The sequence below is a fragment of the Eschrichtius robustus genome, chromosome 14 (assembly GCF_028021215.1).
Source record: "Eschrichtius robustus isolate mEscRob2 chromosome 14, mEscRob2.pri, whole genome shotgun sequence".
NCBI lineage: Eukaryota > Metazoa > Chordata > Mammalia > Artiodactyla > Eschrichtiidae > Eschrichtius > Eschrichtius robustus.
In genome coordinates, this window is record NC_090837.1 from 11122238 (window position 1) to 11266416 (window position 144179).

Here is a 144179-nt window from a genome sequence, read left to right on the forward strand (position 1 = left end):
TAGCTTTGTAGTATAGTCTGAAGTCAGGGAGTCTGATTCCTCCAGCTCTGTTTTTTTCCCTCAAGACTGCTTTGGCTATTCGGGGTCTTTTGTGTCTCCATACAAATTTTAAGATTTTTTGTTCTAGATCTGTAAAAAATGCCATTGGTAATTTGATAGGGATTGCATTGAATCTGTAGATTGCTTTGGGTAGTATAGTCACTTTCACAATATTGATTCTTCCAATCCAAGAATATGGTATATATCTCTCCATCTGTTGGTATCATCTTTAATTTCTTTCATCAGTGTCTTATAGTTTTCTGCATACAGGTCTTTCGTCTCCCTAGGTAGGTTTACTCCTAGGTATTTTATTCTTGTTGTTGCAATGGTAAATGGGAGTGTTTCCTTAATTTCTCTTTCAGATTTTTCATCGTTAGTGTATAGGAATGCAAGAGATTTCTGTGCATTAATTTTGTATCCTGCAACTTTACCAAATTCATTGATTAGCTCTAGTAGTTTTCTGGTGGCATTTTTAGGATTCTCTATGTATAGTATCATGTCATCTGCAAACAGTGACAGTTTTACTTCTTCTTTTCCAAATTGTTTTCTTTTTCTTCTCTGATTACCATGGCTAGGACTTCCGAAACTATGTTGAATAATAGTGGTGAGAGTGGACATCCTTGTCTTGTTCCCGATCTTAGAGGAAATGCTTTCAGTTTCTCACCATTGAGAATGTTGTTTGCTGTGGGTTTGTCGTATATGGCCTTTATTATGTTGAGGTAGGTTCCCTCTATGTCCACTTTCTGGAGAGTGTTTATCATAAATGGGTGTTGAATTCTGTCAAAAGCTTTTTCTGCATCTATTGAGATGATCATATGGTTTTTATTCTTCAATTTGTTAATATGGTGTATCACATTGATTGATTTGCGTATTTTGAAGAATCCTTGCATCCCTGGGATAAATCCCACTTGATCATGGTGTATGACCTTTTAATGTGTTGTTGGATTCTGTTTGCTAGTATTTTGTTGAGGATTTTTGCATCTATATTCATCAGTGATATTGGTCTGCAATTTTCTTTTTTTGTAGTATCTTTGTCTGGTTTTGGTATCAGGGTGATGGTGGCCTCATAGAATGAGTTTGGGAGTATTCCTTCCTCTGCAATTTTTTGGAAGAGTTTGAGAAGGATGGGTGTTAGCTCTTCTCTAAATGTTTGATAGAATTCACCTGTGAAGCCATCTGGTCCTGGACTTCTGTTTGTTGGAAGGTTTTTAATCACAGTTTCAATTTCATTACTTGTGATTGGTCTGTTCATATTTTCTATTTCTTCCTGGTTCAGTCTTGGAAGGTTATACCTTTCTAAGAATTTGTCCATTTCTTCCAGTTTGTCCATTTTATTGGCATAGAGTTGCCTGTAGTAGTCTCTTAGGATGCTTTGTATTTCTGCGGTGTCTGTCGTAACTTCTCCTTTTTCATTTCTAATTTTATTGATTTGAGTCCTCTCCCTCTTTTTCTTGATGAGTCTGGCTAATGGCTTATCAATTCTGTTTATCTTCTCAAAGAACCAGCTTTTAGTTTTATTGATCTTTGCTATTGTTTTCTTTGTTTCTATTTCATTTATTTCCACTCTGATCTTTATGATTTCTTTCCTTCTGCTAACTTTGGGTTTTGTTTGTTCTTCTTTCTCTAGTTCCTTTAGGTGTAAGGTTAGATTGTTTACTTGAGATTTTTCTTGTTTCTTTAGGTAGGCTTGTATAGCTATAAACTTCCCTCTTAGAACTGCTTTTGCTGCATCCCACAGGTTTTGGATCATCGTGTTTTCATTGTCATTTGTCTCTAGGTATTTTTTGATTTCCTCTTTGATTTCTTCAGTGATCTCTTGGTTATTCAGTAACGTATTGTTTAGCTTCCATGTGTTTGTGTTTTTTACGTTTTTTTCCCTGTAACTCATTTCTAATCTCATAGCGTTGTGGTCGGAAAAGATGCTTGATATGATTTCAATTGTCTTAAATTTACTGAGGCTTGATTTGTGACCCAAGATGTGATCTATCCTGGAGAATGTTCCGTGTGCACTTGAGAAGAAAGTGTAATCTGCTGTTTTTGGATGGAATGTCATATAAATATCAATTAAATGTGTCTGGTCTATTGTGTCATTTAAAGTTTCTGTTTCCTTATTTATTTTCATTTTGGATGATCTGTCCATTGGTGTAAGTGAGGTGTTAGAGTCTCCCACTATTATTGTGTTACTGTCGATTTCCTCTTTTATAGCTGTTAGCAGTTGCCTTATGTATTGAGGTGCTCCTATGTTGGGGCATATATATTTATAATTGTTATATCTTCTTCTTGGATTGATCCCTTGATCATTATGTAGTGTCCGTCCGTGTCTCTTGTAAGATTCTTTATTTTAAAGTCTATTTTATCTGATATGAGTATTGCTACTCCAGCTTTCTTTTGATTTCCATTTGCATGGAATATCTTTTTCCATCCCCTCACTTTCAGTCTGTATGTGTCCCTAGGTCTGAAGTGGGTCTCTTGTAGACAGCATATATATGGGTCTTGTTTTTGTATCCATTCAGCAAGCCTGTGTCTTTTGGTTGGAGCATTTAATCCATTCACGTTTAAGGTAATTATCGATATGTATGTTCCTATGACCATTTTCTTAATTGTTTTGGGTTTGTTTTTGTTGGTCCTTTTCTTCTCTTGTGTTTCCCACTTAGAGAAGTTCCTTTAGCATTTGTTGTAGAGCTGGTTTGGTGGTGCTGAATTCTCTTAGCTTTTGCTTGTCTGTAAAGCTTTTGATTTCTCCATCGAATCTGAATGAGATCCTTGCCGGGTAGAGTAATCTTGGTTGTAGATTCTTCCCTTTCATCACTTTAAGTATATCATGCCACTCCCTTCTGGCTTGTAGAGTTTCTGCTGAGAAATCAGCTGTTAACCTTATGGGAGTTCCCTTGTATGTTATTTGTCGTTTTTCCCTTGCTGCTTTCAGCAGTTTTTCTTTGTGTTTAGTTTTTGCCAATTTTATTACTATGTGTCTCGGCGTGTTTCTCCTTGGGTTTATCCTGTATGGGACTCGCTGCGCTTCCTGGACTTGGGTGGCTATTTCCTTTCCCATGTTAGGGAACTTTTCGACTATAATCTCTTCAAATATTTTCTCGGGTCCTTTCTCTCTCTCTTCTCCTTCTGGGACCCCTATAATGCGAATGTTGTTGCGTTTAATGTTGTCCCAGAGGTCTCTGAGTCTGTCTTCTTTTCTTTTCATTCTTTTTTCTTTATTCTGTTCCGCAGCAGTGAATTCCACCATTCTGTCTTCCAGGTCACTTATCCGTTCTTCTGCCTCAGTTATTCTGCTATTGATTCCTTCTAGTGTAGTTTTCATTTCAGTTATTGTATTGTTCATCTCTGTTTGTTTGTTCTTTAATACTTCTAGGTCTTTGTTAAACATTTCTTGCGTCTTCTCGATCTTTGACTCCATTCTTTTTCCGAGGTCCTGGATCATCTTCACTATCATTATTCTGAATTCTTTTTCTGGAAGGTTGCCTATCTCCACTTCCTTTAGTTGTTTTTCTGGGGTTTTATCTCGTTCCTTCATCTGGTACATGGCCCTCTGCCTTTTCATGTTGTCTATCTTTCTGTGAATGTGGTTTTCATTCCACAGGCTGCAGGATTGTAGTTCTTCTTGCTTCTGCTGTCTGCCCTCTGGTGGATGAGGCTATCTAAGAGGCTTGTGTAAGTTTCCTGATGGAAGGGACTGGTGGTGGGTAGAGCTCGGTGATGATATTATTAATAGTGCCTTCTTCATAGGGTTATTTTAAGGGTGAACTGAGCACACGGTTAGCGCTCCATAAACAGTACCATGTATTAATCCTCCTAATGACCCTGTGAAGTAGGTACATCCACCCATTTTGCAGATGAGGATACTGAGGCTCACGGGCAGAAATGACTTGCCCAATACCACACAGCTAACAAGTACAGAAAACAGATTGGAATTTAGGTCACTCACATTCCAAGGCTGGGCCCTTTACCATTCATACTGCATGTTACTATAGGGTACCTTGACATTGTGTCCTCAGCCTTGGGAACAGGGGAAAGGTCAGACCCTTTGTCTTCTACAACCTTCGATCACTCTTCCAATGGTTTAATTTTGTCACACGCACATATACGTGGGTGCTGTAGGCACAGAGAAGCCAAGTGTCAGGGTTTCTACCACTCATTTTTTCATCTATCACATATTTACTGTGCCATGCCCTGAGAAAGGTGCTGGGAATAAAGTCACTGACAAAACAGACTCAGCCTCTGACCTCATGGAGCTCAGTTTAGCAGGGGATGCAGACATTAATCAGTCATGCAGATGTACGACTGTGGCTGTAACATGTGTAACATGTAACATGTGTAACATGTAACATGAAGCAGTGATGCTGGTGCTCAGAGGGCCTGTGATAGAAAGAAATGACAGAGAAAGGAGGCAGGGAAGGCTTCTCTGAGGAGGCGACGACTGAGCTAGCGTATATAATAGTCAACACCCACAGGAGAAAGGGAGGGAAAGCCATTTCAGGTAGAGGCGATTACATATGTAAAGGCCCCGTGGCAGGAGGGAGCATGGGAGTGAGAGGGACTGAAAGGGGACCTGTGTGGCTGGAGCAGAGGGAATGAGGGATGCATATTATGGGAGGGAGCTGGGGCCATCATCAGGAGGCAGGCCACGTAGGACTTGAGGGCAGAGCAGAGGCTCAGACCTGTGCAACAAAGCGAATCAGAGCTGCCTTATTTAGTTACTTGTTCATTTTGTGAGCTTCATGAGGACAGGGATGCTGTCTGTTGGTTTACTGCTGCATCCTATGTCTACAATAGTACCCAGAACACAGAAGATACTCAATAAACATTTTTGAATGAGTGCATTTATATATTCATTCCACAAATTCCACCACTTCATACAAGGCCGTGGCCTAGGTCCTGAATGAATGATGGACCTTGAGTAGTTCTGGGTTAATGAGAAAGGCAGACAGTCCACCAGACTGTTAATGCCCTAAGGACAGAGGCCATGTCCTTAGTTGACTCTGCACCTGTACAAGAGCAAGTCTTCACCTTTATTATGCAGATCTCTGGGTCCTAGTCTCAGACAGTCTAACCTGGTAGTTCATATGTGGAACCTGGGACTCTGCACTTTAGCAAGGGCTCCTGTTGATTCTGAAGCAGGTAATTCCCCCAAAACACTCTTGAGAAACACTGTTATAGAACATTGCCTGGCACAAAACAAGCGTTCAATATAAAGTTGAGAAATGAATAAGTAAAAGGAGTGAGTCATTGACTGAAAACAACCTATAATATAATGTTATGCGATGAAATGCTGTAATAACAAAGGCAAGTAGAAAGAACTACGGAAGTGCTTATAGGAATGCAATCGCAGGCCAGGGAAGGCTTCCAGGAGGAGGTGGCTTTTGAATTGAGCCCTGGAGCCTGAGAAGACATTTTCCAGGTGGATATGTCTTTATATGTCTGAACCTCATTATTCTCAACTGTACAATGGGAATAACAATAGCTTCACTGGGAGGAGGATATGAGAATTACATGAAGTTTACTCATTCATCCCATAAATACTTATGGAGCATCTACCACGTGCCAGGCACCATTCTAGGCACGTGGGCATATCAATGAACAAAGCAGTGAGAGAATCCTGTCCCTGAGTTACTTACATACTAGGAACGAGACACACAATAATCCTAATAAAGGAGTATATTACCTAGTATTTTAGAAGGCAAGAAACGCTATTGAAAAACAGTAAGGTGGAGCGGGGTCACGGGGACACTATAAATGCATCAAATCAACACATCACACACCTTAAACTTACACAATATTGTAAGCCAATTACATCTCAATAAAAATTAAAAAATAAAGACAGCCATTGCTGCTATCATGATCAAATATTTGTCAAGTAAATAATTGCTCTTTTTGACAGATCTTTTATTTTTACGGCTTTCCTTGCTTGGGGTAATAAATCCTTGCTCCCTCGACTGACTCCATGAGGACAAAAGAAGTTCTTCCCACCCAGAGAAATGCCTTTTCGCCATTAAAAACAAAAACAAGCAAACAAACAAACAAGCAAATCTCCTACTTCAGGCACTTGACAGGGGAAATCTAAGGTCTGGTGCCCAAGGGCACCCCTTGTCCTGAAGCATAGGTTCTCAATGGTGGTGGTGCTGCCCCCTAGGGGGAGATCTGAAAATGTTGGGAGGAGATTAGATCATCACTAGGTCTGGAAGTGTGCAATGCATTCACATCAATGCCCTGCCAGACACTTAACATCCGTGAAAAGTAAATTTATCATAACCAGCTGAGCCTAACTCTAAGTTCTTTGTACATAGAAACAAAAAAAAAATATTTTCTGCACGGTTTAGGTATACATTGAATTTTAAAGGAATATTACTACTGGGTAAGTTGAGCAAAGATTGTTCTTTGCTTTGTTCAGAACGTTACCGAAAGTTGTGCACCATTTCAGAAAACCAGGTCACTGACGGCAGCGCTGTGCATGGCATTTTTTGTAGGTGACACAACACATCTGTACAAGTTTGCCTCTGTAGCTGCAGCAGTCACAGTGATTATATATAGAAGCAATTATCTGACTATATCATTATGTTTTATTGTAGAGTCATATGCAAACATTTACATGTTGAAATATATACTGTCTTATTATAGACTACATTCACTTTATTCTCTGTTATAATGCTATTAGGACATTATATTGATTTTTTGAAGCTACGTGTATATATATAGATTCTATTATCTGTGAGTTTCATTTCTGGATAGTAAAGAGGGTGTTATAAAGTGTTTCTTCTTTTATGGAAAGCGGCATTGCGTCTGACTGAGGACTGACTCGTCTAAATGCTACTACTGAGCTTTAGAAAGTATGGCCTGTGGATTTTGGCACTATTATTGCCTGATCTCTCCATATTTCAAGAGAAACTAGGCATCCAGATATTTATGTGCAAGCTCCTGTTTTTACAGAAATGGCAACAAATTTTAAATATATTTAAACACACAGTGAAAAGATCAGTGGCGTCAGGGGTTTGGGTGGGGGGGGACAAATAGGCAGAGCACAGAGGATTTTTAGGGCAGAGAAACTATTCAATATGATACTGTAATGGTAGACATATGTCATTATACATCTGTCAAGACCTACAGAAGGTACAACAGTCAGAGTGAACCCTAAAGTAAACTACGGCCTTTGGGTGACAGTGACGTAGATCCATCCACTGTAACAAATGTACCCTCTAGTGTGAGATGCTGACCATGAGGGAGGCTGTGCATGGGCTGGGGCAGGGGGTGTGTGGGAACCCCCTGTACGTTCCACTCAATTTTGTTGTGAACCTAAGACTGCTCTAAAAATAAAGTATTTTTTCTATAAACACTATACAGGCCAAATAATCACACGCCAGACTGTGATCTCAACTTTGAAACTAGATGTATTTGCAAAACCGATAATACAAAACCTAAAGAGCGGGTATAAGAACATGCAGATGGACCAATGGAACAAAATAGAAAGCTTAGAATTGTATCTAAGGGAACTTGACGTATGATTAAGATGGTGCCTCAAACACGGGGGAGGTGGTGGATTTTTCAGTAGGTGGTACTGGGAACACTAACTCGCTAGGAAAAATAAAGCTTACCATCTTTATTACTCTACTTACAAAGGAGAAATCTCCATGGATTAAAGACCTTAATAAGACAGACAAGATTATAATGTCAACAGTTTGTTCCTACCAATAGTTTGTGCCGTAATTTAACTCCACCTCATGAAGGACATCTGGGTTGTTTGCAGTTTGGGGCTATTATGAATAAAGTGGCTATAAACATTTGTGTACAGATAATAAATAAATAAATAAATAAAACTAGATGTATTTGATGGAGAAACCAGGAGAAATGCCTGAACCTCTCCAGGGTGTGTATAATCATTCCAATTGTCAGTGACTAAGAACATATGTACTCTGCAGTTTTATACATATTACATTTCACAAGAAGCATCTAAGATAAGTAGTGTCCATGTCACAGATGAGAAAACTGAGGCTTGGAGAAATGAACTGACTTGGCTTGAAAGGTAAAACAAGGATTCCCACTGAACTCTGGAGTCTTGTGATTAATTATAATAATTACGGTCAAAAGCATTTTAGGGCCCACTGTTTGCCTGACCCTGTGCACAGTGCATTTCAAATACTCTCTTGTCTAAGTGCTATAATCATGTTTTGAGGCATACAGTTTTATCTCCACTTTCTAGACAGTGAAGCTGAGGCTCAGAGAGCAACACCTGTGCAGACCTTGCAGCCAGAATGTGTCAGAGTAATCTCAGGATGACCCCAGCCAGACCTGGTTGATTCCAAAGCTCGCACAATCAACTACAATTTCTATATTTCCTCTCAAAAAAATAAGCAATACTAATAGATTCATTCACTGAACCCCTTCTATGACAGGGACTTCATCCACTGTGTCTATACCAGAGATTGTCACACATTAAAATCACTTTAGACACTATTCATGCCTGGGTCTCCCGTCACTGGTCTAGGATATGGCCTGAGCATCAGGATATGTAAATGCTCCCCCAGGTGATTCCAATAATTGGCAATAATTAGTATAATGAATTAAACATTCAAAGATGGGTGGGAATCCTGGCTTCACCTCTTCAGCCAAGTCAGTTCACCTCTCCAAGCCTTAGTTTGCTCCTTTGTGACATGGACACTACTTATCTTAGAGGGGTTTTGTGAAATTAAGTGTGACCTCTAGCTGATGCACACGACTTGGCCGGGTCAATGATTCTCAAGCCTGTGCACTAGAGTCATCTAGAAAAGTCTTCTTTTCCAGTTACAGATGCCCGGGCTCCATCCCCAAAGATTTTTTTTTCCAGCTGGTCCATTCACTGGGTGTGGATAAAAAGCCTCCCAGGTGATTCTAATGTGCGGCCAACGTTGAGCACCACTGAACCAGGTGCAACTGATGCCCTATTTTGCTTATGCACTAAGCGAGGCTCACAGAGGTGAAGTGACTTATTCAAGGTCACATACCTAGTAAGTTGTGCTTTTAACCATTATTCTACAATATCCTGAAAAATTAAAAACCTCTGTCCTTTGCCACTAAATCCAGATTGTTGCTAGAACCTTCTTGCCGAGCCAGAGAATCATAAGATCTCAAGGTAAGTGTGCTCCTTAAAGGCCACCACAGTACAACCTACCACCTGATGCTGATCTCCCTCTCTGAGGGGTTACCTTGTTCTAAGTGGTTCCTTCAGAAACAGGGAGATCATTAGCACTTGAGCAGCCCACTCTGCCTTTGAACTGTTCTGACTCTTAGGAAGAGCTGCCTTACTTACTACACGGCTGCTGAGAATTTTGAGATCGATCTGTTTGAACTGACACAGGGAAATCTCTGAGATAAATTATTAAAGGCAAAAAGCAAAGTTCAAGGACTATATGCCTAGTATGATCTAATTGTTATGCAAAATACAAACCCTTCCGAATGTGTATGTAATCACATAGGGAAAACAACCTGGAATCATAAGAACAAGTCAGTAACAATGGTTAACTTTAATAGGGAGAGGGAAATTTAGAAGGAGCAAGTGTATTTTTTCCGAATAGTAATGATACGTACCTTGTGGGCTCCTGTGAGAGTAAAATACAGAAAGTAAGAGACTTCACGTGATCCTATCATAAACACTCAATAAATGTTAACTGAAGATTTTTTAGTCATAGAAGAGTTTCAAAAGGATGTCAACAGTGATTATTTATGGATTTTTTTGCTTGTATGTTTTTAAATTTTTTTTCTAAAATGAGCATTTTATTAGTTGTCAACAAGGAAGAAAAAGAATTCACTTCTATGGCAACTCAGAATGCATTTGGCTGCAAGTAACAGAAAACCTAATGAACAGAGGCTTACACAAAGAAAAAATAATAAAAGGAAGTTTGTTTTTCTCTCTTAAGATGTCCAGAAGTAAGTGGCTCTTGTTAGTTCTGTCATCAGGGACGTGAGGCCACTGGCCATTTTAGCACATCTATGTTTAGCCCCCTGCTTCTCACCGCATGGTTTCAAGGTGGCCACGGCTTCTGCAGACACCACATCCTCTTTCCAAGCAGAAAAGGGGAGGAGAGGTGGTGCCGGCTGCATGTTTTCCCTTTTATTGGGAGACACCCTTGTTCCCAGAAGCACTCACAGCAGACTTCAGTTTAGGTCCCATAGATCTCATTTGTGTCACTTCTGCCTTCAAGGGAAGCTGGCAGAGTAAGGAACAGGATTGTCGTAGTTGGCTTCAGCTCGTCATAACTCATAGCCTAGGACTGGGTATACCACTGCCTATTTTTTTTAAATGTTCCGCTCTCAAGGAAGAAGGGGGTTTAGGTACTGGGTATGACACACAAGTGTCTGCCACAGCTTCCATTTATGGAGCCTACATTTCTCCCCCAAACATCCACCATTGATCCTAGTTGTTGTTTACAAAATCACATGCACTGTTAATAACTGCACTTGTAGGCTGTTTGCAGTGTGACATACAGTTTATTTAAAATCTCATGGGGAAACCCAGCAGGGTCAGAGCTGGGATTTGCAGACTTCCCCCTGTGGAGATGAGTAATACTCTTACCCCCATTATTTATTTACATCCAACCGAAATGCAAAGCCGAGGGGAAAAAAAACTTGAATCCCATCCCTAACTGAGACTTATACACATTCAAACATCATCTGAAAGAGAAATGGACATGGAGGAGCAGGTAACGGAAGCTGGGTTTTAGGGAGGGATGGCTCCAGTTCCGAGAGAAACGTCACCATAAAAGGAAAAGGCGACTGGCACAGGGAAGGCTCGACAGCAAAGCCTGCAGGGCGGAGGGAAGCAGGAGGTTCAGGTAACAGGTAACAGGCAGAGCACAGCAAACCTAGATGATGGGCTATATGTGTGTGAGTGTGTGTGCCCTGCGAGAAAGGGGGCTCTCAGACAGAGTGACGTGAAAGCTCAGCTTCCAAGGAAGGAACAGGGAATTTGTCTTCTCACTTCACAACACAATACTCAGCTCCTGCAGCACTGTGAGAATCGAGAGCTGCTTACAAGAGGGGTTGAGAACTCTGGTTCTAGAATCACATGACTTTGGTGCACACCCCACTTCTACCATCAACTATCTGTGACCCTGGGCAAGCTGTTTAACCTCTCTTTCATTAGTTTCTTCATCTGTAAAATGGAAATAATAAAAATATCTACCTTAAAATATGGTCGTGAACATTAAGCCTAGACAGTGCCTGGCACTTGGTAGGCTCTTGCTATTGGTTAGCTAGTGGTATTGCTATGCCAAAGGGTCGAGACCACCAACAATTACAGGGGATCTCAGGATGGTGAAGGCCAGGAGTTATTAGAAGCCAGAACTGATTTGAGAGTCCACATGTAACCCTAATCAAACTCAGGTTCCCACGTGGCCAAGTCTGGAGCACTGTAGAATTTAAAGAAACTCAGCCCAGCAACCAAAAGCCCAGACCAACTCAGTCTGGTCTTTTTGTATCTCTTGGGCAGCATTAAAGAGGGATCAAATTCATGATCCACAGACACACTTCTTTAAAGAACCCCTTTCTCTTACATGCCAGCTCTCCCGCGTTCCTCATCACATGTTCCTCACTCCCAGCTCTCCCCCAAAACCTTCAAACCCCCCTACCAAGTGTGACTCACAAAGCCTCTCTCTCATAGAACTCTGTTCTCTCTCCTCTCTGACAAGTCCATCTAGGTCTTTTCAGGACAAAATCCCACCATCTCTTCTCTGGTTCTTCATCCACGGATTGGCACAATCTGCATTTGAGCCTGAGGTAGGGAGACAGGGAATGATACTAAATGGGCAATGCCAGAAATCATCCCAAAAGAATGAGGGATGGCAAGAATATTATGGATAGTCACTTGGTCTCTGCTTTTTATGCAAGGCACCTTTCCTTTGCTAATTTGGTCATTCAACAGATATTTATTTGTGCCGGGGGCACAATTCTTGTCTCGGGGATAGGAGGATGGTAATACGTGGTCCCTACTCTTAGGAGCTTACCGTCATCTCCTCCTATCTCAGCCACTTGCCAGCATAGGGGATGCCCCAGGTCACCCAGGACCTGAGCCAGGAGCGGATGCGCAGCCCCCCAGAAAGTCCTCCTAAAGACCTCTGGTGGAGGGTTCCAGCCTGATGACTATTTCCAGCCTCTCCATAACACTCTTGGGAAATGAAGATACCGAGTTGACAGTGGCCTTGGCAGAGCCAGAGAGAGATCCTAACACATTTATCACCAGCTGGGGAGCTGCTGTTCAGCCTCACTGACCTGTAAAATCCACACTAAACTCAGGCCTGGCTCTTCAGCTTCTGAATTTGATTTAGACCTCAGTAAAGGCCCCCAAGGCCTGATACTGACAAACCATCATTTCTCAGGACTGATCTACTTAATGTGGATGTTTGAAGGATGCTAGTGGGAAGAGCCAGACTTGCTTCACCTACTAGGCACAAGGGGCCACAAAGTTACCTACCTTCCAAATGCCCCCTCAATTTGGCACTTCTCCCCCACAGCGCTCATCACATTTGGAATTATCAAACCAAAAGCTGTCTCCTTTGATGGAATATGAGCTCCAGGAGGGCAGGGACCATATCCGACTCATTCATGGGCTGTACACTCAGCATCAAGCCTATGTGTAGCCCACAGTAGATACTCAATAAATATCTAATGATTTCATCATACGTGATACTACTCTCATAACATGCCTTGAAAAAAACCCAAAAAGTGTGATAATAATAATATTTAGTCAACATTGACTCAGCACAAAGTAGGGTACTAAATGATTTACATTCATTATCTTAAATAAAAAGTCAGAGAGACAAGATTTATATCCTGACGTAGCAATTTCCCAAATGCATAACTTTGAGCAAGTGATTTAACCTCTTTGAGCCTCAGTTTCCTAATCTGTAAAAGAGATAAACAAGAATAATACTAATATGCCTGTGACGTGCACAGCACAGGAACAACTTTTTAAAAAAGAGCCCAGCCCCCTCCACTTACCAAAATTTTAACTGCTATTCCCATTAATTCCCAATAATTCCATTTCCAGGAGTTTCTCAAATAGAAAAAAATGTGCAGCTATACTATAAAAAGACAATGTACAAGAGTGCTTACTGCAACATTGTTTGAAATGAGAAATTTGGCAGTAACCTAAATGTCCACCAACAGGGGATGGTCACATAAATCACAGTATAGTGTATTGGTTTCTCAGGGCTATGGTAACAAATTACCACCAACCGGGTGCCTTAAAACAACAGAACTTTATTCTCTCACACTTCTGGAGGCCAGAGGTCTAAAATCAGTGTGTCAGTAGGACCAGACTCCCTGCACAGGCTCTAAAGGAAAATCTGTTCCTTGGCTCTTCCAGCTTCTGGTGGCCACCAGCATTCCTTGGCATGTAGCCGTCTCTCTTTCTGCTTCATCTTTACATGTGCCTTCTCCTCTGTGTGTGTCTGTCTGTGTGTAAAATATTCCTCCAGATCCCTCTTAAAAGAACATACATGATGGCATTTAGGGCCCACAGGATAATTCAGGATGATGTTCTCATTGCAAGACTCTTAATCATATCTGCAAGATCTTTTTTCCAATAAGGTAATATTTACAGGTTTATTATAGACTGACGGTTGGTATCTCCCCAAAATTCGTATGTTGAACTCACTTCCCAATGTGATGGTATTTGGAGACGGGGCCTTGGGGGGTTCACTAGGATTAGATGAGGGTAGAGCCCTCATGATGGGATCGTGCCCTTATAAGAAAAGACACCAGAGAGCTCACTCACTCTGTGAGTGAACACAAGAGAGACGTCATGTAAGCACACAGCAAGACAGCACCCGCCTACAAGCCAAGAGAAGACACCTCAGAATGAAACCTATGTTGTTAGCACTTTGATCTTGGACTTTCTAGCCTCAAGAACTATGAGAAATAAATGTCTGTTGTTTAAGCCACCAGGCTACAGTATTTTGTTATGGCAGCCTGCGCTGACTAAGATAAGACTCCAGGGATTAGGACATGGACATATATTTGGGGACCACTATTCAGGTCAAGACTTGCAGTAGGTGATGGAATACTATACAGACATCAAAAAGAACAAAGCTATTTCATTGTCCAGGTGACAGGTGACAATGACCTGCACTAAGGAGGAGAAGTGAAGATGCAGCAAAGGGAAAAAATTCTAGATGTTTCTGACAGTAGAGCTTAGAAGTCTTACTTTCAGTTTGAATGTGGAGGATGAAGGAAGGAGAAGAATCCTTCTTCAAGTCACTGCCGCAAGAAAGAGAGACCTGGAAGATCACACAGGATGATTTAAGGGCTAAGCCTAGATTCTGGATACATAACCATTCTTAACTTATTACTGAAGCATAACATAGAGTAAAATAAAAAAACCTTCACTGTACAGCCCAATGAAGTTTTACATTTGTCTTCACCCATTTAACAACCATGCAGAGCTCCTTATATAACATTTGCAGCATTCCAGAAGTTTTCCTTGTGTACCTTCTAAGTCAATGCCCATGCAAAGGTAGCCATTTTGATTTAGATGTTCTTGTATTCTTATAGATGTTTTTGTATTTTGAATTCTATAGGTTTTAGATGTTCTTGAACTTCCTACAGATGGGTCTCTTTTATATCTGGTTTCTTTCACTCATCATTATGTCTCTGAGATTCATCCACGTTGTTGCATGTATTTGTAGCTTGTTCTTTTTTTGTTGCTGTGTAGTATTCCACTGTATCTAGATGGAACCTATAGGATTTACTGATGGGGTATGAGAGAAAAAGGAGTCAGGGCTTCTGTTCTGAGCCACTGAAAGGTGGAGTTACCATTAGCTGAGATGGATTACGTTGTGGGAGGAGGAGCTCAGGGGCTCGGTTTCGGACATGGTGAATTTGAATTGCTCATTAGACATCCAAGTGTTGATAGTGAGTAGGCCATTAAATCATCAGGCAATGATGGGGAGTGACAGAGGGGAGGCAATTACAACAAGCTGGGGTAGTGGGTGATGGAAAGATGGCAAGAGATTCCGAGCTAAAGAGAGGGAAGAAGGACAGGGAAGTGGCAAGCATGAGAGAGAGGAGACACACCTCACCTCCAGGAGTACTGCAAGGGTAGGAGGCGTGGGCACGGAAAACAGCCACCACTTGGGAGGGCTCCATCTGCAGAAGAGGTTGTACTGTGCCAGACGCACACATTTTCCAGGGGCTCCTCATCCGCTCACCAAGCAGACACCCTAACACCCACCTGCAAAGGCATATTAGCAGCCCCAACTCTTTTATTTAAGGCTGCTTCTCGGCCTTAGCCATCCAATCAGTTTTCATTGCTGTTTATATCTTCCTGTTATTCTTAATGTCTAACAGGTAATAAATGAAATTACAAAGGCAGGCACATGACCATTCCCCATGCTTGCCAAGCAAATTAGCTCCTCTGACACCCGAGTCCCAAACCCACCTCTGCCGCTAATGTGACATGTGACTTCCAGGAAGACCCTGCCCTTCTCTGACCTCACCTCCTATGTCCATAAAAGAGAAAACCATAATTCAAAAAGACACATGCACCCCAATGTTCATTGCAGCACTATTTACAATAGCCAGGTCATGGAAGCAACCTAAATGCCCATCGACAGATGAATGGATAGAGAAGATGTGGTACATATATACAATGGAGTATTACTCAACCATAAAAAGGAACGAAATTGGGTCATTTGTAGAGACGTGGATGCATCTAGAGACTGTCATACAGAGTGAAGTAAGTCAGAAAGAGAAAAACAAAGATCGTATATTAACGCATATGTGTGGAACCTAGAAAATGGTACAGATGAACCAGTTTGCAGGGCAGAAATAGAGACACAGATGTAGAGAACAAACGTATGGACAGCAAGGGGGGAAATCGGCAGGGGTGGGGGTGGGGGGGTGTGATGAATTGGGAGATTGGGATTGACATGTATACACTGATGTGTATAAAATGGATGACTAATAAGAAAATAAATAAATAAACATTAAAAAAGAAAAAGGGACAGGGAGAGTGTAGATAAAGAAAGTGTGGGCTCTGGGATCCAGCAGGCCTCACACAGTAAACGGGGTGTGGCCTCTTTTGTTGTTTGGCCTCCCCAGCACCCACACCCTCTTCTGATAACAGTACCCTGATTTTCTTTAAGGAACCCTTCCTCCTCCCTTCTCAGCCCTTGGGGTTCAGAGAGAGCTAAACCCACCTCCCAGATCCACATGTGGCCAATCAGAATCACAATCGTTTGTTTGGGGATGTGCACATGACCTAATTAAGGTCAAAGGGACATCAACCCTGGGACTTTTATTGAAACCGCTGGAGAATGATGTTCTCTTTTACCCTGTGGCTCAGCTGGCAGCCTGTCAGCCTATGGCTGCTTGAGGGCATCTTGCGTCATGAGATTTGGGCCAAACGGTGAAGAGCTTTTCATGCTATGCCATGAAGTATGAAGGCTTCACTCAAGGTGAGCATCTCCAATTTTTTCACCAAAGTGTCTGTACACAGCAGAGAACAACAAATTGAGTATGTCCATTCTGAAGTGCTGAACTATGACCTCAACTACAAAATTTCCCCAAAAAGTCATGTCTTAGTGTATATTAATTATTTGTTTCAATGTTTAATCAATTCTCCCCTCCAAAGGTACTAGTTCCAGGAAGTTCTTCCTGTTTAACCTGTGGCTTTCTGTCTCCCCTGGTTCACTGTCACCCATCTTCAAGGCTACAGCTGCCCCAGTTTGAGAAATATGACTTTAAATAAGAGACAGCCACCAAAGGTTTTTGTGGAGTGGTGTAACCTGATCTCAACTCTATGTTTAAAAGGTAACTGGACCATGACACGCCTTGTCCATAATTTCCAGGGTCACTGCAGCAAAAGCCTATCATCTCCCACATGAACCTTGACAATGAGTTAAGCCTGTGACTTTAGTCTGGAATGTTCAAGCCACGTCACTCACTCACTCACATCACAGGGCTCTTTCACATATCAAGCTGACCTGTCCCAAGGACACCTGCATCCTTGCTGCTCCCACCAAATTTTTTTTTAATTATTTAATATCTTTTAAAAATATTTATTTATTTATTTGGTTGCACCAGGTCTTAGTTGCAGCAGGCGGGCTCCTTAGTTGTGGCTCTCAGGCTCCCCAGTTGTGGCATGAGAACTCCTGGCTGCGGCACGCATGTGGGATCTAGTTCCCTCACCAGGGATCGAACCCCGGCCCCCTGCATTGGGAGCACGGAGTCCTATCCACTGCGCCACCAGAGAAGTCCCTCCCACCAAATTTTTATTTCCCTGTGGGGCTGCACGCTGCTGGGAGATAGCTACATCCCTGCTAAACTGCTTTGATAAAGTTGATCGTGAGCCTTAGATTGCTGAGCTTTTCTGGAAGTTGCGTGAAGGTTTTGAAGCGAAATCTGTCTTAGCACTGACCTAATCCTCAGGAGGGTCAACTTCCACTTCTTCAGGATCACCCTAAAATATATGGAATCCTTATATTCTAGAGGAATGATTCATAACTGTTTAAAAGGGACGGGTGTCACAGCCCCTTTTAAGAACTGATGAAAGGTCTGGACCCCTCTACCCAGGAGAAAACACCTTTGCACAAAGCGTTAAATACAATGTCAGGAGTACGGTAGACACCCCAAAAACCCCATTCTGAGACTAGGTTAAAACTCAGGGATGAGAACATCAGAATTGGAAGAAATCTTAGAAATTATCCAGCTGAGCTGGTCTACTGAGCACTAATGATAACAACAGTAATGATCATGATTATAAAATCAACTATCTATTAAGTACTTACTATGTACTAGGCACTCTGCTAAGACTTTACATACATCATGTCTTTAAATCCTCACAATGACTCACCCTACTAGGTACTATTTCATCCGCACTTCACAGACAAGGCACCTGAGGCTCCTGGAGTCTAAGCCACTTGCCTGTGGATAGGGAACAACTGAGTGGCAGAAGCCTGCAGACTCCTAGATTCATGCTCATAACCGCTGTGCATTAGCACCGTCATTCATAGTTCTTGTTGTCACCCTTGGTGACAAGTAACAGGAACCCACTAAAGCTAGCTTAAGCACAAAGGGGGTTTGTTATAAGGAAGGATATCAAGGTGTCTTACAGAATCCATAGGCAAGGAATTAGCTGGACTGTAGGAATCACTTAGAACTAGACATTGGTTTACTATAGGAACCAAAAAACAAGCAATCCACCTATTATGGACTGAATGTTTATGTTCCGCCAAAATTCATACAATGAAGCCCTAATTGCCAGCATGACTGTATTCGTGGCTGTAAGAAGGTGATAAAGGTTGAAGGAGGTCATAAGGGTTGAGTCCAAATCCAATAGGGCTGATGCCCCTATGAGAAGAGGAAGAGACACAGCAAGAAGGCAGCTGTCTGCAAACCAAGAAGAGAGCTCTCATCAGGAACTAAACCTTGCCAGAACCTTGATCCTGGACTTTCCAGCCTCCAGAACTGTGAGGAAAAAAAAAATTTCTGTTGTTTAAGCCACCAAATGTATGGTATTTTATTATGGCAGCCCTAACAGACACCCTTTCCCTCACCCTCCCCTACTCGCCCTCTCCCAACAAAGAAAGAAAATCAGCAAAGGGAAATTTTAGGAGCTGGGCTTCCCTAGCATGAAGCCTACATCACCAGCTAAAGATGGCCCCTCAGAAATGGCACATACCCAAAATAGTGAAACACTGAAACTGCAAAGGTCTCAAATGCAGATGTGTAGAGAAGCCAGGCAGGGACCAGAAATGAGTGAAGTGGGCTAGAGGTGCAGAAAAGGGAGAGGCAGGAACTGAGAGCCCCACGGAAAAGACACAGCCACTTCTCGGCATCAGCCAGCCTTGCTGTAGATGGACCTGTCAAGTGTTGGCAGATTGCGCCCTTTCATTTTTAAAAAAGAAACTCTTAATCTGCATTTGCATGTGAAATCTCCAGACTTTTAAACGCTGCACACTTGTACAGTCCAAACTAAACACATATATGGGCTGTTTCTAGACTGAGGGCAGCCAGTTTGTGAGCCGTGTGTACAAATCCAGCTGGGAGGGAGGGGAGTAGAAAGAGAATGTGCTATGGACTCACAAACCTAAGTTCACATCCTAGGTCCAACACTCACTGTGCTACTTACCCGGTCACTTAACCTCTCTGATCACTGTGAGCTAATTTCTTAATCCTATTGTTTCCAACATTTCGCCAATACAAATAATGCTATTATAAATCATGCTATACACATGTCATTTTGTATTTTACAAGTCTATCTGGAGTATAAATTCCTAAAGGAGAGACTGCCAGATGTCACAGGTTGGATTCTCTGGAACAGACGCTGAGATGGAGTTTGGGTTGAAAAATGTTTACTAGGAACATATGTCCACACGAAAACTTGCACGTGAATGTTCATAGCAGCATTATTCATAATAGCTAAAAAAAGTGGAAACAACTCAAATGTCCATCAAATAATGAATGGATGGATAAAATGTGGCATATCCATACAGTAGAATAATATTTGACAATAAAAAGGAATGAACTACTGATGCATGCTACAGAACGGATGAACAATGAAAACATTATGCTAAGTAAAATAAGCCAGACACAAAAGACCACGTACTGTATGATGCCATTCATCTGAAATGTCCAGAACGAGCAAGTCTTTAGAGATGAAAAATATATTAGTGCTTGCTTGGGGCTAGAAGTTCTGGGGGAAATGAGGAGTGAATGACACTGAGTGCCGGGTTTCTTTTGGGGGTGATGAAAATGTTCTAAAATTGACTGTGATTCACAACCCTGTGAATATACTCAATCCTAATTATACACTTTAAATGGGTGAATTATATTTGAATAAAGTTGTCCCCAAAATGTTGAAGGCAAGGGGAAGAAAGGAGAACTGGGCAGACAAAAAGTCTAAACTGCAGTGCAGGTCCAGTGGGGCCAGCCAAGCAAGCAGAGAATGGCTGAGCCGAGACAGCCAAGCCTTTCCAGCCGTCTCATTCAGCCGGGGTGCTGACTGCTCCGGAAGGCGCAGCCTTGGCTGGGTAAGGGAGCTCTGGGCAGCTGACGGCTGGAAGCCCCCTGCTGTCCACACTCCCCACAGCAGAGCAGCAAACCCTCCCCTGAAGGGGGGATCTGGGAAGTGCATCTCCACGTCTACCTCACCAACTCAAAAGGCCGATTTAATTAACTTTGATAGATAGTGCCACACTGCATGATTGTCACCGTTACTGCTGTCATCCAAGAACTCCCCAACCACTGGCAATATTTTTATATCTGGCAGGTGGGATCCTATTGGACTACATCGGGGGATACCTTTTAGAAGACCACACCGAGGAATACCCGAACTGACTGCCATATGAGAGACTTTTCATTTTCTCCTGTGATGACTGGTTCTGTGGTTTTCCAAAGAGAGCTGATATGATGTAAAGCTATGTTTTAGCATACTTATTCTAGTGACAGCGTGCAAGATGGACCGGAGGGGGAGACCCAGAAGACTGGGAGACTAGTTGATTATTGAAACCTCCCAGCCATGGGGTGAGGAGGGTGGGTGGTTGCCACAGAAAGGGATAGAAGGAAGAAGGAAGTTTTAGCGCACCTGGAGACTGATTGGACCAGCTTGTAAGGGAGAAGGTAACTCCTTTTAGTTCAAGTTCAGGGGCACTGGATGGATGCCTTGGCCCTATCCCACCATGATACCAACCTCCTAAAAATCTTCCCCATCCACTCATTTCCCTCCATCTCCACTATGACCACCTCCATCTCTTGCGTGGGCAACTCTACAGCCTTCTAACTGATCTCAGAACATCTATTCTGCTTGTTGCAATCTATTCCCCTACAGCAACAAGACGGACCTTCTTAAAACTTCAATCAGGTCCTGTTACCCCCAGATTCAAGCTCCTCCAATTGCACCTCATTGTCCTTGGGATAATGCTCTACGTCTACAAGGCCCTTCACTAGCTGCCCCTGCCCACCTCCCCAGCCTCATATCTTACCAGTCCCCACACTCCTGTCCTTGCTGAACTTCCCTGAAGTCTCTGAAAGTTCCATGTTCCCTTTTGCCTCTGAGTCTCCACACACGCTGTTCTTCTGTGTTCAATATTTCATAATCTCTAGCCTATTCCTACTTAAACTGGAATAGATGTTGCCTATTCCAGGAAGCCTTCCCTGACCACCATACCTTAAGATAGGATGAGTTGACTGTGGCAGATGATCTACAAAGATGGCATCAACAATCCCCTCTCCCTGTTTGCACCCACTCTGCCTTCCTCATCACGAGGTGGATGCTGTTTCCTCACTCTTGAATCAGGCTGGAGGTTGACTAGCTTTAATCAATAGAATGTATCAGAAGTGACTTTCTAGGGTGTCAGATCCCAGACCTTAAGAGACTACAAAGCCTCTTCTGCTTTCACTCAGGGGGAACACAGCCCCTGGGTAAAGAAGTCCAGGAGAGAGAAGCACCCCATGGAGGAGAAGCAAGGTCCTATACTATGTGAGAACCAACACCATGAGAAGAAAGTGGCCCCACCATCTGAACAAGTCCCGGGATAGTCAAACCATCCCCAGGAGGTGCCAGACATGTGACTGAGGCCATCTTGGCTCCTCCTGCCCCAGCCAACACCATGTGGAAGAGCAACAAGCCATCCTACTGAGCCCTGCCTGAATCCCTAACCCAGAGAATTGTGAGTAATAAAATATTTGTTTTAAGCCACTGTATTTTGGAATGAAGCACGGATAATTGATAAAATGTCCCTCCCCTTAGTTCCCACAGCACCTTCTGACTCCTTCTATCACGGCATCTATTTCATTGTCTTAGAGTTGTTTGTTTAATCCCTTCCACCTCTCCCATCCATATACACATTAGCACCAGGAGGTAAAGGACTAAACTATGTCTTGTTCAGCACTATCTCTCCAGGGCCAGGCACACGGTAGATGCTCATTAAATATGTTAATAATACAATCAATCAAGATAGGGACACTCTAAGCACCACTTCCCTCAATAAAACCAAGCCATCTCCCCAGGTTGCCAGGGAAGTGTGAATTTCCACATGGCAAGAGGTGACTAGACCTCATTACCAAGCTCTTTCTCTCCTCCCCTCCCCCTTATTTACCCAACCATTGGCTCTTTGGAGAATCTGGATGTTTTTATGAAAGGAACCATGGGTGCCCATATCTTTTTAAAAAATTACAGTAAACTCAAGATCATCTATTGCATGTTAAATACATGCTTGGAAACGTACCAACCACCTGTATGAGTTTCCTAGGGCTGCTGTGACAAATTATCACAAAATTTTTGGCTTAACACAAATTTATTCTCTTAAAGTTCTGGAGGCCAGAAGTCCACACTCAGTCTCACTGGGCTACAGTCAAGGTGGCAGCAGGGCTGGTTCCTTCTGGAGGCTCTAGGGAAGAATCCTTTTTCTTGCCTCTGATAGCTTCTGGAGGCCACCTGTAATCCTTGGAGCATGGCCCTTGCATCACATCACTCCAACCTCTTTCTTCCATCATCACACCCTCTACTTCCTCCTCTGTAGTCAGATCTCCCTTCGTCTCCCCTTTTTAAGGACATTTGTGACTACATTTAGCATTTACCTGGATATTCCAAAACAATCTCCCCATCTCAAGATCCCTAACTTAATCACATCTACAGAGTCCCTTCTGCCATATAAAGTTACAATCACAGGTTCTGGAGATTAGGGTATGAGCATCTTTAGGAGTCACGATTTAGCCTTACACCTACTGACTCACTCATTCTCAGCAACACCATGACTAAGTTCTTTTGTTATCTCCATTTTACAGATGAGGAAACTGAGACCCAGAGACGTGAAATGACTATTGTAAAGTCACACAGCTAGGACTTCCCTGGTGACAAGGTAGTTAAGAATCCGCCTGCCAATGCAGGGGACACGGGTTCGAGCCATGGTCTGGGAAGATCCCACATGCCGCGGAGCAACTAAGCCTGAGCGCCACAACTACTGAAGCCCATGCGCCTACAGCCCGTGCTCCGCAACAAGAGAAGCCACCGCAATGAGAAGCCACCACAGTGAGAAGCACGTGCTCTACAATGAAGAGTAGCTCCCGCTCACTGCAACTAGAGAAAGCCCATCTGCAACAACGAAGACCCATCACAGCCAAAAGTAAATAAATAAAATAAATAAATTAAAAAAAAATAAAGTCACACAGCTAGAGAGTAGTCAGGCCAACCGAGGAAACCAGTTATGTTTGACTCCTCACCGCTCTGCTACACTGACCGTACATCATTGTTTATTACAGGGGCTGACAGCGCTATTTAGGGAGAGATCCTTTAAGGGAAGGTGAATCTCAGGGAACGGTGGCTACAACGTCCAGCCACCCCTCTCCCTGCATGAAGGGTTTGTTGGTTTTCTTTGGGGCCACCTTGGAGGATTAGGGTGCTGTTTACTAAAGAAACCAGTGGTAAAGGCTACCATTTGGGATGTGTTGAGTTGGAGGCAACCTTGGCAAGCTCTCAGTACAACTTGAAACACCTGAGAAACCAGGTCTCTACTCTTATGCCTGTAAACCATGCACATGTGGCAGGAGAAATTAGAGTTCTTCTTTCCCCATGGACCTTTGGAACCCCATTCATCTCCCAGGTCTGCAGCTTAGTCATGAGGTGAAGCAAGGACAGATTTGCCCCAACCGGACGGGGATCTGATGGTGAGGAGTTCAAGGCAGCCTGTGCCTCTGGGACTTGCCACTCCTCCACGACCTTTTGGGGATCCCACACCCTCAGAAGTACCCTCCAGACCCCTATCAACACCCATCCCTCAAAGACTATACGATCCTTAAGTGTAAGGATTATACACATTATCCTTTCATTTCTGCCCCTCAGGACCTAGCACATTTCTTGGCTCACATTCAATAATCAGGCAGTTCGTGTATGAGAAAGAAAGAGAGGAAACAGAATGGACTAGATAGAAAGGGAGGAAAGGGATGGCCATTTGGTGCCAATTGTGCAGTCTTGGGCAAATCACTTAACTTTTCAAACATCATTTACTATCCTTACCTGTAAAATGGGCATAATGACTTTCTGATAGCTAACATTTATTGAATACTTACTATGTGCCAAGCACAGGTCCAAATGCACTATCTCACTTTATCCTTGTAGCTTATGAAGTAGCTACTATTAGCTACCCACGTATTCTTTTTTGCCTATTTTTATGGCCAAAACTCACTCTAATTTTGTTTTGTTTTGTTTTGTTTTGACCTTTGCAGTTCAGTTTAAACACACACGCACATTTCACAGATGAGGAAACTGAAGCAGAATGTGATTAAGTAACTTGCCCAGGATCACACAGCTTCTAAGTGGTGGAGTTGGGGTTCAACCCCAGTACTCTGCTAGCACATAGAGTGGTTATGAAGACTAAATAGGATGATGGATGTAAGGTGCCTAGTACAGGGGTTAGTATGTATGGATTGTTATTAGGAGTAAGGTAGGGAGAGAGGGAAACAGGATATCACACCTAGTCTCTCTAGTTTCTTTCTTGTGTCTGTCTCCCCTTTCCAGGTGCACAGAATCAGATTAATCATTAGCTAATGATAACCATTTTGTTTTATTTATTATTTTTTAAATAGTACAATGAACACCATGAACTCATTGCCCAAACCAAGAACCAAAATGTTAGCAATAATTTCATCTACGCATGTGCTCCTCCCATCCCATCTCCTGCCTTTCTCTTAAAGGTAACTATGATCCTAAATGTTGGATCAAACATTCCATTGCTTTTTTTTCTTTAGTTTTTACACATATATATGCCTAACAATACATTGTTTCACTCTGTTTGTCTTTAACTTTCTAATTTCTAGGTCTTTCAATTATAGGCTCTTACTTCTTTTGTTGTGGTTGAATTTTACAAGTTCACTCAGGCTGCCATGTTTGGTTCTATGGGCTCTTCGGTGCACAAGGGTTCCGAGCTGAGGGCACAGGTGGGGACTGAAATTCACCCTGCAGTTCCTCTGGTCTTTCTCTTATCAGCACCAAGATGCCATTCTCCCACCAGACCATGTACTATGAGGCAGCAGCCACTGGCGGGGGCGGGGGGAGGCTTTCTCTAATTTGCACAAAGGCACCATAAGGGCTAATGAGGGGTCTGAGTTCACCTCTCCTGAATCACCAGCAATCCCTGTCAGACCCTCCACATTCAAGGTCAAGATCGAGCCCATTGAGATTCTAGATGGGAAATGACCCACAGTGACAGCCTGTGGAGACAGCTGCATCGTGAGATTCACTGTTCCCGCTGGAAGCTCGTTGGCCTTACTCCATCCGTCCATCTCTAACCCATCAGGAGGGACTTCCTAATCATGTTCCAGGGGCTTTAAGATTTATGTCAAGGGGCCTCGATTTATTGAATTAATGCTGCTGAGCAGAACTGTAGCTGTTAAACAGTGTGGAGATCTGGATTTTACAGCAATGTAACTAATAAGGCTATTAACACAAACGGGGCCTGCTGCTGGCATTTATAATACCATAAATCTCTCTTCCCTCTGGAAGTATTTATGGGATGGCACGCACCCAGAGTCCACTGCCTTTTCTGTGCTCTGCTCTCAAGGCTCGGCCAGGAGGATGTGTTGCCCAATAAGGGAACTAGTTAGGAGGAAGGAGCGAGAGAACTGAACCTGGGCTGAGTCTCAGCTTCCATCCCTTCCATCAGTTGGAAAGGCTGGTCATTGCCGTGGGCAGATGTAGATCTTTTAAATTATTATTTATGTATTTATTTCCCATTTATGGAGCATTTACCACGTGCCAAGCCCTTTGAAAATTTAGTGGCTATGGTTCCCCAACACCTTCTCAAGAATGAAGTATGTGTTCTCCCACTGAACTTAATTTCTGTCTTGAGCCCCCCCAAACCCTCTGAAGCAGAACATTTAATATTGTCACTTCCAGCTAAACTCAATCATTTTAATGATTTTTATTTTTCTCATAGATTTCAGCTTAAACCAAGTCAGATTTTGGACTTCCTCACTCCTTTCCTCTTGGAAAAGATTCCAAGTTCCAGGGGGGTGTGCAAATATCCCTGTGCCATCAGTGGAGAGGCATGGCCATGTCTTTATTTTCATCTGTCCATGTGCTCTACTGACAACCACTGAGATGGAACCCCCAGCTCAGTGTCAGCCTCCAAGCTGGCTGACTCCTGGGATGGGACACACCTCACCTGGTCCGCACATCCTTCACGGCGGTACCTGCACCCCAGCCAGAGGCAGCCTTGCAGAACTGCTGTCTCACTCTCTCCCTCCCCTCCTCCTAAACTCCCAGTCCCACTAAGGGGCCAGGGACCACGACACTCCAGGAACACTGGAAAGACACTCTCTGTCCTTCACATGCCAGCCAGACCACCCACCATGTGTGCTCTCTCCAGCTAGTACACTACAACGCCACAACGGCACCGGGGACATCTCCACAAAGCCTGCCATCTCTCTCGGCTTGCTTGCTTGCTTTTTTTTTAAACAACATATTGAGCCTTTCTCAGGTACCATTCTCAGCTTTACAAGGTGTGCTTCATCTACTCCCACCAACAGCTCTATAAGGTAAGATCTATTATTATCCCCCCCCATCAAAGATGTAGAAACTGAGGTCCAAAAGCTTAAGTCTCCTGTGTAAGGTCACATGGCCATTAAGAGAGGGAGCTGGATTTGAACCCAGACAGCTGGACTCCACAGGGCAATGAGACATCTGCAGAATCCAAAACTAAAAGTGGGGTCCTGCTCCCTAACACGTCTCCAGAGCTTTGCCCCAGAGAGGTACTGTCCAGAGTCCCATGTGCATCCAAGTGTATACTCCTCTCCCTTTTTTAGGGAGCTTGGGGAATAAGTGGTTTCCAAGGAAATCTTCCTAAACTTTCCCGAACACCTCGGCCTTTGGAATTCCAAAGCTACAGATGTCACTGTAATCCTTTTTTCTCTTAGGGCAGGGGAGGCTAAGGCCTGATCTGAACTGAGTCTAGGATGACAGGTGAACTTGAATGTTTCAGGGAACAAAGAACCCCACAAAGGCGGAAGCTTCATGCCTCATCCATATTCACATCATCACATTCAACCTCACAGAAGTTCCCTTGAGGAATATGCAGTCCTCCCCTTTGTACCCGGGAATAAAGATTGCAGAAAACTCAAGGGCTTCTCCAGAGAAGTGAAAACTCACAAGTTGGGAAATGAGAATTTGGACTCAGGTCTCTCTGAGTTTCTGTGGGATCACTATTCTCTCTCCTGGGAGCAGAAACTTGGTCTTGATTGGTTTTTCCATCCAGCCAGATGGTGGAGAAACTGGTCTGAGTAGAGAGTTGTCCTGAGTTTAGGACTGTCCTCTGGGAGCTGGCCAGGCATAAGGAAGTGTGTCACAGGGGATGCTCAGCTGTGGACCCTTGCCAGGAAATTCCGGTGAAGCAGAATTCAGAAGATCCACTCTTCTGACGCTTCTTAGCTTTTCTCCTTTCTGCTCCTTCCTTCTTTGGCTCCCATTGTTTTATTAAAAATATTTGTGAGCCCCTACTGTGCGCTAGGCTTTGTTCTAGAAACTGGGGAGACAGCAGGGAGCAAATCAGACTCCTTCTCTCCCTCAAGATCTTAGAGCCTCAAGGTGACCAGGAAGACTATTAGTTCCCCCAGAGGGCAGGGCCCTGGCACAGAGTAGGTTGTTAGTAAATCGATCAAGGGTTTTCAGTTTCCACCAACTATACAACTTAGAGAGATACAAGGTGAAGACCCCACAGGTGTCTCAAAGATTAGGACAGTGCTGTGCTCCCCAGATTCCTAGCAACACATGGACATCCAAGAGTGGTCATAACATGCTTCAGTGATGGCTGATGTAAAAGGAGACAAAGCAGACGAGGAAGTACTCAGACTAGGACAGGAACCCAGATGTGAGTCGCTGCCAGGGGAGGAGAAGGAATCTCATATTTTCTGAACACCTACTCTGTGCTAGACCCTGGCCTAGACAATTAACCTACATTATCTAATTTAATCTTACGATAGAGGATGAGGTAGGCACGCTCACCAACCCTGCAAACTATTGCTCATCAATAAAGAGGGCCCTATTATTGTTCAGTCTCCTGCGGACGATGACTGCCCACCTCCCGTGGGTGCTGAATTAATTTTATGAATGGAAGTAGGGTGGAATCCTGAGCCAAGCTGAACCTGGGAAATGTGGCCCCACGTGCAGTGAGGATGTGGCTGGCTCATTTGTTTTATTTAATCAAACATCTATTTTGTTAAAATAATACACTGGTGTTTTGGGGGGTTTTTTTGCTTCATCAATACATGTACGTGGTGTGAAACTGGAAAAAGAAATGGAAATAAAGAAAACAGAAGAGAAAAACCACCATTGATCTCATCATCAAGAAATATTCACCCTCACTACTCTGGTATTTACTTCCTAAGTGCTACCCAAATGGATATACATATTCATATTCATGGACATATACATATGTGTACACATACAATATCATATACATACATATATGTGCATATCATATACACATATATCTCATGTGCATATATGATTACATATCATACATGTATCATATACATATACTTAGGTTATTTTTTTTCAATAGATAATTTTTCTACAACATTGTGATCTTGCTGTTTTAAAATTTTCTCATTTCACCAAAAAATATATCATAAATATATTTTCCTAATATTAAATATTCCCCTATAACAAAATTTTGAAGGCTCCAACAAAAGCCATTATATGTGTACGCCACGTTTTGTTTACCTAGGCCCAATGGTTAAACATTTAGCGAGTTCAGTATTATAAAAAATTCTACCATGAACATCTTCATGGCTATATCTTTGAGCACATTCATGATGATTTTCTTAGGATAGATTCTATAAAAGAACTTGCAGTCTTGGGGGCTGTGCATATAGAAAAGGCTTCTTGATGCATTTTATCAAATTCCTCTCTATAAATTGTGCATGAGTTTGCCCTCCCACGCCACTGGATAAGACTGCCTACATTTCCACATTTGTCCTTTCACCGGATGCTGTCATTTTTTACATATGTTTCAATTTAAGAAATGAGAAATGATGTTTCAAGGACACTTTAATTTGCAATTTTTATTACAAGTAAGGTTAAATCAATCACCTAGAGTGCTCTGAGTTCAGCACAGAGAGGGTGAGTTGGGTGGAGTGGTAAGTAACACAGAGAAAGTTATTTACCCACACAAGGACCACACAGAAGACAGCAACCCAGAGGGTAGGCAGCATGAGTTGATAGAGAACTAAGTGCTAGAGGGGTCAAGGCTTGTTCAAGGGGAAAGGGCTCAGTGTCTGTCCTGGAGCTGAAAGCTGACCTTGAGGGGGAGGCATGACTGGAGCCATGAACAAGGGAAGGTGCCCCTCATGTCACTCTCCCCTCACACGCTCCGTTCCCCAAATGCTTCAACTCCTCAAGTGCTCCCACCTCCTCATCTCCCAGCCTTTGCATGTGCTGGTTCCTCTGCCTCTCCCTTTCTCTTTGCTAAGTCATCCTTCTCACCCTTCAGGCTATATCTTAAGTGTTTCTTCCTCAAAAGAATCATCTCAGCCCCAAACAAGTTCATGCCTCCTGTTATGTGTTCTCCCTGTGCCCAGTACTTATTATAACAGTAATTAATTGTGTTTGTAATTATTCACGTAATGTTCCTGCTGGACTACAAGTTCCGAGAGCCTGAACTGCATCTGCCTTGCTCACCTCTGGGTTCCCAAGACCTAACATGAAATCCTATTTAATGCTCCCCTCCCAGCTCTAAAACCGCCCTTCATTAATCTGCCTTCTGCTGCTGTTGCTGCTGCTGCTAGGTCTGAAAATTACAGTTCTCCTTTGCCAGCTAGATTTCTTTATCGGTTCTGTCAACAGGGGGAGATGTGAAGGCTGGAGGAGGGAGAAGAGACTCGCTCTTCTTCCTGTTGGCATCCTGTCCCTTTAAGCACCTCCCCAGCAAAGCAATGCCTCCCAGCCCCCGTCACCCCCTAGCCCCAGCACCATCACCTCTACAACCCACCACCCCGCTTCGGCAAGTGGTTCTAGTCTACAGTTGCTTTCAGCACTCCCTGAGTCAGACTATTTGTGCCCTTTCACAGGTACCAGCACAAACCGGGGCTGTTCCCTCATCAGAAGAATAAGCCCCAGATCCATGAGCCCCTCCTCCCAGCTTCTAGGCTTTGATAACCATACGTTCTTCCCTTTGTTTCCCCAGCTATAGGGCAGTAGCAGATTCCCTCAGCTATTACATCTGGGCTATCTTTGTTCTACTTTTGCTTTTCCATCCTCCACCTGTCCATCCAATTCCCTATATTAAACTCTCTCTGTTCAAATACCTAGTGTGGTTTCTGTCTTCCTCACTGGACCCTGATGATACAGTAGACATTCAATTAAAATTTCACTGAAGCCAGGCACCATTCTGTGGTTAGAAAACAGCATGAACAACTCAAATCAATCTTGCGAGATTGAGCACCTAGTATGAGCCTGGCATTGTGTGGGGTCCTGGAGGCCCAGAGATGAAACAGAAACAGAATGAGCCGGGAGTGCCCAAAACACATTTAGACTGAGAGTCAAACCCCCTTTCTCCTACCTCCATACCTAGATCAGAAGCCTCCTAAAGGGGAGCAATTTAAGCTAAGGATTCCTCCTGCCTTCTGCATTTTGCAGGGTTTTTCAGTGGGTTTCTATTGACATACTGACAATAGAAACTCTTTACTGTGCAGGACTGACTCTGTAAGAAGTTTAGCATTTTTGACCCCCTCAGATAGATGCTCATGCCCCTCCTCCAGTCGTTCTGTCCGTCAAAAATGCCTCCACCCATTGACAAATGTCCCTTTGGCGGTGTCCACCCTCCCTGACCTTTACAAGGTCGCCCATTGAGGAGATACCCCCAGGGGATGAAGAATTTGCTGCTGATTTCTGACATTATCAGCCCCAGCAAAGAAGACTTTAATAAATGTAGAGGATGGAGTAGTTCTGCATGATTTCTGCAAATTAACCGAGACAACCAGCAGAATGAAATCCACAGAGGGCATGACAGGGCGGCAGACTGGTAGGGTGTTGGGTAGAGGAATAAGGCAGCCGGAAACCTAATTAGCCAGGACTGCTCATATCTGATCCGCTCTGCTCCCAGCTGCCTCCTGAGTCGTAACATGCTGAAAGTGAAATCATTAAGAAGCACTCACACACAGCCCCCTTGTTAGAAATGGGTCCTGAGTGGGCTTAAATGGAAGAAGAAGAATAGGGAGAAGGGAGGGCATCGAGGAAGAGAGAGAGTGGGTGACAGCTGACTGTGAGTCCCCACATATACGGTATAATCCAAGCCAGGGTATGTTTGAAAGAACTGAGGTTTTCTCCACTTCTCCCCACTCCTTTCCTGCTATTCCACCCACTGGTGACTTGTAGAGCACCAGTTTTCAAAAAGGTAGGTTGGTACACTCTAGACTGCATGGAAATTGACAAGGAAATGTGGTTAAAGTTAACCCAATTGTGGGTAAAAATCACTAACAACAGTTTTCAAAAGATGATTTTCTCCCTTCCTTCCTTCCTTCTATTTCTTTCTTCAATCCTTTAAAGAATTAATTAAAATAGATTCCAGTTGTCTCTCTAATAATATCATCTTTATGGCACTTCTATTCCAAAATCCCGTCTCACGAGGGAGAGAAAAAAGACAGAGTTCCACGTGTGGATCGCAACGCCAATGAGTCTCATCTTCCCAACCCAATGATAACTGATGTTTGTCTTTTACTCCCTATACCTTTCGCCCCCAACCAAAGAAAAAAGTTTTCACTTTTGAGATTAGCATAGCATAACATGATAAAGGACAGTGGAGTCCTAATCCTCTCTTGGACATTTAGTGGCTCTGGGATTAACAGCAAATTACTTGCCACTCTGAGCCCTAGTTTTCCTCCCCAGCGGATACAGCCACTGGCTTCTCAGCCTCTGGACCCTGGATGCTGCTGAGAAACGGGGACCCTGTGTTACCAAATCTCACAGGGTTGTTGTGGGGGTCTAGGAAGGTAAAGGATAGACGGGTTCTTTGTAACATTAAATCATTATATGCACAGATACTGTAGGGCCTTGGTTATTTGCCAATGACTTATGCATTCCATTGATTATCTATGTCTGCCTCCCTGCTCTGCCTCTCAACTAATCCTAGACAGAAGAACTGGCCAGAGTGAGTAAGTGGCAGCCCTTCTGACTGCCTACCCAACAACCTTCACTCCCACCTCTTTCCCAACAGAACTCCAATGTTACTTACTCTCCTAACAGCCAAGTGCTTGAATTGGGGCTGTGCCCCGCTCTTAACCCCAGGAGAGAGGTGAGTCTTGACTGGTCAAAACCAATCATATTAATTCCACTGCTCTTGTCAGTGATTGGCTGAAGCATGGACATGTGACACAATTGTGATGAATGGGAAGTCTGCTGGGGACTCTGGGAAATGCATTTCTTGCTCTTACAAAGTCAATGCCTTTGATGATGATGTTGTCTTGATGCTTAACACTCTTGCAGCCATCTCTGAGCTCAAAGGGAAAAGTATAAGGACAAAAGCTAGCCACTGAGACTTTGAGAGCATCAGCGTCTTTGATCCTCAGAATTAACTCTAGATATGCCCTGTCTACAGATGTCCTGATACGTAGGATAATGTAAGGTGATCACACATCCTTGTCTTAGTCAACTCAGACTGATATAACAAATTGCCATAGACTGAGTGGCTTAAACAATAAGCATTTAATTCCTACAGTTTTGGAGGCTGGAAGTCAGAGACCAGAGTGGTCAGGCTCTGGTGAGAGCCCTATTCCAGACTGCAGAAGACCAGCTTCTCCTTGTATCTTCACATGATGGAAAGAGACGGCTAGCTAGCTCTCTGGCCTCTTCTTACAAGGGCATTAATCCCATTCATGAGGGTGGAGCCCTCATGACATAATGACCTTTCAAAAGCCCCGTCTCCAAAATACCATCACATTAGAGATGAGACATATGAATTGGGGGTGGGAGACATAAACGTTCATTCCATAACAATACTGGGTTTCCTGGAACTGTTCCAGTTGACATTTGTGCCAGTGTACTTTCTGATTTAGCATTTGTCCTGAACAAAATTTACTGGTTTGAATGATAAATCATATGGTCTGCCTACTGATAATAAATGTCCTTATTATTTAAGTCACGTTGAGTTAGATTTATTCTATGCAGCCACAATATTCTAATTAAAACAGGGCTAGAGAGAGGTATAAACGATGCGTGTATACATATGCGTGAATATTTATGCATACACACAAGCACATGCAGGACGATACTAAAGCTTAGAATGAATGTTTTATAGTAACCTCTACTTAAAATTTTCTATGCTTCTTCTTCTTCCCTCCTTAGTAAACAGTATTATTGTGAAAACAGAAAAAACATGAGAGAGAAACAAATCATGACATTATAATCTGAAAATTCGTCCTCTCCCAAATGTTTCATGAATCTTTAAGGCAGAGCTCTGTGCGTCCCCACACTATTTTCACTACTGTCTCGTGCAGCAAAACCCTGATCCCTCTCAATGCATGGAGTTCTTTCACTTTGCCCAAAGTTATACGTCCACTGTTAGAAAATGCATCTACAAGTGCTCGTTCTCACTCTCTCCTTCATCTGTCCTTCCCCAGTCACTACACTAAAAGCTTCAATTTGCCAGTTGCCCTCTCCCCTTATGCTGTTGTCAGCAGGTGGGGCTGACGAGGCCAGTGTCACAGAGAAAACTGAGCAGTCTGCTGACGTAGTCTGTCGAACAAGTGCCCCATTAGTTTTCCTATCATCTGATGAGCTTCATCCATTAGCTTGGCTGATTTGAGGCTGGGTTTCAAGGTAAATCTAGCAGGCAGGCATCTAGTTAAGACAAAAGCAAGTTAGAGCACTCAGTGCCTGCCCAGCCTGTAAATGACCCTTGCAGATAAACTCTCTCTTTTATTCCTCACCTGATGCAAATCCAAGTGTCTGAAATCAACCTCTAACCACCCAAGGTCAGGAGTATCTAGACTTGGAAACTGGAATCAAGAAACTCAGAGGACGCTCACAGCTGTTACCAACACTCCTTCCAAATCGAAACAGGCACTCTTCTGTGCTGATGGTAGTGGTATAAAAAGGTACAACATTTTTGAGAGGGAAATATGATAGTATGCACCAGAAACCTTAAAAGAGTTCACATAGTTTGATTCAGCAATCCAATTTCTATGAATTTATCCTAAAGAAATAAGGGGACAAATATACGTGCATATGAAATATTTATTACATTTCTGTAATGGAAAAAATTAGAAGTGCTCACTGGCAGGCAACTGATGACATGACTTATGATACATCCATGAAATGGAGTATAGCATAGTTATTAAAACAAGTCCTTGTCATTTTAACACATGAGAGGGTAAACTGGCACAACCATTCTGTAGGAGAGTTTGGCAATATGCACCACAAGCCTTAAAAATGTTCACACCACTTAAAAGAGTCACTAATGCTGTTCACAAGGTTTCTGGTTTTCCACCTTCCAGACACATGGTAGAATTGAACTTCATGGCCTCCTAGTTATCCATGGCTCTGGCTAATGAGTTGTTAAGAAGAAGAGTTGAATACCACTTCCAGGCCAGAACACTGAACTGTCAATGTAACACCCAGAGAACTCTTTTCTTCTTCCACGGTGACTATCAGTGATTGAAATGGTGGATGTTCCATCAGTCTTGGTCCCAGTGTGAGAAGACATAAGCATAACATAGATGGATATGTAGGATGAATGGGAAATAAACCTTTGTTGTTTTAATATTTTTAGAGTTGTTTGTTACTGCAGCATATCCTACCTGTGCTGACTGATACACCCTTTGACCTAGCATGCCCAACTCTAGAATTATCAGGAAACACTTGTACACATAGGTATACATATTGGAGGATCTTTTGTATACATAGATACATGTTGAAGGATATTAATCACAAACTTGTTCTTAACACACATACAAAAACATACAGCAATAAGCCCTACAGCACACTTACAGTGCCAAGACAGTTAGATCAGAAGGCATGGCAACATCACCCATGTGCTACAACATTTCCTAAGAAGACCTGGGCCCTGATGTAGAACCAAGTCACCATCCCGGCTTCTTCTGTCTCTCCTACATAATGAGTTCCCTTCAGAGTCCCAACAGTCCAATCAGCTGACTTTAGTCAAGGTTTCTCTAGTCCATTAAAGATGTTCTAATAATATTACGTTTCAAAAAGTAAGGGTTAGGGGACTTCCCTGGTGGCGCAGTGGTTAAGAATCCACCTGCCAATGCAGGGGACATGGGTTTGAGCCCTGGTCGGGGAAGATCCCACATGCCACGGAGCAACTAACCCCGTGTGCCACAACTACTGAGCCTGTGCTCTAGAGCCCGTGAGCCACAACTACTGAGCCCACGTGCCACAACCACTGAAGCCCATGTGCCTAGAGCCCGTGCTCCACAAGAGAAGCCACAGCAAGGAGAAGTCCGTGCAATGCAATGAAGAGTAGCCCCCGCTCGCCGCAACTAGAGAAAGCCCGCGTGCAGCAACGCAGACCCAACGCAGCCAAAAATAAATTATTTTTTTAAAAAAAGAATCAATTGTCAAAAGATAAGGGTTAGAACCTCAATCTCTTTTCCTCCCGAGAACCTCTGAGGTTCCTATGCAAAGTTATCCAACTCTCCCTCTCCCCCCCTCCCCCATAAGTCATCAAGATCTGTTTAACAAGGAATACAGGGAGAAAAAGCCTTTATCCCCAAACATACCTGCTATGCTCTTCCCCTGGAACAATGGGTACATACTTGCTTTATATCTACATAACCCACTCAAGCAAAGTCTCCACCTTTAGAAATAAAAGCAGTTGGAAACGTAGAAACTTCTCTCAACTTGGAGGGAAATAACTTTATTCACTACAGCACTATTATTATGAATTGTATTGACCAGATTGACAATGATCAGAAATAAAACAAATATGTAGCAGGGAGAAATGACATGTTTCACCAACCAGATTAGAATTTGCCTTGCGGCGGGGGGGAGGGTCTCAGGATGCCCCTTTCAGCAACAGCTCTTTAAAATTTAATGGCCCTACTGGATATACCTTCTGAGCCCTAGAAAGTAGTTGGTGAAGAGAAAAAGTAGAATGAAAATCCCTGAGGCTCTGAAAGGGATGGTTTCTTGGTTGCTGGAAGACCTTATAGAGTTGCTGGTCGTGGCAATTGTGGCAATGGTAGTTAGTAGGGGTGGTAGGGGTGACGGTGGTAGTGGTGATGGGTGAACATCAGCCTAATCCTGACCTCTCAATTCAAAAGACTGAATTAATGTGACAGTAATGAAGCATTAATATTTACAAGGATTTAATATTTTATCGCCAGTCACTCATTCTAGAAATGGATTGAAAACAGAGAGGTCAGCTGTCATCAGGGAAAACAACAACTCAAAAGCAACAAGAGAAGACTAGGGAAATAACAGGGGAGTGGTCAGAGCAATGAGTAGAGAGGGGAGAACGGCCAATCCCACAATGAGAGTGGAGGACCTTAGGGCACCTGCCCTCATAGGCTCTCAGCCTGTGAGACAGAAGCATCACCGCTCTTCCCCTCCTGTTTTTCTTCTTCCTATAATATTCTGGTTAGCTCACCTATCTCTCCTCCCACGTGAGGCAGGAAAGGAAGAGAATGTACCCTTTTATACCTGGAAAGCCAACAGGCAGACTTCAGGGAGCAAATCGAACTGGGTCAAGGCTACCATGCAAGGCCAGGACTAGAATCTAGTCACCGATTGCCTTTGGGATACCCCCTCTCTGGGAACAGGTGAACCCTACTAAGTATCACAGTTTTCCCCAAAGAGTATTCGGAGGCATGGTCTGTAAGCTGACTGGTAGCTCTGTCAAGGCAGGGACCAGGTCTATCTTGATCACCGATGTTTCCCAAGAGCTGGAAAAGTGCCTGCCATATAGTCAGAGCTCAACAACGTCTGAGAGATGAACAATTGAGTGGATAGCTCTATGGGATGTTTTATTTTTAAAGGTTCCATACTCAAATAATCGCAGGAAGCATGCAGATCCTAGCCCTCTCTTGGAGAATTACAATGTAACATCAGAGAAGCCTTTGTCTAACTCTTTCTCACAGAAGGTCTCAAATTTGTTTGAACATATCGTCCCCCACCCTTTTTGGAATGCCTTAACTATTCCTGTGGGACGTGCTTTGGGAAATGCTGATATATAGCATTACAGCACAGTGGAAAGAGCAAAAAATCTGGCGTTGGACAAATCAAGATTCAAAAATCTCAACTTTACTATCTTCCAGCTGAGTCACCTTGGACAAGTTGCTTAATCTCTCTGAGCTTCAGTTTCCTCATTTGTGATAGGTACATAATGCCTGCTTTATGTACCTCACAGGGGTTGTTACAGGAATCAAATGAGATACCACATGTGAAAAGTAAACTGCTTTCACATTGCAGTTGTTGCTGTTTCTAAAAGCCAGAATCATGTCAAGGTGACATTGCCCAAAGCAATTTCCAGTTTCAGACCCTGCTGAAGATGTCCCAAGATATGCTGATCTCTGGGAGCTTCTTGGGCCTTGAAGGTACATTTCTACGTGCAGGTGAGTCCTACTATCATAAAAAACTAATATCAGAGTTTTTATAAAGGTCACTTGAAATATTTTAGCAGGTACTGGTCATTCACAACACCTTTATCCCTTGCCATCTCCCACTATTTGAAGGCTGGAAAACCAAATACTCAATTCCCAGATTCCTTTGCAACTAGGGAAGTTATGTCTTATGAAATATAAGCAGACATCTTCAACGAAGCTTCTGGGAAAAGCTTCATTCAATTTTCTGATTTAATAAAGAATCAGGCAAGACCAGCACAGCCTTCTCCCCATTCCCTTCTTGAATTGAGTACAGATGTGAAGGCTGGAACAGCAACAGCCATCCTGCAACTTTGAGGGAAAATACAAGAGAATTACAGAGGCATTATTATGGAATTATTGAGCCAATGCACCTGAGCCAGAAACCACCTTCCCTCAACTTCATGTTATTTAAAAAAGTTTAAATCACTACAGCTGAAAAAAATCCTAGCTGATTAAAAAGAGTGGGGAAAAGGGTTTGATTGGGACTTTATTAAAATCAAACTTAAAATTATGAAAATATGTTTATATATCATATTAAAATAGATTTAAGTTATAATTAAGTTGCTCTATAATTCCATGCTCTAATTCTTAAAACCAAGAATATATTATTGATTTATTTGATACAGAGCACAATTCTTCTAACCAAATTATATCCCAACATATTGTAGAGATGCTTCACCTCATATCTGACTTTTACAGCAAGTTCATTAATATCAGCTTCATCAATTTTCCTGCTAGTCTCTTAATCCTCTGCTATCCTCATCCCTCCCCTTGGCAGCTCCCATTGTAGGGTCACTCTTCTAGATTTTTCTCTTCTTTAATTACCTAGCTCTGCCAGGTGCTCAGTTGTCAAGGGCTGCATGAGATGTGAGCAGTTCGCCAGCATCACTGTCATCAGCTTCATGAAATCCCACATCTTACGCAAGATTTGCAGGTCCACTTTGCAGTCAGTTTTCATTATATTTCTTTAACACTGTTAGATGTTTACAACATCTGATAACTGAGGAAGAGGCTGACTGAGACACTGGCTAGAAGGTAGGGATAGACTAGTGTTGAATGAAAAGAAATATCTATAGGGGGGTTGATTTTTTCTAAGTGGACAGTTCATTGATGAATATTTTTATGCACTGATGGCATTCAAAAGTCTACCATTGGTGTTCACCCTGATAAAGCCATGAAGGCAATAGACTGGGAGTCAGAAGACTGTGCTCCACTTCCACCTCTGTCTCTGATCTGCTGTGTTACACTGAGCAAGTCACTTCGTCTCACTGGGACCCAGTTTCCTCAACTGCAAAGTGACTAGATTGCATACGTTCTAAAAGCCTTCAACTTCTGAAAAGTCTATTATCCTGCAAACAACTGGCAATGAGTAGGGAGTGGCAAGCTTGAGTCCAGAAGCTAAGAACCTCTGAAAAGGGTGACAGACAATCCTGGACAAGGTCCTCCTTCGCTAAATCTGACTCGAGTTACACGTTTTCATCTTGAGGATTCCCTCGATCTCTTAGTAGCAGAGAAACTAATTAGATTTAATAAGAGACAAGGCTGCTAAATGAAAGTACATGAGAAATATCACACTGCTGAAGATTAACACATGTTCTGGTCTGTCCTCTTAATAAAACCAGGACCTTCATTTATCCTGGAATCTGTGACCTAGACAGAGTGAAAGGAATAAGCAGTTTATTCATCTAGGATAAATAAGGATTTCATCCCAAGGAATACAAGTGCCATCTAGAAACAGAAAATACGTAAGTAGTAACAGGCCAATCTTACCCCATCTTAATGCTCAGAAAGTCCCTAATGCTTGAAATCGTTCAGTGGTTCCCCACTGACCCAGCATATCCATCCAGCATGATGTTCAAAGCCTCCACCATCTGGTCCCTGCAAGTATCTCTGCCCTTGTCACTCACTATTTCACTCCTTTTACTTTGTATTTCAGCATCAAGGAATTTAATATTTTAAATATCTGGGAACATCCCATTTACACTGAGCTTTTCCTCACTTCCATGGTTGTATTTCTTCTGTATTTCTCAGAATTCTCTTTCCTACCTTCCACCCTATCCTGCAGCCAAACTATTTACAGTTCCCTGAGCATGTTCCCTGCAGCCTCCTCTTCCGAGGACACCGTTCAGTTACAACGTATTTTACTACAATTAACAGAATACCCAACTAAAAATAGCTTAAACAATACAGAATTTAAAATAGTTTGTTCAGTGACTCAACATCCTCAGGCTTGACGCAACCCCCCCCAGGGTAGCAAAATGGCTGCCACAGCTCCAGGCACCACAACTCACATAACAGCATCCAAAGGCATTCAAAAGAGAACTTTATCTTCTCAACTCTCCTTTTTTATGATGGAGAAAAATCTTTCCCAGAAGTTCCTGCCCCCAGCAGAATTTCCCTCAGATTTCTCCAGTCAGAAAACTTCTTTAGTATGAAATTAGAACACTCCCTAATACCATACACAAAAATAAACTCAAAATGGATTAAAGACCTAAATGTAAAGCCAGACACTATAAAACTCTTAGAGGAAAACATAGGCAGAACACTCTATGACGTAAATCACAGCAAGATCCTTTTTGACCCACCTCCTAGAGAAATGGAAATAAAAACAAAAATAAACAAATGGGACCTAATGAAACTTAAAAGCTTTTGCACAGCAAAGGAAACCATAAACAAGACGCAAAGACAGCCCTCAGAATGGGAGAAAATATTTGCAAATGAAGCAACTGACAAAGGATTAATCTCCAGAATTTACAAGCAGCTCATGCAGCTCAATATCAAAAAAACAAACAACCCAATCCAAAAATGGGCAGAAGACCTAAATAGACATTTCTCCAAAGAAGATATACAGATGGCCAACAAACACATGAAAGAATGCTCAACATCATTCATCATTAGAGAAATGCAAATCAAAACTACAGTGAGATATCATCTCACACCAGTCAGAATGGCCATCATCAAAAAATCTACAAACAATAAATGCTGGAGAGGGTGTGGAGAAAAGGGAACCCTCTTACACTGTTGGTGGGAATGTAAACTGATACAGCCACTATGGAGAACAGTATGGAGGTTCCTTCAAAAACTAAAAATAGAACTACCATACGACCCAGCAATCCCACTACTGGGCATATACCTTGAGAAAACCATAATTCAAAAAGAGTCATGTACCACAATGTTCATTGCAGCTCTATGTACAGTAGCCAGGACATGGAAGCAACCTAAGTGTCCATCAACAGATGAATGGATAAAGAAGATGTGGCACATGTATACAATGGAGTATTACTCAGCCATAAAAAGAAACGAAATTGAGTTATTTGTAGTGAGGTGGATGGACCTAGAGTCTGTCATACAGAGTGAAGTAAGTCAGAAAGAGAAAAACAAATACCGTATGCTAACACATATATATGGAATCTAAGAAAAAAAAACGTCATGAAGAACCTAGGGGCATGACGGGAATAAAGACACAGACCTACTAGAGAATGGACTTGAGGATATGGGGAGGGGGAAGGGTAAGCTGTGACAAAGTGAGAGAGTGGCATGGACATATATACACTACCAAATGTAAAATAGATAGCTAGTGGGAAGCAACCGCATAGCACAGGGAGAGCAGCTCGGTGCTTTGTGACCACCTAGAGGGGTGGGACAGGGAGGGTGGGAGGGAGGGAGATGCAAGAGGGAAGAGATATGGGAACATATGTATATGTATAACTGATTCACTTTGTTATAAAGCAGAAACTAACACACCATTGTAAAGCAATTATACTCCAATAAAGATATTAAAAAAAAAAAAAGACAACTTCTTAAATGTCCCAGGAGTGAAACTTATCAAGCACTTACCCTCTGCTCCCTTCCTAAATGTCACCAGGTCCCCCCTAGCTTGACCTCTGATTTTGTTTTTTATTTTAGCAACATTTACCTAATATTACCAAATGCTAGGCACTCTGCTAAGCACTCTAAAAACATTACCTTATTTAGCTCTTAGAACAACCCGGCGAGGCAGGCACTGTTATCCCCATTTTAAGTCGAGGCAATGGCCCAGAAAGGTTAATCAACTTGCCCAAGGATGCACAGCTAAAAAGAGGAAGAGCCAGGATTCAAATTCGAGTATGTCCAGCTCCAAAGCCCAAGCTCTCAGCCACTCTTTGTCCTTCTCATTCCTGTCTCCTCTTGACATTCTGTACCCCTCAATGGCCCCTTCTCTTTTACACAGAAGTCTCCCTGTCTAATGGACCCTTTCTCATTGCTTAGCAACATTTTCAGATCTTCCCTGTAATTAAAGAAAAGTGAGGGCCATTTTCCTTCACCCTATTCTCTCCTCAATCTATCAAGCTTCTCAAAAGCTCCTCTTCACACTCACTGATTCCGCATCCTCAGGACACGTTCACTCTTCGCTTAATCTAGCATCCTCCCCCGCCTCCCCACTGAAATGGCTCTGCCCAAGGTTATCAACGACAGCCAATCGATTGGCTTCTCCCCATGCTCCCTTCTCCTGGACCTGATTAATTGGCACGGCAGGCAGGCAGCTGCCAAGGGCTCCAGTCTATATGGGACTCCAAAACATCACTGGAAATATAACGAAGAAAATTGTGTTTACCAGAACTCCTCTTAGGAGTTAGTACTGTGTGCAGTTGGCAAGCAAACTTTAATCAGTTACTCTGGGAAGGACTGGGAGATCTCCCCAGGAGGCATGCCTGAGTAACAACAAATGCTTCCCAACTGTCTACCTATGAGGGCTGGTCTCTTTAACTGCAGGGCTTATGTTTTGTTGAATACAAGAAGCAAGCCTGGAGCCAGAGCTAATTGCTTGGGTCACTAGAGGAGCGGCCTCTGCCCCAGGTGATGCTCAAGCTCTCCTCCAAATTAATGCCAAGCAAATATTTAAAGAACATCAGTTTAAAGGGTACAAAATGATTAGCCTACTCTATGGACCTACATTTCTCAGTCCAGGTAAATCTGCTGTATGTAATATGACTGATTCACTTCCTCCTCCCCTCGATGGTCTGGGCTGCTTTTTTCTGGGCCCCAGCATCGCACTGGTAAGTCCTTTCTCTCTCTCGTTCTCTCTTCATTTCAGTGGTTCCTCTGCCTCTTCCTACACCTATAATGGGGACAGGCTCTGACTTCAGACTCTGACTTCAGACTCCTTTCTTTACATCTTCTCCCTCCTGGTCTCAACCATTCCCAGGTGTATTAGTTATCTACTGCTGCATAACAAACGACCCCAAAACTTAGCAGCCGAAAACAACAAACATTTGTTATCTTACAGTCAGGAATCCAGGAGTGGCCTAGCAGGTGTTTCCGGGTCAAGGTCCCTCAGGAGGCTGCAATCAAAGTATCAGCCAGGACTGCAGTCATCTCAAGGCATGACTGGGAGAGAGAATCCACTTCCAGTTTCACTCATGTGCTTCTCCACAGGGCTGCATCACAACACAGCAGTTGGCTTTCCCAAGAGTGAATAATCCAAGGGAATGTACCCAAGATGGAAGCCACATCTTTATAATCTAATCTCAGATTGACATCCCATCACTTCTGCTCTATTCTGTGCACTGGAATCAAGTCAAAGTCCCATCCACACTCAAAAGGAGGGGATTACACAAAGGCATATATACCAGGAGGTGGGGATCATTGGGGCCATTTTAGGGGCTGCATACCATCCAAGGCTCTCCCATCAACTCTAAGGAGAGTCACTACTTTTCTCATGACCCTTTCATCTCGATTCCCAACTGCCTGCTAAATCATTCCATGTGGACATGGGAGATGGCTGGCACCTCATGTTCCACCTACCTCAAACCAACTTTTTTGTGTTCCCTTAAAGCAACCCAATTTCCCTGCCTTTCCCCACTGATGGCTGTTCTCACAGTCCCTGAAGATTTGGGGCTCTGAGTCATCCTTTTATTCTTCAATCCAAAAAAAATCCTCATGTTGCCATTTACTTAGCCCCTGACATGTGCCAGGCTCTTTCGCAGACATTATCCTATTTAATTTTTGCAGTGCTGTAAGGTGAATGAACTCATTTTTCCTTCAAAGGGAAGTCGATTTCCTGGAGTTGGGTTCCATGCTGTGTGCTGAGAAAAAGCAATGAACAAGACAGGTACAGTCCCTCGGGCACTTATAACCTAGCAGAGGAGAATTTTCCTGTACTAAGTACCCCATGGCTGAGATCATATAGTGTATATAGTGAAAAACTAGTGCTTGAAATAAAACAAGTCTAGGTTCATGTCCCAGTTTATCCATTTACCAGATAGGTAACCTTGGGCAAGTTACTGAATCTTTCTAGGCCTCAATTTCCTTCTGGGACAAAATAATAGGGCCCTCCTCATGCAGCTATTTTGAGGATTAAAGGAGATAATTCAAGCATTCCACTTGGCACACAGCCTAACACACCAGGGTTCAGCAAAAGAGAGGTTTTGATGAGGACATGTGATGATGATCATAGCACTAATTTACCCAACTCACAGCAGCAGTAATTGCTAACATTTACAGAGAGCCACTGTGCACCAGACACTGTTCTAAGCACCATGCATGCAGTAATTCACTTAATCCTCCCAGCCACTCTATGAATTCGACATATTATTATGTCCATCTTATATATGAGGAAACTGAGGCACAGAGAGGTTAAGTGACTTGACCAAGGATACAAAGCCAGAAAGGGGCAGAAACAGACTTTGAACCCGGGCAGACTAGCCTCACGGCCAGGAACTTGATAGAATTTTAGAAGCAGAGACGCCTGAAAAACCCAGTGCTCGGGGAATGCTAGAGGTGTGTGTGTCTGTCTGTGTGCATGACTATGTGTGTGCATCTATTTGTGTGTGTGCATGTGTGACTGTGTATGTGGGATCATGTGTGTGGCTATACACATGTGTAGACCATGTGTGTGTGTGTTCAAGCTCACTGTATTGGGTAGAGAGAAAGAAATTCACATTCTGGGTCACAGTTTGCCTTCTCTTTGCATTTGGGCATGGAGCTTTTTTTTTTTAATGAATTTTTCTCTTTTTTAAAAAATTTATTTATTTTGGGCTGCGTTGGGTCTTCACTGCTGTGCGCGGGCTTTCTCTAGTTGTGGCGAGCGGGGGCTACTCTTCATTGCGGTGCGTGGGCTTCTCACTGCAGTGGCTTCTCTTGTTGCAGAGCACGGGCTCTAGGCACGAGGGCTTCAGTAGTTGTGGCACGTGGGCTCAGTAGTTGTGGCTCCCAGGCTCTAGACCGCAGGCTCAGTAGTTGTGGCGCACGGGCTTAGTTGCTCCATGGAATGTGGGATCTTCCCGGACCAGGGCTCGAACCCGTGTCTCCTGCATTGGCAGGCGGATTCTTAACCACTGTGCCACCAGGGAAGTCCCGGGCATGGAGCTTTCGGTTGTGAAAAATCTTGCTTGTTTGTTTTTCTTAGAATTCCTCTCCTTTTTCTAAAGCGTGCTCCCCACTTGTGGTTCAGGGAATGATGAAAAAGCTCCCAGTGGCAAAGTAGAACCTGCCTCTTAACAGCACATTAAAAGAACTACAAAACTCACTTAAACCTTTCCTACCGATAAATTATAGGGAGATTTCCTCAGTAAAGAAGACAAATGAATTATACAGTATTTCATTCCAACACACTCTCCTCCTTCACACTATATATTTCTGAGACATAACTGGAAGAAGAACAGCTCTATGGGAGGCAGCGTCCCCCGCCCCCCAGGCCCAGACTTGGTGTCTTTGTCATAATGGCTTGACAATTTGTACACCCCTCCTCCACTGAATATGTCTCCATTTGGAAGTGACCAATTCTGGCATCAACAAAACCCACCTGCCATGTCTCTCCCTCTTTCCCTTCTCTGGGAAAAAAACCTTAGGTTTTCCCCCTTCCCTGCATTTCCAACCCCCTTCCCCACCCAGACCCCCCCCATTCCTTCCTTCTACTTCTCATCTTTACTCATAAAATTAGGAAGCAGGAGTGGCTAACAGGTAGGGAATTGGTGTCAGACTCAGCTCTGCCATTTACTACCTACATGACCTTGAGCAAGTGGTTTAAGCTCTCAGAGCCTCAGGTCCTTCATCTGCAAAATGAAGGTCACTGTGACGATTAAGTGAAATAAGTAAGTAAGGTGCTTGGAATAGTGCCTGACAATGTGGTAAGCACTAAACATGTATTAGAAGTAACTATTAAGTGCATAGTGAATCACGGTGGGGACTCAAAAATTTCCTGATTTAATGGTTATACATCTGTTAAGAATGGGCCTCTGGTCAAGAAAGAATTTAGTCTGGCATCATGCAGTGGTCAAGAAGACAGACCTGGGCTCAAGTGCAAGCTCTACAACATAGTGGTTTTGTGACCTTGGGTGAGAGACTTAAGCTCTCTGCGTATCAGTTTCCTCAGCTGTCAGATGGTGACAATAATAGCCCCCACCTCTCGGGGCTGGTGTCAGTCATTAGATTTAAGCCCTTAGCTCAGAGTCTGGTGCATAGTAGATGTTCAATAAATGGTAATTATTAGGATTGGGGTATACCCTTCCCTTTGCAGCCCATGAACTCTCCTTGCCCCTTTTCAGCCCTCTTCTCTCTGTTTGGTCTTTAACTCTCCTCACTCCCTATTTACACACAAAACAAGGAGGGTTCATGAGAGTGTTTATGCAGTGCTGTATCTCCTATCTATTGCTGCCCAACAAAACACCCCAAAACTTAGTGGCCAAAAACAACCACAATCATTTATTTTGCTCACCAATCTGCAATTTGGGCAGGGCTTGGCAGAGATGATTCTTCTCTGCTCCAAGCAGCATCAGGAGAGACAACTCAACTGGGCACTGGCAGATCCACTTTCAAGAGGGCTCATTTACATGGCCAACAAGTTGGTGCCAGTTCTAGGCTGGGAACCCAGCCAAAGCTATGCACTGTGGAGCTTGGTTCCTCTCCACAGGCTACCTGGGCTTCCTCACAGCATGGTGTCTGTGTCCCAAAAGTGAATGTACTAACAGAACAAGAGGGAAGTGCATAGTATTTTTATCAACTAGCCTGGGATGTCGTATAGCACCACTTCCATTGATATTCTATAGCTCAAGGTAGTCATGAAGATCCACCCAAGTTCAAGAGGAAATGACATAGATTCTTGATGGCTAATAAAGCATGTAGGATTGGAGATACTGTTGTGGCCATCCCTGGAAAATACAATCTGCCATACTTGGCTACTTTCTTTCCTCCAAACCTCCACCCTCTAAGGAAAGCATTCCACCTTAAATGAGTTATCTCTCCCAAACAGGCTTAATCAGGTTATAGCTAAAGAAACCCAAGCTAGCAGCCTCATAAGACACTGAACTGACTCATGGACGCTTCCTAATTGGTTTGGATTATCTGTGTGAATCTGCTGGTTTGGACAGGTTTGACTAAATTTTCTTCATCTGGTCATTTACAGGAGGTGGTTCTGGGAAGAGGGGGCAACACAAGAGAGTATCACAGATACTGTGGTCAAGTTTGGTCAAGTTTAACTCCTCACTTAGGAATGTAAAAATGGAGGCTTAGGAAAGTGAACTTAAGATCAAGAGCAAATGTGCTGGGACTTCCCTGGTGGTCCAGTGGTTGAGAGTCTGTGCTATCACTGCAGGGGACACAGGTTCGATCCCTGGTCGGGGAACTAGGATCCCACAAGCCACGTGGCTCGGCCAAATTAATTAATTAATTAATTAATTATTTAAAAAAAGAAAAAAGAAAAAATGAGCTGGAGCCAGAACTTCTAATTATCTCCTAATTCCAAGGTCAGTGTTCCTTCCCTACTACTGCACTGCCCTGGACCCTAAGGACTTTTTATAAAGTATTCATTAAAAGGACTAGCTAATATGCACCTGCAATCCTATGTAGCAGCCATGCCTTGCCCCAGGCCCTTTTTTAAAAATAAAGTTATTTATTTATGGCTGCGTTGGGTCTTTGTTGCTGCGCATGTGCTTTTCTCTAGTTGCGGCGAGAGGGGCTATTCTTCGTTGTGGTGTGCTGGCTTCTCTTGTTGCAGAGCACAGGCTCTAGGCACACGGGCTTCCATAATTGTGGTTCGCGGGCTCTAGAGCTCGGTAGTTGTGGCACACGGTCTCAGTTGCTCCACAGCATGTGGGATCTTCCCGGACCAGGGATCGAACCCGTGTCCCCTGCACTGACAGGCAGATTCCTATCCACTGCGCAACTAAGGAAGTCCCTACTGTCCCTTCTGACCGGAGTCTTAGGCAATCAGATTCTAAGTGATATGATGTGAGTCTACCCTTCCATGGACAGCTGATTGGCTTAGGTTTAATCACCTGACCTAAAGGCAGCCAATCCAGAGGCCTGGTACATAAAGGTGTGCTAAACCAATCAGATTCTCTCTCTCTGGAACGTGAACCAAGAAACAGAAGGCGGCACCTGTTCATGGGAATGAAAGCTGAAAGTTCATGAGGCAGAGTAGGGATGAAGCTGCCTTCAAAGTCTTCTGCAACCTAATGTTTTGATGAGCAGAAACTGCCAGTTACAGATGAGGTAGTCCATAGAGAGAAAAGAGTGGAGCAGTCCCAAAATAAAGATAGAGACCATGAGTTACAAAAGGAGGGAGAAAACAGTCATTAGAACCATTTCAGATTCTGAGAACTTTCCATTCCAGTTTCAGGGACTTTATTTTTTTTATTTTTTAACACCTTTATTGGAGTATGATTGCTTTACAATGGTGTCTTAGTTTCTGCTTTATAATAAAGTGAATCAGTTATAAATATACATATGTTCCCATATCTCTTCCCTCTTGCATCTCCCTCACTCCCACCCTCCCTATCCAACCCCTCTAGGTGGTCACAAAGCACCGAGCTGATCCCTGCGCTATGCAGCCCCTTCCCACTAGCTATCTATTTTACGTTTGGTAGTGTATATATGTCCATGCCACTCTCTCACTTTGTCACAGCTTACCCTTCCCCCTCCCCATATCCTCAAGTCCATTCTCTAGTAGGTCTGTGTCTTTATTCCCATCTTGCCCCTAGGTTCTTCATGACCTCTTCTTTTTTCTTTTTTCTTTTCTTAGATCCCATATATATGTGTCAGCATATGGTATTTGTTTTTCTCTTTCTGACTTACTTCACTCTGTATGACAGACTCTAGGTCCATCCACCTCACTACAAATAACTCAATTTCATTTCTTTTTATGGCTGAGTAATACTCCATTGTATATATGTGCCACATCTTCTTTATCCATTCATCTGTCGATGGACACTTAGGTTGCTTCCATGTCCAGGCTACTGTACATAGAGCTGCAATGAACATTGTGGTACATGACTCTTTTTGAATTATGGTTTTCTCAAGGTATATGCCCAGTAGTGGGATTGCTGGGTCGTATGGTAGTTCTATTTTTAGTTTCTTAAGGAACCTCCATGCTGTTCTCCATAGTGGCTGTATCAATTTACATTCCCAACAACAGTGCAAGAGGGTTTCCTTTTCTCCACACCCTCTCCAGCATTTATTGTTTGTAGATTTTTTGATGATGGCCATTCTGACTGGTGTGAGATGATATCTCATTGTAGTTTTGATTTGCATTTCTCTAATGATTAATGATGTTGAGCATTCTTTCATGTGTTTGTTGGCCATCTGTATATCTTCTTTGGAGAAATGTCTATTTAGGTCTTCTGCCCATTTTTGGATTGGGTTGTTTGTTTTTTTGATATTGAGCTGCATGAGCTGCTTGTAAATTCTGGAGATTAATCCTTTGTCAGTTGCTTCATTGGCAAATATTTTCTCCCATTCTGAGGGCTGTCTTTTCGTCTTGTTTATGGTTTCCTTTGCTGTGCAAAAGCTTTTAAGTTTCATTAGGTCCCATCTGTTTATTTTTGTTTTTATTTCCATTTCTCTAGGAGGTGGGTCAAAAAGGATCTTGCTGTGATTTATGTCATAGAGTGTTCTGCCTATGTTTTCCTCTAAGAGTTTGATAGTGTCTGGCCTGACATTTAGGTCTTTAATCCATTTTGAGTTTATTTCTGTGTATGGTGTTAGGGGGTGTTCTAATTTCATTCTTTTACATGTAGCTGTCCAGTTTTCCCAGCACCACTTATTGAAGAGGCTGTCTTTTCTCCACTGTATATGCTTGCCTCCTTTATCAAAGATAAGGTGACCATATGTGCGTGGGTTTATCTCTGGGCTTTCTATCCTGTTCCATTGATCTATATTTCTGTTTTTCTGCCAGTACCATACTGTCTTGATGACTGTAGCTTTGTAGTATAGTCTGAAGTCAGGGAGCCTGATTCCTCCAGCTCCGTTTTTCTTTCTCAAGATTGCTTTGGCTATTCGGGGTCTTTTGCATTTCCATACAAATTGTGAAATATTTTGTTCTAGTTCTGTGAAAAATGCCAGTGGTAGTTTGATAGGGATTGCAATGAATCTGTAGATTGCTTTGGGTAGTAGAGTCATTTTCACAATGTTGATTCTTCCAATCCAAGAACATGGTATATCTCTCCATCTATTTGTATCATCTTTAATTTCTTTCATCAGTGTCTTATAATTTTCTGCATACAGGTCTTTTGTCTCCTTAGGTAGGTTTATCCCTAGATATTTTATTCTTTTTGTTGCAATGGTAAATGGGAGTGTTTTCTTAATTTCACTTTCAGATTTTTCATCATTAGTGTATAAGAATGCTACAGATTTCTGTGCATTAATTTTGTATCCTGCTACTTTACCAAATTCATTGATTAGCTCTAGTAGTTTTCTGGTAGCATCTTTAGGATTCTCTATGTATAGTATCATGTCATCTGCAAACAGTGACAGCTTTACTTCTTCTTTTCCTATTTGGATTCCTTTTATTTCTTTTTCTTCTCTGATTGCTATGGCTAAAACTTCCAAAACTATGTTGAATAATAGTGGTGAGAGTGGGCAACCTTGTCTTGTTCCTGATCTTAGTGGAAATGGTTTCAGTTTTTCACCATTGAGGACGATGTTGGCTGTGGGTTTGTCATATATGGCCTTTATTATGTTGAGGAAAGTTCCCTCTATGCCTACTTTCTGCAGGGTTTTTATCATAAATGGGTGTTGAATTGTGTCGAAAGCTTTCTCTGCATCGATTGAGATGACCATATGGTTTTTCTCCTTCAATTTGTTAATATGGTGTATCACATTGATTGATTTGCGTATATTGAAGAATCCTTGCATTCCTGGGATAAACCCCACCTGATCATGGTGTATGATCCTTTTAATGTGCTGCTGAATTCTGTGTGCTAGTGTTTCGTTGAGGATTTTTGCACCTATGTTCATCAGTGATATTGGCCTGTAGTTTTCTTTCTTTGTGACATCTTTGCCTGGTTTTGGTATCAGGGTGATGGTGGCCTCGTAGAATGAGTTTGGGAGTGTTCCTCCCTCTGCTATATTTTGGAAGAGTTTGAGAAGGATAGGTGTTAGCTCTTCTTTAAATGTTTGATAGAATTCGCCTGTGAAGCCATCTGGTCCTGGGCTTTTGTTTGTTGGAAGATTTTTAATCACAGTTTCAATTTCAGTGCTTGTGATTGGTCTGTTCATCTTTTCTATTTCTTCCTCGTTCAGTCTTGGAAGGTTGTGCATTTCTAAGAATTTGTCCATTTCTTCCAGGTTGTCCATTTTATTGGCATAGAGTTGCTTGTAGTAATCTCTCATGATCCTTGGTATTTCTGCAGTGTCAGTTGTTACTTCTCCTTTTTCATTTCTAATTTTATTGATTTGAGTCTTCTCGCTTTTTTTCTTGATGAGTCTGGCTAATGGTTTATCAATTTTGTTTATTTTCTCAAAGAACCAGCTTTTAATTTTATTGATCTTTGCTATCGTTTCCTTCATTTCTTTTTCAATTATTTCTGATCTGATCTTTATGATTTCTTTCCTTTGCTAACTTTGGGGTTTTTTTGTTCTTCTTTCTCTAATTGCTTTAGGTATAAGGTTAGGTTGTTTATTTGAGATGTTTCTTGTTTCTTAAGGTAGGATTGTATTGCTATAAACTTCCCTCTTAGAACTGCTTTTGCTGCATCCCGTAGGTTTTGGTTCATCGTGTTTTCATTGTCATTTGTTTCTAGGTATTTTTTGATTTCCTCTTTGATTTCTTCAGTGATCTCTTGGTTATTAAGTAGTGTATTGTTTAGCCTCCATGTGCTTGTATTTTTTACAGATTTTTTCCTGTAATTGATATCTAGTCTCATAGCATTGTGGTCAGAAAAGATACTTGATACAATTTCAATTTTTAAAAATTTACCAATGCTTGATTTGTGACTCAAGATATGATCTACCCTGGAGAATGTTCCATGTGCATTTGAGAAGAATGTGTATTCTGTTGTTTTTGGATGGAATGTCCTAAAAATATCAATTAAGTCCATCTTGTTTAATGTATCATTTAAAGCTTGTGTTTCCTTATTTATTTTCATTTTGGATGATCTGTCCATTGGTGAAAGTGGGGTGTTAAAGTCTCCTACTATGATTGTGTTACTGTCGATTTCCCCTTTTATGGCTGTTAGTATTTGCCTTATGTATTGAGGTGCTCCTGTGTTAGGTTCATAAATATTTACAATTGTTATATCTTCTTCTTGGATTGATCCCTTGATCATTATGTAGTGTTCTTCTTTGTCTCTTGTAATAGTCTTTATTTTAAAGTCTATTTTGTCTGATATGAGAATTGCTACGCCAGCTTTCTTTTGATTTCCATTTGCATGGAATATCTTTTTCCATCCCCTCACTTTCAGTATGTATGTGTCCCTAGGTCTGAAGTGGGTCTCTTGTAGACAGCATATATACGGGTCTTGTTTTTGTATCCATTCAGCCAGTCTATGTGTTTTGGTTGGAGCATTTAATCCATTTACATTTAAGGTAATTATCAATATGTATGTTCCTATTCCCATTTTCATAATTGTCTGGGGTTTGTTATTGTAGGGCTTTTCCTTCTCTTGTGTTTCCTGCCTAGAGAATTTCCTTTAGCATTTGTTGTAAAGTTGGTTTGGTGGTGCTGAATTCTCTTAGCTTTTGCTTGTCTGTAAAGGTTTTAATTTCTCCGTCAAATCTGAATGAGATCCTTGCTGGGTAGAGTAATCTTGGCTGTAGGTTTTTCTCCTTCATCACTTTAAATATGTCCTGCCACTCCCTTCTGGCTTGCAGAGTTTCTGCTGAAAGATCAGCTGTTAACCTTATGGGGATTCCCTTGTGTGTTATTTGTTGTTTTTCCCTTGCTGCTTTTAATATTTCTTCTTTGTATTTAATTTTTGATAGTTTGATTAATATGTGTCTTGGCGTGTTTCTCCATGGATTTATCCTGTATGGGAGTCTCTGTGCTTCCTGGACTTGATTAACTATTTCCTTTCCCATATTAGGGAAGTTTTCAACTATAATCTCTTCTAATATTTTCTCAGTCCCTTTCTTTTTCTCTTCTTCTTCTGGGACCCCTATAATTCGAGTGCTGGTGCATTTAATGTTGTCCCAGAGGTCTCTGAGACTGTCCTCAATTCTTTTCATTCTTTTTTCTTTATTCTGCTCTGCAGTAGTTTTTTCCACTATTTTATCTTCCAGGTCAATTATTCGTTCTTCTGCCTCAGTTATTCTGCTATTGATTACTTCTAGAGAATTTTTATTTTCATTTATTGTGTTGTTCATCATTGTTTGTTTGTTCTTTAGTTCTTCTGGGTCCTTGTTAAACGTTTCTTTTATTTTCTCTATTCTATTTCCAAGATTTTGGATCATCTTTACTATCATTATTATTCTGAATTCTTTTTCAGGTAGACTGCCTATTTCCTCTTCATTTGTTAGGCCTGGTGGGTTTTTACCTTGCTCCTTCATCTGCTGTGTGTTTTTCTGTCTTCTCATTTTGCTTAACTTACTGTGTTTGGGGTCTCCTTTTCGCAGGCTGCAGGTTCGTAGTTCCCGTTGTTTTTGGTGTCTGTCCCCAGTGGCTAAGGTTGGTTCAGTGGGTTGTGTAGGCTTCCTGGTGGAGGAGATTAGTGCCTGTGTTCTGGTGGATGAGGCTGGATCTTGTCTTTCTGGTGGGCAGGTCCACATCTGGTGGTGTGTTTTGGGGTGTCTGTGGCCTTATTATGATTTTAGTCAGCCTCTCTGCTAATGCATGGGGTGTGTTCCTGTCTTGCTAGCTGTTTGGCATAGGGTGTCCAGCACTGTAGCTTGCTGCTCGTTGAGTGAAGCTGGGTCTTGGCATTGAGATGGAGATCTCTGGGAGATTTTCGCCATTTGATATTATGTGGAGCTGGGAGGTCTCTTGTGGACCAGTGTCCTGAAGTTGGCTCTCTCACCTCAGAGGCACAGCCATGACACCTGGCTGGAGCACCAAAAGCCTTTCATCCACACGGCTGCTAGTGTTGGGGGGTCTCCTGCAGAGGCGGGGGGTGGCTCTGCCTCACCGTGAGGACAAGGACACTGGCAGCCTCAGGGACTTTAAAAAGCCCCTTTTATTCCCAGAAGTGGGACGGCTGGATCATATGGTAGTTCTATTTTTAATTCTTTGAGGAACCTTCATACTGTTTTTCCATAGTGGCTGCACATCGTACACTCCCACCAACAGAACATAAGGGTTCCCCTTTTTCCACATCCTGGTCGACGCTTGTTATATTTTGTCTTTATGATAATGGTCATCCTGAGAGGTATGAGGTAGTATCTCACTGTGGTTTTGATTTTTATTCCCCTGATGATTAGTGAATTTGAGAATCTTTTCATATACTGGTTGGGCACTTGTATATCTTCTCTGGAGAAATGTCTATTCAGGTCCTTGGCCCATTTTTCAATCAGGTGGTTTTTTTTGTTTGTTTGTTTGTTTTTGCTATGGATAGAGAAAATGTGCTATATACGTACAATGAAGTATTATTCAGCCTTTTAAAAGAAGGAAATTCTGTCACATGCAAGAACATGGACGTACTGAGGGGACAGTATGTTAAGTGAAATAAGCCAGTCACAGCATCACTGCATGATTTCACTTACACGAGGTATTAAAATGGTCAAACTCATAGAACCAGAGAGTTGAATAGTGGCTGCCAGTGGCTGGGGGAGGGGGAAGTAAGGAGCTGCTATTCAATAGGGATCAAGTTTCAGTTACACAAGATGAATAAGTTCTAGAAATCTGTTGTACAAACTGTTGTGCCTACAGCTAACAATACTGCAGTGTAGACTTAAAAATTTAAGAGAGCAGTTCTCATGTTGAGTTCCTACCACAATTTTTTTTTTTAATCTACACTGGCCTATGTTCTTTGCCAGTTACTTCACTGCCTTAGCTCACTAAAATGTAGAGTATTCACCGATTTCATAGATAAGGAAACTGAGACTCAGAGAGATTAACCAACTTACCCAAGATAGCACAGCCATTGAGAGACAGAGTGGAGCCTAAGCCCTTTCTTCCACATCTTTTTGGAAGGTCATTCCTCTCTGACCTGTCCCTCTAATTAACACTACCCCCTCCAGAGACTTGTTCCTTGGAAGCTGCTATGAAGATATATTAGCAATAACCCTGTCCTTGAAAGATGACTTTGCCTTAGGATTCCACCTCTTCCTCAAGCTGAGTTAATTGCCAAGACTGTAGGGAAATCTCACCACCGCCTTAGTTCACGCAGCAGGACCCTCATCCTTAACAAGGCAACTTTCTGACAAAGTACGTTAGATGGTCTCAGACAAAACTTTCCTAGCAGGGGATTGGAGAGGAAAGAAAAAATTAAAAGCAGAATAGAGCGGAGGGAAAAAGGGGAGATTTCTTTGCATTGATTTCTTTGCCAGTGAGAAGTCTTTAAAAATCACTCTTTAGCTGCAGCCCTCAGATGCATGAGCTGTTATGCTGAAGGAGGGAGAAAAATCAAATCTGAACCAGATCAAACTGTGGTCTTTCATTCATCTGAACAGGCAGCCCTCTCGGTAAACAGAAAATTAGAAATTCCCACAAAAGGAAGAGAGAATGTCTGAGACAGCGTTGGCCTCGGGCAGAATTCTGAGGTTGGCAAAGTCTGACTTCAGAACCCTCTGGTGCCCCATCCCCGGCCCAGGAAGAATCTTCCTTGAGATAGGTGAGGAAAAGAGGAACTTTGCTTTGCCTCGCCCTCAGCTTCTCCTTCTGCTTCGTGGTAGACCTCCTGTTCCTCGTCCCATCCAGTTTCGCCAGTCACCTGTCCCATTAGTGTTCTCTGATGCTAGCAACAGACCCCCGGGAAGGACTAATTGATAGTTCAACCAACTGTTAATTAACTAATAATGAAATCTACGCTCAAGATACCCCTACCCCACCAATCCAAGGATGTTTGAGATTTGAAAAAGGGAACTCTTGGAGAGCCCATAGTCTTCAAGACACAGACTCTATGATGGAGGGATAGCAGGCAGTGTGCTGACTGAGGGGTGTGGTGGATGCCGTGAGTTGGTGCCAAGATTCCCCTTTGGAAACGAAGGGTGCGTTATCCCACCTGCTGAAGTACTTTTTAGAAGAGCCCTTTGCAGTTCGCCCTTTCAGGGATTGCCTCAGCTGAAGAGTAATACCTCATCGAAGGTCACGCCCCCTTCCCTGGGCAGCCTGCCCCCTATCACTGATGAACAGAGGTTATGCAGGCCCAGCCTTCTTGTTGAGACAACTTCAGACACAAGTTGGGAAGATCATCCCGTCTTCAGAACTCCCCCTAAGGCTGGCTGAGGTTTCTGCTGAGACTACATTATAGCTCAATTTCCTCCTCTTTTCAATCCTGCATCCTTCCCTTCCCCCATAAGTACTGATCCCAAGGGCTCTCCCTAATGAAAGTCCTGCATGCCAATCCCCATGTCAAAGTCCGCTTCCCCAAGGAGTCCACCCTGTGACAGGACAGTGAGAGAAGAGCCTTCGTGGCAGAGCCAACACGTCGCGTCACCCCAGAGGCACCACTTCCGCCATTCTGTTCGGAAACGGTATGCCCTAGTGTTATGCAATCCTAAAGCCCTGCATTCTGTCATTGCTTCAAATCACACCATCTGCTCTTAAGCACGCATTCATGACCACCCAGCTATCCACTCTACTGACCTCTAAGATGGTCTTTTCGGGTACCTGACTCTCTCACTGTGGCCTGTTTTTGTCACTCGGGGCTTTGCAGTGTGTTTTCTCTGTACGACTATCTGGCCTGCCAAGCTATTTCCCCACATCCTGACACTTCTCCCATATCTAGTCCTCCTCAAAATGTGCATGTTCCATCTGTGCCACTAAATATATGGTACTGGACAAATATTTACCCTTTTGAGTCTCCATTTCCTCCCCTGTGATTATGGCACAAACTGCTGATTAGGTCCCAAATATCCATTATTCCCTCCTTCCTTTCCCAGAGCAAGTGGCCACCCATGTAGACATTTCCCAGTCTGCCTGGCAGCTAGGTGCCACGGGACCACATTCTGATCAATGAAATGTAAGTAAGAGAAACTGCATAGTATATTTAACTACTATTGATATATTGTTCCCGTAAAGGCAAGCTGTTTTCCCTCCACATTCCTTTTCTCCTTTCTGCTGGCTAAGAAATTCCAAGAAGTAGAACAGCTGCCTTGAATTCATAAATGCAAGCCAATTTCAAATCAAAAAACTCTGCCAGTTATATGAGAGAAATAAGTTTCTATCTTAAGTTCCTGTAGTTGGGGGTTATAGCATTTTTTGTATGTATCATAACCAATATACATAAAAAGAAGATAATAATTCTTATCTCACAGATCTCCTAACACCTAATCATCCTCTGTGAGCATTTCTTCATCCTATTTCTATTTAATCTCATCTCTAAATGAGGGGTTTAAAAAGAACAGACCTCACAGGATGTAAAATAACACAAGGAAAGATGCTGAACTTAGAGCCTAGATAAGCCTGAATTCACCCTACATAAGCTCTGTAATCCAGGGCCAAGTCACTTAACCTCTCTGTGTTTTTGCTTCTTTGCTCTTTGTAGTTATCTCATAGGGTTGTTGTGAAAATCAAATGAGGAAATGTATGTAACATGCTTGTGTAAACCCATGTTACATGATGGGTGCCAGTTTTGCAGAAACAGACTCTCAATCAAGGATAGCTGTTATTATTAGAGAGGCCTCAGGCCAATATTATTATTGCCTGAGGGATATGAGCATGTGCTCTGGAACCAGGCTGTCTAGGGTTGAATCCAAGCTCCCCCACTTACAATATGTGTGAACTTAGGTGGACTACTAAATCCCTCTGGATCTTAATTTCCATCTCTATAAAATAGGGATTGTAATAGCATCTACCTCATAGGTTCATCATAAGGATCAAATGAACTGATAATTTTAAAGTCCTAGTAGAGTACCTAGTAGATGGCAAGTGTTCAAAATTCTACCTATTGATTATTGTTATCAAAGAGTCATTCCAGGGCTGATAGGTTAGGACTCTCCTCACAAAACGGAAAAGTAACCAAAGCCTCAATCAAGGGATAATGCACACTCCAATGCTTTATGAAAATGAGATCTGCCCTTGCTGACCTGCTGTTAGCTGAAATCCGCATTATTAGAACCACACCTTCAAATTAAGATGTGTTTTTATAAAAACCCTAGCCCTGAGGCAAGATATCAATGTATTAACAGAAAATGAGACTGCTTGGCCTATTTTATAATTCAGCAGAAATACACTCAGTCATTTATTCATTTAAACATTTTCTAAACAGCTATAAACACAGTTCAGGGCTCTTAGGTATTAAAAAAATAATAGAAATCAGTTTCCCCAGGCTACTACCTCAGATTATAAAGAAAAAGGATCATGGAAGACACTGTTAATTGCCTCAGCAATATCTATTCCCCTTCTTTCTTGATAACAGAACCAAATCTTACTTGGAAAAGTAAAGTGTAGGGCTTCCCTGGTGGCGCGGTTGTTGAGAATCTGCCTGCCAATGCAGGGGACACGGGTTCGAGCCCTGGTCCAGGAAGATCCCACATGCCACGGAGCAACTAGGCCCATGAGCCACAATTACTGAGCCTGCGTGTCTGGAGCCTGTGCTCCGCAACAAGAGAGGCAGCGATAGTGAGAGGCCCGCGCACCGTGATGAAGAGTGGCCCCCACTTGCCACAACTAGAGAAAGCCCTCGCACAGAAACGAAGACCCAACACAGCCATAAATAAATTAATTAATTTTAAAAAAAAAAGTAAAGTGTCAATTCCAGGCAATGGATCATGACTGCTCTAAGTTGATCATGACAATCTTGTCCCTCTTCCCAGTCTCTCTTGTAGCTAAGGTGGTCATGTGGCCCAGGTACAGCCAATAAATGTAAGCAAAACCTACTGAGGGGGCAGTCCTGAAAAAGCATTTGCTTTTCTGGTAAGAGGAGACAAAGCAGCTGGTTTGGTGCCTTTGCCTTTTTCCCTGCCTGCCTTCTTTCTGTCTTGAACATATATGAGATGTCTGAAACTGAAGCAGCTATCACATGATCTCAAGATAACAAGCAGAAAGGAAAGGCTGAGGAAAGAACAGATACACTGGCCCTGACATTCCCAAGCCACTCAATGAACCAACACCAGTAACCATTTACCTCCTGACCTCTTCTTATAAGCTATTACAGATGAGTTTTACTTGCAGCTAAATGTATTCCTAAATATACAGGTTCTCCCACAGAATATGGAGCTGTAGCAGGCAGGTCCAGACAGCAGGTTCTAAAACATGGGGATATGTTCTTAAATCCAAGTTGTGGGATGACATAAAGGCTGTGAAGAGGGTGCTAATACTAAACCTTCCCTACTTCATCATTTTATATGTGACCAGCATCTAATTCAACCCAGTCTTTTGTGTATTCCTCTAGCGTGGATCCAAGTGGCTTATTGATAATCCTAAGGGGCACGATCCACCTATAAGTATAACAATATGTACTCCCTGCGCTCATATAAAACCCTGCTGTATTTGGACAGACACTCTCCCCAACCCACAGCTTTTTTCCTTTCCTATCATTTCTGTTCTAGCACATAGCAATTGTCCCAAAGGCTTCCTGTGCCTTTTCAACTCTGCAATCACACAGCAGTTGATAAGACCTATTAATATTTCAGCTCATTTTTCAATTGCAGGGCCACGATACTCACTGAATACAAACCATCTATTTGTCTACCACAAAATGCACCCAAGTGTCTCAAAATGTAACCTTCTGGTTACAAAATGAGACAGGACCTCGGAGAGCACCCTTCCAGCACCCTTCCATGTCAATGCAAGGGCAATATCTCCAGGACCTCTTCCACAATCCAGGGCATGGAATTGCCTCTTCTTGAGATTATTAACCAGAAAAAAATTTTTTAACCACTGGGTGGAGGGATATAGCCATTTTCTTAACCTGAAATATGGCAATCCACCTCAGAGGGAGCTTGGGGGAAAAAAATGCTTCCATTTAGCAAGATTAAGATAATAATCAGAACCATTCACTGAGCACCTGATATGTGCCAGAAACAGAAGATATTGTTGCCATTTTATAGGCAGAAAAACAGAGGAGTAAAAAGCTGCCACATTATAAACACTTGCTAAATGCCAGGCAGTCTGCTAAGCCATATATTCACACACACACATATATATACATATATATATGTCTTATATATAAATTAATATATATATTTACACACACAATCCTATCAATTTATACTTATATATATTTTGCTATATTGATCTATTCAGTTCTTGAATTTGAATAAAAATAATTTAGATAGTAGTGAGAGATACTTCTATTATTAGCCTCATTTTATGTGAAGAAATTGAGACAGGTAGTACATAGCTCTTAATAGCAGTATTAGAATTTAACCCAGGCAGTCTGACCATACCTAAGGTGACAATATAATTTACTGTGCAAAATAGCATTCTTTTGAGGGTGAAATGAGTGCTAGTAATGATAAGGCCAGAATAGCAGGTGTGAATCAGGACTGTCCCACATAAACTAGAATATATGGTCACTCTAGTTGTATTGACCTCAATGAAATAATGACATGAAATAATATACTTAAAGCATTCATCTCTATGCCTGAAATGTAATGTGTGCTCAATATATTTTAGCTATTTTTATTATTACCCATCTCTCAGGGTCACTTTGAGACCTTCATGAGATGGAAGGTGTAAAGTGGTCCAGAGATACACAATAAATATCATCAAGTGTTTCCTTAACATGCCTCCTCCATCCTGCCCTCTTGCTTTCCAAGGAAGCATCAATTCTGGCACTTGACGCCTGTCACATGTGAGCAATGCAGAGCCAGAAGAATGTGAGATGACTCAAGGCCTGTCTGCCTCGGGTTAATGGATGGGAAACCAGTGAACTTCTGAGACTGGTCCAAACACCCACTGCCGCATGTCAGGAAAGAAGCCGGTGCTTCTGGAGCAGCCATTGATGTCTGTCTGGGCATCTGATATCTCAGCTAAATTCAGATTGACAATCCATACAGACTCCTCCGGAGACCTAATTTTCACAGGTTCCCTTAGTTCACCAGCATGTCATTTTGCATAGGTGAGACCTTCATTCAGGGCGGCTGCTCCTGTTTCTAAGCAGTTGTCTGAAGTTTCCCAGTTCTACCTCCACTCTCCTCCACGTCTTCAATCGCTTCATTTTACAGCAAGGAAAACATTTTATCAATGGCCACTCTCCTTAAGGTGGGATTACAGATATCAAATCACAAAATCATGGAAATTCTAGATAGAGCTGGATTGCTTTAAGAGTTTCTAGTCTAGAACAAAAAATCTTAAAATTTGTATGGAGACAAAAAAGACCCCGAATAGCCAAAGCAGTCTTGAGGGAAAAAAATGGAGCTGGAGGAATCAGACTCCCTGACTTCAGACTATACTACAAAGCTACAGTAATCAAGACAATATGGTACTGGCACAAAAACAGAAACATAGATCAATGGAACAAGATAGAAAGCCTGGAGATAAACCCACGCACCTATGGTCAATTAATCTATGACAAAGGAGGTAAGGATATACAATGGAGAAAATACAGTCTCTTCAATAAGTGGTGCTGGGAAAACTGGACAGCTACATGTAAAAGAATGAAATTAGAACACTCCCTAACACCATACACAAAAATAAACTCAAAATGGATTCGAGACCTAAATGTAAGACCGGACACTATAAAACTCTTAGAGGAAAACATAGGAAGAACACTCTTTGACATAAATCACAGCAAGGTCTTTTTTGATCCACCTCCTAGAGTAATGGAAATAAAAACAAAAATAAACAAATGGGACCTAATGAAACTTAAAACCTTTTGCACAGCAAAGGAAATCATAAACAAGACGAAAAGACAACCCTCAGAATGGGAGAAAATATTTGCAAATGAATCAACGGACAAAGGATTAATCTCCAAAATATATAAACAGCTCATTCAGCTCAATATTAAAGAAACAAACAACCCAATCCAAAAATGGGCAGAAGACCTAAACAGACATTTCTCCAAAGAAGACATACCGATGGCCAAAAAGCACACGAAAAGCTGCTCAACACCACTAATTATTAGAGAAATGCAAATCAAAACTACAATGAGGTATCACCTCGCACCAGTTAGAATGGGCATCATCAGAAAATCTACAAACAGCAAATGCTGGAGAGGGTGTGGAGAAAAGGGAACCCTCTTGCACTGTTGGTGGGAATGTAAACTGATACAGCCACTATGGAGAACAGTATGGAGGTTCCTTAAAAAACTAAAAATAGAATTACCATATGATCCAGCAATCCCACTACTGGGCATATACCCAGAGAAAACCATAATTCAAAAAGACACATGCACCCCAATGTTCATTGCAGTACTATTTACAATAGCCAGGTCATGGAAGCAACCTAAATGCCCATAGACAGATGAATGGATAAAGAAGATGTGGTACATATACATAATGGAATATTACTCAGCCATAAAAAGGAACAATATTGGGTCATTTGTTGAGACGTGGATGGATCTAGAGACTGTCATGCAGAGTGAAGTAAGTCAGAAAGAGAAAAACAAATATCGTATATTAACGCATATATGTGGAACCTAGAAAAATGGTACAGATGAACCGGTTTGCAGGGCAGAAATTGAGACACAGATGTAGAGAACAAACGTATGGACACCAAGGGGGGAAAGTGGTGGGGGTTGGTGGTGGTGGTGTGCTGAATTGGGCGATTGGGATTGACATGTATACACTGATGTGTATAAAATTGATGACTAATAAGAACCTGCTGTATAAAAAATAAATTAAATTAAATTAAAAAAAATTTTTTTTAAAGTTTCTAGTCTGATGCACTCAATTTACAGATCAAGGAACGGAGATACAATAAGAGACTTGCTTAATGTAACAGGCAAGTTATTTTAGCATCAGAATGGGGTTGGGGGCAGGACTCTGAAGTTGGACTACCTAGATTCAGATTTTACCTCCATCATATTCAATTTACTTGCTCTCTCTGTGCCTCACTTTTCTCAGCTATAAACTGGGACTAATCATAGCACCCACCTCCTTATATTCTGATAAGGATTAAAAGAGATAACCCCCCCCAGCACAGTTTCCTAGGACTTAGAATAAACATTAGATAAAGGTAGCATTTTATTATTAATATTGATAGAGCTGGTACAAGATTCCACATCTCTTAGTAGGAAAAACCATGAATTTGTCAAATTCTGGGTGCATCCTTAAGAAAAGGGGCATTTTTTTAAGGTTTTGGATTTTTAAATGCTTTTCCTTTATGGCATTTAATACTCTCAAGATTAATGAGCTTGACCATCATTTCTTAAACTGTATTCCTCAAAGTATCAGTTTCTTACAAAGCTAGGAATTCTTTGAAATCCCTAGTTTGGTGGTCATACAAGTCTGAGAAATATTGGACCTTCTATTTCTTCCTCCCCTGAAGATTCATAATGCATATGAACATATTATCCAAGAAGTCCTGCAGGAAAGAAGTCTGCATGACATTACTTAAGCTGCCATTTCCCAAACATACTTGACCACAAAATCCTTTCAAATATCCCCACTGACACTAGTGTCCCAGAACACGGTTTGAGAAATTCTGAATTAGATCAAAGCTTCTTCAAGTCTCCCTCTCAAAATCAGAAGCCAAGCCATGTCACCTGACATTCCACAGCTTCCCAACCTGAAAAAAATTATCTAGCAAATAACCGAGATTTGACATCTGCCCAACTCAAGATTCCCACAGCACTGAGTCTTGACAACCATGTTTGTATAAGTCTACTCTGCCACCCTACCCCTTAGCTATAGCTAATTGGACAAGAAGTGGACACTTGACTGAGGATGAACCAATCAGATTCTCTCCAGAGACAGCCCGGTGTAGGGAGGTGTCCCAGCTCTGAAGTTGAAGTCTCCAAACTCCTACTGCTGGAAACTCAGAAACTATTCTGCTTAGAGCTTCTTTCTCAAACGTTCCCCACCTAGTGGTAAAGACGGTGGCTAGCATCTCCTGCCTACTATTCTATTTCTCACTTCCCACAATTCCATGAAAAGTCCCAGAATTGAGTCTTGTTGGCCCTGATTGGCCCCGCTTAGGTCACTGACTCATCCTAAACCAATCGCAGAGGACAAGGGATATGGGCCTCTGATTGGCTGGGCCTGAGTCACGTGGCCATTTCTGGAGCCAGGATTGACAAGAAACCCATCTGACTCTCCCAGGACTGAAGATATAGGAAGAGTGGTTCCCAAAAGTAAAATTGAGGTTTTGTAACCAGAAGAGGGTATAGAGGATGGACAGATAAAAATAAAGATGTCCACCATACCCAGGGCCACATTATGACTTTTATGGGTCTTAGGCACTTCTGTCTTCATGAGTCCCTTCCTCCATAAAAACATATATTTAAAATTGTATTTTACGAGTGTGTTGGCATAAGGACAACTATAACCCAGGCTGGGTTATATTACTGTTTGTCTTCTGATTTTAGAGGAAATTAAAACATTTTTGTGGACTCTAGGCACTGCACCTACTGTGCCAATGGATAAATCAGCCCTGACCACACCAGCTCTCAGACGGAGACTTTTCCAGCAGAAACTCACTGATCAGCAAGTATTCTTCCTGTGCCTGCCTTCCACACCACCCTTGAGCTTGGCCCAAGAGCTCATGAGGAGGGGCAGCCAGTTTTCCTAAAGAACCAACCGGGAGAAAAGGGAACCAAGTAAATTATGGGCTTCTTAATAAGCATAATCTTCCTGCTAAGGTGTTTATCTGCCAGACTGCCTTAATCTGCTTCCAAAGTTCACATTCATTAACTGCCTAATCTCTGAATGGTGCTGACAGCCCCCTTCACAAATCTCTCATCTGCCGTAACCCAAGTTATATTCATGGTTGTTATTTTTAGGGTTACATGAAGTCAGTAACCTTTTACTTTCTCCCTACCCCAACCGCCCCCATAGTTTAAAGAGAGATGAACCAAGGGGATGTTTTCATGGAGAGGAAAACCAGAGAAAGAAACAAGCTGATAGGGAGGGTGGGAGGGAGGCTCAAGAGGGAGGGGATATGGGGATTTAAAAAAAAGAAAAAAAGAAAGAAACAAGCTGAAAAGGGCCCTGACTGCTTTGAAAGCAAAGTCCAAAAGGGACTTTCTGAGGTTAGCTAGAAAATCTCTTGTCCCTAGTAATTTACCCTAAACTACTATGGGCAGAGGGTTGCCAGTCAGCATAGTGCGGTTCACGCATTCCTATGTGTCAACCATTTGCTTAACACATTGGTGGGTTCTGCCACATTCGTGTGTCGACCAAAGAATTATTTATTAAGCTTTTGTTTACTTTAAACCACCTCACTTTTCCCACATAACCTCATCTAAGCATTACCATCCATGAGATCAAAAGTTTGATAAACAATATTTTTCCTGATACATTTAATTAAATATTAACTATTCAAACAGAAAATACTCCTGGTAGCATACCTACCACTAATTAGCTGTGTGACTTTAGCAAGTCACTCACCCTCTCTGAGCTTCAGTTTCCTGACCCTGTTGACCTCTCAAGCTCTATGATTCTGAAATTCCAGAGATACGTTTAGGCAGTTGTATTTTGTGAGATTATGTTCCACTTTTTCTCCCACTTTTCTAGCCTTTATTTTCCTGAGTATTAATTTTTAAATGGGGGGGGGGGGAACTATATAAAATTTGAAAACAAAATATATCTTAAACTACTCTTTTCCCTTTATTCTCTATGTTCCAAATCTATTGGGTTTGTTTTGTTTTGTTTTTTTCAGATTTCTGTCCACCCAAGCTCCTTCAAAACTTCAGAGGTTTTGTACATGCTGTTCCCTCTGAAAGCAATGCTCTTCCCACAAGTTAACACTTACTCACCCTTCATATCTCAGCTCAGTGTTCCTTGCTCAGGGAAGCCTTCTCAACCTCTTACCGCCACTTCCACTATGAGTCAGGTCTTCCTTCTAAATGCTTCCATATCATTCTGTTTCTCTGGATGTAATTTTTTTTAATTTGGAGGATCATTTTAGTGTCTGACCTCCTCACTAGACTATGTTTCACGAGGACAGGAACAGCACTTGATTTTCGTGACACTGTGTTTCCAGAAATTTCTGTAGTGCCTAGCACACAGTAGACACCCAATTTGTTGAATAAATAAAATCTCCAGGAGAGGGTGGTTTTGGAATCTCATAGAAACTCACATTTCTTTTGGTAACCTATTCTAGGGACTCCCAACCTTTTCAGTCACAAAATCATCCTTAATGTCTAGCCTAAATTCTTCCTTACTCTTGGCAGAGAAAACATTTTAGAAATAGGGTTATACCTGAATGCTGTAGTCTTGGAGAGCCAAAGAGAAATTATAAGTTGCTTCTCTGATGAAGCCCTGGGAATTTCTTCCTACTCCCCACGCAAGGCAAAATCCAAATGTTCTTTTTTTTTTTTTAAATTGGGGTACAGAAATCCAAATGTTCTTGATGCATGTTAATTGCAAATGGAGACTACTGTTACCTGTTTCCACGCAATTATCTACAAAGTTCAGCCCAAGGCTGTGACTCTGCCTGATGGCTTTCTCTGGTAACCGGAGCCCAGTGAGCCTGTGCCCAGGAAATGCCGGGGAGTTAGTGCTCCTGGGGATTAGCACTCAACCAATGACTGATGCTAGCTGATGGATAAATATGCCAGCTCCCTTGCCATCCCAGGCAGGATAATCTGATTGCCCACCGTGGTAACCTGCTGAATAACACATCCTTATTGGCTTCTTTCCTTTCATTGCCTCATTTACCCCACCCCTTACTGCGTTGGACACTGTGAAGCGCCATCCATACCTCCCTTCACTGAAGGACTTCCTGCCCTAGCTGCTGGGAGTGCTGCTGGCAGATGACCTTCCATTGTCAGTCCCTTTAGGAATTGTCTCAGCTGCAGAGAGCTGTCTTGCCCAAGGATGCACCTTGTTCTGGGAAGCCCATGTCCAATGACTGATGGGTGCGGGTTTATGAAGGCTTAGCCACCCTAGCCAAGTTTAGGACAACTTGGAGGGTCGTCCTAGCTTCAGAGCTCCCTGTAGGGTTGGCTCGGGCTGTTGCTGAGCCTGCACTATGGCTCGCCTTCCCCCCTGCCCATCCCTGCTTCCTTCTCCTTCCTTTTATACGTGTTGATTCCAAGGGCATTCTTTAATAAACATCCTGGCGCAAACTCCATCTCAGAGTCTGCTCTCTGGGGCCTCGCCTCTCTAGGAGGGGGAGAGCTAGTGAGTCAGCCAGCTATCCAGCTGTCCCGCTCATCGAGAGGGAAGGCTCTACAAGGAGGAAAGCGAGCTTACTAGTAGGCTCATCTTACTAGTATTTGTAGCCTGTGAGGCTGCACTAGGATTATCCCTATTAATAATAGTATCAAATACCTACAGTGTTGATTACCTACAAAATCTCAACCTTCTCCAGTGTTAAAAATTATTGCCCCAACTATTATATTAATGCCATTAATATGATTAGCAAAAAATAATATAACTTGAATCACTACCACAACCTACAGCTTGCTAATTAGTTTTATCAGCCTATTTCTTCTTAACCAGTTTAACCACAACAGCCTTTACTTTTCATTAATCTTCTTCTACTCCCTATCAGCACCTTTACGAATTCTAGAAACATGACTCCTACCACTAATACTCATAGCCAGACGATGCCACCTGTCTAAAGAATCACCAGCTTGGAAAAGGTTATACTAATCGTCCTACAGATGTTCCTAATTATAATATTAACAGCCACAGAATTGATTCTATTCTACATGTCATTAGAAGCAACACTAGTCCCAACATTATTATTATCTCCTGAGGAAAGCAAACAGAATGACTTAATGAGGGACTTTGCTTTTTATTTTACACACTAGTATTGATAGCATCTCTTCCACTTCTAGTTGCTCTCGTACATACCCAAAATACTATAGGTTCACTAAACTTTTTAATAGTCCAACACTGAACCCAAACAATATCTAACTCTTTATCCAGTATTTTCATATGACTAGCATGCATAATAGCTTTTATAGTAAAAATACCCCCCTGACTGCCAAAAGCGCATGTCAAAGCCCCCATTCTATAGTTCTTGCAGCCATACTACTCAAACTTGGGGGCCACGGTATGCTAGGAATCACAATGATCCTACACCCCTTAACAAACCACACAGCATATCCACTCGTCACATTAGGAATAATCATAACCAGCTCAATTTGTTTGTGCCAAACAGACTTAAAATCACTCATTGTCTACTCATCCATTCGACACATAGCACTTGTCATTGTAGCTAACCTCACCCAAATATGCTGATGTTATACAGGGGCTACCGCCCTAATAATTGCCCATGGCCTCACGTCATCTATATATCATTCTGCCCTGCAAATTCAAATTACAAACATATTCAGAGCCGAACCATAATTTTAGCCTGTGGCCTACAGACGTCTCTTCCACTAGTGGCAACATGATGACTACTGGCAAGTCTTATGAACTTAGCATTACCCCCCAACAATCGACTTAATCGGAGAACTACTGGTAGTAATAACATCTTTTTCATGTTCCAACATCACCATCATCCTAATAGGGATTAAGGCAGGCATTACTGCCTTAGACTCTCTATGTATTCTAATCATAACACAACATTTACATGAGAAAACACCCTCTTAACCCTGCACCTATTACCCCTTCTACTATCACTCAACCCCCAAATTATTTTGAGACCCATGTACTGTAAATATAGTTTGACAAAAACATTAAACCGTGCATCTAATAACAAAAGCTCAAATCTTCTTATTTACCGAAAAAGTATACAAGAACTGCTAATTTATGTCTCCACATTTAACCAAACTTTTAAAGAACAGGAGTGATCCATTAGTCTTAGGAACCAAAAAACTGGTGCAATTCCAAACAAAAGAAATAAATTTATTCCCCTCTTCCACACCAGTCACACTAACTATATTAACTCTACCAATTAAAATAACAACCTCCAGTGTCTACAAGAGTAACCTATGCCCATTTCATGCAAAAACCATTGTTTGATATGCCTTCATTACCAGCTTAATTCCCATGTCAATATTCATTTACTCAGGCCAAGAAATACTCATTTCAAATTGACACTGAATTACTTACTATCCAACCCTAAAACTATCACTTAGCTCTAAATTTGACTACTTCTCAGTGATATTCCTACCAGTAGCACAATTCGTCACATGGTCAATCATACAGTTCTCAACATGCTATACACCCTCAGACCCTAACGTTAATAGATTCTTCAAATATCTACTTGTATTTCTCATCACTATGCTAAGTTTTAGTTACTGCCAACAATCTTCTCCAACTTTTTAGCTGCAGTCATGTCCTTTTTGCTAATGGGATGAACGGTAGGGCCAAACAGACACAAACACTACCTCTCTTCAAGTCATTTTACATAACCACATTGGTCTCTAATTGGATTCATTATATCAACAGCATGGTTCTTACTCAACTTAAATGCATGAGACTTGTAACAAATTTTCAGACTTAACTTAAATCACACTAATTCACCCCTAATCAGGCTTCTCCTATCTGTAGCTGGAAAATGTACCCAATTTGGCCTTCATCCATGACTTCCCTCGACAACAGAGGGCAACACTCCAGTCTCAGCCCCACTCCACTCAAGTACTATAGTTGTAGCAGGTGTTTTCTAACTTATCCGTTTTCATCCACGAGTAGAAAACAGTAAAACAATCCAAACAATAACATGATGCCTAAGAGCCACCACCACCCTATTTACGGCAATCTGTGCTCTCACCCAAAACATCAAAAAAATAGTCGCCTTTTCCACCTCAAGTCAACGAGGCCTTAAAATAGTAACCATTGGCATTAACCAGCCCTACCAACCTTGCCCCATATCTGCACACACGCACTGTTCAAAGAAATGCTATTCATGTGCTCCAGATCCATTATTCACAGTCTAAATGACGAACAAGATATTAGAAAAACAGGAGGTCTGTTTAAAGCAATACCTTTCACCACAGCCTCTCTCATCATCAGAAGCCTTGCATTAACAGGGATGCCTTTCCTCACAGGCTTTTACTCCAATGACCTAATCATTGAAACCGCCAACACACCCTATACCAGTCAGTGCCTGACCTTCCTAATTACACCGATTGGCACATCCCTAATGACTGTCTATAGCACTCAAATTCTTCACACTCTTAGGACAGCCTCGCTTCTCTACTCTAACTCGAATTAATGAAAATAATCCACTCCTAATTACGTTTATTAAACGCCTTTTAATTGAAAGTGTTTTCGCTGGATTCTTTATCTCCAGCAACATCTCTGCAACAACTATTCCACAGGTAACTACGCCTTATTATTTGAAATGAACAGCCCTTGCCGTGACTATTTCAGGGTTTACTCTGGCACTCAAAATCAAGTGTAGGTTTTTGTGTAAAAAATACACAAAACCTAAATTTCAATTATCCTTCAAACCTATTCAAATTCTCTAATCTTCTCAGATACTTTCCAACTATCATACACTGTCTCTCACCATATCTAAATCCATCAACAAGTCAAAAATCAACATAACCACCGTTAGATCTGATTTGATTAGAAAATGTGCTACCAAAATCTACCTCACTTTTCCAAATAAAAATTTCTATACTAGCCCTGGACCAAAAAGGCCTAAAGTTTATTTCCTCTCCTTCCTCATTACATTTGCCTTAAGCATAGTTCTATTTAATTTCCATGAGTAACTTCCATAATTAGCACAACACCAATAATGACCAACCAGTAACAAACAATCACCAGCTGAGTACCATAACACAGCAATTCCTATAGCTTCCTCACTAAAAAACCCAGAATCTCCGCTCTCATAAATCACTCAATCCCCCAACCCATTAAATTTACACACAATCTCTACTTCTTCATCCTTTAAAATACAAAGAACCACTGCAAGCTCCATTATCAGCCTTGAAAGAAACATGCCTAGGATGGTTTTACTAGAAACTCAAATCTCAGGATACTGCTCAGCGGCCACAGAAGTTATATAACCAAAAACTGCTAATATACACCTAGATAAATTTTTAAAACCATTAGACCCCAAAACAACCCAACAAAATTTATTACAATACCACAACCAACTCCACCACTCACAATTAATCCAAGCCCACCATAAATAGGTGAAGGTTTTGAAGAGAAACCTACAAAACTAACTACAAAAATAGTATTTAAAATAAATACAATGTGTGTCATCATTATTCTTACATAGAATCTAACCAAGGCCAATGCCATGAAAAATCATCATTGTATTTCAACTATAAGAATACTAATGACCAACATTCGAAATCTCACCCATTAATTAAAACTGTTAACAACACATTTATCTATCTACCAGCTCCATAAAATATTTCATCATGAGATATCTACACACATGCATTGTTCAGAAAACAATGGTGAAATTTCAGTTCCCTACTAGGTATTCCTTTAATTCTACAAATCTTAACAGGGTTATTCTTAACAATACATGGTACATCAGATACAATAACTGCCTTTCATTTGTAACCCATATCTGCCGAGATGTAAATTACAGATGAATTATCCAATATCTACATGCAAATGGAGCTTCCATATTTTTTATGTGCTTATTTATCCATGTAGGGCAAGGCCTGTAATATGGATCTTACACTTTCCCAGAAACATGAAACATCAGAATCATCCCTACCATTTACAGTAATAGGTTTATGTGTTACCATGAGGCCAAACATGCTTCTAAAGTGCAACAGTCATTACAAATCTCCTTTCAGCAATTCCTTACATTGGCACCAGCCTGGCCGAATGAATCTGAGAATTCTCAGTTGACAAAGCCACCCTTACACGATTCTTCTTCCACTTATCGTTCCATTTATTATTGCAGCTTTAGCAGTTGTCCACTTATTATTCCTTCATGGTACAGGCTGTAATAATCCAACAGGGGGGCTTCCCTGGTGGCGCAGTGGTTGAGAGTCTGCCTGCCAATGCGGGGGACACAGGTTCGAGCCCTGGTCTGGGAAGATCCCACATGCCGCGGAGCAACTGGGCCCGTGAGCCACAACTGCTGAGCCTGAGCGTCTGGAGCCTCTGCTCCGCAACAAGAGAGGCCGCGATGGTGAGAGGCCCGCGCACCGCGATGAAGAGTGGCCCCCACTCGCCGCAACTGGAGAGGGCCCTCGCACAGAAACGAAGACCCAACACAGCCAAAAATAAACATAATAAATAAATAATAAATAAAAATTAAAAAAAAAAAAATCCAACAGGAATCTCATCCGACATGAACAAAATCCCATTTCACCCATACTACACAGTCAAAGATAACCTTGGTGCCTTGTTCCTATTTCTTTTTTCTTTCTTTTTATTTATTTTTGTCTGTGTTGGGTCTTCGTTTCTGTGCGAGGGCTTTCTCTAGTTGTGGCGAGTGGGGGCCACTCTTCATCGCGGTGCGCGGGCCTCTCACTGTCGCAGCCTCTCTTGTTGCGGAGCACAGGCTCCAGACGCGCAGGCTCAGTAGTTGTGGCTCACGGGCCTAGTCGCTCCGTGGCATGTGGGATGTTCCCAGACCAGGGCTCGAACCCGTGTCCCCGGCATTGGCAGGCGGATTCTCAACCACTGCGCCACCAGGGAAGCCCTATTTCTGATGCTACTAGCAGTAGTACTAGTACTATTCTTACCTGAACTTCTAGGGGACCCAGACAACTATACCCCAGCTAGCCCCCTCAACACTTCTCCCCTCACATCAAACCAGGTTGATACTTCTTATACCCATATGCAATCCCACAATCAACTCCCAACAAACTAGGAGACGTACTAGCCTTAATCTTCTCAATTGTAATTTTACCAGTTATCCCAATACTTCACATATCAAAACAATGAAATATAGCACTCGACCCCTTAGCCAATGTCTATTCTGAGTATTCATAGTGGATTTACTAACACTAACATGAATCAGAGGATAACCTGCTGACACCCATTTATTATCATTGGGCAACTAGCATCTATTTTATACTTCCTTCTAATCTCGTTCTTATACCACTAACAGGCACCATTGAAAACAACCTCCTAAAATGAAGAGTCTTTGTAGTATATTTATTACCTTGGTCTTGTAAACCAGCAAAGGAGAATAACACATCTCCCTAAGACTCAAGGAAGAAGCCCCAGCTCTACCATCAGCACACAAAACTGAAATTCTACTTAAATTATTCCCTGAACAATTTGTTGTGGGACATTTACACTATCTTTAAGTACTATATAAGTATTAATAATGGCACCATCGGGGCTTCCCTGGTGGCGCAGTGGTTAAGAATCCGCCTGCCAATGCAGGGGACACGGGTTCGATCCCTCGTCCGGGAAGATCCCACATGCCACGGAGCAACTAAGCCCGTGCGCCACAACTACTGAGCCTGTGCTCTAGAGACCGCAAGCCACAACTACTGAAGCCCGCGCGCCTAGAGCCCGTGCTCCTCAACAAGGGAAGCCACCGCAATGAGAAGCCCGCGCACCGCAATGAAGAGTAGCCCCCGCTCACCGCAACGAGAGGAAGCCCGCGCACAGCAACGAAGACCCAACACAGCCAAAAATAAATAAATAAAATAATAATTTAAAAAAATAAAATAAAATAACGGCACCATTAAAACCAACACTGCTATGTATTTTGTGCATTATGTTACCTTCCACATACGTAAGTACATACATGCTTTATTGTACATAATACATGATATGTATAATCGTACATTAATTATCTACCCCATGCTTATAAGCATGTACATTATCCTACTGACATTACATAATACATTATACTGGTCAACTCACATTAAACCCTTGTCCCTGTGAATATCCATGAAGTAAATGGACAGCTTGTTATTACATAGGACATATACGTTTATTAATCGCACATACCACATTGAGTCAACTCACTTCCAGTCGACATGCTTATCATAACTGATAAACAGAGCTTAATCAGCAAGCTATGAGAAACCATCAACCTGCCCACAAACACGTCCCTCTTATTGCTCCAGGCCCATAAATCATGGGGGTTTCTGTGAATGAAATATATCTGGCATCTGGCTCTTACTTCAGGGCCATCTCAGCACACACTTTCCCCTTAAATAAGACATCTTGAGGGACTAATGACTAATCAGCCCCTGCTCACACATAACTGGTTTCACACATTTGGTATTTTTTAATTTGCGGGGTGGGTGGTGGGTGGGAATGCTGTGACTCCGCTATGGCTGTCAAAGGCCTTACTTAACATAGTCCAGCAACTTGTAGCTGAGCTTAAACTGAATATTATTTACCAACATCATCAACCATCAGTTGTTGTTTAGCCAATGGTTATGGGACATAAAGCAATTACACACATACATACACACGTACGTACACATGCACATGCATCAGGTAAATAGCCTGTTTAATCAAACTCCCCTTACCCCGCGCTAAACTCACACTTTATATGCCATCATCACCCTGCCAAACCCCCAAAACAAGGCAAAATATATAAATATATAACATTCAGCTAACTCATTAAACAAACACATTACCCTTATTTTACCAACCCAAAGCTAGCGTAACTACAAACTAGCCTCTGAACTGTACCAATGAATTACTTACATATACAGCTTATACAGACAGACATCCCCCTAGATCTGCCACTTACCTCAGACAAAATCAAAATTAAGTATATTTTAATGTATAAATTAAAATACGTTTTAATAACACACAGAAGAAAAAATTATTTCGATACTAATTTTAACACAATCCAAACTATTACACTGAATACCAATATATCACTTAAGTACATAAATCTTCTACGTACAAAATTCTACTCAACCTGTTGATGTAGCTTAATAATTAAAGCAAGTCACTGAAAATGCCTACATGAGGTTACCTACTCCATAAATACATAGGTTTGGTCCCAGCCTTTCTATTAATTTTTAATAAAGTTACACATGCAAGCATCTGCATCCCAGTGAGAAAGCCCTCTAAACCGTAAAAGATTAAAAGGAGCAGGCATCAAGCACACCAAAAAGTAGCAGCCATGGTCATATGATTGATTAACCCAAATTAATAGAAATCTGGCATAAAGCGTGTTAAAGAGCACCCCCAAAAATAAAGTCCTAGCTAAGCAGTAAAAAGCCATAGCTAAAATAAAAATAAGCTACAAAAGTGACTTTAACATTTCCGACTACCCGGCAGCTAAGATCCAAACTGGGATTCGATACCCAACTATGCTTAGCCCCTAAACTCAAATAGTTACAACAACAAAATTATTTGCCAGAATACTACTAGCAAAAGCCTAAAACTAGAAGGACTTGGCGGTGCTTCTTAGCGCTCTGCAGGAGCCTGCTCTATAATCAATAAACCCCGATAACCCTCACCAACCCTTGCTAATAATACAGTCTACATCCCAGCACCTTTAGCAAACCCTGAAAAGGAAGAACAGTAAGCGTAATTATCAGAAATAAAAATGTTAGGTCAAGGTATGGGATGGGAAGAAATGGGCGACATTTTCTACCTCAAGAATGTAAAATAATTTAATATGAATGTTTTTATGAAATTAAAAACCAAAGGAAGATTTAGCAGTAAATTAAGAATAGAGGGCTTAATGGAATCAGACCATGGGGTACACACACATCACCCATCACCCTCCTCAAGTATGGATAACTCTCCAAAAGCTATTGACAAGTACCAAACATAAAAGAGGAGACAAGTCGTCACAATGTGAGCATACTGGAAAGTGTGCTTGGACAAATATAAAGCACCTAATTTATACGCACGAGATTTCATACCGCATGAACACTTTGAACTAAAAGTAGCCCAAACTTCCCACCAAATTCAACTGTCATAAGCGAATTAAATAAAACATTCACTCAACATCTAAAGTATAGGAGATAGAAATTTAAACTTGGCTCTATAAAGTACCACAAGAGAATGATGAAAGAAGCATTAAAAGTACCAAAGAGCAAAGCTTACACCTTCTACCTTCTGCATAATGATTTAACTAGAAAACTTCAACAGAAGGAACTTACACCCGAAACCAGACAACCTACTTGTAAACAGTTTACAAGAACAAACTCACCTATGTGGCAAAATAATGAGATTTATAAGCAGAGGTGACATGCCTAATGAGCCTGATGATAAGCTGGTTGTCCAGGAAAGAATGTTAGCTCAACTTTAAATATTACTTTTAAAATCATAACTTTTTAAAAAAAATAAATTTATTTCTTTTTGGCCGCGTTTGGTCTTCATTGCTGCATGCAGGCTTTCTCTAGTTGCGGCGAGTGGAGGCTACTCTTTGTTGCAGTGTGTGGGCTTCTCACTGCCGTGGCTTCTCTTGTTGCAGAGCACGGCCTCTAGGCACGCAGGTTTCAGTAGTTGTGGCACACGTGCTCAGCAGTTGTGGCTCGCGGGCTCTAGAGCGCAGGCTCAGTAGTTGTGGCGCACGGGCTTAGTTGCTCTGTGGCATGTGGGATCTTCCTGGACCAGAGCAATTTTAAATGTTACTCTAAAAAAGTACAGCTTTTTATACACAGGATACAGCTTTTCTTAGAAAGGAAACATTAACAATTTCATAGTTGGCTTCCAAGCAGCCACCAATTAAGAAAGCATTCAAACTCAAAACACATTCATCTTTTTTTTTTAATTTATTTATTTTATTTATTTGGTTTTGGCTGTGTTGGGTCTTCGTTGCTGCACGCGGCTTTCTCTAGCTGCGGTGAGCGGGGACTACTCTTCGTTGTGGTGCGCGGGCTTCTCATTGTGGTGGCTTCTCTTGTTGTGGAGCACGGGCTCTAGGCACGGGGCCTTCAGTAGTTGTGACACACGGGCTTAGGTGCTCCGCGGCATGTGGGATGTTCCCAGACCAGGGCTCGAACCCGTGTCCCCTGCATTGGCAGGCGGATTCTTAACCACTGCGCCACCAGGGAAGCCCAAAACACATTCATCTTAATACCAACAATAAACCAACTCCTAATTTAATACTGGACTAATCTATTAATAGAAGCAATACTATTAACATGAGTAACAAAAAATGATTATCCTTGCATAAGCCTATATCAGAGCAGATGGCCCACGAATAGTTAACAACAAAATAAACCTAAGCCAACACTTAGTTATTTATTAAAACAATTATTAACCCAACACAGGCATGCATTTAAGGAAAGATTTAAGAAAGTAAAAGGAACTCGGCAAACACAAACCCCGCCTGTTTACCAAAAACATCACCTCTAGCATCACTAGTATTAGAGGCACTGCCTGCCCAGTGCCTCCAATACCAGTGGTTAATGCCCATGGTATCCTGACTGTGCAAAGGTAGCAAAATCATTTCTTCTCTAAATAAGGACTTGTATGAATGGCCACATGAGGCTTTTACTGTCTCTTACTTTTGATCAGTGAAATTGACCCTCCTGTGAAGAGGAGAGAAAAATACAAGACAAGAAGACCCTATGGAGCTTTAATTAACTAATCCAAAAAATAATAATAATAAACAATAACTGAACCTCAGGGGATACCAGAGCTTTTAATGGATTAACAATTTTTGTTGGGGTGACCTCAGAGAATAAATTAACCTCCAACTGATTGAAATTTAGACCAACTGGTCAAAACTCATTATCACTTACTGATCCAAAATATTGATCAACAGAACAAGCTACCCTAGGGATAACAGCACAATCCTATTCTAGAGTTCACACCGACAATAGGGTTTAGGACCTCAGTGTTGGATCAGGACAGCCCAATGGTGTAACTGCTATTAATGGTTCATTTGTTCAATGATTAAAGTCCTAAGTGATCTGAGTTGAGACCCAAGTAATCCAGATAGGTTTCTATCTATTATACATTTCTCCCAGTACAAAAGGACAAGAGAAATAAGGCCTACTTAACAAAAGCACCTTCAAATTAATTAATGATATCATTTTAATTCAATTAATTTACTCAAAGAACAGGGTTTGTTAGGGTGGCAGAACCCAGTAACTATGTAAAATCTAAATCTTTATTGCCAGAGGTTCAATTCCTCTTCCTAACAAAACGTTTATGATCATTCTTTCACTCATTATCCCCATCCTACTAACTGTAGCATTCCTCACATTAACTGGACAAAAAGTTCTAGGCTATATGTAACTCTGAAAAAGGGTCAAACATTGTTGGCGCCTATGGATTACTACAGTCCATTGCTGATGCAGTCAAGTTATTTATTAAAGAACCACTACAACCACCAACATCATCAATTTCTATATTTATCATTGCACCAATTCTGGCCTTAACCTTAGCTCTCACAATATAAGTCCCTCTTCCCATACCCTACCCACTAAGTAACATAAACCTATGTGTATTATTTACACTAGCCATATCAACCCTAGCCTTTTATTCCATCCTCTGATCCGGATGGGCTTCAAACTCAAAATACACACTAATTGGAACCCCACAAGCAATAGCACAGACAGTCTCATATGAAGTAATACTAGCAATTATTCTCTTATCAGTCCTGTTGATAAACATATCATTTACACTTTCAACACTAATTATTACACAAGAACACATATGACTAATTTTCCCATCCTGACCCCTAGCCATAATATGATTTATTTCCACTCTAGCAGAAACCAACTGAGCCCCATTTGATTCAACAGAAGGAGAATCAGAACTCGGATTTGGCTTCAATGTAGAACATGCAGCACCCCATTCACTCGGTTCTTCCTAGCAGAATATGCCAATATCATTATAATAAATATTTTCATAACAATCCTATTTCTAGGTGCATTTCATAATCCCTACTTACCATACCAGTATACGGCTGATTTCATCATTAGAACACTCCTCCTAACCATTGCCTTTCTATGAATTCAAGCATCCTACCCATGATTCTGATATGATCAACTCATCCACCTTATGAAAAATTTTTCTACCACTACCACTAGCCCTATGTACACAACATGTTTCACTACCTATCATCACATTAAGCATCCCACCACAAACATAAGAAATTTGTCTGTGGGACTTCCCTGGCGGTCCAGTGGTTAAGATTCCGAGCTTCCACTGCAGAGGGCACAGGTTCGATCCCTGGTCAGGGAACTAAGATCCCACATGCCATACGGCCAAAATAAAAAAAAAATTTTAATTAAAAAAAAAAAAGAAATTTCTCTGACGAAAGAGTTACCTTGATAGAGTAATAATAGAGGTTTAAATCCTCTTACTTCTAGGGAATTCCCTGGCAGTCCAATGGTTAGGACTCGGTGTTTTCACTGCCAGGGCCCGGGTTCAATCCCTGGTCAGGGAACTAAGATCCCGCAAGCTGTGAGGCATGGCCAAAAACAAACAAACAAAACAAACAACAACAACAAAACCTCTTACTTCTTGAATTATAGGAATTGAACCTACCCATAAGAATTCAAAATTCTTCGGGCTACCACATTACAACACCACATTCTACAGTAAAGATCAGCTAAATAAGCTATCTGGCCCATACCCCAAAAATGTTGGTTTATAGCCTTCCTGTACTAATAAACCTTATTATCTTTACTATCATTCTACAGACCATCATTGTAGGAACCGTAATTGTAATAACCAGCTCACACTGGTTATTTACCTGAGTTGGATTTGAAATAAACATACTAGCTGTTATTCTCATTCTAATAAAAAAAAAAAATTCAACCCACGAGCTATAGAAGCAACCACCAAATATTTTCTAACACAAGCCACAGCATCAATACTACTTATAATGACTTTACTATTAATCTAATATACTCCAGTCAATGAACTATTACAAAAGTCTTTAATCAACAAGGAGCTCTCCTCCTCATAGAGCCTTTCCTCTCTTCCCCATTGGTTGTATTTATAAACTGCACTATATTTTTGTTGTTGACATATCTGTCTCCCCCACTAGACTGAGCTCTGCAAGGGCAGGGACCATGATTTGTTCACCAATATATCGCCGGTTCCTGGCACAAATGCCTGGCACAAGGTAGTTACTCAGTTAAGTTGTGGTGGAATAAATGTGAAGCAAAGTTTGCCCCACACGCATATTAAACAATGTCCTAAACCCTTCCCAGGGGCTTCCCTTGCGGTCCAGTGGTCAGGACTCTGCGCTTCCGCTGCAGGAGGCACGGGTTCAATCCCTGGTCGGGGAAATAAGATCCCGCATGCTGCATGGCCAGCCAAAAAAAAAAAAAAAAAACCCTTCTCAATTTGGCCTAGTTCCAGTTCCACAATCATCACTCTGGAGCAATAAAGAGAACTTCTTCACTGTGGGCCACGAAGGAAGTCTTTGCTGTCTAGTCTACTTTTATGTCAATGGATCACTACTTTTCATGCTTGGCTATTATGAGAAAACTGACATTTGGCATCTCAAGAGGAAGGACACAATGATTCAAGTAAAAAAAAAAAAAAAGACTTTTACAACTTCCAGTCATGGGAGTGAGGTGTGTGGAGGGATGGAAGTTCCTAATAAAGAAGATGGTTTGGTTAATCAACGGGGAGAAGTGTGAATTTAATGAGGACTCTCTGGCAGCTGAGGTGCAGACCTCATCTTTTACAGCTGCCTTCAACAAGAGAAACGCAGATGATAAATCAGAAATCTGGAATTATTACCAAGCTGCAAAGGTCCAGTCCAAACACTAATTGGCCTCCCAGAGTGACATTAGAGTTTTGGAATCTAAATGAATCCAGATGTCCAAGCAATCAGTAATCCCCAGTTGAATTAGCTGGAACCCAGCAGACTATAGCCTGAAAGAAACTGGACAGCAGGGCCTAAAAGAAAACCATTTGTAGGCCAAAATTGGAATAGAAACCAGAAAACAAGAGCTTGGCACTGGTACTGCAATTCTTCTGACAATGGATACTTCTATTTCCAATAGACTATAAACTCCATGAGGACAGGAATTCTGTCCATCCCTTTACAGATATATCCCCAGAGTCTAGCACAGTGACGTACATGTAGCAAATCTTCATCAAATATTTGTTGAAAGAGTGACTGAATAAATAACTAAATGCTGTAGCACCCTTTCTTAAAATCTTGCAGCACCTTGCTGCTGTCAGTTTCTCCAGTTTTGTGTCTATTCTCCACCATGTAATTGGCCCTCTAGCCAAGGTGCAGATGTGGAGGAAATGGAGCCGCGAGGCATTACCAACGTGGAAGCCTCTTCCGCATGGACCCTCATTCTCAACTTCCTCTCCCCTCTGGACCCTTAGCTTATTGAAGCCAATGCTCATTCGTCCTGGGTTCAGTGCAATCCTTCAGCCACGTGTACCTTCCTTTTGTTCCACTGTTGGGTTAGAAGTTAGGGCATGTGGAGGGGACACAGATCCTTTGAGGAGGAGATGAGTGGTACTCACACTGGCCTCCCTCATGGCTGACCATCAAAAGAGCAATCAGATACGTCACGCTGCCAAGATTAACCGCCCATTATCTCATCCTCTCTGCATTACTGTGCTGAAAGAATATCTATCTCCTACCGTTATACTAGCCTTGGAATGTGCCATAAGGATGTGTGAGTGGAGGGGGAAAAATATGTCTTTCTCCTCTTTTATCATAATAATCATCACACTGTAATTTGACTTGTTGTATATAATCTGCTTCCCCTAGGAGACTGTGACCTCCCTAAGGGCATGGACTACGCTTTATACTTCTACACATCTAAGGGTCCTCGAGGCACTCACACAGGGGTGGAGGTGGGTGCCATATGGTGATGTGCTCTGCTGGGTAGTGGCTGGAAGAAAAGCTGCTGCCACTGGTGAAAAAGTAGAATTTCAAAAACAAATTCATGTTTGCGTCCAACAGACTGCATCTGCCCGATGTTCTATATGGCTGTACTTATGCTACAGAAGACAAAAGGCACAAAGGGGAGTTTGGGCAACTGAAAAGATTGCACCATTCAGAAAGATGGGTCACATAATAGCTCTCTCCACTGGAAGCTTTGGGTGCCCACCCTGCCTCTGGTGTTCAGAATACTGCATGCAGGGTAGAAGATTTAACATGCCATACACACACTCCCTGGCCTATAAGAACCACCACAGGCACCACCAGGCACGAGTACCGTACACAGCCTAACATGGGGTGGAATTCCAGCCAATACTTTTTAATTAAAAATAATTTTTTTCTTGATACAAGCATAATGTATGTTAATTGTGGAAGATTTAGAAAATACAAGGAAGCTCAAATAATTTTTTCAAATACATGTGATACTAGTACCTAGAAATAAACACTGTAACTCCTTCCAGACTTTTGTATACCAATCCTAGCACTTATCTCAGAGAGTGCATTAGTATCTTCATGTTAATTCAACTCCGTTCCACATGGTTTCTGCCAGGTGTGGTCCTCTCCTCAGTGCCCAGTGCCACCTCCACTTCCCTCCAGTGAGAAGTGACTCTCCTCTCTGGCGGACCATAAGCATCGTCTGCTGCCCCCTTTTCATCCTATGACACACATGCTGTTAGGGCGTAAACTCTATGTCCTACTCCTCTCAAGCCCTTCCCTTTAGATTATGAAGAGCCTATTTCACAAACTAAAAAATTTGGTATTCTGTCCCTGCTACATTCACCCTAACGCTCCTCAAGGCACGATAGATACCTCTTACTTATTAGGGAAGCATGCATGCTAGGAAAGAGAAAATACGCCCCCCTATGCACATACATAAACATTTCTGCATTTCATCAAATCTAAAAAGCTAGTAATTACAGGACACACTATTTTTAAAAATTTTATTGAAATTAAAGCCCACAGAGAAATGTGTATAAAACAGAAATGTACAGCTCAATGAATAATCACAAAGCAAACATCTGTGTGACTGCCAGCCAGGTCAAGAAATAGAACGATGCCAGGCTTTCAGAAGTCCTCCCCCCGCCCCCCATATCATGTTTCCTCTAACCTCTCAGAAGATAACACCTACACCTACCTTGGGGTATAACACTATATCTTGGTTTTGCCTGGGTGTTTGAACTTTATGTAAGTAGCATCATACATTATATATTCTTCTGTTAATGACTTCTATCATTAAACATTAAATTTGTGAGATTCATCCTTGACTCGCCACTGTTTTATGCAGCCCTAAGAGAGAAAAAACACTACCAATTAAACTGTGGCACAAAGCTTTCTTATCACTTGTAATTTTTCTTTTATACCTATTTAAAGAGCTCTTTTAGACTTATTTGTTCAGACTTTTATCACATATTATTCTTATGCACTCATAAAAAAGGGAAATGTAAGCAATATAAATTGGCAGGTTGTTCCTAATACTCCTTTATTTTCAGAATTCAATTCTCCTTGACTATTATGCTGCAGGGCTGTGCCCTATACAACCTGCCTGACCATACGCAGCAGCCCCTGCTTACTTCTCCAGCCTCCTCTGCACCACTTTCCCTCTTGCTCTCCATAATGGACCCACATGCACCTTCTCTTAGTCTCCCAGACACGCCAAACTCCTTTCCAACTTGGTCTATGCTGCTCTGTCTTTTTAGGCACACTTACCCTCCATTCCCCCTTCACTTAAATAACTCCTACTAACCCTCTATGTCTGTTTGAATGACACTTCCTCAAGAAGGCATTCCCTGACTGTCCAGGCTTTCTGTACAACCATGCCTAGACTTGGTTAAAATGTTTCATGTGCTTTATGGTTTAGTATCTGTATTCTTGCCTGGCACTTAAGCTGCCCAAGGAAAGAAGTTATCTGTCTCCTCACTGATATACTCCCAATGCCCAACACAGTGCCAGGCACAGAGCAGGTGTTCAATAAGTAGAGAATGTATGAATGAGTAGAAGGATAGATGTAGGGTAGATGGATAGGTGAGTAACTGAATGAATGAATGAATGAATGAATCCCTTTAAGACAAAGAGAGGCAAAATTAATTCATTTGGTGAACTTCAGGGCTGTCTGATATCTCCATTCTTCTCTCCTTTCTCTCCCTTACCTGCCACCCACCCAAACTAGCCTGAGAATTGGGACCCTCCAAGGGTTCAAAATTGCCTTCAACCTAGAGTGGCCAAACGTAGCAAAGAAAACACAAGATACCCAGTTAAATGTGAATTTCAGATGAGCAATGAAATTTTTCTAGGGTGTCAAAATGAATAATAATTAATGAAATAATCATTTCATTTTGATATAATACTTATACTTTAAAAAGTCATTGTTTTTCTGAAATTCACATTTAACTGGGAATCCTATAGTTCATCCAGCAACCATAATTCAACTTCTTCAAACCTGGACCTTCAGCTCCATCCTCTGCCTTCTTCTGCCCACCTCTGTGTCACGGGTGTCTGACCTCTGCAAAGTACATTTCCCAGAACCTTTTGCTAGCTGGCTTCTGGGTTTGGCCAGTGGGAGGCACGGGGGCGGGGAGAGTGGTGGGTGACAGTAAGAGAGAAGTCACTCTTTCTTCCCATCTTCTCTGCCTCAGGCAGCATCTCTAGTAGCAGCCATGTCACCTGTAAGTCCAGTTCCTGCTAGAAGGCTCTCTGTAGTTCCAGCTTCCAAAGGATGACCCCAACTCCTGGTCACACCACCTCCTCTCTCTGCTCCTCTGGCCTAGGAACAGAGCCGCTTCCTGCTGTTGCCAATCTCTGAGTTGCCTCACCCTTTCAGTTTGGCTTGTCTCTTCTTTGCTCATCTATATAATCTATTCCCTGCATTTAATTCCTTTTGCGTTGAAACCTCAGAAGGTTTCTGTTTTCCTGATTTGAACCCTGGACTCATACACCCCAAGTCTCTGACTCCTTGTACAGCCTCCTGACCTCATTGCTAGGTATAACCCTTCCTCCTTGGAGAGCCAAGTGTAACATCCCCAATGCCAGGTCCGTTTTCAAGTCCTTTCACTCCTACTGTAGAGATTGCGTCCCTGGTCTAATGTTTGGGGAAATGGCTTCAGTATTATTTTTATGAGTAATAATAATAGAGCTAATATGTACTGAGCAGTTACTATATGCAAAGCACATCTCACGTTCTTCATCTCATTTGCCTTCCAGTATAACTTTATGACCGGATGCTATCGTCCCCACTTGGCAGACGAAGGACCTGAGAGACCAAGGTGATGCCTTTAGAAAGGGCAAACCTGAGCAAGTGTGACTCTGTGCTCTGGACTGTTCCACTCGACTGCCTGGGAATCCAGTCCCAGCTTCCCTTGCCCCTGCTCTTAGAGCCGTGCCAGTTCTCTCAGAGGACACAGGCATCTTTAGAAGCTGCTGTGTGGGCTTTCTCTGGAGGGGTCTTTGAGTGTTTTAGCCAGCAGGCTATATCTTGGGGCTGCTTTAAATGAACCAGTCTCCACAGTGTATGTGTATGCAGGGGTGGGTGTAACAAAGAGGGAATGACCTTGAAATTTGCAATGAAGTAACTGTGTCAGCTGTCATCATGGTGAGAAGCCAGCCAGCCAGCCAGCTCGGCAGGGGACCCAGGGAGACACGAAAGGCACAAAGAGTCAGATTGAAGGAGATTTCATTAATCAGGCAGAGGGGCCGTTGGCACCAAGGGAGTACCTGCTCAACAAAGTATGAAGTGTCACCCAAGCAGCACTGTGAGCTGGCCTCCTGATGTATGCTACCTCAGAAAGGCCCATTTTATGGCAAAAATAAATAATGAGATGAGGTTGACATCCATCCCTCCATCACTCTTCCGCGTTTCTGGGGAAATCGCAGCTAATGGAGCACTGCATGACTCTGAGCTTCACAACCAGAACACGTGGAGGTGCCCCCCACAGGGATTCAAATCCCACGGGGGCAGTTCAGACACTGCAGACCTCAGCCCTGTTAGTCACCAGCTGCTGGCCTCACACAGACCCAGCTGTTTAACATTTGAAAACCAATATCAATTTTTAACATGGCACAGGTGTCAGGGAGTGGGCAGAAAGCCAGGCAGGAATGAAGTTAGCACGATTTGATTTGGCCAAGCTTCCTGCTCCAGGGAGTAGTGGGGGAGAAGAGGCAGAATGTGATCTGGACAAGCTGGGAAGCAGATGGAGTATATGTCTGGCAGTTTCTTTCCCGGCACTCCCCACATCAAATGCCCAGGGCTCACAGGTCATTGCTGTGGTGCCCCAGGAAGGCCCATCTCCAAAGCCCGATTCATTCATTCACCACTTAAAAAGTATTTATTGAGCATTTACCATGTCCTAGGCATTGTGCTGGGGGTAATCCCATACTCCCTCTATTAGGGAAGACTTTTCCCATCTTCTGTCCCACCCCATCAAGATCTTGCCTTCTGGTCATTTGTTTCATTCTGGTCAAGAATATTAGTTGAGCACCTACTCTGTGCAGGGCACAACAGTTGTATATACAGCAGTGAACAAGACAAATCCAGTCAGTGACATATAGTGGAAAGAAGAACAAATTTGGAGGCCAAAGATCAATTTTGGACAGGTGGGGCTAACCCCTCAGAACATCAGTCTTCTTGCTGGTAAAATGAGGCTGATCCTACCCATTTACGAAAATACTATGAATCTCAGAGATAAAAGATGTGAAAATTACTAATTATACCTACAAAGACCCTATTTCTAAATAGTCACATTCTGAGGTGAATGGTAGATATAAACTTGGGGGACACTAACCCACTATACTTATACAATGTTATCAATTAATCAATATTTTTAAAGGTTTTAAGGGACGATATGTTTGTCTCTTATTACTCAGCCACCCTATGCACTCCCAGAGATCAGGAAGCATGGGTAATATTGTCTTGGATCCCCATTTTCACAAACATGTAAATATCTGTTGAATGCATGAATGATTGAATGAATGGACTCAGGGATAATAATAGGGGATGGAAAACTCCAGGGCCAGGCTGGTAACATAAACGCGGGCAAGAATGGCCCTGGTGGGGTGGACTTGAGGGCACTTGTCCTAAATGAGGGCAAGGCTACTCAACTCCAGCCAACGCTTCCATGACACAATCAAGCCCAGCATTGCCAGGCCTTCTAAGTTTTCAACAGAAACAGAAAGTGTGGCTTTTTATGTGAAATCTCCCAAGTTTTAACTGTTGGCAATAAACTGAATTTTTAAAAACACAGTACAGAATAACCAAAATGCACTGATGAGTGGTACGTGGCGACCACCAGCTCATAACCTCTACTAAGACCTAAGGAGTGACTCTGATGGTGTCATTTCAGGCAGGCCAGTGATAAACACATCTTTGAGATGGCTGGCCTTGCAGTGTCTCTCCCCTGCCTACCTGTGTGTTCAGTGTTTGCGGAACCCTGCTAAGATTTACAAGTGAAAGATTCACGTCCTCATCGATTCATGCATTCAAGAAGTATTTATGGACCTCCACCCTGCATGACGCTATGTGCTAGTCTGTGTTTTGAGACCGAAACAGACATAATGCCTGCCCTCAAGGAGCCTGGAAAGGGAGAGAGAAATTAAACTGATCATTATGCAAGTAATTATTTAATCACAACTATGTTGAACTGAAAAGAAGACAGAGGCAAACGTTTCCTCTCTCAGTTTTTCAGTACTTTTGTTTAGTTTATTTGAGAATGGGGATACGTGGAAGGGGTCACTGTTACAACCTGCAGAACCCAAACAGGGGAATAGCATTCTTTAAGAAGTGATTGGAAAAGTCAATAACAACAGATACCATTTAGTGAGCATCTACTATATATCCATCATTGTGCCAAACATGTTGAATGTGTTTTCTTTAACTTCCAAAACAAGCCTGCAGGGTAAGTTTATTTCCATTTTCTAAAGGAAAAACACTAAGGCTAAGGGAGATTAAGTAAACTGCCCAAGATTGGGAGTCGATGAATGGCAGAGCCGAGACTTTAACCCCTGTCTGTCTCACTCTGCAGCTCGTGGTCTTTCAAGCACATCATGTTCTTTCTCTGCAAACACTACACACACCACCAAGTGCAAACTCCCTGTCCAGACTTCCAGCCAACACAGCAAACAATCCCCCAAAGGTATGATAGCTCAAACATAACAGTTTATTTCTCACTTATCTACTATTCCAAGGCAGTGTTCCTGAATGGTAAGGGCCGCTCTGGCAAACAGTAACTCAAGGACCCAGAACCTTTCCATTTCTTGACTCATCACCTTCAAAAACAAACTGGCTTCCAAGGTTGCCAGGGTGGGAAAAGAACAAGAAGGATTGTGGGTGTGAGGTTTTTATGGGTCATGCAGGAGGTAGACCACAACATTTCTGTTTACATCCCAGTGGCTACTACTCAGTCACATGGTGGCAGCTACCGCAAAGGAGGCTGGGAAATGTAGTCTGTGTGCTGAGAAAGAAGGGAAACCAGGGATAGGCTAGTACTCCCGCCACACTGCTTCCCAATAATCCATTTATTCTGGTTGTATGCTTTGAGTACTTGCAAAAGTTCACCCAGGCTTACTTTCCCTTCTGGAGCGTTCAAGGAGCTTTTATTCATGTGCCTTACAGTCTTATATTTACACTGACAGCTATTTAAAGTCTGTATAACTGCTTGACACTATCATTATCTTGCATGCTTTGCTGAGGTTGGAGTCTCAGGGAGAGATATGCTTTCTTTTCCATGGGTTAGAAATGAATATAGCCCCCTAAGCAATCTTGCCAAGGACTAAGAAAACGATATAAAGAATGAAAAGCTTTCAAAAGGAAGATATTACTCACATAGTCATCCAGAGCTAGGTCTGCAAAGGAGATACGAACATACCATAAGCCAATTTCAAGCAAATGTCATCCAAGACTCTTAAGAGGTTCCCTCTTGTCAAGTTTCCCTTTATGACACACTGAAAATTTTAGGGTACATCAACAAATCATGATTTGCCATTTCCCTCCAAAACCCTCCCTGTTGTGAAATTCCAAGTAGCTACTCCCTAGAACAATATATTCTAGAAGATTTTACTGGGTATGTCTGGGTTTATTTTATGTTGCCCTTTATGTAAAGAATGAACTGTTGACTATTCACCACCAGCAGGGGATGCACGTTGAAATGGGTTCTTCTCCCCCAATGTGGGGAACACACACAGCCTTAAATGCCTCCCCTACAAAGGGAATTACTCAAGCCCTGTTTCATGGAATACCCTTCCTGTGGATGCTAATACATGTTCTAAAAGAAAATGGGAAGCAAAGAAGGGATTCTGAAGGAAAAATAGGGTGGGACAAACTGGGTTAAAGAAAAAGAGGCTTCTTTACTGCAGGACTTTCAGAACCTTTTGTATGTTAATTGCTGATTGAATATTAAAGAGAGGGCATGGGTTGACAGCTGCTCTCCTTTCAAACGGACCACGAGACACCTACAGAGAGTGAACGTGTTTTTAATTTACGTATATATTCATATACATATGATTCTTCTGAATTTGAAAAACAAAGTCCTCTGCTCTGCTCAAAATATTCCTAGAAGAGGGGATATTGGACACATTCTCTGACCACCCCATTGCAAGTCAAGGATTTGGAAAAAAAAACTCTTAATTCAAGTTAAGAACAGAAGCTTTGGGGTCAAAAGACCTGGGTTCAAATCCTTGTTTTTCCACTCACCTGCTGTACAACCTTGGGTGAGTTAACTAACCTCTCTGAGCACCATTTCTTGATGTTTCATTTCGATGCACGTGAAATGGGGATTATAATAACCATTGTCCCTACCTTATTGGGACATTGTGAGAATTAAGTGATACAAACTCTGCAAAATACTTAGTATGCTTGCTGGCACACATAAGTCACCTGCCCTCCAAAAATATTAGCCATTATCATTGTTACTCTAGTATGCTGTATTTCCCAGATTTATATGTCATGGGAACCTTTTAACCCAGAATATCCATTAGCATCTCAAGGAACAGCATAGAACCAAGTTTGGGAAACGCTAAATAAGAGGGCATCCTACGAAGATGACATCCTATGATGAAGACAGACCACAGGGCATTACAGGACCCAGAGAGTTCATTAGGAGCTCAACATCATGAACATGGTCTCTCTCCCCATCTCTCAAAATCCAAAATGGTACATCTAGAGGTGGTGCCAACTTCCCGGGACTACCTGCAAAGCCCTGGTGTCTAGGTCTTCCGCCCTTCAAGTCCCAATCCCAGCCAGGGCTGACAAAGTGTAAGGCTGACCTTTCTCTGTTCAAAATGAGATTCGGCTGGCTGAACACACATGGAACTCTTAGACCCCACAGATTACCGTTACATCCACCGCTGAGGGCAATGCTTTCCTGTCTCCTCCTGGGGTTCATTCTCCCGTGGTAGAGGGCCCTTTCCCCTTTGAGTCTACTCCAGCCTGTCTACTCCAGGCTCTATGAGAGATGATCTGTCACTAAATGCAGTTATGGCCATTCAAGTTCCAGTGGATGTCAGTAGTAAAATAACTATAGTCACCCTCTCCTTAGCATTTCCAATATGCCAGGCAGTATACTAAGCACCTGAAATGCACCACCTCATTTAACCCTTACAAGAACTCAAGAAGTCGGGTCGATTATTGTGCCCATGTCACAGATGAGAGAGTGTGGTTCCAAGAGATATAATGACTTGCCCAAGTTCTCATAGTCAATTATGATCTGAACCTGAGCCAGGTCTCCTGAATTTGGTTCATCTACTTCACACCACCTCCTTTTTCTCATGGTTTCCCTCCCTCTCCTGCCTGCTCTCAGCAATGATCTCCGAGAAAGAACTGGATGGATTTGGGTGGGGAGGGAGAACGCCAGTCAGACACACTGATTTTCAGAAAAACAGCTTTCTTCTCATTGATGTTCAGCAAATTGGCCTGCTTGCAGTATCAGAACTAGTGGTTGGTCGGTGACTCAGGAAAGCCCCAGTGAAGAATCATAAAACATAATGCCTTCATATCTTAAGTGTTTTAGTTTAACCTAAAACAAAGCAATGTCATTTGTCCACCCATATTTGGAGGCAGGGAGAGGTTTTGTCTTGGAGCATGGGAGTCCTGCTGGAATTTCCCTGCCTTCTTACATGAATCACAACCACAGTATATTACCTCTGATATCCAATCCCAATTTCTTTGGAGTGGAGCACTTGAAAGAAGGCACACATGAAGGAACCTGGGTACCGCACTCTTTTAGAGTGTTGTGAATTTTTTTTTTTTTTTTTGCTAATCTTTTCATTTTCGTCCCCTAATTTGACAGCATTTCTTTGCAACTCACCTTTTCAAGTCTTTTCAAAGCATTTAACTTCGTGTTCTCAGAAACAACTCCTCTCTTTTAGCTCTTGGATTTCATCTGTGATTTGTAATGTTTAATTAAAATATATACTCGTAGTAGAACAAAATGTAGGAGCCGTGAACTTCCCCCCCCCGCCACAGGACTGCCCACCTCATTCCCTCACCTCCTTCCGATTGTTACCTTCTCAGTAAGACAAAATGACCACACTCCCCCTTCCCGGCTCACTTTTCCCTAGAGCTCGTCTAATCATCTCAGGTACTGACCGTTTTATTTCTTTTGTTTATTGTTGTCTCGCCCCATTAGAATGTAAGTGCCGTGAAGACAAAGATATTAGTCTATTTTGTTTGCAGATGTCTCCTTAGTGCTGGGCACATAGTAGGTCCTCAGGAAACATGTGTTGAATGAATGAACAAACGCTCCAAAATGGTGACTAGGACTAAAAGCCAATACCAAAGAGATCTCAACAACCTCCGTGCTTTAAAGTGAGCCACTAACTTGGAAGTCAGACACCTACCTCTGAGGCTCACCAAGAGAAGAACCACTTGACTTTAGCACCCCCAGTTCTCACCCATCCCCCACCTCTTCCCAGACTATGAAAGAAGGCAGCCATGGCCCTGTGAGTCATGTTCTGCGGTGACAGCTGCTCCCACCGTCCACTGTAGGGTGAGGTAGATGGGGGCTGGGGGAAGGAGCGGTATTTTGCTCACCCTGAGGCCAGGTAAAGAGAGATTTTCTCTTTGTTTTGGTTTTCTATATTTTCTTCCAGAATGTGCCTATGTATTGGTTTCTTTATATTTATCCTGCTTGGGGTTTGTAGGGCATTGTCTGGCTGATGCCTTTCATCAGATTTGGAAAAGTTTTAGTCACTATCTCTACAAATACCTCCTTCTGCCACATTCCCTTCCTCCCTTCTCCTTCTGAAACCCCAACTGGACCTTCTTACCATATGCTTAAGTCTCTTCCTTCTCTTCTGAATTTACCATTTCTGTGTCTCTCCATTCTTGATTTTGACTATTTTCTTCTGACCCATCTTCCAATTGACCAAGTCTCTTCGAACTATGCCTAATTTGCTGAGTTCTTAATTTATTTTCTTTTCATTTCTAGAACTTCCAATTACTTCTTTTTATTATTTTTAGTTTTTCACCAACATTCTCAATTTTGTCTTTTATCTCCTTGTACATAGTAAGCAGAGTTATCTTATGGTCGTTGTCTGATAACCTCAATATTTGGAGGTTCTAGGGGTCTGTTTCTTTTGTCCATTGTTTCTGCTGGCTGCTCACCTCTCATGTGCCTGATTATCGTTTTCCTGCATGCCAGACATTGCATTTGTAAACCTGTTTGTAGAAATAATTTGAGGCTTAGAATGATGTTATTTTTCTCCAGGGAGCACTTACGTGTGCTTCCTCTGAGTCCCTGTGGAAACCGGCAATCTGGGGTCCTCTCCATACAAACTTCAGGGACTGAGATGAGTCAGTGCTGAGCTGCATCCCTGTAAGAGCCTGTCTGCCTCTATCTCACCTTTACCCCTAGCGTGCAGCCCCTCAGGATGCCAACCAAAAGGAAGGAGGGCTCACCAAGCCCTCTCCCCCTCGGCAAGCCCTGAGTTCTCATCTCTGTGCCCCCAGCCCTAGGTGCGGGCTAAAATGACCACTCAGCTTCTTCGCCTCTCATCACACCCAGAACTGCCAGATATTGGTCTCACCTCCGTAGACCTCCACCCCAGTGAATAATTTTCACTACTTGTTAGCTGTCTGATGTCTTGAAGTAGTGTGTGTGTGTATACATACATACGTATACATGTGTATACGTATGTATGTGTGTATATGTTTATATAGACATATGGGTGTATATGTGTGTGTGTGTGAATATATATTCCAGTCTGTCTAGTGGGAGGGTTGGTCCAGATTACCTAGTCTGCCATTATCAGAAGCTGAAGTTTCTTCATTACCTGTGTCAGGGCCTGGCTAGAGTAAGGCAAGTGAGGCATCTGAACACAAAATTTCAGGATGTTCTCACTCTCAGGTCCATGCAAATGCAGGGCTGGCACCTTAAACTCTGCACCCTCGGCACCTCACACGCCTCTCTCGCATGCCAGTCCTGATCTGCATATGTTTGCAGAGGTTCAAATACCTGGGCAGACATTACTAGGTGAACTTATATCTAGAAAATGGGCTGGGGGATACTTTACCTCTTTATTTACTTCTAGGTTGTTTGATTGTTCTTATATCACCAGATCTTGTCTACCATGCGTCTTACATGCATCATCTCACGCAACCCTCAGAGCAACCCTAATAAATAGGTACCATCTTCACCCTCGGTTTGCCTATAAGGAAACAAAAGTACACAGAGATTTAGTAACTTATCCATGTACCCCAAACTGAGAGGGCATGGAGCCAGATTTTGAACCCAGGCAGCCAGGTTCCTAAGCCTCCATGTCTAATCACTACACACACAGCCAGTCATTATGACTCCTATTAAAAGCACTGAATTACGTACTTTCGGAATTTTTAAAACATGGTGCAATATAAAATGGAAAATAATATTTTAATTAATAATATACAGGGACTTCCCTGGCCATCCAGTGGTTAAGACTCCGTGCTTCCACTGCAGGGGGCGCAGGTGGGTTCAATCCCTGGTCAGGGAACTAAGATCCCACATGCCACGTGGCACGGCCAAAAAAAGAAAAACTTAATAATATACAGATATGTTCTATATATTAGAAGTCTTTGGCCAATGGTCAAAGCTACTTCCAGCCCATCCCGCAGCAGGGGAGAAGCAGGGCTCCGTAGCCCCTTTCTCACTTCCTTGGCTTTTTCACGCTCTCCAGCACAGAGGAAAAATGACCCAGGGCCTGTTCTCAGACGTGTGCTGGGGCCAGACTACTGCCCAGGCCACATCGGTCTGCCTGTTGTTACCACATCAACTCAGGCCTTTGTCCGCGACACGGTGCCTGACTCCCATTACTCACTCTGTCCTTTCCTGTCCAGCTGTGCCAATAAGATGATTTACCAGCAGGAGCTTGGGACGGGCTGCCAGGTTCTGGGCAGAGGAAGGAGGCATGGGAACTGTTTTATGAAATAAAGGCCTGGCAGCCAAAGGACACACTTTGCAATCACAAGTGCCTCTCCCACGAGCTCTGGACGTTGCCTTCATTCCTTCGTTCACTCATTCGTTCATTCAGCACGTGTTTACTGAGGACCCAGCGCTGAGCCAGGCCTGTGGGATACACAGGCGAGGCCTCTGCCCTCTGTTCAGGGGCCTGGGGAGAGGCAGGCACTGAGCGAGTTAATCACAGGTGCGTCAAGTAGGCGTGGGAGGCTATCAAGGCAAGAGGCAGGGGCCTCAACTAGCCCGGGGCCAGAGAAGGCCTCCCTGACGAGGTGATTGTTGAGTCGTGATGGGGCTCAGGCCAGGCTGCCCCAAGATGCGTCACTCTGGCACTCGGATTATTTTAAGCTGAAAACAATCAGGGCCCAAAAGACTCAGGAAGAATCTCTGAACCTCCCCCTTACTGCCTAAAAGAATTTAAGACAGGAGGCCTATCCCAGGAAGAAGCTATCACCATAAACAACTGTAGTAAAGTGTTAGGAGTGGTGGACCACGAGGAACCATTTGATCAAAGCCCACTGTCTTTGGACGCCCAGCTAACGTGTACCAAACATTAACTCTTCTTAGCGCCCTGTGGGTTACTTTCCTTCCCCCTGAATCCCCAGACCCCTACCTCCTTCTCCTTAGTCCAGAATATATGTACATATGTATGTGTGTGTGAGACATATATATATCTCATCTAGCCTTGCTGTCTTTGGAATTCTTCATTATGTGGATTCCCCATGCGCACGTGATACATTTGACTTTCTCCTGTTAATCTACCTTATGTCATGTTAATTGCCAGCCAAATGAACTAAGAGCGGAAAAAAGAGAAATTTCTCCACCCCAACAGCTGTGATTTGAAGGCAGAATAGGAGTCAACTCCCCCAAGATGGAGGCGAAAGCATGCCAGGTAGAGGACGTCACACGGGTAAAAGTCCTGAGGTCAGAAGGAGCTTGCTGTTTGTAAGGATATAGGAAGTGTGGGGAAGAAAGCAGAGGGGAAGAAGCTGGGGAGGTGAGTGGGGACCAGATGATGCAGAACATTCCAGGCCCTTGTGAAGAAGCTGGTCTTTATCCAAAAGAGCTTGAGAAAATCAATGGAGGGTTGTAGAAGGAGGCATGTCAGGATCCCACTTGCGTTCTAGGAAGACCACTAAGGTAAACAGATTAGGAGGGACCTGCACGGAATGAGAGAAGCACTTAGGAACCCAGCACAATGCTTTTCAGACTATCTGCAGGGACGGACCATTTTCTCTCCAATCCATCACAAACCGACGCTTTTGTAAAATACAACAGAAATTCACTTGGACGTCACAGCAATGTCAGATTGCTATAAAAGTTTCTAAACACTAACTCCCAGTTTCTTTACTTACTGTGGACCAGTAATACTTTGCTGACTGTCACTAGTCTGTAGATGACAGTTTGAGGAGCACTGGGGTAGCACAAATGAGGTTCCCAAGCCAGACTCCAGCGTCCAGAGAGAAAACGACTTCATCTTCCAGAACCTAGGCGAGCCTCTGGCACCTGGCCTCTGATCAGCCTGATGTAGGAAATATCCTGAGCCCTTCCGGACAAGCCTGCAGGTTACCACTCACGTACATGTGAGTGTTTATTCTCCTCCGAATCCCTCCTCGGCGCCCTCCTCCTGGAAGCTCCTGCACACGCCAGCCCGACGGTCTTGGTGGAAGGGGCTGTTCCGTTTAGTCTTCGTCGGCCTCTGCCTGATGCCAGTTCCTGCTCTGCATGTAACTTGTCCTTTTCAGTCCTTGAGCTCATCTCCTGTCCTGCACTGACTTCTGCTGAGGTGGCGCTGCACCCTCCTTCAGGCCTCCCTGGTTCAGCTCATCAACACAACCTCTGCTGCACAAGTCCCTGCATCCTGGGACCAGCCTTCCCCTGGCCCTCTCTCCTTACCTCCCTCCCCCCACCGGCTCCTTTCCCATCCCGCCCGGGGCCACACACAACCCCCATGCTTTTGGCCAGCTTTCCCTCTGCCCAGCACAGCCACCACGACCTCTAGCTCTCTTGCCATTGAGAGGAGCAAGGCTGCTGGTCATCGGAGATCACAGGGGGTCAACAAGTCACAGGCGCCCCTTGACCCCTGGGTCTCTGTACTCAAAATGTTTTCCAGCAGTCAGCTCAAGGAGGTGGAGCAAAGACGCGCATGTAAAATTCTCTCTGCCTCTCTCCGTAGCTTCCTCCCTCTCAGTCTCTCTCTCCCTCTGTCTGTCTCTCTCCCTCCTTGTCTCTTTCAGTCTCTCTTCTCTTCTCCCCTCCCCACACTTCTTTCTCCTTCTCCCCTCTCCCTCCTCCTCTTCCAACTCACCTCCCACCTGACCTCTAAACAGAGGTGAGAGGAGGAGAACTGGGTCTGGCTGACGTTGATTTCCTGAATCTTTCTGTCTCACAGCCAGATCGATCTCCTGAATTAAAGAGGTAATAAATCACCACCCTTATTATGAGCTCCTATTCTGCCACCCATTCCCTGGGGAAAGTGATTAGATAAGACTGCTGCACACAAATATTTCCAATTCCTCCTCTTCCAAGTGCTCCTCTGATCTTTTGAATTAGACATGGTCCTACGACTTGCTGTGGCCAATAAAATGTGAGGAGTGACACGTGTCACTTCTGGGTGGAAGCTTCTCAGAGCTGTCGGACAATTCTCTCTCTTTTCTCCTCCTGCAGCAATCATGGAAGCACGTTCCCTTGATATGAAAGATTCATAAGATGAAAGCAGCCTGGAACGCTGAACCTGTCCCAGAGTGCAACTGTCCCCGGGCGTCACCAGCACTGCAGCAGACTTTGCATGAGCACAAAATTTTGTTTTGAACCCACTGGTTGTCCGTTACAGCACCATAGCATTGCCTGTCCTGACTAACATACCATGTTTCTGGCCCAAACAGCAGATGGTGAAAGTGAAAAGAAAAAGCACTCAGTAGCTAATAGCTCAGCAGGTCATCATCCAGGGGAGGTTGTGGCCCTTCTCCAAGCTACAAACAATGGCGGCCTGGCTTGTAAAGGTGGTGCCAGCAGAGATGACAGAAGTGGATAGATAGGATACAAAGTGAAAAGAGGCAAGTCTTGGTGACGGACTAGACTGAGAGGACGAGGAGAGGGGTCTGTCAGGTGGTGGCTTCGGGAATCAGGGGGACATAGAGCCATTAGATGAGGTGCAGAGCACCAAAGAACACGCCGACCGTATCTCCCGGTCCCAAGAGCTCTGAACACGGCCAGTTACAGCACCTGGAACAAACAGCCTTCATTCTGGGCACTCTCCTGACTCCCGTGTGCAGGCTTGAGGCTGAGCTTTCCCGGTGGTGAGGCAGATGCTCGGTGGAACAGCCAGCAGAACTCTGCTGTAATCACTTCCATTTATAACCATCAGGAAAAGGCCAGACTACAAGGAGGAAGGCTGTACTCCAGAAACCGCTGGTGTTTGAGCACCTGACAGAGCTGCCAGTGCTGAGGGCTTGATGGATGGAAAAGGCAAAGAAGAGTGTCTCACTTAATTGTTCACTGTATCAACTAATTACCTGGCGTTCATCCATCAACACAGGACGGTTAAAGGGAGAAAGTCCTGAACTTGAGATCCAGAGGCCTGGGTCTTGGTTCCAATTCTGTCATTCAGGACCCTGGGCCAGGTACTTCCCCTCTCTGGATTTCCCCAGCCCTAGAGGCAGCGGTCCCTCAGTGGGTCCTGTGCACTCCTTGGAGATTCATGAATGGGCCTTAGAGATCCCCAGAAATTATATTCAGGACACTGTTTGAATGTGCAGATGTCTGTATATTGGAGAAGTGGGTCCATGCCTTTCATCAGATCCCCAAAGAATTCCATGACTTGGAAAAAAGTTTTAAACCACTGAAAGTAGAGGTGGACACCGCAGAGGGCTGGGGGGAAGGAGGTGGAAGGAGATGGCAGGAGCCAGATCACGAAGGACCTCACGAGCTGTGCTAGGGAGCCTGGCACCACCCAAAATGAATACAGGAACCCCTTCTGGTTCACTTTTCCAGTTGTGCCCAGGCAAGCCAGAACAACAAACACCTAGACATCTAGGGACAGGGCAAGGAGAGAATACCTGAATCACCCCTGCGCTTATTCATCCAATAGGCATTTGTTAGACACCTACTGTGAGCTGGGACCTGATACTAGAGGCTGCGTTATTGTGATAAAGAAACAGTGAATGGGACAAACGGGCAGAGGAATGTGTGTCTGTGTGTGTCTGCATGTGTCTGCGTGAGTGTGTCCGTGTATGCGGCCCTTGGAGCAGCTGTGGGCTGGGAGCCCCGCTGCAGGCTCTTCTCCACCAGAGCCTGACTCCGAAAAGCTCCAAGGAACAGTTTGCATCGCGGTTATAAAGAGCTGACACTAAAGCTGCAAGGCACACAGGAGGATGCCAGGGAGTGACGGTCTGGGAACCAAAAAGTCCCGTTCCTAAGACACAAACCTGGCTTAGAGAGGACTGGCTGTCCCAGGCCCTGCTCGGGGCTCCTGTCTCCACCACTGCTGAGAGCCAGCCCTGTACTGCTAAGACCTGGAAACTTGCTGGACGTGGAGCCCCTAGATTTCTCTACCCCTTGCTAGAAAACCTACACCGTCATCAAAATTTGAGCTGCAAAAACTCAGAGTTCTTGGTATATCTATTTACTGCAAACTGAGAAAGCTTTGAATATCAGGTGCCTTCCTGCAGTAGAAAGCCATGGGACACTGGCCTCTATGTGAAAGCTGTGAGGTTGGACAGCACAGCACAGGGAGGTGGCGAAGGAGCAGTCAGGACCAAGGGCCTTGGAGTCAGGACGGACAGGTTTGAACCAGTGACCAATGTGTGCCTCAGTCTCCTCCTCTGTCAAATGGGAATAACAATAGCACTGACCCTCTAGGGTTGTGTGAGAATTCAATGAGTTAAAATGCAAAAGGGCTTGCAGTAGTGACTGGCACATAGCAAGCACTAAATAAATATCATCTATTATTTTTTATTATTATTGTTCATGAAAAATGGTTTCCTCATAGTCATTTGAAACTATACACTGCTGGGAGAGAGAGAGAGAGAGAAAGAGAGAGAGAGGGAGAGAGAAAGAGAGGAGGAGGCAGGGAAAAGGAGGCAAGGAAATAAGATGTTCCATATCTACCCATTAATGACACCAGGCAAGAGAAGGGTGAATCAATTTTTATGACACATTAATATAAATATTTTACATATGAGAACTAGCTCGGGCTATAATATATCTTTTTCTCAACTGTAAGGCATTTCTTTTTCTTTTCTAAATTAATTAAGCCATGTTTCACTTAGAAGAAAAGAAGGAAGGAAGGAAGGAGGAGGGGAAGTGGGGGAGGAGCTTAGCAGATATCTGCCCCTCACCACATAGCGACTGATGTGCCCGTGCACCATTTGCCTAGTGTTTTACAGGTTCCTGAGCATCTGCAGTTCATCAGCTCCTTCTGGCTGCTTGAAAACTGTCCTTGAAGCAGGTCTTCTCAGCTCCATCCAACAGATGAGGAGGCTGAGGCTAGAGAGGTTAAGTGACTTGCCCACGTTACGTGACCGAGCCCCAGCTCCTCTGATCTCCTACCCGGAACACCGGGCATTCCCCCCACTGTCTCTCAAAATTCTCCACTTATTCATTCAACCAGCAGCACTAAGTCCTGCTCTGTGCCTGGCCTCGTGATCAGCGCTGCAGACACAGGAATGAATAAGCTACTGCCCTTTCATCGAGGCAGGTTACAGTCTGGTTACGGGGGTATTTTTAAGTGCTGTCTCCTAGAGTGACCTTCTGAGACATAAGGAAGCCCAGGCCCTGGAGCCACAGGATCACACAGTCCTGCGGTCAAGTCTTGACTCCTCCACATCCTGCTGTGTGATATTGGGCACCCAAACAACCCTTCTAAGAGCTGTTTTCCTCAAATGTCAAACAAGGACGATGATGATGATAATAGGGCCTACTTCACAGGGCTATTGTGGGTCTTAACATAAAACACTTCCTACAGAAACACACTTAGCCTGTTCTCGGAGAGATGCCTTCTGAAAGGCAAACTTGATAGATTTCCTCCCTGATGGGCCTGAATATCTTGAAAGGAGATTTAGACAATTGGCAAAGAGTTGAGGGTTGAGTTAGTGGAAAGTACACAGATAACAAAGCCAAGGGAAAAACGAGGCAGTTATTAACTTCAGAGAGAACAAAAGATGCTGCAGGCGGGGAAGGTAATCTGAGCTGACTGCAGCATCAGCAGAGCACACCATTTACAGTTAGGGTAATATAAACACTGAATATTGATCCAACAGAAATCACAGTGGATCTGGGGGGAGGGGGAGCCACGCGTGCAGGCGGGCACAGGCAGGGGCTGAGGAAGGAGAGCTAACTCCTCGCCTTCCACAGTCAGAAGCCAAGGGATAAAGTCTAGAATGGAATCATCAGGAAGTCACAGTACAAGCAGGCTATTTAGAGACGTATAGGTAAATAAAATAACCCACCCAAAGGGCAAAAGTAGTTGCTTCGGAGGACGTGAAGGGAAGAAAGGGGCCAAGAGGCTGCTGCTTTATATAACGTGCTTTGCAGAACTACCTGAATCTAAACAAGGGTTTCTCAACCTCAGCCTCACTGACATTTGGGAGCAGACAATACTTTGTGTTGGGAGACGTTCTCTGTATTGCAGGATGTTTAGCAGCATCTCTGGCCCCTACCTGCCAGATGCCAGTAGCAAATAACACCCCCGCCCCCAGCTGTGACAACCAAAAATGTCTCCAGACATTTCCGAACATCCCCTGGAGGCAAAACACACACACACACACACACACACACACACACACATACACATTGAGAACCACTGATCAAATTAAGCACATGTATAACTTTAATTTTTAAAAAATTTTTATAAAGTGTTTACTGCAGTGACAGATGCACAGTTAGTGCTTAATGAATGGTACCAAGGATTGTTATTTCCTTGACCTTGCTGGGGATGCCTTCTCAATCCATCAACAGTCATTTCCTGCACCGCCACAGGAGATACGTCATGCCCCAGTGAGCTCCTGATCCTTCATATTCACAGACAGTACCACTGCTGCTAATCACATTAGTATTGATAACAATAACCGTCTACCATCTCTGGGCCTGGCACAGTGCGCTGCACACAGAGGGTGAGTGCATTCATTCACATCTAGCAATACCTTGTTGCCGGGCTCTTGTACATAATCAGTGTTAATTTCATCCTCACAAGTGGGAGAGGGAGTGGGGAGGATCATTCTTCTCAGGTTACAATGAAGAAACGGAGGATCAGAGAAGCTAAGCAACTTGCCTAAGATCACACAGCTAGTAAGTGGAAAGGTCTTAGCTTCAGACTTAATTCTCTCCAACTCCAAAGCAAGTCAGCCCCCACCACACCTGGGATAACCCCTTGCTATGCATCGAAAACACCAGGGGAGATTTTAAAAAATAGCAATGCCCGGACCCCACCCCAGACCAAGGGACCAAAATCTATGGGGATGGGGCCCAGTCATCTGCATTTTTTAAAACTTCCCCAGGTGACCCTGATGCACAGGGAAAGCCCTAAATCAGTGCTTCTCAAACTGTAAGGTGCACATGAATCCCTCGGGGACCTTGTTAAATCCAGATTCAGCAGATCTGGGGTGGGGCCTGTGACTCTGCATTTCTAACACGCTCCCAGTAATGCTCCTGTTGGTGCACAGGCCACAGTTTGAGCAACAAAACACGAACATGCTGCATGTCCTCGCTTGTTAACCCTTCATGCCAAGTTTACTTAGGGAGTTTCCTAGGGAAGAGGTAAACTGAATTTCTTCTCCAGGGAACAACAACAACAGTAACAACACCATTTACTTAACATCTACTATGTGCCAAACACTGTGCTAAGTATGTTTTAAATACATCAGCTCATTTAAACTTTACAATAACCCTGTGTAGTAGTTGCTTCTATTAGTATTCCCATTTTACAGGTGATGAAACAGAGACACAAAAATTAAGTGACTTGTTTAAGAGCAGTACAGTTAGTGAAGTAGCCAAAAGTCATACCTGAGTCTCTCTTAGGACCCTTGATCCCTGGTTATCCTGCCTACCTTAATTTAAGGCCATTATCCACCTATGCTCTGCAACCTTAGGCAAGTCACTTGACCTCTCTGAGCTTCATATGTCCCAATTGAAAACTGAGCAAAAAGGTCAGCCCTAGATAACTCACATCAGGAGAATGCATTTTGATGTCAAATAAGAGCACATCCCTGAACAAGGCACTCACTCTTTAAAGACACAGCATGTTACAAATACCCATTCTGAAGAGTTGGGGGTGTGCTGTTTTGCTTTTAACCTTGAGTGGGTAGGTGGGATTCTGGCCCCTGGGAACACACCGTGTGAAGGGGCTGGGAGGCAGATACGCATACCTGCAGAAGAAGATAAGGTTTATGACTGGAAGCTTATTAGGAGGGGCGGCTGGAGAGATGCTATCACCCCAGCTGAAATATCAGCCAGTTCATCTCTGGCAGTGACTCAGCCTGGACAGGGGGGCAAAGGCAGCAGGGCGATCAATTACAATGCTTCCTGCTCTCAAAGGATGCTGAGACGCCACCCGCCCGCACCTGGTGGGGCTGAGCACTGGGCCAGGGGCGGAGGAGAAGTCTAGCCTTTCAGAGAAATTGGATGAGCTGCAGGTTCAAACTCTTTCTCAGGGAAGAATTTATATCCAAAATTATAGAGGCAAGAGGTGGAGCCAGAAGGCCCTGTTCCAGCACCTTCTGGCTGTGTGAGCCTGGCAGGTCAGTGCACCTCTTAGAGCCTCAGTTTAATCCTCAGTAAAAATTGAGCCTGTCTCAGCTGATGTGCCTTGCTCTTGGGGGTGTTTGAAGGTTTTCTAAATGGCAATATGTATTTTGTACGGACCTGCTGGTATAAAGCAAGTCCAGATGGTACCTGAACCGACGTTTTTTTTTTTTTTTTGGCTACACTGTGCGGCATGTGGGATCTTAGCGCCCCGACCAGGGATCGAACCTGTGCTACCTGCAGTGGAAGCGCAGAGCCTTAACCACTGGACCACCAGGGAAGTCCCATGAACCAACATTTTCATTCTAACAGTTACGTGTTGATTTTATATGCATCGGGGGAAAAATATGTCTTTATATACAGTTATTGTAATACATTGTTGATTTCTTTTACCTTCATCTGCTTTATTTCACCTCATATCACGTATCACCACCTGACACTGTATAAATTTATTAATTCATTCATTGTGTATCTCTCGCCACTACTCTCTTTTGGTGCACTGATGTACTCCCAGTGCCCAAAATAGTGCCTGGTATAATGTAGGTGCTCAATAAATATTTTTAGAATGAATAGCAAACTATGAATTCACTTGATATGATTGCTTAGGATGGGTCAAGATATTTTTTTTTCAGTTTTGGTTTTTAAGTAAGCAGATTTAAAGAACAGTCAAAGTGGATGCAAAAGCCCAAAGTCGGGGGGGCCACCAGGTAACAGATGCAGAGATGCTTAAACTACTGCGTCTCCAGAGTGCTGGGGGCTACTGGCAGCAGTGACAGCAGCAGCCCTGGGGGCCAAAGAGTGACTCGGGGCAAATGCCAGCTCCTCAAGTCACCCACCTGTAACATGAAGGAATCCCTCCTGGTCCTGCCTATTTCCCAGGTCTCCTGTGACAGCCAAGTGAATTAACCAAGTGGAACTGTTCTAAAAACCTTCAAGAGCTACTGACACGGTAGTGAAATTCTGTTACTATATAAACACTCTGGGTGTCGCCCAACCTGATCAGTGCAAGGATCTCAATTCGTTCCCACTGTAGGTGCTCCCCAGAGGAGTCTGCGTGGCTCCAGGGTGGAGCCAGACTTGGGTTCAAGGCCCAGCACTGCCACTTGGCACCAGTGTGACCTGAACAGTCTCTGGACCTCGTTTTCCACACTCAGCAAATATTTTTTGCTCTGTGTCTATAAAATAGGGATAGCACAGCTGCCCCGCAAAACAGCTGCTCTGTAAACAGCAATAGTAGGTCCTAGGTCCCTGCAACAACCTATTATGCCCAGTGTACAGATGGGGAAATTGAGGCCTGGGGAGGTGGGATGATTATATAGCTAATAAGAGATGGAGCCTTCCCTCAAACTCAGGAAGTCAGATAACCAAGCTCCAAGGTTGTTCACACGAAGCTACACTGCCTCCCTTTAAATGTGGGTATCTATAGCTACTATCTTCATTCATTCATCGAAGAAACATTTACAAGCAATGACTGTGTGCCAGGCACCAGGTTAGTCACTGAGGAATGAAGATGTCAATGAGCTGGATAAGTTCCCTGCTCTCAAGGAGAGGGGAAGACAAGGGTATTAGAGGGTGGCAAATGCTACAAAGAACAAATGGCTATGGGGGCTCATTCTGATGGTTGGGGAAGACCTCTCTGAAGATGAGATGTGAGTGACCAGAAGGGATCAATCTTAGGGGAAGGTTTCAGGAAGAGAAATCCAGAAGGAGGGAACAGTTAGTGCCAAGGTCCATGTGGGGAACAGGCTTGGCATATTCAAGGGACAGAGAGAAGGTCAGGGTGGCTGAAGCACCACGAGAGGGGGAGTGGCTCAAGAGAACCAGGAATGGCAGGTAGGGGGTAAGTCAGGTATGGCTTTCTGGGCCTGAGTAAAGAGTTGGGGGTTATTCTAAGCTCAAGAGGAAACCTTTGGAGGCTTAGGCAAGGAACCACACATCTTATTTAAGGTCACCCTGACAGCTATGTAGAGAACAGATTAAAGGGGGGAAGTATAGAAGCTGGGACATTAATACGGATATAAAGAGACTATTATAGTTGTTGGTACAAGAAATGATGGTAGAGGGCTTCCCTGGTGGCGCAGTGGTTGAGAATCTGCCTGCCAATGCAGGGGACACGGGTTCGAGCCCTGGTCTGGGAGGATCCCACATGCCACGGAGCAACTAGGCCCGTGAGCCACAATTGCTGAGCCTGCGCGTCTGGAGCCTGTGCTCCGTAACAAGAGAGGCCACGATAGTGAGAGGCCCGCGCACCGCGATGAAGAGTGGCCCCCACTTGCCGCAACTGGAGAAAGCCCTCGCACAGAAACGAAGACCCAACACAGCCATAAATAAATAAATAAATAAATAAATAAATAAATAAATAAATAATTTTTTAAAAAATAAAAAAAAAAGAAATGATGGTAGAAACAAAGGCTTGTGTCCACCAAAAGCCATGTGCAGGAATGTCCACAGCAGCATTATACATAATAGCCACAAGCTGGAAACAAGCCACATGCCCATCAGCAGCAGAATGTTTAAACAAACTGTAAGACATTCACCCAGTGGAATACTACACAGCAGCGAAAAGGGGGAAAACTCCCACTACCCACAAGAACACGGCACAATCTCCCAAACACAATGTTGAGAAGCCAGACAAAAAAGAGTACATGAAAAAAAAAAAACCAAACAGTACATGCTGTTTAATTCCATTTATAGGAAATCAAAACAGGCAGAATTAATCTGTGGTGATGAGGGCTGGGGAGTGATTACCCTTGGGATGATCTCGACTGGGAGGGAGCATGAGAGAGCAGCTGGCCTCTGAGTAATGCTCTCTATCTTGATCTACACGGTGGTTATATGACTATGTTGGTATGTAAAATTCATTGAGCTGTGCACTTAAGATCTAAAAGAAGAGAAACATTAAAAAGAAAAAACGATGATAGAGTGGGTCAGGGTGGCAGCAGAGAACGAACTCAACAGGTCTGGTCCCTCCCTTAGGATTTTGGAAGTGAAACTGGCCTCCTGGGGCTCTGTCCCATGACTTACGAGCAGCCTTCTCTCATGTAGCTAAGGCTGTCACCCAAATGAGGGAGGACTATGCAGCACCCACAGCCACAAGAGACAGGATTCCCCAGGAGTGTTGGAAATCTCCAGCAAGAGGTCCAGAACAGCAAGCTCTGGCTTCCCACCCTGCCAGCTGAACCGGGAGGGCTTGGGCTCCAGAGGGAAAAGGTCTGATCCCATCCACGGGAGCCTCTGCAAACAGCCCTGGCCAGTTTTAAACAACTTTCCATCTCTGTCAACCAAAGGGCCACATCAGAACTGGAGGAACCAGGGCAGCCAGACTCCTTCTGCCTGTTTTCAGCCTGAGCTACCTGCACTGTGCTCCCCGTCGCATCAGAACGACTGCAGGTTGCAGCCCTGCTGCTCGGGGAAGCCTCCAGAAAGGACCCCGTGGGCCAGTGGAAGATGGGCTGAGAGGTGCTTTGCATCCTTGCAGTAAGATAAGTGTCTTTAATATCACTTTTAAACCTTCAGGAAATTTTTTAAAGCAAGAAGAAAAAATACATTATATATACAGTAATAATAATAATACACACACACACACACACACACACACACAAATGGGGTCCCTTCCCAACTGCCTTTTTTCACTTAATAACTGATCTTGACTATCTTCCAGTGCCATTTGAGAGACTTCAAGTGCATCTGTTTTATTAGCTCCATAATAAAGTGATAAGCAATAAAGCTGGAATTCATTTGCTACACACAGTTCTAAGCCCTTCTCGTGTCTTTTTGCCTTTATTACTCACCTCAACCCTATGAGGTCAGTTGTATAACTGTCATCCCCATTTTACACACGAGGAAACTGAGGCTCTCCAGAGGTCTGCCCAAGGACAGGACACAGTACTGTCTTAAATGTAAGTGCGTCTGACGTCCAGGTCTGCCCTTGATCAGCACATGTGACAGCCTCAGGGTCCTGTACGATGAAGGTGCTGTGGTGTCTTGAATCAACAGGCCCCTCATCACACATCCAGATTGAGTCCATGTTTTCCCATTAGTTATACGACTGTGTTGAATAAGTCCTTGTGAATAGGTAACCAGGGGTCAGCATGACTATTTTCTTAGGATAAACGCCTGGTTGTGGGACGGCTAGGTGGAAAGCTAAGCCCCCTGTCCAATTAACTGCCCTCCAGGAAGGCTGTGTCATTGACTCTCCCACCAGCAGGGTGGGGACTGTCTGCCTTCACAACCCCGCCTCCCTGCTTGATAAAACCTCAGTCAAGAGTGACTCTCATCCTCCCTCTCTCTTTCCTCTCCTTGAACACACAGATGCACCATTCGCTGAAGCCAACTACCAGATCACAGGCTCCCAGAAGGCGGAGACCACAACTTACTCCGCTTTATGACCCTCCGTGCTCCAGGGGGTGGGGGAAGGCATTTGCACTGGGAAGAGGCCATGTCCTTAAAATAAAAAACAGATTCTCAGCTCCAGCCTTGGCACATGCTGTTTGCTCTGCCTGGGTGGGGTCATGCTCACTCCACTCTCAGTCCTACTTATCCTCAGAGCTTCAGCTTTGACATCTTTGCCACCACTGCCACCATCTCCAGGAGGCCTTCCTTGCTTCCCCGGGTGGGCCAGGATGGCTTCTCGGCACCTCCGCAACCACATTTTCACCCCCGACAATGTAACATGGACCACATCACGTTACACCCAATTTCATCAAAACGGAGCCACCCTCATTATTTTATTAACCCTAAGAAACACACTGACCCAGTGCTTTCCTTTTTTCCAACAGCTTTGTTAAAATATAATTCATACACCATACAATTCACCCACTGAACCCGTACAACTCAATGGGTTTTAATACATTCACAGATATGCATGATCATCACCACGTCGATTTTTAGAACATTTTCATCACCCCCCAAAGAAGCCCTGTACTCATTAGCTATCACCTCCCTGTCCCTCTATCCCACACCTTTAACCCAATCACAGGAAACCACTAAACCACTTTCTGCCTCCAGAGATTTCCCTATTCTGAATTTTTAAATGAATGGAATCATGTAACATGTGAACGGATGTGACTGGCTTCTTTCACTTAGCGTAATATTTTCAAGGTTCATCCACACTGTAGCATGTATTGGTACTTTATTCCTTTTTATGGTAGAATAATATTTCATTGTAGGGATAGACCACATTTTGTTTATCTATTCATCAGCTGATGGACATTTGGCTATTTCCACCTTCTGTCTATTGTGAATTATGATGTTGTAAATGTTTGTGTACATGTTTTTATGTGGACATATGTTTTCATTTCTCTTGGGTATATGCCTAAGAATCACAATGCTTTCTTATCATTTTATTTCTACTTATTTTATTTTTTATTCTACTTATTTTAAAAGTGCTTTTAGACTTATTTAGACAACAATTTTTTTTATCACATATCACTCTGGCACATACTTTAAAAAAAAAGAAGCAAAATACATCAGCTAAGATATTCCAAAAATGTTTTCAATACAAAGTCTGGGTCTTCTAAATCATTTCTAAAATCATCGTTGCCTGCGTCCATGTTTTCCTGTAAACTATTGTCCTCTGTGCCATTCTTGTATTAGCAATACAAGAATTCTTAAAAGAGAGCTCCACTGTCATCTCTGGTCAAGACTAACCTCATCCTGACTGCTGCTGGTCAACGGTGATCTCACACCATTGATCATAAGATGCATCCCGATCTTGGAGAGGTTAACGTGTGGGAAAATGTGTGCCTTAGAATTGATGAAACATGGTCATTTCCTGTCTGCTTGTCTGTATCCCGCACAAAAGATCACAAGTGTCTTGAGGACAGGAACCAATCTTCTCCACCCTTGTACTCATTCCCACTTTCAGTCAACAGAAATATATGAAGCACCTAGCCCACACATAATACACTCTTAATGAAAATATATCAAACGAATGAATGAATGTTGACCTACTCTGGAAAATGGAACTCACCTCCTAGCTGGGGGACCACCATCAATTTGTTTCATCTCTCTGAGTTGTTTCCCCATCTGTGAGATGAGGTAATGATAAGGATGAAAATGAGCTCATGTGTGCAATGAACCTAGGAGAGTCCCTGGCACAGAGCAGGCTACTGAAAAATATTTGTGGAATCAAAGGATGAATAACTGAATGAGAAAATAATTCTTTTTTAATTTATTTATTTTATTTATTTATTTTTGGCTGTGTTGGGTCTTCGTTGCTGTGCACAGGCTTTCTCTAGTTGTGGGGAGCGGGGGCTACTCTTCCTTGAGGTGCACAGGCTTTTCACTGCAGTGGCTTCTCCTGTTGCGCAGCATCGGTTCTAGGCACGCGGGCTTCAGTAGTTGTGGCACGCAGGCTCAGTAGTTGTGGCTCGCGGGCTCTAGAGCTCAGGCTCAATAGTTGTGGCGCACAGGCTTAGCTGCTCCGTGGCATGTGGGATCTTCCCGGACCAGGGCTCGAACCCGTGTCCCCTGCATTGGCAGGAGGATTCTTAACCACTGCGCCACCAGGGAAGCCCGAGAAAATAATTATTATTGCAGCTAAAAGTTATCACACACTTTCCCGTGTGCCAGACACTGTTGTATGCACTTTATGTGTGTGAACTCCTTTTTCTAACCCCTCATGTCATCCTCACAACAAGCTTACAAGGTAGGTACTGATATTTTCCCCAGCTAAATGAGGACAATGACAAATGAGGAAACTGAGGCATGGAGCAGTCAATCAATGAATAAATGAATACAGGAATGAACAAATGTTGGACCTACACTGAAATCCCAGGCATCCAATCTCTAGAGGGGTAAGCTGGTCAGTCCCTTCACCTCTCTGAGCCTCACCCCTGTCTGTAAGATGGGGAAGTAAATGACCTGCACCTCACAGGCAGGTGCTGAAGAGGAAGTGAGTGAGCATTAAGTAAGCACCTGACTCAGGTGTAAACGGGCAAAATGAAGGCCGACCCATGTGATGGGAAAATCCCTTCAGTGCTTGGCCAGGTGACCTTGGGCAAGTCATGTAGCTTCTCTGAACCTCATTTCCTCAGCTGTAAAAAGGGGATACCCTACATCCCCAAGGTGGCGATGAGGCAGCCTGCAATGACACCTGCAAAGCCAGCTCAGCCAGTGACTGCCGCAGAGAAAGTCTCACGACGACAGGTGGCCCTCACCCAGCCAGACCTGCTTTCCAGGACAGCACATCAGCTGAAAGGGGCTCCTCCCTCTGGAGGCAAGTGAAACATGTGCCCGCAGCGGCAACCTTTCAAGCTGTCAGACAGGCGGGGCACAACCCAATAGGTGCACTCTTGCTTCCCCCAGATGAATAAATCATTACAGGAGAGTGGTATGCATCCCACCAGCATCCATAAGGACCTGAATTATATATGAAGGCAGCAAAAGCAATTTATCCCAGACACGTACAAGTCATAACATGGGAGTTCTTGGCCGCCCAAGACAACTTTCAGATATTGCAGTTTTTATCAAAGCAAAAAAGGCCTCCAAAGGAGCACCCTGCCCCACGGGTGCGGGGATGCCTTACTCGGGCTTATTTATTATCAGAGGAGAGAAATCTACTCTCCCTCCCGGTTCTGCCACATCCCCCCATCTGCCGCCCCAGCATGGCTGCTTCTCAGCTCAGGAGCCCTGGGATTTGAGGGTGAGCGGCCAAGAGCAGCCCCCTTCCTGGTGGGAACCATCTACTGGCAGGCCGGGAGCAGGACCAGGTGTGCTCCAGATCCCTGGAGGGAGAGGGGAGAGGAAGAGGAATTGCAAGACGAGAAAATGGTCCGGTAGCAAGAGCTCTAAGCCAGAGCTCCGGAGTCCCACCTTCGCCACTGATTACGTGGGGGGAAACCGAGGCACTGAAAGGTTGGTCAAGGTCACGTGGAGAGAGAGGGGAGGAGCTGGAATGACAACTCAGTTACACTCAACAGACATTTATTCAGTGTCTACAGTGTGCCGGCCCTAGGGATACATGGTAGAGATGCGCATGTGACTTCCCGCTGCCCCTTCCAACCGTCGCCCTCCGGCCCTGGGCTTCTGCTCTCCCTGCCTGCCTTGCTGCTGATGCTCAAATGTGCCAAGTGGACCCCTACCTTAGGGCTTTTGTATGTGCTGTTCCTTCTTTTTGTTTTTTTTAAACATCTTTATTGGAGTATAATTGCTTTACAATGGTGTGTTAGTTTCTGCTTTATAACAAAGTGAATCAGTTATACATATACATATGTCCCGATATCTCTTTCCTCTTGCATCTCCCTCCCTCCCTCCCACCCTCCCTATCCCACCCTTCTGGGTGGTCACAAAGCACTGAGCTCATCTCCCTGTGCTATGCGCCTGCTTCCCACTAGCTATCTATTTTACGTTTGGTAGTGTATATATGTCCATGCCACTCTCTCTCTTTGTCACAGCTTACCCTTCCCCCTCCCCGTATCCTCAAGTCCATTCTCTAGTAGGTGTGTGTCTTTATTCCCGCCTTGCCCCTAGGTTCTTCGTGACCTTTTTTTTTTTTTTTTTTTTTTAGATTCCATATATATGTGTTAGCATATGGTATTTGTTTTTCTCTTTCTGACTTACTTCACTCTGTATGACAGACTCTAGGTCCATCCACCTCACTACAAATAACTCAATTTCGTTTCTTTTTATGGCTGAATAATATTCCATTGTATATATGTGCCACATCTTCTTTATCCATTCATCTGTTGATGGACACTTAGGTTGCTTCCATGTCCTGGTTACTGTAAATAGAGCTGCAATGAACATTGTGGTACATGACTCTTTTTGAATTATGGTTTTCTCAAGGTATATGCCCAGTAGTGGGATTGCTGGGTCGTATGGTAGTTCTATTTTTAGTTTTTGAAGGAACCTCCATACTGTTCTCCATAGTGGCTGTATCAGTTTACATTCCCACCAACAGTGCAAGAGGGTTCCCTTTTCTCCACACCCTCTCCAGCATTTATTGTTTGTAGATTTTTTGATGATGGCCATTCTGACTGGTGTGAGATGATATCTCACTGTAGTTTTGATTTGCATTTCTCTAATGATTAATGATGTTGAGCATTCTTTCATGTGTTTGTTGGCCATCTGTATATCTTCTTTGGAGAAATGTCTATTTAGGTCTTCTGCCCATTTTTGGATTGGGTTGTTGGTTTTTTTGATATTGAGCTGCATGAGCTGCTTGTAAATTTTGGAGATTAATCCTTTGTCAGTTGCTTCATTGGCAAATATTTTCTCCCATTCTGAGGGCTGTCTTTGCATCTTGTTTAAGGTTTCCTTTGCTGTGCAAAAGCTTTTAAGTTTCATTATGTCCCATTTGTTTATTTTTGTTTTTATTTCCATTTCTCTAGGAGGTGGGTCAAAAAGGATCTTGCTGTGATTTATGTCATAGAGTGTTCTGCCTTTGTTTTCCTCTAAGAGTTTGATAGTGTCTGGCCTTACATTTAGGTCTTTAATCCATTTTGAGTTTATTTCTGTGTATGGTGTTAGGGGGTGTTCTAATTTCATTCTTTTACATGTAGCTGTCCAGTTTTCCCAGCACCACTTATTGAAGAGGCTGTCTTTTCTCCACTGTATATGCTTGCCTCCTTTATCAAAGATAAGGTGACCATATGTGCATGGGTTTATCTCTGGGCTTTCTATCCTGTTCCATTGATCTATATTTCTGTTTTTGTGCCAGTACCATACTGTCTTGATGACTGTAGCTTTGTAGTATAGTCTGAAGTCAGGGAGCCTGATTCCTCCAGCTCCGTTTTTCTTTCTCAAGATTGCTTTGGCTATTCGGGGTCTTTTGTGTTTCCATACAAATTGTGAAATTTTTTGTTCTAGTTCTGTGAAAATTGCCAGTGGTAGGTTGATAGGGATTGCATTGAATCTGTAGATTGCTTTGGGTAGTAGAGTCATTTTCATAATGTTTATTCTTCCAATCCAAGAATATGGTATATCTCTCCATCTATTTGTATCATCTTTAATTTCTTTCATCAGTGTCTTATAATTTTCTGCATACAGGTCTTTTGTCTCCCTAGGTAGGTTTATTCCTAGATATTTTATTCTTTTTGTTGCAATGGTAAATGGGAGTGTTTTCTTAATTTCACTTTCAGATTTTTCATCATTAGTGTATAGGAATGCAAGAAATTTCTGTGCATTAATTTTGTATCCTGCTACTTTACCAAATTCATTGATTAGCTCTAGTAGTTTTCTGGTAGCATCTTTAGGATTCTCTATGTATAGTACCATGTCATCTGCAAACAGTGACAGCTTTACTTCTTCTTTTCCTATTTGGATTCCTTTTATTTCTTTTTCTTCTCTGATTGCTGTGGCTAAAACTTCCAAAACTATGTTGAATAATAGTGGTGAGAATGGGCAACCTTGTCTTGTTCCTGATCTTAGTGGAAATGGTTTCAGTTTTTCACCATTGAGGACGATGTTGGCTGTGGGTTTGTCATATATGGCCTTTATTACGTTGAGGAAAGTTCCCTCTATGCCTACTTTCTGCAGGGTTCTTATCATAAATGGGTGTTGAATTGTGTCGAAAGCTTTCGCTGCATCGATTGAGATGATCATATGGTTTTTCTCCTTCAATTTGTTAATATGGTGTATCACATTGATTGATTTGCGTATATTGAAGAATCCTTGCATTCCTGGGAAAAACCCCACTTGATCATGGTGTATGATCCTTTTAATGTGCTGCTGGATTCTGTTTGTTAGTATTTTGTTGAGGATTTTTGCACCTATGTTCATCAGTGATATTGGCCTGTAGTTTTCTTTCTTTGCGACATCTTTGTTTGGTTTTGGTATCAGGGTGATGGTGGTCTCGGAGAATGAGTTTGGGAGTGTTCCTCCCTCTGCTATATTTTGGAAGAGTTTGAGAAGGATAGGTGTTAGCTCTTCTCTAAATATTTGATAGAATTCGCCTGTGAAGCCATCTGGTCCTGGGCTTTTGCTTGTTGGAAGATTTTTAATCACAGTTTCAATTTCAGTGCTTGTGATTGTTCTGTTCATATTTTCTGTTTCTTCCTGGTTCAGTCTCGGAAGGTTGTGCATTTCTAAGAATTTGTCCATTTCTTCCAGGTTGTCCATTTTATTGGCATAGAGTTGCTTGTAGTAATCTCTCATGATCCTTTGTATTTCTGCAGTGTCAGTTGTTACTTCTCCTTTTTCATTTCTAATTCTATTGATTTTTGAGTTTTCTCCCTTTTTTTCTTGATGAGTCTGGCTAATGGTTTATCAATTTTGTTTATCTTCTCAAAGAACCACCTTTTAGTTTTATTGATCTTTGCTATCGTTTCCTTCATTTCTTTTTCATTTATTTCTCATCTGATCTTTATGATTTCTTTCCTTCTGCTAACTTTGGGGTTTTTCTGTTTGTGCTGCTCCTTCTGCCTGGAATGCTGTTCCTCCAGATCTTTGCATAACTGACCCCCTCCCCTCGTGGTCTCTGCTCAAATGTCACCTTCTCAGGGAGGACTACCCTGACCACCTTATCCAAACTGGCAAGCCCCTCCCGTGCCCTGAGGCTCCATCACCTTGTCGCATGTTGGGTTGTCCAGAAGCAAACACAGCGTGTAGAGGGGAAAGCAGGTTTGAGAAAAGGGGGGAAGATCAACTGTTTTGGTTGACAAAGCCTTGTCCACACGAGCAAAGAGCTCTGCAGGCAAGTACTGTCCCCCAAAATGTCCCGAGTCAGCCTGAAATGTACCCCCCTCTTCTCGCAGTCACTGGATGCAGGTTGCCCTGGAAAAGGTGTGAGCTTGGCAAGGTGTCTTTGCGGCTCAGGCTGACCCTGAAGGAGCTGACAGGTGCGGGCTGTCTGCTGACCACCCTCCCACAGCCAACCAGCAAGTCCTTCTTTGTCAGGACACGTGGGTGGAGCATCCCCATGTCTACAGCATCCCTGATCCTGCTTGAAATCTCTTCCCAGCACTTACCACCACCCAACACTGTATATAACTATGTATTTACTTATTATCTTTCCACACAACTCGACTCTTGTCTTCAAGAATATAAGCAATGGCTGTCTTGTTCTCCTTGCCTAGTACACTGCTTGGCATAGAGCAGATACCTAATAAAAATGTGCCCAATGAATGAATGAATGAATGAGTGCCTCCCACTGCTCCCAACTTGACAGGGAAGACTGGACAGTGAACGGTTACACTTCAGCATGGTAAGCACTGTCAAAGGGGATATCCCAAGGGCAACGGGGGGCCTCTAACCCAGCCTGGGATGGGGAGTGTCCAGGGAAGGCTGTCTGACTCCAAGTCCACTGCTATTCCCACTTCACCAGCACAGGACAGGCGATGTGAAAGCAGCTGCCATTGCACTCAGGGCTCCTCCATCATCTTGATGTGTCAGGTACGGTTGCTTAACCATTTCATGTTTTTATATACTGCCTGTCCGACCAGGTTATAACTTCTCTGAGCCCAGGGAGCATGTCTTACATTTCTTTTTTTTATCCCCCTCAGTGGGAGTGTGGTGTTTTGTGCACCACTGACACTCACTGCATAATTACTGAATATATGAATCGGGCCTGTAAGGATGAAGCAGCATGGCTATGGGTGACTAGGTTTTCTGACCTCCAGTTGGGAGACAAGGTCTATAAAAATAAAAACGGCTCTCGCTCAGTGAGCGCCAGCTCCAGCCAGATACTGTGCCAAGCCCTTTGCATACATCACACTATCAGTTCTCATGGCAGCCTTGCAAGGTATAGGTCTGAATATTGTCTCCATTTTACAGATGACGAAACTGAGGCCCAGAGAGGGGAAAACATTTTCCCAAAATCACACAGTCAATATGTGGTCGAGCTGCCAGACAAGCCTGCGCTGATGCTCTTAACCATTACACTGAGCTTTTAAGGTTAACAAGACAGTTTTAAATCAGGATAGAATCATAAAACCTGGGTTGTGAGATCAAACATCTCCATCAGCCTGAAGTCACTAGGGTCTCTGGGTATTCAGGTCAGGGAGCATGACAAATGGCCACTCAGCCCCATTCATTCTCATCTCTATAGTGATTCCTGATGTCTTCTCTGATGTGTCACTGATTGTGTCTCCACCAGAAGAAAGAACCAGAAGCTGTCTCCCTAAGAGATTTATGTGACAGCATGAAGGTTGGGTGATTGCACCCAGATCATTACAAATATGGAAACCTGGCTTTCTCAGCACACAGCACGGTATCATCCCTAGGGATTAGACTCACATTAGCCACACTTTGAGACTGATGTGTAAACCAGATGACAACTTGTTCATGTGCAAAGAGAAATTACTACAGTAGGGATTGGTTCAGAAAGTCTACACAACCAGTACTTTCTCTCCTGGTAAGAAGACCAGCCTGGGGGAATAAATAATAATCTGGTTTCTTGATGCATAAACTCAGGACAAGGAGAGACAATGTTTAGTGGCAGCAGACTGAAATGGCTGGGAGCAAGCATTTCATGGAAAAGATAGTTCAGATGGGATCGTAACTAGTACGAGTCAATTGGCAGCAGTATCTGCATCCATCTTGTGGCAGAGATTTTTGGTTGTTGCCAAAAGGCCATTGTCAATTCCCTTTCCCATGGCTGCTTCACACTGTAGAGATTAGATAAACATACACTCACTTTCCTTAGAACTATGGGTGGTCATAGCTGGCCAGTGAAACACAATGGCAAGTCATCTTAGGGGGTTCTGGGAAGATATCTGCCTTCCTGGTGAGAGGTACAGAGGCAAGAGAAGAGCTCACTGGTACTACCTCTTTCCCTCCCCTTCTTTTTGCTTAAGCATGGATGTGATACCTGGAGCTGCAGTAGCCATCTTGCAACTATGAGGAAGATGAAAAGCCAATGTGCTAAGGTTTATGGAATGGAAACCCTAGACGCATGGATCATTGATAATATTGTTGATCTGCTGCACCAAACCTGAAACTTCCTACATCCAGACTTCCCATTAGAGAAGGTCATTAAATGTCTTTGTTGCTTAATCCATTGTTGCTTCAGTTACCTGTTGCATCATTACAAATCACTCCAAAATTAAGTGGCTTTAAACAACAACCATTATTATCTCTCATGATTCTGTGAGTTGACTGGGCTCAGCAGGGCAGTTATTCTCTCCACGTGGTGTTGACTGGGGTTGCGATCATCTGGAAACTCGACTGGGTTGAATGCCCAAAGGAGCTCACTCACGTGCCTGGCAGTTGGCTGACAGCTCAGCCTTTCTCTGTATGGCTTGGGTTTCTCACAGCATGGCAGCTGGGTCCCAAAAGGGAGTCTTCCAAGTGTGCAAATGTAGAAGTTGCAGATCTTTTGCAGCCCAGCCTCGGAAATTACAGAGCATCACTTCCACTTCATTTTATTTTTCAAAGTAAGCCACAGGGTGAGCCCATATTCAAGAGGAAGGGAAGGAGACATTGCCTCTTAATGAGAGGAGTGGCAAGGAAGTTCCAGCCGCCTTTAATTGACCACAGTTATCAACCTGCTTTTATAAGACTTGTGGCTGAAAGCATATCTCTAAATGCAGCCTGGCAAAGATCAAGACTCCCTCTCCACTGGGACAACCTGCAGTGGCCACACTGCCAAGGTGGGCATTTGCAACTCTGTCCTTTAGGCCCCCATGGCAGATCATGATGGATACAACCTTGCTTTAAATATGTTAACACATTCAGTCACATGACAGACAAGTCTTGCAGGCCTAGGAGCCATTCTGTCTCTTTAAGGTGACCCTGCATTGCTCTGCTTTGATCTATAATATATTGGCTTCATGGTTTAACTCTCAGAAGGCAATCTTTACTTCTTGTGTTTTCCAAGTGCTTGAGAAAACATCACGGTAGCCCCCTAAACCTGGCAGCAATCTCCATCAAGATGATTATCCTTCTTGCCCTGTCTGTATTGTAGGGTCACTGAAAGAATCAGATGGGATGATGGCTGGAAAAGTACCTTGGAATGGTTAAGAGGGATTATTACTATCATATTCAAATAAGCATGTTGTGTTAGTTATGGCTTTTTTGGTAAAAGTGACATAAAACCCAATTCGATCCAGTTTATGCAAAAGGGAGAAAGGTTGGCCAGAAGTCTGAGGGAGTCTTTCCAGTTTCAGGCATGGTGGGATCCAGCAACTCAAACATCGTCAGCAGGACCCATTTTCTCTCCACCTCTTGGTCCTGATCTCCTCCAGGTTGCTTCATTTCTCAACAGGACAAGCTGCCAACAAGTTCAGGTGCATATCCTCCTAACTCTTTAAACAAAACTCCTTCTCCTGACCATTACAGGTCCAAGTTGAGCAACATGCCCATCTCTTAACCAATCCTTATGGCTAAGGGCATGTAATGGGAAGGGGAGACACATGTTATGAAGTATGGGTGCTTTGACAGGTACACCGTGAGTGAGCAGAGAACACAGATGTGCAGAGAGAAGCAGGGAGTGGAGTGGTCATGGCGAGAAGTGGAAGAGAAAGACCGTGCAGCTCCATGAGGAAAGGGGGGGGCGGGACTTCCCTCCCTGGCTTTTTGTTTCTATCCTTGAGGAGAGAGTCAATCTTGGTAGAATACATTTAAAGAGACTCGATACTGATCCCAAATTTTCATAGCAAACTGGGGGGAAGAAAAAGGGTTTGAGTTGGAAATTTATCTTGAAAAATGAAACTAAAGCTTATCAACCTAACAAAATTTAGGTTACCATTTCAACAACACATGAATTCTTATGAAGAACGAAAAGTGAATTAAGTAGTAAGGGTTTTTTGGGGGTAATTTTTCTGACAAAATCCTTCACTTCAGCTTTGGCTTTCATAGCATGATAGCAAAAAGGTCATTTAAAAAAATATTCAAGGGCTTCACCAATTTTTCCTAAGGCTTTATTGAATCTTTTGATATTTAAATCTTTCTCTTTTGAAGTGCTCACCGTGTCACTTTCCTTGTCATTTTTTTTTTCTTCAGCTGTTAACTCTTTGGGGGGAGGGATGTTCGAAACATTCAATAACCGATATGACAGCGTGGAATGATCAACAGTCACCACAACAGCCAGCGTGGCTGAATCTGTGGGTTCTGGCTGGGTATCAGTACTGATTGTTCTAAGACCACCAGACTCCCAGGGGTTGTCTGTGATTTTTCTGTTCTTTAAGCACGTTTCATCAACTTCATGGAATCCTGCACTTTGGGCAAGATTTCCAATCAAACATTTGCAGTTGGATTACACTGCATATGCACCAGGGTCAGACAGTCAGTGAGAGGCTGATTCTCTTTGATAGGACTCATTTGCTATAAGAAACAGCAATCCCTCCCAGGACATGTGATGGGCACTCAAAATTCAGGGGGTCCTTCAGAGAGACTAAGCCACAAGGAAGCTGATGTGGTAGAAAAGGATTCATGCTAATATTAATCATTAAAATTTTTAACAATTGATGTTGTACAATCACTGAAAGAGCTGGAGGACAACTTTTACGTCTCTACACAACTCCATCATCTCCAGGACTCAGATGATAAATACTCAATAACAAAGACCTCCTGAGTTTTGTTTGTGAACCGGCTTGCAAGGATTGCCCTTTCTTGCAGGCAATGTCTTGCCAAAGACAGTCAGGATTTATGCATAGGGTCACCAGATGGTTTCGACAGAAATATCAGAACCACTTGGAAGAAATATGATGACCATGAACGGGTCTGATATTTTCTGAATTTGTTTCCTAAGTGAAATGCTCAAATATCAGCCTACATGGTTCAAACTGGAAATCCTATTTATAAAATTCAGGACAGATCCCTTACACAACTGTAGTCTTTAGCCCACCCATTCAGAGAGGTGTGGGGCTTCCCTTGCTAATCATGGGACAGAAAACAGAGTAAACACAGAAGAGGGAAAGGAGCAGCTGAATTGATGAATTCTCCATCTCGTCTCTTTGCTGAGGCTTTGGAGTTCTGATCCTCAGACTTAGGGGGCAGGGCTGGGGTGGTTACAGGTCACTGGATATCTTCCTGGCCTCAATTCTGAGGAACAACAGCAATTATTTCATGTTCTGCAATGCTAATTAACTCGAATCAGTCAAAGGCTTGCCCAGATAAGAAACAGTTCTGAAAATAGACTTGTGAATTCTGCAGACTATGAACTTTCCTTAATTAACATGTTAACATACATCCTTCCCATGCCTCAAGTCAAAGCTTTTTCAATCTTGGGAATAGAAAAGCAAGAGCATCTGAAGCTAGCAATCATTGGCTCTCAAGAGTCTAGCGGTACAAAGCTGCAGTTCTACAGCCTGACAGGTGTGGATGTAAATCTTGGCTCTGGTACTTGCTAACTGTGTGACCTTGGGTAAGTCATTTAACTTGTGTGTGCCTCAGTTTTCCAATCTGTAAAATGAGGAAAATAATAGTATCTACCTCATGGGGTTGTTGTATTAAGTATAAATATTTTCAAGACCTAACACATAATGAACGTCTAAAAGTTATTAAGAATCTGACCCAGTGGGTAGACAATCTAGATTTTTTTCCCCTACTGGGCCATTATTCTTCCTTGTAGTAATAGCCCCTTGGGTTTCCTTGGAGTAACCACCCTTTCTCTGCTCAGGGTGGTTCAAGAGGGACTAAATTCACCCCAACTCCAGGGCTGAAACTATGTATTAGTTTGCTAGGGCTTCACAGACTGGGTAACTTAAACAACAAAAACTTCTCACAGTTCTGGAGGCTAAAGGTCTGAGATCAAGGCGTTGGCAGGGTTAATTTCTTCTGAGGCCTCTTTCCTTGGTTTGCAGACGGTCATCTTCTCCCTGTGTCTTCATATGGTCTTCCCTCTGTATGTGTCTGTGTCCTAATTTCCTCTTCTTGTGAGGACACCAGTCATATTGGATTAGGGCCCAACCAAATGACCTAATTTTACCTTAATTACCTCTTTAAAGACCCTATCTCCAAAATATAGTCACATTATGAGATACTGGGGGGTTAGGACTTCAACATATGAATCTGGGGGAGACAAAACTCAGCCCATAAAAATTTGTGACCCAGATCTGGCCAAAATATTTCCCTTCCCCTGGTCAGAGTGATTGATTCAATCCAAGACATTTTTTAAAAACTTAAGTACAGAGAATTTCTTCATTTGCAAGATTGTGTGTTGCAAAAAAAAAAGTGTGGAATGGAACGTGCTGGGGTCACCATACGGAAAAGACCAATATAGAAGAAAACATAACAGAGAGATGGAAAGAGAGAGACAGTCCTGATGTCATCATTTGAGCCCCTGGAGCCAGCTGAGCCTGAAGCTCGAATGACAGTTCATTCATATAATTCACTAAACATCCCCTTTTGTGACTTTAGCCACTTCGAACTGGGTTTCTGTCACTTCCAACCAAAGAAGTCTTGCCTAGCATAGCCCCTACTTAGTTATTAGGCAGCTTGTAGATCCCAAAGAAATAGAAAGAAAAGGAGAGGATCGAGAGAGAGGACTGCAAAGTGGAAGGAATATTTACAGAAAAAACTAGGTAGGAATCATGAGCATATATTACAGAGGACAGGGTAGATTTAAGAACAGATGTGTATTCCTTTCAGCCTAATGTAATAAATTTGACTGCACAGTACTTGAGGCAAGTAGTTCTTCACTAAACCACAGTCTTCTGAGAGGCAGTAATAGTATCTTGTTCAGATGCAATGTATCCCAAGTGCCTAGGCGCTCAAAAATATTTGTGGATTTGAATGAGCTTACTAAGAAATCTTTTGCATTTTATGATTTAACATAGACACCCTTTAAATAATGAATTTGCCATAGCATTATATTTGCAAACTCCCAGTGCACTCACTGTTGGAGAATTACACTGATAATCACACAGTTGTCGAGTATTAATTTTAATGAGGCCTAATAACTCAAAGAGGAAACTTTCAAGTGCATCCTCTCACCATTAGCTGACCTGTAACTGGCCCCTTCTTTACCCGTAAATCGCATTATAATTCTCTTTTGCAATCTGGAACTGCTTTGCCTGGGACCCATTACAGCCCCTCGTGAAAGAGGTTTGGGTGGGAGAAGGGAAGAAGGTATGTTTACGACATTGGACAGCAGCAGGGAGTGAGAAGAGTCTGGCCTCCTCTACTTGGCTAACGGCACTGGAGAAGAACCCTGAACTTGGGAGATGCTAAGTTTCTATCAAGCTGGTGGTTACCTGCCCATCCTCCCGTCTAGAGAGAGATTATTCCTTACCCTGGAAGATAGGTAAATGTCTCTGGAATATGGGGCTTGCTGTAGGTTTACTGCCCTACAAAGGTAAGCAAATATCCTCCAGGAAGAGAAGGGAACTTTCTTATCTTGGAATGTCTCCTGGGAGAGAGAGTTTCTCTATCTTCAGCTTGCTATTCAATCAGCCTTGAACGAAACTTATCAGTGTCCGTTCCCGGGAAGGCCCAGACCATACAAGAACCCAGTGAATCCAGGGAGAACTCTCTCCCAACAGACATGTGCGGAGGTGACGATGACACAGGATGGAAGGAATCCCTGGATCCCTGAATCACCAGATGGAGGAGAGCCTTTGCCACCTCACATGAGGCTTTATCTGAGCAAAAAATAAACTTTTGTGATATTCGACCACTGAGATTTCAGGTCTCGTCTACTGTGGCAGCTAGCATTAATAATCCTAACAAAGATGACTTTAACATACATTGAACAAATTATACTTGTATGAGAAATAAGAGAGCTAGAAAATATACAGTAAACTGCAAATGACAAGGATGGGGTGGGATTTGGGAGAGGGTAGAAGATTATGAAGAAGTTGTCACCTTACTAGTGACAGTGTGAAAGGAAACAGAATTTGAGAGACAAGCCACAGCCGTCCAGGACCACATCCCCCCCGGCTCAGCATATCCAAGTGTAATCAGCCCACCTCAGTCATGAGCATCCATACTGGAGCAAAAGCCGAGGATGACTTTCACACCAGTTTAGACATTTCCAGATCATCCTAAGCTCAATTACAGCTAAACCAATAACATGCCCCAAACATCATTATTGGAAAATCACCAACCAGGCCTGCTAATTGTATTTGCGGCCTCTTCACCATATTAGTAAAGCAATAAGTGCAGCATGATCTTCCCACGGGATAACTATTCACAAGGCCAATTTCCTTAGGAGGAGACTTTCATATTGCACCAGCTTGGAACTAATGCGTCTCGGGAAATCAACTGTCAGATCAATAACATTTGCAACCAGAAAATATTTGGAGCAAACAGTGGAGTACAGCCTGCAGTTGAGACCGATGTGATCCTTACCTGACACTTTCAAGCTGTCGTGACTCAGAACCTTTGGGGTCAATTTGGAGATACTGTTCACATTCCCTGGCAAGACAAAAAGAAGCCTCATTATAAGACTTTGCAACTCTTTCCTGGGAAGCTCACCATATTATCACTAAACTGAAAAAAGCAAACAACATTACTAAGCTCCTTCTGTGTTCCAAGCTTGACGCCTTGAGCAGTGTACACAGAAATAAGTGGTCTTTATGGAAGTCCGGAAGGAGTTCAAATTCCAGATCTGAAGCTTCCTAAGGCAGTTTTCTTTACTTCTCTGAGTCTCAATTTTCAAATCTGCACAATAGAAATAATAATACCTATTTTCCAAAAGTGTTTCGATCATTGAAGAGAAGGTGTGTAAAGTGACCAGCGTAGTGCGTGGCACACAGTAGGTGCTCACTAAATAGTTATTGCTATGACTATAAGTACCTCTTTTTAATTGAACTTAACCAATGTTCATTAAGTGAATTAATGTTCCCCCTCAACTGGACCATTTGAGGGAAATAAGGAGTTTACACAGTGATCTATATTGACCTCCATAACCCTTCCACCCAAATATAAAAGGCATCTCATTTTGTTTTTGAAGTAACAGAAAGAAATTGTCAGCTTCTCTTCTTTATGCTTTTTTTTTTTTTTCAGGAAAAGCCCTTGATGTAACCTAGCATTCTACGAGTTTCAGATAAAGATTAAAACGTCAATAAAAAAGGAAGAAAATACAAAAAGCATGGAAGAGTGAGAAGTATTTAACAATTCATAATGTTGGGGTTACTTCTGAATCAGGTAGGCCTGGGACTGAATTCTAGATTGAGTACTTAGCAAAGGTGTAGCTTGGGGAAAATAACATAATGTCTCTGAGCCATCATTTACTCTATGCAAAATGGAAACACCATCCACTTCAAAGAGTTAAGGCAAACACTAAATAAGATGATAAAATTTTAATGACTGTTAGTTCTCGTCCCCTCCTTTTCATCTCCCATCATTATAAGGCTCAAATTAATTCGGTAAATGTGGATTAGGCACTGTGGTGGACACAGGGGATATGGTGGTAAACAAGACCAACAAGGTCACTGTCTTCACATTCCAGACCCCATTCTGGAGGAGAATAGATAAATTACTCAACCAACTCCACAAATCAATGGAAAAGTGCACTTGTAAGAAGCACTAGGAAGAAATTAAATAACATGTTAATGAGAATTTGCTAAGAGGACCTGGTTGAAATGTTAAGAAAGGCCTCTCTGAAGGAGGCCTCTCTTGCCCATTATGGGTTGTAAGCATATTTCCTAAGGGTGAGAGGCTGGAAAGTACCACTGAGAGAGTAAGCGTGGGGCCAGATCATGCTGAGCCTCACAGGGTGAGCTACAGGGCCTCCACATCGCACAACCACAGGAGACACCAAGTACACTGAACACACAGCAGCGCTGGTAGGCAATATTCAGAAAGCAGAAACCACAAAGGACCAGAAGCATAAATAAAATATAAAGGGTGTAAGGGAAAGCATTCAGAAGAAAAAAAAAAATCATGGAACTTCCCAGTGCAGCTGTGATGGAAGAACTGAGGCAGACCAATATTCCCAACAAGTATAACTAGAAAAGCTGGATAAAATATTTACAAACGTTCAAAAATTCTATTTGAGGGCTTCCTTGGTGGCACAGTGGTTAAGAATCCGCCTGCCAATGCAGGGGACACGGGTTCGAGCCCTGGTCCAGGAAGATCCCACATGACACGGAGCAACTAAGCCCGTGCGCCACAACTACTGAGCCTGCGCTCTAGAGCCTGAGAGCCACAACTACTGAGCCCGCGTGCTGCAACTACTGAAGCCCGCGCGCCTAGAGCCCGTGCTTCGCAACAAGAGAAGCCACCGCAATGAGAAGCCCGCGCACCGCAACAAAGAGTAAGCCCTGCTCGCCGCAACCAGAGAAAGCCCACGTGCAGCAACGAAAACCCAAAAATAAATAAAATTAAAAAAAAAAATTAAGGCAGGAAAGGACAGGGGAAAGGAAACAAAAAGAAAAAAAATAGTAATATTGTAGTTATAAAATCAAATATATCAGTAATTGTATTACATGTTAATTGATTAAACACTCCAATTAATAGACCTAGCTTGTCAGAGTGCATTAGAATGAAACAGTTATATGCTGCTTATATGAGCTACACCATAAACGTAAGGACACAGAAAGACTGAAAGTAAAAGAATGAAAAAACAAAAACAAAAAAACCACTAACCAAAAGAAAGGTGGTATAGTTAAAATAATATTAAGCCAAGTAATCCTAAAGTCAAGATGCATAACTAGAAATAAAGAGAAAATTTTCAATAAAAAGGTTAATTTGTGGCGATCGTATTGTAACGCATACAACTACTGGATCACTATGCTGTGCATCTGAAACTAACAGTGTTGTAGATCAATTATAGTTCAATTAAATTTTTTTTTAATTTAAAAGAAATTTTTTTTAAATTAATTTAAAATAAAGATAAATACAATCCGATTTTAAAAAAAAAATAAGTATAGTGCTGAATTTCTTAGCAGTCACAGGTTTTCTAGCTTAATTCCACAGTGGTCAGAGAATCCTTGCTGAATAATTCCAATTCTTCTGTATTTTGACCATTCTATGTTTTGAATCATTTTATGATTGAACACTCTATATACCTTTGAAAATAATATGTATCCTTTCATTGTTTGGTATAGTGTCCTATAAAAAATAATATAAAATAAAATAGATTTTAAAAGGTTAATTTCACCAGGAAGAGATAGCAATTTTACATTCACATACACATAATAGCATACTTTCAAAATACTCAAATCAAAAAACTAAGAAGAGGGAATTCCCTGGCGGTACAGTGGTTAGGACTCCACGCTTCCAATGCAGGGGGCACAGGTTCGATCCCTGGGTGGGGAACTAACATCCCACAAGCCGCGTGGTGTGGCCAGTAAATAAATAAATAAAAAGAAAAGTGGAAAAATCCATAGTAATAGTTGAATATTTTAACAACCTCTCTCAGTAGCTAATAAAACAAGCAGACAAAAAAGTGGTAGGAGTATACAGATGTAAGCAACACGATTAATGAATTTGACTTATTTTGTATTAGAATGTTTAACAATAGATTGGACACAGCTTTTTAAAAAAAAGGATTAGCGAAACAGGAGAGAAGTCAGTATAAAATCATCCACTGCACCAAGGATAGCTGTATATGTACACATTTTTTTCAAGCGCACATGGAACATTTACCTAAAATGGGTCATAAGATAAATTTAAATAAATTTCAAGGATTAATATTAATCAGAATATATATTCTAACTATAATGCATTTATGCTAGAAATCAACAATAACTTTAAAATCTTTTAAAACCTGCCTGGAAATTAAGAAAAAGTCACAAAGGAAAGTAGGAATATTTTGAAATGAATGATAATAAAAATAAGACATATCAAAAAGTATGGTAAGTAGCTAAACCTCTAGTTAGGCAAAAACTTACAGCTTTTTTTCTTTTCTTTTTTTCTTTTTTAATTTTTTGGCCATGCCTCGCAGCATGTGGGATCTTAGTTCCCCGACCAGGGATCGAACCTGTGCCCCCTGCAGTGTAAGCACAGAGTCTTAACCACTGGACCCCCAGGGAAGTCCCACAGCTTTAAGTGGATATATTAGAAAACAAGATAGGATGGAATCAATGATATAAATATCCATCTCAAGAAGTTAGAAAAAGAACAACAAATCAAACTCAAAGTAGAAGGAAGAAAATAACAAAGATAAAAGCAAAAAATCAATGAAACAGAAAACAAACTTACAATAGAGAAAATCAACAAAGCCCAAAATTGGTTCTTCAAAAAGGCTAATAAAATTGATAAATGCCAATCAAGATCCTATGGGCATTGAAAAGATAACAATATGATTATAAACAACTTTATACCATTAGAATTTGACAATGTAGATGAAGTATGCAAATTAGAAAAACACACCTTACCAAAACTGACGTAAGAAGAAATAAAATACCTGAATACTTCTATATCTATTAAAGAAATTTCATCTGTAATTAACATTCCCACAAAGAAATATCTAGATCCAGATATCGAATCCTTCCAAGCGTTTAAACAAGACATAATACTGACCTTACACAACATCTACTAGGAAATATAAAAAAAAGAAACATTTCTCAATTCATTTTTTAAGGTCAACATAACCTTGATACGAACACCTGGATACCAAAACCTGACAAGGAAACTATAAGAAAAAAAAGTACAGTCCAAACTCTCTCTCAGACCCAGATGCAAAACTCCCAAACAAAATATTATCAAATCAAATGCAGTTATACATAAAAAGGATGCTAGATCATGACCAAGTTTGGTTTATCCCAGGACTACAAAGTTGATTTCACATTTGAAAAGAAACCACTATAATTGTCCACATTTATGGAACAAATGTCAAAAGAAAATACAGAATCATCTCAACAGATAAAGAAAAGCATTTGAAAAAGTCAAATACCCATTTATGGTTTAATCTTAGCACACTAAGATACTTTTGATAAAGGGTAGCTACAAAAAACTAGCACCAACATCACATGTAATGGTGAAATATTGAAGATTTTCTCTATGAGGTTGGGAATGAGTTAGGGATACCTATTACACCACTTCTAACCCACCATATCAGAAGTTCTGCAGACCAGGTGTTCAGCCCATGCTCTCTGGCAACTTCCTCCGCCACCCAGAGGTAGGCCACTCCTATAGGTCAGGTGTGGCCCACATCTTCCTGTTTCTCCATCATTGGTGGACTGCGTATTTCTATGGGGCCCACACCTTCTCCAAAGAGCTCTGAATTTCAGCCTAGGCAGTGGGGATGGGGGCCCTTTTAAGTTTCCAAGCATCTTTATTTATTCACTATCTCTTGGCCCCAGGGGTAGTAACAACTTTCTGTAGTTGCTCCTGCTGTACCCCTGTGTCATCTTCTACCCTTTTAAATAATGATCCGCCTTTTTAACTAGTCAACACATTTTTATATTAAATTTTCCCTATTCAAATTACTGGTCCAGCTTCCGTCTCTTCATTGGACCCTGACTGATACAAGACCTAAATAAATGCAAGAATAAATAATATTCATGGATTGGAAGACTCAACATTCTAAAGAAGTCATTCTCTCTAAGTTGAACTACAGATTTTAACAAAACCTCAGTCAAAATCCCAACAGGTTTCTTTTTGTTTGCATTGATATGCTAATTCCATAATGTATACGGAAAAAAAAAGGGCCAAGAATATCCAAGATAATCTTGATGATGAACTAAGTTTGAAGATTTATACTTTCAGATATTAAAAACTATGATGACGCTACAGTAATTAAGACAGTGGGAGGGGCTTCCCTGGTGGCGCAGTGGTTGAGAATCTGCCTGCCAATGCAGGGGACACGGGTTCAAGCCCTGGTCTGGGAGGATCCCGCATGCCGCGGAGCAACTGGGCCCGTGAGCCACAACTGCTGAGCCTGCGCGTCTGGAGCCTGTGCTCCGCAACAAGAGAGGCCACGATAGTGAGAGGCCCGCGCACCGCGATGAAGAGTGGCCCCCCACTTGCCGCAACTAGAGAAAGCCCTAGCACAGAAACGAAGACCCAACATAACAATCAATCAATCAATCAATCAATAAATCTTAAAAAAAAAAAAAAAAAAAAAGACAGTGGGGTAATGGTGCAAGGTAGATGAATAGATCAGTAGAAGAGAATACAGTCCAGAAACAGACTTACAATATATGGTTACTTGATTTATGACAAAGAGACCATTGCAGAGTGGTAGGGAAAGATACTATTTTTCGAAACTGGGGCTCAGTCAGTGGAAATCCACATGGAAAAAAGAAAGTATCTTGCTTCACACTATATATAAAATCAATTCCAGGGGGATGGTAGACCTTAAATGTAACGATACAAAAATAAAGCTTCTGAAAGATAAACCTAGAATAAGCAAAGATTTTTTTCAACAGGACCTACAAAACACTGACTAATTTAAATGACTGATAAATTAGACTTCATTAAAATTAAGAACTTCTGTTCATTAAACTCATGAATAAGATACTGAGGAACTGCCAAACTGTTTTCCACAATATTTGCACCATTTTATATCCCTGCCAGCAACGTATGTGTTCCAATTTCTCCGCATTCTCTCCAACACTTGTTATTTTTCTTTCTTTTTTTAAATTATGGCCATCCTAATGGATATGAAGTGGTATCTCATCATGGTTTTGACTTGCATTTCTCTAATGACTCATAAAAAGGAATAAAGTACTAACATATACTACAACTTAGATAAACCTTGAAAACAGTGAGCTAAGTGAAAGAAGCCAGGCACAAAAGTCCACATATTATATGACTCCCCTTATACGAAATGTCCAAAATAGGCAAATCTATAGAGACCAAAAGTCAATTGGTGGTTACCAGAGGATAGGGAGAGACGGGAATTGGGACTGGCTGCTAATAGGTATAGGATTCCTTTTTGGAGTGATAGAAATGTTCTCGAATGAATAATGGTGATGTTGCACAACTCTGTAAATATACTAAAAACCACTGAATTGTATACTTTAAAGGGTGAACTTTATAATATGTGAATTATATCTCAATAAAGCTGCTATTTTTAAAAGTACCTAGATATGAGCTCACTGCTCAGTCGACTTTGTCTGCTTGCTCTCACCTGATATTCATTGTCTGTAGAACCCTTAAATATATTTTGGTTATTTTGCTCCTTAGTAAATTACATGTGCTTATTCTTCTATAATAAATCAGTTTGCAAAGGACCAAAGAGATTTTTTCTAAAAAACATAGGTCTTGCTTTTAAGAGAATTCTTTTAAGTGTCCGTGGATGTAAAATGATGTCTTAAATAATTGAAAATAGTTTTTAAATAATATTAACCAAAAAAAAGGTGTGATGAAAACATTTAGTGGCGGTTAATCTGAAAAAAATAGGTTTTAAATCATAAAGTGGCACTTAATTGACCTGCGATAACTGGCTTGTTAAATCCCAATTAAATTATTATCCGAAGCTCTTTTTAAAAAAAGTAGAACTCCTAAAGACTTGCAGGAAAAAAATTAGTTAAGTCCAAGAAATAGCAATGAGAGATGGATACTGAACCAATTGTTGAAGAAGCCTAGAAACTTTTGCATTACTCACTTGCCCAATGTTGTTTAATAAGAACTTACTGGGCCCTTACTATGCACTAGGCATTGTGCTGGATGCTGAAAGCACAGTGTGAAGCAAGGAGACAGGTGTCTACCCTCTTGGACCACACAGTCTAGCCAATGGCACTGCCCAATAGAAAGAGAATATCAGCCACATCTGTAATTTTAACTTTCCACTGGCCACATTAAAGAATTAAGAAGAAATAGTTGGAATCATTTTAATAATTTATTTAATTTACCCCACTATATCCCAAATATAATTTACCCCACTATATCCCAAATATAATTTCAACATGTTACAATATAAAGAATTACAAATGATATATTTCACATTCTTTTCTTCATGCTAAGTCTTTGAAACCCAGTGTGTAATTCACACTTAAGGCACAATCTCAAGTCAGACTGGCCTCATTTCACATGCTCAGCAACACACAGGATGTGACTAGTGGCTACCATGTTGGACAGTGCAGTTCTAGCTGTATTACTATCTCATTTTTGTTTTCTTTCTCTTTCATTCTATTTTCCCTAATGTTCTCAGTATGTCATTCGGACCCTGGCTTTGAGGTTAGAATTAATATGGAAAATAGGGCCTGCGTATGGAAAAGTACCTATTACCATAAAAACTTTACAATAAAAATAGCAGTACTGTCACATGATGTACTCATTTAATTGCCCTATATTTGGCATCTTGTTGGCTGCTGCATTGTTGGTACCAGGCACACAATAGGTGTCAAAAAATGCTTATTGAATGAGTACAAGTCCTGTGAGTTTCCAAGTGGGAGGAATCCCTATAGCTGGAAGGGGCTGAGAAGACTTCTTAAAGGATTTATTCATTCATTCAACAAATATTTTTTGACCAACCACTATGATGGGTTTGAACTGGGTCTAGATGCACCAACAGGACTAGAACAATGTAAGTAATCCTGACTAGTTGGTTCACCACGTTGACCCAACCACTGCTTCATAGACTTCAGTCCTTTTTCAAGGACTTTAACAATTTTCACCAAAAACCACGGGCACTATTGTGTATCTCCTTAAATCGACTCACATCTTTTGACTTAGGAAAACTCTAACATATAAATGCAAGCATATAACATAAATGTAAAACCACTATCCTTTGCCATTATTAACAACAACTACAAAAAAACAAAAACAACAAATCCAGTGCTATTAAATTCTCTAAAGGTACTGTTGCCCACTGGAGACTCTCAGGCAATGGCCTGGTTTCCTTCCTTGTTCAAAGGTAGATTAGCCAACACTAGAGAGGTGTTAGAAACATATTAGTACCTAACGAATACCGTCTCCCTGCCATAATCAGTAGGTAAGGCATTTGAAAACAGAATAGCTATGTGATTCAACTGTATACAACGTTCAGTGCTGCCTAAAGTCATCCTGTGCGTAACCAGTGGTACACGTACCACATTCTGTTCCAAGAACATGAACGGCTTCCAGAAGGAGACCAGGCAGGCGGCCTGTTTTATGATTCAGTGAACATGCCACACTTGCCTATAAGCCAAACTCTCGAAGACGTCATTACCTTTGAGGAACATCCTGTTTCCAAAGCAAGCATACTCTCCTCTCCTCCTCTGCAGTTGGAGGATACACCAATGTTCACAGTGCAGAATAGCCATAAACTATATTCCTAATGTGAAGTCTGGCTAGAGCTTGTTTTTAAGGGAAGCGATACGGTGTTTTGGTTTAAAGCCCAGGCTTTGGAGTCAGAAAAACCCAGATTGGCATCAGTCTCTGCATCTCTATGATGGCAGTCAAGTGACATAACTTCGTTAAGTCTGCGCGCCTCATATGTAAAATGGGAATAATAGCCCTTGCTTACAGAATTATTGTGAGGATTAAATAAGATGGTATGCCTGAAGCACCTGGCACAGTCCTGACAGTTAAAAAACATTCCAAAGTGTTTCTTGTTGCTGTTGTTGCAACTGCTGCTGTTTTTCAGATGGAAATCCTTTTGTATCAACCAGAGAAGCAAAACCACTAGGAGATAGATAGATAGATAGATAGATAGATAGATAGATAGATAGATAGATAGATAGATAGATAGTAACGTACATATATACATACACACATATACACAAACATTTTCATATATTTAAAAAATATTTTTATGTATAACATATTTTAAAATATAAATCTCTACATAGTTATATATAAATATATGTAAAACAAAAGGGATTTGTTATAGGAAATCGGCTTTATGCTCTTGTGGGAGCTGATTAAACAGTCTCTGAAAGGCTGTTGTCTTCACATCTAATGCTGCAGCTTGATGTCCTTGGAATGGGCAGTTGGAAAGGGAAGAGGGATGTAAGGTGGGGAGAGCAAGAACGTGCTGAAACACCACGAAACCCATGACCATTCCTGTTGCGCCTGGTATAAGCGCTATGAGTGTCCTGAGGAAGCTGGGCCCTTAGTCACAGAGGTGAACACACACACCCGGCCCAGGAGTCAGAGGCACTGAAGCGGGAGCCGCTGCAGGCCCCGCCGCTGCTCACGTTGCCCCCAGGATGATCAAGCAGATCAGCAAGAACACGCGTGAGCTACAAGTTGTCTGCTGCTCCCCTGTGCCCTCCAGAGCTCCCAAGAAGCGCCCTGGTGGCTCACCCTCATTGGAAACACACAAGAAAAGGACTGTGGGGACTGCAGTTCATACTAGTCACGTTGATGGATGCATTACAAAGCCACCACACCATCCAAAAACAAAGGATTCCCACGAAGGAACTTTCACACTAGAAGGAGTTTTCACAGGGGAGTGCCAAGGAATGTTACTTGCATCACTATGGAACAGTGTTTTGGGGCATAACTGACATGAATCTTTCTCTCCCTCTCTTTCTCTGTCATGTATCATTCATGAATCTCTATGCACTGACATGGAAAGATCTCTGAGACCTCTTGTCATAAAGCAACATGCCTAAGAAAATCCCCCCTGAGGTTAAACATACACGTACACACACACACACCAAAGAACAAGGCTGTGTACGTGTACTTAGTGTATGTAAGTTCACAGAAAATGAAAGGTCCAGAATGATACATACGTGGCTTACGGTGTTCATTTCTGGAGAGGGGGAGAAAATTGGGATGGTGGTGAAGGGGATCTTTCCCTTTCCCAAATGACTGATCCACAAACATTTTATTTGGACTAAACAGGTTGGTTTATTTTTTAATCATTGCCAACACTTAGAAATTACAAGATTTCACATAAAAATCTCCAGTCCTGGATTTTTTTAAATTACAAGTTCTGGTAACACTAGGCTCCCTCCCGTGTGGCAACACTGGGCTGGAGCTGAGTGGTAGCTGATACCCTGGATGGAGCACAGGTGCTCCAGGTCCCCACAGTGGCCAAAATTTGCTGCCTGACCCATTGCCTTCCCATCTCTTGTTAACAGAACCCTGATGCTGTTCATCTCACCTGCTGAGCAGCCACGTGTCCCAGGTGACCCTCCCCGGTCCTGGGTGCAGGTGTAAATCTTGACTGGCCTAAGCCAATTGCGGTGGGCACACGTCCCTGGCCAGGGACCTGCTTAGGCTTAGACATGTGATATAATCCTGGCCAAAGGGCCTGGGGGTGGGGCTTCTGGGAAATATTTCCCTTAACGATTACAAAAAACAAAACAAAACAAAACAATACAAACAAACAAACAAAAAAAAATATATATATAAGTCAACAGAGGAAGACACAGACTCAAATTCATTCACTGGAATGGCAATGTGGAAGAAAGTTGACTTTTTTTCCTGCTGCTGAATTAGCTACCCTGGAACTACCTCCCTCCAGAGTTCTCATGACACAACATAATTTTTTCCTGACATTTGAACCTCTCCCGGCATGGCTTTGTTTTACTCATAAACCGAAGCCTCCTAACTGATATAAACTTACTCTCAACCCTGTTTGGATCTCTGGGCATACAACTCATCTCTCCCCAGACATGCCACCAAGATCCTTATCTTCATGTCCTTATTCTGCTTTAAGCATCCTCCCCCATCCCCCCATCCTTAGATTCCTGGCTGGCAGATTCTTAGTCATCCCTAAAAGTCCAGGTTAATTATCACTTTTTCTCCTATAGCTTCTTCAATCTCCAGCTCCAGGCCAAATTAATTTCTCCTCTTCCATGTTCCCATAAATTGCTCCCAAAAATCTCCATTTTTAGCACTTTCTTCCCAGAACTTTGTAAGTCTATCTCCCCAGCTGTATGCTACACATACACAAACTGTGTCCTAGTTCCTAGGTCCTAGATTCCTGGAAATCTGAATTCCCAGCAGAGGTTTACAGAATTCAATCAATGTCTTGGTCATTGTCCGTGACCTCCAGCCTCCCCACCTGTTAAAGAATCCTGAGTAGGATTCAGTCTAAAGACAGAAAGAGGGATTCTAGGACCCTTTGAGCCTCCTTCTAGCTCTGTGACAATTTTAAGACTCCCAGATCATAGGAAGCAGAATAATAGAAAACTATCTGAAGATTATGTTTGCTAAGGATCCAGAGAGCTACGTTCACTTATTTATTCATTTACCTCAATAAAGATTTGCTGTGCATTTACTACTCTGTGCCAGGCATTGTGCTAAGCACTAGGGTTACCATGGGAAACAAGACAATTGGCCAAGCCTTCATGAAACTCAACCCTTGGTGGGAAACAGAGACCCCCCCCAAAAAAATCATGTGATAAATGTTATTAAAAGCTAGGGGCATGTACCCAGAAGTGGGATTGCTGGACCATAAAGTAGTTCTATTCTTAATTTTTTGAGGAACCTCTATACTGTTTTTCCATAATGGCTGCACCAATTTACACTCCCGCCAACAGTGCACAAAGAATGGCACTTTCATCCACATCCTCCCCAACACTTGTTATCTTTTGTCTTTCTGATAACAGCCATCCTAACAGGCGTGAGGTGATACCTCATTGTGGTTTTGATTTGCATTTCCCTGATGATTAGTGATGATGAACACCATTTCATATACCTGTTGGTTATTTGCATGTCTTCTTTTGAGAAATGTCTACTCGGGTCCTTTGGCCATTTTTTAATCAGGCGATTTGGGGTTTTGCTACTGATCTGTATGAGTTCCTTACATATTTTGAAATACTAACATCTTACCCAATATATGGTTTGCAAATAGTTTCTCCCATTCTGTAGGTTGTCTTTTCACTCTGCTGATTGTTTCCTTTGCTGTGCAGGAGCTTTTTAGTTTGATGCAATCTCACTTGTCTGTTTTGGCTTTTGTTGCCTGTGCTTCCGGTATCATATTCAAAATATCATTGCCTAGACATTAGCTTGATTATAGTGATTATTTCACAATGTACATGACCATGAGCGCAAAGAAGAGTTGCTTAGCCCAAGCATGAGAAGTCAAGAGATTGCTCCCAGAGGTATGTTATACAAGATAATAACTAAAGGTTGCAGAAAGGAGCTTGGAGAGTATTCCAGGTAGAGGGAAGAAAATGTGCAAAAAAAGCACAGAGGTGAGATAGAACATAAGAAGCTTTAAAGTTGGGTTTAGATAAAACACAGAGTGCAAAGGTGGCTGAGAAGGTAGCAAAAAGTCACATTGCAAAGCATATGGTGAAGCCATAGTAAAGCATTTGGTATTCATCCTGAAGGCAATGGGGAGCTATTTAAAGTTCTAGGCGGGAGAGTGGCACCAATTTTCCCATTAGCTCTCTCTAACTTGGTGTGGAGATACGTTTCAGTTAGCCTGGAGGCAGGAATACTAGTTACGTGGAAGAGGATGGTGGTGAAATATTTGAAGGTGGAAAGAACAGAAGCACACAGCACTTTCACCAGAATTTAGAACACTGCACAGCTGCAAGTCACTTCCCCAACCTGGGTAGACACACCGACACACATGCGTCTACACTCTAACTCTGGTGTTATTCAAGGAAAGTCTGAAGAACCTTACCACATGTTCCAAGGGGCAAAGACAGACAGAATTACATGATCAAATTGGGAAACACTGGGTTAACAAAGTGAAGCAGATGTCTTTACTGCAGGCCATCAGAAAACCTTTGATATGCAACTGTGAATTTGCTAAAAAGAAGATACAATACATGATGTTTTTCACGTGTAGTTGAACATGAACTGCTTCTCCTCCGGTCTTTCCCATCTCAGGAGATAGTACCTTAATCCACTGAGACCAAAACTCCTCTTTTTTCCTCACACAGCACAGCAAGTCCTGTGGGCTCAACTTTCAAAATAGATGCCAAGTGCAACCACTTGTAACCACGTCCACTGCTACCCTCTGGTTCAAACCGCCATCTCTCACCTGGATCAACACTTCCGAAATCAGCTCCAGGCTCCCACTCCTGCTCCCTACGGTCTATCCTCCACACAGCAGCCAGAGTAATCCTTCCAAAATGTAAGTTGGATCACGTCATTTTCCTGCTTAAAACCGTCCAACAGCTTCCCATCTCATTCAGATGAACATTCAGATGCCTTATCGTGGCTCCCGGGCATTGTGAGATCCGGCCCTGCCCACCTCGCTGACCCTCTCCCCACTTCAGCCTCTGTGAGCCACATTCCTTCCTGCTGTTCCATGAACCCACCAAGCACATTCCCATCTCAGGGCTCTGCACTTGCCCACCCCTAAGGAATTGTTTCTTCTCATCATTCAGGTTGCCACAGACAGAGGGACTTGGCCTCATTTGTTACCGTGTCCCCATCATCCAGAATAGTGCTAGGCACACGGCAGGAGCTCAAAAAGTACTGAATGAATGAGTAAATTTGTATTTGAATGGCATGGCACCCAACGACTCACTATTCTGGAGCACATTTAGCCGGATGAACGTGATAAAATAGCTGTCCTCTTGCCACTTCCCAGGTGAGAAGAAAAAACACAAAAACCCAAATAAATAAAAACAAGTCACCATTCTTCCCTTTGGTGTGCTGAAACTATTTCTTCACAACAGCTTCAGTTCATTTTACAGGGAGAAAAATGCGCAGCCCAACTTCTGCAGGTTAATTCAAAGCTCCAGTATTAGCTGACAAATGATGGATGCTACATAACAGCCCTTGTCGGTCTTGTGTCTTTGGCACAGAGCTCTATAAATATTGGAGGGAAGGGACAGGAAGGGAGGAAGAACTGATCTATCAGGTCAAAAGGTCTTGCTTCTCACTGCCTGGAAAGTCCACTCCTTGGCCCCAATTGCTTCATGCCAACCCTCTGTATTTTCCAGGTGCCTTTGAAGATCCCAGCACTATGATGAGCCCAAAAGAACACAGAAGACAAAGAGCCTCAAGTTGGATCCTGCATCAACCAGAGGTTAGAAGCAAAATTCAAATCCCAACACAGTCTAATCGTAATCCAAGCACAGTCATCTCTCTCTTGTGAATGATCTCTTGCTAGTTTGGGGGCTTTGGACAGATTATATACATTTTGAGCCTCAATTTGTTTATCTGTAAAAGGGAGATATTAATCTTTGCCTCAAAAATTCATCGCAAGAATTTAATACACACAAACATCAACGTGCTTAGCAGAACCTGGCACACCAAGTATCAAAATGATCCACTGTTAACATTAATAATATTATGGATGTTCAAAGTCTCAGTTTCCACACCTTCACCATTTTGTGTCGGGGGCGTTCATGGGTTTTTAATGATGATTAAATAAGTCGTTCTCAATCTTTGCTGCATCTTAGAATCACCTGGGGAGGTTTTAAAGCTCCTGACACTAGGCTGCCACCCCAACCCCAGTTACTCCCAATTACATTGTAATCTCTGAGGGTGGGGATCAGGTGTCAGTATTTTTTAGCTCCCTAGTGATTCCAATGTGCAGCCAAATTTGAGAACCATGGACTAAATTACTGAAATCACATTTGTAAGCACATGGTAGATGTTAAACAAATGTCCCTTTCTTCCGCCCCTCCAATGACTCTGGGAGAATGAGTTCCTCATATGATCTGAGATCTTTGCCACTTTTATGATTATATAAACAGAAATGACAAAGCTTTTGGAAATCAAATAAGATATAACTGCACAGACCAAGATAGGTTATGCAAATTATATTCAAATAAACAGTTATGCAAATGCTCCTGTGGCCCTTCTAACTATTTTATAGGCCCAGAGAAGCCCCAGAAAGACTCTGGTGGAAATAAATGCCTTAAACGACAGATACAAAGACAGAAAGTTACCGTCTCAACAGCAGATGTTCCCAAAACAAGGCAGCTCACCTGAGTATGAAGAAAATGGAGAGACTCAGCAAAGAGGAGAAAGGGCAGGTTTTGGCTCTAATCAAGGAGTAGCTTATCTTTATTTGGGTTTAATTATCTTAAAACTAGACACTACCTCTTCCTGCTTCAAGAAATACATCTGAAAGGCAGGCTGCAGGAGGGCAATAAATGAGCAATACCAATAACACAGGTGTTTTTACCTTGCTTTTCATCTGTGGCTTTGGAAACACTTTATAAATATTAGTTGATTAAGCCACCCAACAGTTTTGCAAAGAATATATTATTATCCTCATCCTTCAGATGGATGAAACCACCCTTATTGGAAGATAGTGCTAATTCATTATCCCAGGACCAGCCTTGGCAATTCTCACAGCTGAATGGACACCTTTGGGGGAGGCGGGGGGGGTGGGGAGGCGGAGGACTCACTTGCTCTCTGCATTCATTTATTCACACAGTCATTCATCCACAGGCTTTCCTTGAGGGCCTACTATGGGTTCTGGGCTTGGTGGGGAAATGCTAGACTCTGAGGACAGGGATTGTGTCTTAGTCTTAGCTGCATGCTTAGGGGCTAGAAAAGTGCCTGGCACATAGTAAGTGCTCACTGCACATGGGTTTAAAAATGGAATGAACAAAAATGAGTGAGACACAATCCCTGCTAAACACACACACAGTCTGAGGGAGGCAGGGAGGGAACCCTGCTTCAGGCCTTACTCCCCGTATCTTAATAATAACAACTGCTAGTTACTCTGTACCCGGCACCATGCTAAGTGCTTTAGACACACCAGCTCACTGAACCCTAAGAACAACCCTATGAGGCCAGGACTGTTATTCCCATTGGAGACAGGAGGGAATTGAGACCTAAAGAGGTATTGATGGAAGACAGTAGAGAACCGTGATTTCAAAACGTGGGCTCTGGAGTTCAGCAGTCTCTGGTGGAAGTCCCAGCTCTGCCCCAAATCCTAACCCCCAATACCCGTGAATGTGAACTTATTTGGAAATAGAGTCTTTGCAGAAGGAATTAAGTTAAGGATCTCCAGATGAGATCAGCCTGGAGTTAGGCAGTGACCGGTGTCCTTGTAAGAGACCAGAGAGGGAGACTGGAGACACAGAGAGGAGGCCACGTGAAGATGGGGTCAGAGACTGGAATGGTGAAGCCCCGCACCAAAGGAACGGCAAGGATGGCCAGCAGTCATCAGAAGCTAGGAGAGAGGCAGGGGACACATCCTCCCTCAGAGCCTCCAGAGGGAACAAACCCTAAAGACACCTCGAGGACTTCCCTGGTGGCGCAGTGGTTAAGAATCCACCTGCCAATGCAGGGGACACGGGTTCGAGCCCTGGTCCGGGAAGACCCCACATGCTGCGGAGCAACTAAGCCAGTGCGCCACAACTACTGAGCCTGCGCTCTAGAGCCCGTGAGCCACAACTACTAAGCCCGCGTGCCACAACTACTGAAGCCTGCACGCCTAGAGCCCGCACACTGCAACAAAGAGTAACCCCCGCTGGCCGCAACAAAAACCCAACGCAGCCAAAATAAATAAATTGATTTAAAAAAAAAAAAAGACACCTCGATTTCAGACTTCTGGCCTAAAGAATTGTGCAAGAATAAATTTCAGTTGTCCTTAGCCACCAAGTGTTTAGTAATTTGTTATAGCAGCCCTGGGAAACTAACAAAAGCCCCTACAAATTGCAACTCAAGCACCTCCTCCTTCCTCTCTCTTTCTTTTTAAAATTTTAATTATTACAAAATGCCTCTAGCCCATTAAAAAAAAAAAAAGATAGACACCAATATAATGAGCACCACGGATTCATCACCCACCTTGGGAAAAGAAGCTGTGCCAATACTGGTGAAACCCCAAAGGCACCTCCACCTGAGTCTACTCTCTCCCCCAACAGGAAATCACTCTCCTGAATTTGTGTTAATCATTCCCTTATGCGCTTTTATACCTTTACTACATATGTATGAATTCCTAAATAACAAATAGAATTATTTTGCCTGTTTCTAAACAGTACATATAAATGGTGTCCTAGAACATGTATCCTTCAACTTGAATTTTAACTCAGCATTGTTTTTGAGATACATGCTGATTCATGTGGTTCAAATTCATTTATTTTCACCGTTCCACTGTGTGCATACATCACAAATGCACTGATACATTCTCCTGTGGATAGGTCTTTCAGGTTGTTGTTTTTTCTTTTGTTTTGTTTCGCTTTTTCCAAATTTCTTTTTGTTATTACAAACAATGCATCAGTAAGCCTCCCTGTTTCCTGGTGTGTAAGAATTTCTCCAGAGTTCTGTTTCTTGAAGTGTGGCTTGAGACCCGCTGGTGAATAATGAAATCATTTCAGTGGCTTTGTGGTCAACACTGCTTTTTCTTTTCTTTTTTTGGCAGAAGACAAAATATTAGAGTGCGTCACGTGGCAAGGATAAGTATTGCTTCATAAAACTTCTGTTTCAATTATAGGTAAGTGTATACTGGATTGCCATCTGAAATGTGTTTTTTACTAGCAAAGCCAAAAGAAAGTTTAGAAAGCAGTTCCCTTGGGCCTTGCTACTCAGAGTGCGGTCCGAGCGTCAGCATCAGCTGGGAGCCAGCCAGGAATACGGAATCTCAGGCCCCATTTGGGATCTACTGAATCAGGATCTGCATTTTGATAAGATCCCCAGGTTCTTCAGCTTCTCACTGAAGTTTGAGGAGCAATTCTCTAGAGATATACCAGCAAGGAGGAATTGCTGGGTCATAGAATGTGCCATGTTTATTTAGCATTACGAGATACTGCAAAAATGCTATCCAAAGTGTTAATATCAAGAAGCTCCTGGGACTTCCCCGGTGGCACAGTGGTTAAAGAATCCGCCTGCCAAAGCAGGGGACATGGGTTCAATCCCTGGTCTGGGAAGATCCCACATGCCACGCAGCAACTAAGCTGGTGCGCCACGACTACTGAGGCTGTGCTCTAGAGCCCGCGAACCACAACTACTGAGCCCGTGAGCCACAACTAATGAAGCCTGCGCACCTAGAGCCCATGATCCACAACAAGAGAAGCCACCGCAATGAGAAGCCCACGCACTTCAATGAAGAGTAGCCCCTTCTCGCCGCAAATACAGAAAGCCCACACACAGCAATGAAGACCCAACACGGCCAAAAATAAATAAAATAAATAAATTTATTAAAAAAAAGAAGCTCCTTTAACGATCTGCTTTCCATGGCAGGGTTCCTAGTAAGTCTCCATTTGACCAAAGCATTCTGCAGCTACAAATTTTTTCTTTTTCTTTTTTTTTTAATTTTATTTTTTTTAATTTATTTATGGCTGTGTTGGGTCTTCGTTTCTGTGCGAGGGCTTTCTCTAGTTGGGGCAAGCGGGGGCCACTCTTCATCGTGGTGCGCGGACCTCTCACTGTCGCGGTCTCTCTTGTTGCGGAGCACAGGCTCCAGACGCGCAGGCTCAGTAATTGTGGCTCACGGGCCTAGCTGCTCTGCGGCATGTGGGATCCTCCCAGACCAGGGCTCGAACCCGTGTCCCCTGCATTGCCAGGCAGACTCTCAACCACTGCGCCACCAGGGAAGCCCTTCTTTTTCTTTTTTAATTCACAGTCCATTGCTGCTTTCCTGCAACTTCCTTATTCTCCATCCCTCCTGGCTGTCTATGAGGAGTGAGGGAAGCCTGGATAAACAAGGCCCCCTTCTGGGAGAAGAGGGCTTCACTCAGAGATAGAGCAAGGGACAGCTTCTGTCACACAGAACCACCTGAGATGTGTAAACACCACGTCCTGGAGAAACACCAGCCCCAGGAGAACACAACAGGCCCCACTCTGGCAGCTCCCGGGTTTCTGGGGCTAAGGGAAGGCTGCAGCCTTTTTCAGTGCAGCTGTCATTGCTTCGTGGCTAGAGCAGCCCCACTCCCAGATGCAAAGTTTAATATGATTTTTTCACTCGAGTAACCAAAGCATTTCTGATGCATTGCTTTTCATGAGGTCCTGGCAGTGCATCAGCTGAGCCATTTCCTCAGGCTTCTCCTTTCTGCTCTGGTTCACACTTCCTTTTCCTGGGATTTCAATGCCTGACTCACAGCCCTGCATCCACTTCCTTATGCAGAGTCGATGTAATAATATACCTCTGTGCTGACAGCCATGCTCACTGAGGGTTCACCATAAGCCTGGAGCTGTGCTGAGGACCTCCTCCACCCCACAGATAGACACAATTATCCCCATTTTACAGCTGACATCATCATTCCAAGATGCACATTGTCACACTGATGAAATTGAAGTGGGTCCTGGAATCAAGGCATCTCATTGCCATGTGACCAGATGGCAGTGATGTAATGGACATCCCCTGTGGACTGGAGAACTTGGTTGGTTTTCCTCATGGTCTGAGTAGACAGCTGCCCCTTCCCAACACTGCAGTCAGCACGTCATATCAGGATAACAAGCCTGTGGGCAAGGACCATGAGTCCCGGCTGCTGTCTGAGAATCTTCCTTTGATACTTCCAGGTAAGACCAAGAAACCACCAGCATTAAAACTTGCAGAATGGGTTTCAGGGGCTTGAATGAAAACCCTGGAGTCCATAGTGGGGCCCTCGCACAAGAACTGCTCTTGACAGCAGGACCTGGTTATTTATTGAGCATAACAAGGCCCCCAAAACAGTGCCTAAAACAATAGCAATCCTTTATTTTGCGCCTGGATCTGTGGGTAGGCTGGGCTCAGCCAGGCAGCTTTCACTTGGGGATCTCTCATGCCCTTGCAATCACTGTAGCTGAGTCCTGGGTCACCTCAGAGGTTTCTTCAGTCATACGTCAGGCATCTGGGCTGGGAAGACTCAGATAACTGAGGGCGGGAACGGCTGGGGCTCTTTGAACACCTCTTCTTCTTGATGAGATCTCTCCACATGGTACCTGCAGGGTGGCCACACTTGGGGAGGAAGGCTCCCAGACTGAGTATCCCAAGAGAAAGCAGCAGAGGCTGCATGCCTTTCTGTTCTAACCTAACCCTGGAAGTCACACAGTGTCACCTCCACTGCATTCTGCTCATCCAGTGGCCACAACGGCCCACCCAGATGAAAGGACAGGAAACAGAGTGCACCTCTTGAACGGAGGAGTGTCAAATCATGTGTGGACATGTTTTAAAACCACTACAGTCTGCCCTTGTGGCACAAATCATACACATGCAACACAAACCCACCTATTCCCAAGGACCCCCGAAAATCTCTCCTGGAAGCATTAAGCTCAGCTCAGGATCCAGTCGTCTAAATCACGTCTAAGTGTGGGTCAGGCTTCTTGCATGAAATTCAGCAAGTACAGTTCTTCAAGTACCGTTTCTCTTGATCTGAAGACCTGTGGACCAGAAAGACAGAGTATCTTCCCTCGACACACGCAACCTACCATGGTGAGCCAAGCGGACTGCTACAGACATTCTCACTAAAAAGCAGGGAAGTGGGAGGCACTCAGTGGTCCATATCAATTCTGGGACCCAATAGGGCATATGTTGTCAGTGCCTTGATTAGGGCTCAGTCCAACTGCCTGGGATGTACCCAGCCAGGATCATGGGTTTTACTGGGGCTCCCAGATACTCTGCCCCCTCAAACTGCCCAAGCCAGCAAGTTCCACAGGAATCCTATCAATGAGATCACCTTCCTGCCCAAGCACAGTCTTTTTTTTTTTTTTTTTTTACATTTAGAAACAAATCAGAGAATTTTATTTCCTTGAAGCATTTCAAGCTTACAAAAGAGTATAGAAATAGCATAATCAATATCAGCATATTCATCATTCAGCTTTTATAAATCTTAAAATTTTGTCATATTTGATTCTGAAATGTTTACCCAATATATAAATGTTGCATATGCTTACATCCTCCTCCCCACCCCAAGAAAGAACCTCCATCCTGAATT

General features: G+C 42.8%; 1 pseudogene; it reads left to right on the top strand.

The window, feature by feature from the left end:
* Positions 1-12063: 12063 nt before the first annotated feature.
* Positions 12064-71707, top strand: LOC137776168 (NADH-ubiquinone oxidoreductase chain 5-like; annotated as a pseudogene).
* Positions 71708-144179: the final 72472 nt, after the last annotated feature.